Below are 144,179 nucleotides of genomic sequence, written 5' to 3' on the forward strand. Positions count from 1 at the left end.
GCCAGGGCTTCAGCTCTGCTTTGTAAGGCTGTCCAACATCCACTTGCTTCAGTGGCCTCTAAGTCAACTGTAACACAGCAAATGAGGAACAATAGTTTGGTTGTATTTAAAAAAAAATAGAAGTCTGACAAAAATGACTTCAAACATTTAAAAGTGTTGTAGTTGATGGAGTAACTAGGTTGTTGGCAAAATGGGAGGGGGGAAACTTTACTCGAGAGATGAGTGGGGGGACTGACAAAAATATTTGAGAGGACTAAGTTACATTTACACTAAGCTTGTCCTCAGTCCTTTTTGTTCTCCATGTATTAATATTTGAATGCCAGCCTGCTTACACTTTCCTTCCTAAGCTAAATTCTGTTTTGTGAACAAACCACAGGATCAGTAGGTTACAACAAGAGATGCCATGAAACCGTCAGAGCAGCACTTGAACAAGGCTGCACTTTGTTCCTCCACTGCCTCACCACTCTCTTGAGAGGCATCTTTGAAAATTCCTGAGGCCAAAACAATTTATTATGTGACACACACATCTCAATCATCTTATGCTTAGACTTGAGGCACTACCCTGCAGCAGGCTGGATAGTAGAGAAAAGCATACAGCACCATGTTACTGCCACAGGTCCTGCTTAAGGCACCTTGTTTGCACCTCCTGCACAAACCATCCAAAAATTTTAAACATATCTGTGTTTGCCCCTTCTTGCAAACCCCTAGACGAGCAAACAAGTGTGAGACAGCCGAGCTGCATGTGGAACACTGTGCACTGCAAATGCAGGCAGGCTTGGAGTCACACAGTACCTGTCAGGTCCCAGGTCATCACTGAAACACAATCTCTAATCTCCCCTGTGCAGCTGCCACTGAGAGCTGCCTGGATGCGCTGCTCCAGCCGTGCCAGAGCCCGTTCCAGGCTCACTGACCTGAGCGGTGCCGCTGTCGCAGCTCTCACAGGGCAGGGCTCTGCACCCTCTGCTGCCCCCGCCAAACCAGAGCTACCCGGGGTCCCACAGGCACAGCTCGGCACAGCCACAGCGCCCTTCGCCGGCCATAGCCTCGGCAGGGGCTGCCTGGAGCCCCGGCACGGCTGAGACTGGCAGGGCAGCAGGGGGGAAGGAGCTGCATCAGCTGAGACTGCAGGCCAGCAGAGGGGAAGGGGCTGCATCAGCTTTAGCATCCACAAAGTCCCGTCTGCAGCCCGGGTCAGTCTCAGAACTGCCAGAGACTACTCAAACCTGGAACCAACAGCAGCTCAGGCAGGGCAGAGCTCACCAATGCTGCAAGAGAGCAACCACAGGCAAGTCAAACAACTTCTCTTTTCAGCAAGTACTCAGCTGCAAGCAGAGTGCAAGTAAACAGGAATGATTTAATTACCATATAAAAGTAATTAATTACACACAGGAATCAACAGGGATGCCTTACGAGACACTGGTGGCACATTACTGTCAGCTGTAGAACAGTTAGCCACAGACCTACATGAGCAAGACCAGATACTAGTTTCTGCTCTTAGAGTAGCAGAATTATTTTGGCAGACAAAAATAGGGTTTAAAAACATCACCAAAGACCATAAAGCAATTTCAAAGCAAGTAATATAAAACCAAGGCTGGGGTTGCTTCAGTGCTGCCCTTGAAATATGAAAATAGGCAGCTGATCAAATTAATTGGTATTGCTCATCAGGAGGTTTAGTTCTTTCTGTTAGAGGGCTGGGGATGACTTACATGACCTGAAGTATGGATTAGGCCAATGCTGCTTGTAGCAGCTGGACTGAAGGACAGATCATCCTCCCCCAGCTTCTTACACCACTTAGTCCATGGCCCCAGCATCCTCAACACACTTCATGTGCCTCCTCTCCATTCTATCCCTTCTGCCAAAAGCGTAGAATGAGAAATTTTGTCTGAAGTTAAGAATCTAATGCCTACCTTTGGGCTGTGATCCCATGGCAGCCACAGCCACTGGGGAATTAAATTCCCACTGGGGAATTGCTGCCCACACATCGAGCAATGATGCCCCAGATGACTTCGAGCATGGTGAAAGATGTACCTTGAGTACAGCAGGTGTGACCAAGGACTGATGGGAGACTTGAACCTTTCCAGACAAGCCGCTGAGGGCCAGGCAGGACACCTTACAGCACCTAATGTGGCACCGTGCAGAGACCAGTCAATGGAGTCAGTTCAGCCTGCAGAATGAGTCAAGATTACCTTAAAGGAACTTAGTACCAGCTCAACTGCTCTGCTCAGTCATACACACCTAAATCCAGACACATTTAGGTGGCTTAATCCTGAGTTGAATCCCACACAGAGCCTACAGAAAGCAAGGGGACTCATCTCCCATTAACTCACTCCTGTTGCTCATGGTTTTGCTGAAATAGAACTAGGTCCTTTCCACGTTACCTTCAGATAATCATCAGAAACCTTGTGACATATGGCAACCAACTCCAGCCAGGTAACAGTTCCAAGGCTGGGGTTTTGCTCTAAATTATTCTCCTTGGGGAACTAACAGGCCAGTGCAGCATCAGCCCATCACCTGGGAGATGATACTTTCTTTCACACACAACATCATGTATCCCACCTTACGTACATACTGAGGATTTGCCCAATTTACCTGGAAAATCAAGGAATAGACCAATTTCATTGCTGGCATTTTATGCAAGCTCACAGAAAAATAGTCAGACATCAGCTATCCAAAGTTCTAGAAAACAAAGGGCTCCATTTAGATGCCTGAATGCCAGCATCTATGCTATCTGAGATGCCCTGAGGCACCCAAGATACACAGGGGGTTGGCAGATACCACATAGGACCTATGGAAGCAGCAGCTGGAGACATGGAGACCATGCAGGATACCCCAGGGTGCCTCAAATGGTACTTGATGCCAAAGCACAAGCAACTGATCCAAGTTCTAAAAATCATGTTTCATACTGAAGTCAGCTGTAGCCCTCCCATATCTAATCAATGTGTATCTTGCAGAGCAGCTAAGCTGAAAAAGAGCGACAAAAGAATTGCATCCTTATTTCAGGTCTGCTGAAATCTGGCAGAGCTTACAGACTGTGTCAGCTTATTTTGTTATGAACATATAATGCTCACTGAACCCCATGAGCTGCTGTGATAACAATCTCTGCCAGCTTGCTGAATGGATTCCTTTCAGTTGCTGCCTCTGAAGTTATGTGGTTAGAACAGAGCTTCTGCAGTATACCAGTGCACCAGGAACACCGGGTTTTAGCTAAGGGAGCAAGAAATCTGTCTGGAAAGATTAATGGGCTCAGAATTGATTATCAGACTATAGGAGCAGAAGGTCATTGTGTCAAGGCTCCTGCCTACTGCAGTGAGAATGTACTACTTGCTAATCCTCTTACAAACACATGCACTTCCACGAGGAAGAATACCTCTAATGATTTAAGTCCAATTTTTATATAATCAGCGCACTGTTTATTACTGTGAGGTTGTTATGGCACTACAGTCTTAAGTGAGCTAGATGACAGAAGAGGATACAAGTCTTTCATCTGCAGTTAATAAATCTGGGGTCCCAGGAGGGCTGTGTAGGTCTTTCATAGAATAATAGAATAACTTAGGTTGGAAAAGACCTCTAAGATCATCCCAGTTCAACCATTAACCTGGCACAACCAAGTCCACCACTAAAACATACTCCTAATATCAAAGCTACATACCTTTTAAAAACCTCCAGGCATGGTGACTCCCCTATTTCCCTGGAGCTCTTCCAATATTTGAAAACCCTTTCAGTGAAGATCTCAGGACCCAGCAATTAACTTTGTACCATAAGTATTTCCAAAAATTGGTGTTAAATGAGCATGACTAGGTAGATTACTAATTTTCTGGACTATCAGCAAGGAGTAGTGACATGATTTTTCCTTTAGGAGTTACTTAGTGTGAAACAATCATTGCCCAGGTTAAATCTGAGAATAAAATTAGGAGACCTAACTGGTTAAAACCCAGAAAATATGACTTGTCTTTGGATTTTATTATTAGGAAACTTAATAAGAAACAGTTATTTGTATGTACCAGCATACACCTTCCCATCCAGTTTAGTACTGTAAGCACTTAAACAGCCTCCATCCTTGAGCACAGGTTATGTGAGTGAATACTGCCATCTAGGCAGGCTTTTGGAGGCAGCACCTCCAAAAAAACACTAATCCATGTTTGTCAGGGAAAAATATTCTATTACCCCAAACAGAGGAGAAAGGAACAATTTTTATACTATTAAAACCAACACAACACCAGTCACCGAAAACACAAAACCTGCCCCTAAATTGGATTGTAGCAGTCCACATTAAGAGCAAATATTTTCTACATCTTTATTAAGAAATATATTATTTCAAATATCAATACAGGAAACTTGAATTTAAGCTTTGCACTACATTAGAAATCACTTTTTTCTGTGAAAACTGTAAATACAAAGTATATTTTGTTAAGGCTATTAATTACCAAAGTACATTTTACTAAGGCAGTACTATAATTGCATCTATTTTATATGCTTTGAAATACAGTAACAGTACATTTTTAGGAGACAGTTACTAAAATATCTATTAATGTTTTACAAAGACAGAAATAATTTTTAAAACCATTTTTCTTCATATGACCAAAATAGCTTCCATCCAGCACAAAAAAATATAAAGTATGTAATGCACCTATCTTATTTCAGACAATAAACAAGTTCTATACATGGCATTTACAGGAGACTTACACAATTTAACAACAATCTCATTTTGACTGGATACATTAAGAACTAGCTTCATTATCAAGTGTGAAATTCTTTAGGGAATGTACAAACTGTGAAGACAGAATCTTACACAAAATGGTAAGACCTGAAAAGATAACAGTTTAGCACTTCCCATCGATCCACTGATACTGAATGTGAAATTATCCCCCTCAAATTCCTCCCTGGTGTGTTTTACCTGTCTCCTTGAGGATTGTCCTGAGCAGGTTTGTGTACAAAGGTATTCTTCTTTCTCTGAGAAAGACCCTCCTGAACAATCATAGAAATGTGATTATCTGGCTACAGCCCTCCATCTCCTCAACCCCCCCCCCAATTCTTCCCCTATTCAGTAAGAAGCAATGCAGCATGAGATTGATTTGTACAGAGAGCAAAGCAGGCAAAAAGAAGAGAATTGTTTTTTGCCTAGCTGCTTAGTAGCAAACACATTCCAATTCTAGAAGGAAGGATATTGCAGCAAAGATGTACCAATTAAGCCTCTCCCTCACAGCAACAAGGCAAAAAAAGCTCTCCTCCCCTCTCAAGAAAAATGCAGAAAGGGAAATCAAGTATTAGGGACTATTTTGCATAAAGCCACTCAAGTAAAACACTGATGCCACCAGCTAAAGCAGGTCTCTATCACACAAGTTGGTCTGGCTGTGTAAGGTTTATTGTGTTGAAAACAGTCACATTCAAATAACTTCTTTGGGTTCTTCCAAAACAATAGCAAAACGAAGAGACTACATGAGCATAACATGTTTTATTGAATAAAATTCTGCTTCTAATATTTACACAGTGAAGTCTAGATGTAGCCTAGTGAAGCACGGCAATGTGCAATTTTCATTCAACATCTGGAATATCTTTGAATACATCTGAAAGTACTTACTGTAACAATCACCTGCCCATCACTGATTTAATAATAAGGAAAATTTGAACTTGCTGAAGAATAGCCAAGATGAACATTTAGGATAGCTGAGTTAAAAGAAAAGTCTGCTATGTAAATTCCAAACTCAAAAGATCTGATTAAATGTCAAGAGTTTTGAAGGCAGCTTCTGTATTTCCCTGTTGTTCTTCTCCTTTCTGCAGAAAAAGATGACAAAATAAATTATAAATGTGAAGACTGAAACTAATTTCTGCACATTAAACAGACAGCTCACTCCAGGGTAATCTTAAGTTTTTAAATTCATAATGTCCTAACTTCAAGGTGTATGAACTAAAACAAATTACTATCAATTACTTACTGATTTTGTATTAAATACTATTTCATGTCTGCCAGGGTAGACCCACAGAAATTAGAAATGCTGCAAATGATACCTAGAGTCAGCACAGCACACCACTAATTACTGCCATTTACTCAAAGAAATTTAAGAGGAACTACCTTCCCTCCTACTCTAGAATGTTCAGCATTAAATGTTTTGTATTTTTTCTACTAGATATAGTCTCATTCTACTATTAAAGAGAAGAGGGGTCTGGTAAAGAAACTATAGGCAACACCTTTCCTGTTTACAGGGATTTTTTTAGGATAATTTCATTATTGATCTTGCTTGAGTTCTCAGCAATGTCTGAATGCAAGTACAGATTTGCAGCAGCCATACTAACAGTCTAACTCATAGCTCTAGTAGAGTGGTATCTTATATGTGGACTACTCACTTGTAAGAAAGACATGATTCACTGACCACCGGTATGATTTTTGTCATCCAGAAGGAAAGGATTATAAACCAGGAATGTTGTGTCCTACTCAAGTTTCTGGAGGTTGTTTATTCTAGTGGGTTACAGATAGCTCTTATTAAGCAGGCAGTCTTGTCTGCCACATTTTTATGTATTGAAAGAAACAGGTTGTTAGTCCCAGGTTAAAAAGATCTTGCACAGTCTCTCATATCTTATTTACCAAACAGGGAGAGGAAGTACAGTTGTCCTGTCCTCATGCTAACCTGTATGAAGTCCTGCCAAACAGCCAGGAGTGCAAGGAAGACACAATTACTAACTAAAGTACCTTCCAGGTCCCTTCCTGTTTCCCAGCACAACCAATTTCAACTGCATGCTTGGAAGGAAACATAAATTTAAACCAGTCCCATAAGATCCCCTAACATCACCTAACCTTTAAGCACCAAGATTAAACTCCTCATACTTCTCAAATAGTTCTGCAATGAAGTTCAGTGTGCTGCATTTTTAGAGACTAGGTTTGTATCAGTAACAGTGGCTCTCCATGAACACACACACTCTTATGGAGGTAAAGTGAAACCTAGCTTTAAAATTCAGAATTTGACAAGAAAACAAAATATGCAAATGTGGTAGTAAAAGCTGCAAAATTAACAGAAATGCACTTAAATACTCGCCATTTCGATGCTACAGTCAGCCTTCAATGTATTTGCGAACAAGAGCATATTTTATAAATCTTGTCACTATTTTCTTTGGTTTCATGGCTACCTTCTGTTTCTTCTTTTAGGGTTTTTTCCCTCAAACAAACAGCCAGACACTGTTCCATTTACCCAGGAAATGTATATCCATCCTAATTTCACTGCTTTGTTATCTTTATCTGTTTTCCAACTACAGAGAGTTATCTGGAACACAGCTGCCTATCTGGAAGCTATTTCTCATATACTTAACATAGCTAGAAATTTTAATAACTGAGGAGCTGCTGAAAGACAGAGACTTTGCTCTTGCCTGTCTCATTGGCAAGGTACACAGGACACATTAAGAAACACTGTCTTTACGCAGGAAATCCATCTGTACTGACAAACTCAAGATAAGCAACTACCTGTGTGTGAGATGCTGTCAACATAGGCTGAACAAAACTAAATGTACATTAAGATAACATTGCTAACTTTAGAAATTATTAACCACAGTACCCAGATGTTTTTACTTTTCTAGTTCTATCTCCCCTATCCCACTGGGGGGAAATGAGAGAGGCTGTGTGGAGCTGTGCTGCCAGCTGGGGTTAAACCACAACACCAGCTTGACCATTTCTGTAACTCAAAAGCCAACCCTACACCCATCTTCACCTCAGGGAAATTCTAGCTGCCCTGCCTCTCCAACAGTAGGACATGAAGGGGCCCAACCCCTCTAACATCCAGAAGGACTGGCTGTGCTCAAATCCACACAAATTGTATAACCATTTCTTAGAACAACATATGAGATGGTTTGGAACACTTAAATCCATCACTGTACCAATGGCAAGTAACAAATGTTACCATGAGTACAAAAATAAGCAAATATAAAGCAATCCTTTAATTTCTTAGAAACATAAGTGAGCTACCTTACAGGCATCTCGGTGGAGTTGACAGCAGAATGGAGGTCTGTTGCAACTGCTGTGTCAAGTATGTAAGACCAATGTATAGCAGACAGAAAAATAAGGGAATACTCCCCTGAAATGTGCCTTACAACAAGGAACATTAATGTTCTCTCATAGAAAAACACAGAAAAACTTTGAGCAGCTCATTCTGTGACACTAACATGTAGTCACACCAACCAAAATATATGGTGCTATGGGCCTCAACATCTGGGTGTTTTGTTAGACAAAGCAGAAAGCAGAGTTTTCTGTGTCTTGACACTGTTTTTCAGACAACCTCTAATAAACCTGCTCCTTAACATGCTAAGTCCAGGCAAATTTTTTAGACCAGGGTTAGTGTGGATTTCCAGTGTCGAAACTGGGCTGTGCGCAAATTCAATGCAATCTCAGAACACATTTTTCCCTCACTTTACCATCCTACAGAGGAACAGGGGGTTAACTAAGTCTCTGAACAAACAAATGCCCTCAGTTTGTCCCCCTTTTTTATAGAGGACCAAAGGTTTGGTCCTTTGGTTTCCTCTGAAAAGGAACAAATCAGAGGCTATCTAGCATGAGCCAGTAACTTGCCTCGAGGAACAGATACAACCAAACCATTCTCCTTATGTAAGATACCCTGACTTTGCTACAGAGGTGCCAAACAAAAAAGGAAATAAATCTTTAATGGGGTTACTTCAACCCAGAACAGAGGCAAGGACAACTGTTATAAAAAGAAGAGCACTGATTACATATTTTACAAAAAATATGACAGGTCCGAAAACAGCTTTACTTTTAATTCCAAGGAAATGAGATGCACTAAGAACTGCATCACCAGCTGGGCAAGGGAGGGGATTGTCCTGCTCTGCTCTGCTCTGGGGCAGCCTCACCTCCAGTGCTGGGGGCAGCTCTGGGCACCACAATGTAAGAAAGACATTAAACTATTAGAGAGTGTCCAAGGAGGGCAACAAAGATGGGGAAGGGCCTTGAGGGGAAGCTGTGTGAGGAGCGGCTGAGGGCACTGGGTCTGTTCAGCCTGGAGGAGACTGAGGGGAGACCTCACTGCAGTGACAGCTTCCTTGGGAGGGGAAGAGGAGGGGCAGGCACTGATCTCTTCACTCTCATTATAAGGCAGGACTAAAGGAAACAGCATGAAGCTGTGTCAGGGAAGGTTTAGGTTGGATATCAGGAAAAGGTTCTTCACCCAGAGGGTGACTGGGCATTGGAACAGGAAACTTAGAGAAGTGATCATAGCACCAAGCATGAAAGAGTTTAAGAAGCATTTGGGACAACAATCTTAGGTATGTGATGGGACTCTTGGGATGTCTTTCCCAGGGCCAGGAGTTGGACCCAATGATCCTGATGGTTCCCTTCCAATTCAGCATATTCTGTGATTCTATGAAATGCTCTGGTATGTCAGTAATAAGCCATTTTTATGTATGAAAAAGTAGAACTACATTATTTTTTGCAGAAACTGCATCACTGGAACAATCCCATTTCTCATACACGAACTCTGCTTTTAAAGGAAACAAACAGAGCAGAAACAAAAACGTCTCCTGAAAGCAACTCTGGGAGTTGGAGATGAGGGTTTGAATCCTTTCTTCCTGAGACAGGGTGGTGGGGTAACTCTAAGAAGGGGTTTAGTCTTCAATCTTTGACTTACAAGACCAATGTTTTTATAAACTATTAGAGTTAATTAGAGTTTGAGTATTTTATTTTCTAGGGCGGCCGCAAGGGGGAATAAAACTAGGATGATTGTGAAGTAAGTGAATGAGGCTTGTTGGCCAATGATGATGAATGGGTGTTCTACTGGTTGGCTGCCTACTCAGGTTAGAATGAGAATGTTAGCAACTAGAGTTCAGAATAAGATTTGTGATAGAGGGTGGAAAGTTATTGATGAAAGTTATTATTAAGTTTTGATGTGTGTAGTAATGGAGTGAGGAACAGGACGAGGATTGAGGCGGCTAAGGCTAGTACGCCTCCTAGTTTGTTTGGGATGGATCGGAGAATGGCATAGACGAATAGGAAGTATCATTCTGATTTGATGTGGGGAGAGGTTTAACATTATGGTATTGGTAACCTTCTATCCATGCCTCTAAATTTATTTCACAGTTTCATGTAGAGGTAAAACAGACAGAAGATGGCACCCGTCATTTAGGGCCCACCTTGGCCCTCCTGTCTTGGGTGTCAACAGCTAAAAATCCCTTGTCTGTCCATTATAGTTTCTGTTGTTTTCTTCTTATTTCTCATGGACAAGATCCATCAAGACTGTATCTCAAAAACCAGGTTACTTTGTTCAGTTAAAGGAAGCACAGAATACATTTTGTTAACACATTTTCTAAACTGTTAAACTTTGGTCATTATACACCAGAAGTTCCCCCACAGCACAATTCTAAATCCTCATCAGCCCACTCCACAGTCAAATGTTACTTAGTATAATATTATAATGAAACAAAAGATGTTACAGACTGCGAGTAACAGACACAGGAATATGTATTATTTCACACTCTTTGTACTCTGTAAACAGAAATCTTCAAGCATGATTAAATTACATTGAAGACCATAAAGAAAAATTATTTTTATAATAAATATTAAACAATAGTACTTCAACAGAACTGTAAGACACTACAGATGCTTCACATTATTTCCAGTGGTTTGTGTATGTTTACAATACAGAGCCAACATTCAGAGTAAATTGGGTGTTATTTGTACGTTGCAGGATTACAGGCTACACTGAGGAGTGAAAAATTATAAAATTTAACACTGTGGTTTGCCTATGAAGTAACTCTTGAGTATTCTAATAGAGATTAAAATATATTCTCTGCATAAGTATTCTTTTCACCCTTTGCTTTGTACTCTTTTCACTTCTCAAGATTCAAAACACTTAATATTCAAATTGATTAAGCAAGGTAATTAATTTTAAACACTGATTTCAATGGCAGTACTCAAAAATATTCAAATGCCTTTAAGACTGAAGGCCCAAAGCTGTAAGAGGCAAATCTTATTAAAAATAACTAAATAAATGAATAAATTAAATAAATAATGTAATAATGAATAAATTAATTAAATAAACAAGTAGTACTATAGGCCCAAACCTTAGAGTAATCCTGTCAGAAACCTTGCAGGTAACCTGCCAGTACAAGCTGTTATTCCTCACCTGTACTATTGCTCAGTAGTTAATCATTCTTCTAAGAGCATCATAGCATTTCCATTTGTCTGGGATGTAGAAAGGCTCAAAGATGTGAGGGAAGGGAGTGTCATAGCCACATACTCTTGCAATAGGAGCTTCTAAATTCAAAAAGCATTCCTCCTGTTAACAAAAATACAGAATAAATGTTAGCAAGGACATTCTTTTCAGGAGTCTTGAATCACAAATTGGGATCAAATGAACTTTGCCAGACAGACAGTCCTGGAAACTCAGAAGTTCTATTTATATCACAGAATAAGTAGCCATAACCAGAATAGTCTTCCTCTTGCACAAAGGTCCTAATTAAAATTACAAATCATATTAATGTTATTTTCATTCTCTGCATGTGTGCTGCATTAAATCATAGCCAGATTATATTTAGTACATCTGCTATACATTCAGAAAACTCCTGCCAAGAAACAAATATTTTAGGAGCAAAGGAGTAAGAGACTCTTTCCTGTGCCACTTTTAAACATATAGAAAAATTATATAATCTAAGAGTGCATATTATTTGTTGGATAAAGGAACACCATATTCAAAATTCTTTCAACTTTTAGCTTATTAAGGCTCTGTCTAAGCACTAAGCAGTAAGGAAAAGTAAGTGGATTTGCATATCTCCAACCTTTCAGTCAAATCCATGCTCTACTCAACCCTCCACAATTTGTGTTCTACTTGGAGATCAGATTTGATAATGATTCATAATGTTTCATTACTTGACCTAAAACAGCACAAAATATTGCAAACACCACATTAATTTGAAAGTAACCTGTAAATATGTAACATTATCAGCCTTAATAACCAAATAAATAGTGGGGTTTCCATCTTCTTATTCTCAAGTGCCAGAATGATGGCATGGACCACAAATACCTGCGAGAAGTGGATGTAGAAATAACTTAGTCAGACCAAACTGATGTTGATGCTAATTTTCAGCTCCCTTTTCTCCCCATATCTTTAGTATAGGTATTTGCTTTCCAAAGCAGACAAATGAAGTGATAAAACATGTCTCCTCCTGGTCTCTCCTTTATGGCGTGCAGCAACTGAGAAATCCTGGCCGACTTCCCCTGTACTTGGCTCAGCAAAATGGAAGATGAAGTATTATCTACCGGTCCTTTTCCACCAGGCCCACAGGGAAAACAGTTTAAAAGGTTTTCTACAAATGCTTGAACGAAAAGTTAAAATGCTTTTCTACAAATGAGTGCCAAGTATTTTCTCAGACTGATGAACTGTTTTGAACGCACGCTGCCTTGCAGTCCATGGCAGCCTAATTCCACTTACTGTGCTTTCTATACATCACTGTTTGGCAGTATAGAAGGTACTGGTAACACACTGAGATCTCAACCTTTCGATCCAGCATTGTGAGATGGGTTTTTCTGGACAATGAACCAAAGTAAAAAGTCCAAGAAGTCATGTGATTGCACACAGTATCAATTACACTTCATAGTGCATTAATTCACCTAGAAAACTTCACACTCTGAGTAGGTCTGAGGTAAAAGATAAAGGCAAACAATATAAATATTTTTGAGCTCCATTTCTAGGCAGTCTTTTCTTTGCAAAGCAAAAGATTCACATCAACACAAAACCCTGGAAAGCAGAGTGTAGTAAGTCCTTTATCTGTCCATGAGATAGATCATGATGTCCTACTCTGACCTGCTGGCAAGGGTAATTTTGATACTAAACAGACCTTGATTCCCATGTTGTAACTGACCAGTAAGACAGGACAATAGATTTTGGACCATGCCAAAACTGACTGCCCAATCCACCTGTCAGCTGCATTACACCAAAACATGCAAGTATATTCTAGACCTGCAGGCTCCCAGCCCTGCAGTGCTGTTTTCAAGCGTCCAACACAGACCACTATCTAGAAGACAGACTGTTTAAACAAACTGATATCTCCCCAAGAAAGATATTAGGAAAAAACTTTAAAGTTAAATGGTTTTGGAAGTAAAGTAGTAGGCATGGGATTTCTGGTTCAGTGTAAAATGTTTAGTTTTGAAAACCTGTATGAAAAAGTCATACTCCATTAGCACAATATCCATAACCTCCAAAATTCAATTAAAGTAAAAAATTATTATTTTGTAAGAAAAGTGTTTATGAAACCAACAGCTATAGTTATTAGTTCAATCTATTGAAATTTTTTTAATGTAAAAAAATCCAACAAAACATTAAATTGCTGTTCTTGCCCTGCTTCCTAACTGCAGAAGCCAAATTCTAGCCAGAGTTATTCAATATGACTTTTGCTAATTTTCCTTCATTTGCTTGATTTTCACTGAAAGCTTTCTGGAAAATATATTATTATATTAAGATATAAAGGCATATAATTGGTCACATAATTCTATTTGAACATTCGCTGCTTAATACACTCTCATTAAGACTTTTCAAAACATCTTAAGAGCACAGGTCACAATAAAAATGTGTTCTTGAAATTCACAGCAATCAGTCAAATGTATCACACATGCAACACTTTAAAACAATCACGCCTTGATTTTTTAGAATAGGACCTAAAACCAAGGACTGGCTGGATGTTACATAATTGTATGTGAAACGGATCCTCCAGTATGTGGTACACTCAATCTATTTCCCCCCAGATTACAATGTCTCAGTATGCTAATATAGAAAATTTTATCCACGTTTCTTTTAGCTTTATTTAAAAGCATATTTTACTTTTATCAGAGATACAGGTACTCATTGCTAAATCAGGGTTCTAAGTTAAAAACTTTTAAAAATCTTTGAATGAGGACTGCAGACATTTACAGAGATATATACTTGTACAAAAAGGATAAAATAAAAAATCAAGTCCATTATTGGGCATTGCTGAAAGAAAACATTACTCATCCATCTGCAATGTATGGAAAAATAAAGCAATCTCATCTGCTGTTTGGAGGAAGTGCTTTCAGGCACCTAGGCAAGAAGAAGACAGTTAAAAGAGGGGTTTTTTGCTCCAGCCTGTCCTTCCTCTGAAGGGAATCTCTACAATTCTACAGTCACAGTAAAAAGATCTTCAAATGCAAACACTTTGGTAAGTAAGTACTGGTAAATGAGACTATTTAATGCATAGTTAGCAAATCAGGCAAATTCAAACTCAGTCTTTCCCCCATTCCAATCCTAATTTCTTTTTTTCTATATTTTGGATCTATTTCATTTACCCCTGTAGCTGGCATGGATTAAAATCCATAAACAGGATTTTTTTTATTATTTTTAATTTCTGTTGTGTGTATAATACTTCCTAAGTGAGAAAGCTTTCCTTTAAAAATAAATTACTTCTGCAATATATTATGTCCTCAGAGTCTCCCCCACACTATTCTTATTTTGCAATACAAGAAGTACCCCAAAAATTAACAGCTACTAGAATTCCAGAAGGCATCTACATGAGACCACTGATTTTACAACTCCTTCTTGAGTACAGGAATTTAATTTATGAAGGATGATAAACAAAAAGTTTATATAAAAGGCTAATATGAATAGCATGAGTTAGATGGAACTCTTGATGTTTATTGTGGTATTATAGCTCTTATAATAAGAAGAAGACTAAACATAAAGTCCATTACACAAGGCAAACTGTAGGAACATTCTTCATGCAGGAATACTCAATTTTTGGCTGACAATTACAACAAAATTTAGACTCAGAAATTCATTTGCAAATGAATTGCAGGATGCAAAGCTTTAATTAAATTGTGGTCAGTACTGTCAATTAGAACTCTGAATTTTGCCATCTCATCTACAGATTATAAAATTTTAAAAACCACGCATTTAATTATAGAACTTTTCAGAGGGAAAACTTACTGCATCAGAGTTTCAGTTTCTGTTCTGGATTTTTATTCAGATTAATTTATGCTGTTGCCATGAACTCAAGTGTGGGGCTTAAACAGTTAAGAAAATTTATTTCAGACCACTTTTTTTGTGATTGTTACATCTATATTATCAATTACTTCCACATACAGATTTTCAACAGTAAATTACCTATTATTTAAAAAATAAGATTAAACCTATTATAGGTTAATAATGAACACGGAAATCTCATTTATAATAAAATCTGTTCTTTAACTCATAACTTATATTTTCAAAAGAAGCTTTCCAAAGACGTTTTCAATCAAGTCCCATTTTATAAAATGTGGATTTCATGCAATAAAGCTGACACTAAATAAAGACTAAACATCTTTTTCCTTGGTTTCTGCTTAAAAATGTCTTATTTTAAAAATCTACTTTTTATAACAGAAAAGTCAAACGTTTTCAGTTTTCATATGTTTCTCAGTTGCAGTACAATACCTTCCTTTACAGCTGCAAGCACCAAATGCTACACATTTTAAACACAATTTCCTTTGATAACAAATATATGTCACATTCCTATGAACAGTCACTTCTACGAGCTACATAAGTACTATACAATGCACCCACGAGATATTCTCAATTTGAGATATGAGTAGAGAGAGTGATCTATACATTCTTTCTTCAGAGGAACTTTTTTTTCCAACAGCTTAGCCATTTTTGTCTTAAAGTACTTTTATAAATCTTTTCCTGATAGTTACAACCATGACACAATTTTTCCTCAGAGAACTCTGCAGATGTATGTTATAAACTTTTAACTTCTATCAAATATTTTTTCTCCTGTTCAAATCACTCTAAGACTATATAACTTAGCACAGATTAATAATGATCCATTTTATTTGTTACCAATTCTTTGAATATATGTAATTAATATCTTGTCAAATACATAAAAATAGTTAGCTGCTAAAATTATTTATTTTGTAATTGCCAAAAGAGATCATACTTTTACTTACAAAATACTTCAGTAATTATAAAACAAAGAAAAATTTAGGGGGAGAAAAATGTCCGTTCTGTGTAAGTAATTGCCTTGTTACCATTAAAATGTAATTAACTGCAAATATTGTCTTTGCAGTAATAAATCATATAAAAGAGTATTTATAGAATAATTCAAATTTATTCCATAAAAGATAAAGTATTATAACATAAAATGAACAATTCATACACAGGCTTGAAGATTGCTTTCAAATTTCATTTGAGACAGCTTAAAAAATGAATGGAAAAATCTTTAATTACCCAATACACAACTGGTATGGTCTATTAAATTTTCCTTATCAAGTTAACAACAGAACCATTCCAACAGACATTGACAGCAAGATCATTAACTTGAAGCTGTTGGCTGAGTTGTCTTGGTGGCAGAACTGCACAAAGAAATCGGCACTGCATGCCCAAGGTATTTACAATACCAAACAAAAAAAAAGGAAAACCCACAAACTAAACAAACCCAAAACTTTATTTATGTCAAATAATTATCTTTTCAACAAGGAGGAAAATGAATAAAAAGTAATTTTTATTTCTTCACAACCTAATCCTATGTTTTATGCAAAAAGTCAAAGACTTTCTATGAAAATACTATACCACTTAAATTGATTCTGGTAGAATCTAGGACTAGAATTGAAATATATTCAACTCAGAAGAACACACAGGGAGGAATTAAGGTCTTCCTGGTAAATGTATAATTTGCATTGTTTGGGGTATGAGGTGCAGCAGCCAGTACAATTCTTCTCCACAAAATAAAGGGCACAAAACAGATACACTGCAGAGGATGTGGAATGACTTGCAGATTATGGAATATGCTACTTTAATTTAACCATAAGAATGTCTTCTGGCAAGTCAAGTTTTTGATAATTAATTGCAATTCACTAAATGATCACTTCCCATCTTTTTGCTACAAATACTAGAAATACTATCTTTTTCCAAGGCAATTATGTTATGTATTATGTATGCAGAATATGACAAAATTATTCAAACAGAAGTTGTTCCTCTATATAGCAGCAAACCACCTTACAGCAAAGTTACTACAAATTCTATTATTCTATAGGATATTCCAAGTTTCCTGTGCACTTCTAAGTGGCAGTTACAAATATTTGCAGCAGGACCCACATATTTTCTAAAAGCATGCCCAAAGCGCCAGAGCTAGAATGATTCCCCAGGCCCATGAGTATCTGAACATTCTTGCCTTTTTTAGCTACTTGGCACTACTAACTGATCTGTTCAGTAAATGATCCTGCAAACTGCTACACGTACAATAACATGGCTGGATAATCCAAGGGAAATCAACAGAGCTGAAGGGCCTGCACAAAATTATTCTTACGTGAAATTGTTTGCAGATCACAGGTCATTTTTCTGCATGAATGAGCAGCTGTTCTGTACAACAAACGTTTGTTAAGATTTGCAGTAAAGATTAACCTACTTCTAATTACTTCCTACCTTTTAATAACAAAGCTAGAAATATGCTACCAAGGTAATCAAACTTTATACTTTTCGATCATCATTTATCACCTACCATTCTAATAACTTATTTAAGTATTTTGTGAAAACATCTTCTGGTTAAGCTCAGCATGCCAAAAGTGACTGGAAGGATTTGCTGCTAAGAGTTTTAATACTCAGCGAGTGGTATTTTTATTTTTACAGCTGTTGAGGCAGCTGAGAGATTCTTGCAAAGACAGCCTTGTCAGTCTACGTATCTGGCACAGTAAAATTCTCGTGGAAGTATTTCGCTCAACACACACTAATGAACTTCAAAGGAAATGCAATTTCAGCTGCTGTTACCAAACAATTTAAACCAGCACATTTCCCTTTTCATACTGAAGCATTTGCATTTTGGGACAGCGCAGTGAGAATGATGCTGTCAATGTGACTGTCACCAAATCCTTCCCCAGGGCAAACCTACAGCTTGGCCAGGCAGCCAAGGCACAAATACTAAGGAATTATCCCATCCTCTCATCAAAAGGTTAGGGCTTACCTCATATCTTACCCGAATTTTTTACACGATCACCTTTGCAAAGCAGGCTCAGAGTGGAGGGGATTATTAGATCACACAAAGATATTAGGAATTTCATGGTGTATTATTTAAACCAAGTCATCATTTTACTTATAAATTCAAGTTATCGGAAGACGCTTGATGGTTCAAGCCCTCGGGTAGAAGAATTCTAGTGAAAAGCTTCAAGTTAATAATAAATATTCTCTCATACAAAGGCAAAATTAACAGTTATGAAATCTGACTGGTGAGAATAGACGATTTTTATTCTACAGAAAAAGTTTTAAAAGTTGGAGAAAAATGTAATGAGGTTTTAATATAAAGGTTTATGCAAAAAATTACACAGAAATACTAAAATAATTATATTAGAGACTGAGCTTTTGGGTACAGGTTAAACTAAAAAGCATGAAATAATTATTTCACCAAATTTCTTAGAGTAATTAGCTTTTGTTCTTTCCTAGAGAGATGTAATTTTTTATAGTTTTGATCATTCTACACTTCATTTCCTAAATTACTATTCAAACAGGCTATATTGATATTACAGTGTAATGAAAAATTGCCAACAAAACAAATGAAAACAAGACCTCTAAGAAAATAAGAAATTAATACTTCATTAATTTTTGCAGCTATAAATAGAATGCAACTTTGTTACAAAAGACCTGCAAATTAAACATTTTTATTTTAAAATGTTTAATAAGACCATAAACAGTTCACATTACATCTCTTAATTTAAAAACTGATCCAAAAATGAAGACAAAGAATAACATATTTTGGAGGCTATTAAATTTTGAGTTTCTTTTATGCCAGAAAAAATAGTTGAAAATTATTGCCCTGATTTCGAGGAGTCGAAGAAATGCATGTATAAAAACAAATGTGTGGGACCTGTGACATATTCAGCAATATTAAACACAGAAATACAGATAACAGAATTAATTATTTTTACACAAGAGAGAAGCATACCATAGATGTCAAATGTATATTTTAGGAGTCTCACTGAAGTTTTCATTGGATTAAGCCCAAGTATTTCACTTGGTCTATGTTTTTGATCAGTTAAATAAATTTCTTAAAATGGTTATGTGAACTTTATTTTTATGCTAAATCATTTACAAAAATTTAATTTTCACCCCACTAATGAACTTACTGTTTTTAAGTTGAAACTACAAAACTTTTATATAAGCTAACATATGTCTTCTATCAATGTTATCAATTGTACAGTGAAATTTCTTAAAGAAGAACAAAGTAAAACACCGACACAGCTGCCTTACTGTGAAGCACCTCTCATAATTCTCTTCTTTTCTGTTTCAGTTAGCACTCAACATAAAATTGCCATGAATTAAAAGCAAAAATAATCTATTGGTAGTACTGCAAAAGGAAAATTGCAATAGAGTTCACACTGAGATATTTTTTTTCTGCCTATACGTCTGCTAAACAATAAAAAAAAAGTGTTTCTCTCATGCAAGTACTTGAGAGAAATTCTCAGTTTATTCACTAAATTTTTTGCAGAACTCAATCCATCAGGACTCTACTGGACTAGACATCTCTAACAAATTACATTCAATAGCATAATACATAAAATCAGAATATATAAAACAGTACTATAGTACAAATGGACATTAATTTACTCTTTACAAGGTCTGATTTTATTAAGCTAATTATTACACAGCAATCCTAATTTCCATCTGCCCTGAAAAAAAAAAAACCACTAGTATTATATTAAGGCAGGATTTTTTGACAATTAGTGTTCCCTATGTCAGATTTTAATTTTTTTTAACATAGCTCTTGAAGTACATTGGGCTTCTGGCTACATCCAGTACTGTGATTGTACAGTAGCATAAACTCTAACCTCCTGCAATCACAGAGACTGTGATACATGACATACAAGCGGAAGCATAAAGGGAGAACCCAAAATGTAGAATTCTGTGAAAGTCTGGGATTTTATTTCCTTTGCTAGTGACCAAACTCACCACTGCTTGAGTCAGGCTTCCTGTCACCTAAAACCACTACTGATGTCAGAAGTGAGGGATTAGGTGCACTTACACTGATGTACTCTTCCAGCTGGGCAACCACAAAATCAAAGCACATTTTTAAACAACAGTTACCCAGCCATGGACATTTCTGTGCCCACCTGCCCATATGCCTGATTTTCTCTCAACAAATGAGACCACCAGGCCGTGCACAGCTGAAGTTGGAGCTTTTTCCCTAGACTTCTGACAAAGAGTAAGGATATGAAACTTGGCAAGTTCTCAGAACTGAAGACCTGTCTCTGACATTACAGAAGGCCAGAGTTTCTATCACAAATTGATATTGACATATTTGACTGTATTGTACTGCATTGTGGTGATAATACTGTAATGTGATTATTGCTGTTTTTATTCACACTCCTTCTGTGTGACAGGTCATCTTGAAACTCTTTTTCTAGTTTCAAGCTATTAATGTCAGATCCATTCATATATAGTTTTCCCCCAGTATTACTTTAGCAAACACTTTTCTGCTGGTTACCTTTGCTTATTTTCCCAGTAAATTTATAAACAGGAGATACATTCCTTTAGTCTTCCTTTTGAGAGTGGAAAGAAGGCAGGCACTATTAAGCCATTTTCACAGAGCAAGATCTCCACGGCTTCTGATGACCCTAACATCCTGACTCATGTCACCTGGTTTCAATACTTATTTTAAAAAACTAGTTCACTACACCACTGTCTTCTGCAACAAAATAAGTCCTTACCATTTCTACCATAAGGGCCTCTCCTAACACACTTGTCTTTTTATCCACGTACAGGATATACAACTGAGCTGAAGCCAACTGATACACCAGCTCTTCCTCTTTCACCCAACAAATCATTTATAAGTTTATGCTTTAAAAAGTTAGGAGTTCCTAGCCATGTAGAAACTCTGCCTCTGAGACCCTCCATGTTGCCCAGGTTCATTATAGGATTCTAATTTTTACTATGTCAATAATAGACTGACTTTGTGACTTCAGAATTCTGTGTTGTTAACTAAGAGACTAAAAGAATGTTAAGATCTAATTAAGTCTTTAAAAATGCTTCTTTTTACAACTTGGTGATATTTTTGAGAGCCCACCATACCACAATCCCCACATCATATACCTTGCAGTTCTTGTACTGACATGATTTTGTAATGTCAGGATCTAATCTGTCAGGTTAATCTGCCACAATCTACACTCACTGTATAAAGCCCAGCAATTCACTGACAAATTAAATTTCAAAAACGTGAGGCTGACAACATTTTTATCAGAGCACAATAACACAAGAAAATTAGTACTTCATGCTTTTAGAAGGGAATTATTTGTCAAGACTGAAAACCAGTATTCAAAAAAATCCAGCCAGTACAGAAGTTATTATGGGGCTTTTCTCACTGTATTTGGTGAGATTTTTCACTGGTCAGATGGCAGAAATACAGTCAACCAATCCTGCTAACAACAGTAAGAATGAAACATGCAGACACTGCAGATATGGGTTTAGATCACTAAAGATCCAGTTTAAGTGTCTGATGTACTTTTTCTTGATCAAGACAAGAAATATGTTCTCAAATGTCTTCTTTTGTGGTTGACTTTAAAAGAAGTCATCAAATAAAGTTCACACATAACACTAGTTTCTTGGTTTGTTTCTGCTATGAATTCAGGGATACTCCAGAAATTACGGGGTTTGTTGGCTTCATAGTTTCCTATCCACTGTAAAATCAATATTACTTTGAATACTCTACAAAAATAGAGGTTTAAGTATCTTTTTCTGAACAGTATACAATTTTTCAAGGCATTTCTACTTATTTTAGTGGTCATCACAAATTATGTAGAGAAAGAAAATCTTAGCTTGTAGTGGTTAATAAACAACTTCAGCCTAGAAGACACAGTGAATGAACAGATCAAGGGCTCAGATTTGCTGCAGCACAATGACCAGCATGCTGAAATTCAAGCTGCTGCTTTGCAGTTTTCTTATTGAATACAACGGTTTCCTTTATCCAAACATCTTCTGAAAGTTTTCCCAATTATTTGATATAAGTTTCCTAAATTATTAAGGCTGTTTTCAAGACTTATTTCTTTCTGATTTCCCTCCAGCCAAAGAATTTTTAAGAGTAAAACAGGCAGTTCTGTGTAATTCATTAGATTGTTACCATTAAAAGTCAAACAAAGCTATTTATGTTCTTAAAAGGGAGACAATTTTAGGAGACAATCAACAGGATCTCTAGTTCTCAGGCACTGCTAAAAAGTTTCAAATTTATCCATAGGGATATTTACTCTAAAATTAAATGTACCATCCTTCAAAGATATTAATCCTTACTGACTATAAAGGAGGCTTGTAGGGCATAGACTGGAGATGCAATTTTAGATCAATCCAAACTTAGTCATTATTAATAAAATTCAAATCCATGCCACCTTATAGCAGTGGCAATCTCTGAGATGAAACAAATATTCACAATTAAATGAAATTATTGCAGAAGGTAGACTGCTACAAAATCTGTGGTACCCAGTAAGAGTGTCCATCAGTAACAGTGAAAGAGACAATGATATTGAAAAATCAATCCATATTTCCCTTTCTTTTCAGTCAGATCCACTGCCAAGGGTGACAAAATCTTTATGGACATAAAATACAAGATGATATATATTGTCAGTACACAGACAGTGACAAGTCTTCAGATCTTTCAAGTTTCTCAACTACCTGGGATTCAAAGCTGGTATAATATCCAGCTTTACAGATGAATGAAGATTGCAAGTAATCAAACATATAAAAGGAAAATAAATGCCATTCATTAGGTGACTTCTGAAATTACTCCTATAATTTTGGTAAACCCATATAATTTTGGCTTCTGGAAACTTCTAAATCCATATATAATGTTACATATAGTATTCAGAGCCAAATGTTTCCCTCAACTAGCTCAGAACTCCATATGAAAATGGGGTAAATTCAAATCTTCCTACTCAAAGTTAAATCAGAATTTCAATCCTTAAAAAACAGTACACGTTTCTTTATAACTTGTGCAAAGATGGTAACATCCACATTTATTCACATAATCCCAACATGCTTACTTATAGAAGAAATCCTTTCCTTAGTAGTCTCAATATAGACAGCAATTAAATACATAGGAATTAGAAGGATTTTGCCTCAGAGGAAAGTAGATTTTTCAATTCTGGTTCAACCAAGTGGGACCCTTCTCAGAGAAAAGCTGCTAAAATTGTCTTGGTAAGGCAACATTGATGATGTAAAGTGGTTTTTGAGTAACAGTGGGGCTACCTCCTCTGCATTACTTACCATGTTCCTTGCACATCTGAAACATTTTCAATATATTCTGAAGACAAATTGCTTACCTGAAGCATTCTGAATAAATGGGAACAATTTTCTGACTCAACACATAGCAATACATGGTGCTACAACTCATATTTCAGAGACATTTTGTCTCCTTTCACTTCTGCCCTTTGGGACTGAATAGAGGTAAGTCCATCAATATATTTATTAGCATATAATCACATGAATTCCATCAATATCAATATATTTTGTGGTTGACTCAGACATATGCATATGCAGACTTGAACTTGACACCTACAATACACAGAATGTGTATTGTGACACCTACAATACACAACAGTCAATGCTTTTTATAACCAGTACTTCTTATTCTCAGCCAAACAATATTCTTAATGTAAGGTGGTGGCCAGGCTAGCAAGAATCTGATGTTTGGAACCTAATCCTCCTCAAGTAAGGTATCTGAAGCTATTCTACAACAAGCAAATAAAAAATAAACAAACAACAAAGTCTATTTTTTTAAGTACTCCCATGATTAATAAATAACCACAGAGATGGGTAAAATTTGAAAGAGGGACGTTCTGTTGTGGCACCCCAAAAGTCACAGTGCCACTGAGCAGCAAAAAAGGGAGATCAAGTAGGGCACTTCTGCCCATGGCCAGGGTGCTCATCTCAGGGGTGGCAGCTCCTCACATAAGGATTTTATCCAATGGACATGAACACAAAGCAGAAAACAGTCCAGGGAAGAAGTTCAAACTTTCAACCAAGAACACTGATTTGCCAGAAATTCCACCTGGAAAGACAGAACAGGATTCCCTGAAAAACCTCCTGCTAAAACTGGCAAAAAGATTTGACATTGGCATTTTCTGACAGAACAGTATTTTGCCAAAAGGACGGCGATTAGCATCAGTCCTAAAATAAAGACAATTTCTTTTTGTGCTAAAGAATGGAAGTGTTACATGTAATTAGCTTCCTGCTTGATTGAAATAATAGATTGGCAGAGACTAAATATAAGCAGCCCCAGTGGAATTGGTTATTCCTCCTCCAGGTCCTCAGCAACTTTCATCTGTCTCCTTCTCCTACCATTAATGTCTTGGACCTAACTCTGACTTACAGAGGTATTTAAATGTAAGAGTCTGAACATCTTTTACAGTTCATCTTGAAGAAAAATATTGAAACTATGTTAGGCAAAGGGACACATACATCATATTTCTACTTGCATATTTCATAAATGAATTGCAATGCTTGCTTCTCTGGAATAACACCAGTCAATGCTAGCCACCCAAGGGGCCTTCCAGGATTTAATTACTCAAACTTGGGCCTACAGATAAGTTTTTTTCTGTGGCAATACTGAACAGTATAAGTCTGACTGTATTTAGAGCAGCAGCCAATCCTAAAACACAGTTCATCCATCTCAGCTGTCCAACAAAAGCATGGAGCTTTCCCATTATAATGCAGGATTTAAGGAGTGGGGTTTTCTGCCTTTTTTTTTCCCCCTTCAAGTTTTTGCAGGAACACCACGTGAGTTGTCTTTGGCCTCACCAACTATTTCTTGTATGCTTTTTGGATATCACTGTTACCAGTATTTCTGCCTCCCTGATGGAACATCTTTGGTCTGAGGTTTCATGATTCAGAGCAATTATATCATAAAAACTGAATGTTAAAACAATTCATTTACACGTATGTTTATACTGCTCCGAAGATTTTTTACACTGAGATCAGATTATAAAGCACATGCAACTAAACTTGTGTTTCAACTTCAGCTAACAGACAATTCAAATACAGTAAATTGTTTTAAATTAGGAAGGCTGCATTTAATTTTAAAGTTTGTGCATTTTTATAATTATATTATACTCTAATGTATTTTGAAATTAATTAATTATATTATTTGGCAAAAATACAAATGTAGTGTTTTTATGTTTCTATTGTATTATTTAAACCTGGCTTTGATTATAAAACCTATGAACAGCTGTAGAAAGAATAATTTTTCCTTTAGTTGTAAGCTATACAAAAGAGATAAAATGTAACAAAAAATTAAATATACAGAGTTCCACATACCATAAAATAATTATTATCATATTTTTAAGGTATGGAAAACTAATTTTTAAGATTTACAGTGCATCAATCAGTGGGTTTTTTAAATCAAAAGTTATGGGGTTTTTTCTAAAGGAAAATTAGTAATATGGTCAACATTTTTCTGATCTTTAGAATTAAATTTAATAATTTCTAAAAAGTAATAAATTATAAACATATTAATTTAGCACAGAACGAAATTACTTAAAATAACAGTTCCGTCTTTAAGTTCTGAATGTATGTTCCATAATTCACTGTGAAATTTCATGCTATGAAATAGGCATTAGAATGGCTTTCAGATTTTAAAGCTGCAGTGCTACTATTAACCAAAGTACATGGAAGCAATTAACTCCAATTGTAACCATCTTATGCTGTGTTTAGAAAATTAAGCTTTAAAAATACTTATTTAAAATTGTCATCATTCACAAATATGCTTCCATATGCATAAAGAGAAAGAGGTAATCCATTATGTTTTAGTATCAAAGTATGCAAAGAAATATACTGTATTACTGAAATAAAAACAAACCCATACATTTTCTTTGGAATATATTTCATAATTGTTACTAATATTTATATAAATATGGTCACTAAATTGACTCATTATTACTTCCACTAATCACCATTTTGAATTCTTTCTACAATGTAAACAAAATGACTGGCTCAGAATTGTCAAAAAAAAAAAGTTGCATAGACATTAACGATTCCAGCCCTGTGACTTGTGAAATACCTTCCCATTTTAAGCTTACTTAAAACTCAGATTTCAGTCAAAGGTGACAGCAATAAATAACACAAAGGGTTTGGTCTGAATTTTTTGTGAAAGAGGCAGTGCAAAACATGCTAAGGCACTAAACTCTGTTTTAGTTATTTTACTGCTCGAACATGTTACAGCCGACTAAACTGCAGACTAAAAGCAGGAAACATTTCATTTTTAAAACAGCTTTTCAGTTTGGTTTTTGTGCCCTCAGGCATGGACTCCAGTTCAGCTCCCTGGGTATTTTGGCTATAGAGGAAGACAGACATCCATGCCATCAAATATTCACATTTCTGCAGTAGCTGGTCAAAAACTGTAAGAGCGAAAACAACTGATTTTGCTTTATACTTATTGTAATTCAATTCAATTGAAGACAGTGACCAGTCTGCTTCAAACGCTGCTCTGGAAGTGGGCCCTGAGAAAAGCCATCTGTTCCACTCAATAAAATCAATTTTTTGGGCCCTCTTCCACTTTTATTTCTGAATTCAAGTGCCAAACACCTGCAAATTCTCCAGGCAACTTCCAGATCCAAAATTCCCACTTCCCTCACATTTCAAGACATGAGTGCACACTGCAGTGACTGGCAAAGCTCCTCAGGGTGGAGCCCCCATAGTTAGGGGGCATCTCCAGGGGGGACAGAGCCGTCCCCTGCGCTGAGCAGGCAGGGATGGCACAATGATCACTCTCCAACCTTAGGCAATGCAATTCAGTCCCTCAAGTCACAAAGCAAACATTGAATATCCAGGTTTGGCACATTTAAGATACCTAAAAGCAGGTTTTGTTACTCAGAAGCCACTGAATAAACTTGTGTTACTGTTTTACTACCCAGAGGAAAAAGGCAACAACCACAGCTGAGTATTACCTGAAAGGACTTGAAGATGCACTTGGACAGTAAAATATTTAATTTAGAACTGTTTTGTCAACAAAATGTCTGAAATCAGTCCAAACAGTGGGCAGTTTATAGCCTCAGCTGCCTATTTTAGAGCCAGCATCTGGTTTAAGCCAGTTGTCCAAAATCTCCTCACAGTTTGAGGAGAAGAGAGGGGAGGAGAAGAGAAGGCCCTGCGGGGCATAGCAGACCCTGGGAATTCTGTGGTGTGACTGAGACCTCTGCTTTGTGACTGCAGAGGGAGCTTATGGCACCAAAACTTCCCAGTCCCTTCACCTACCCCAGCCCAGACAATTGTCCAGTCAAGCAACAATTAAATCAAAAATTAATTTCCCTTTGTATAAAGAGTTATCACCACTAAATTTAATGTATCTGGCCCATAAAGAACATAAAAAACTGCATACAAAGAGTACACAACTACCGTGTGCCCTGGTCATCCTGACAGTTAGCTACATAGTGAGGTGAACCTTTGTTTTTCATACAGTGCAGTAAATCATGCTGGTAGATGACACCATAGAGCACGTCTAAATCAAGAGAGCCACTGAGGAATACCTAAAAACTATCCAGCCCAAGAACTGCAAAGAACCAGCACTAAAATCTCCCTCCCTCATGCCAAAAAGTGCTACAGGGTTAAAAGGAAGGTATAAAAATACTCTGTGGTGGGGAAATGCTCAACAGCTTTTAACACTGTAACACACTTGCCTATTAGCACGGTTATCTGCTTATCTGATAGATTTGTCTTTTTAGCAAAGATCAAATATTTTCTCTGCCTCCAGGACTTCACATTTTACAGCATCACTCAGTGCCTAGATGAAATAAGTGCATCTATCTGGGATTAATGAGTCTGGCCTCCCTCAGTTTAAAACATAGATACCCAGGTTCTGCAGCTGAAAATCCTAATTTTCAACTTTCTTGCTATAAATGCCTAGCATTTCTGAGCTGAGAAAGAATTTTCTTTCCTTAATACTCAAGGGTGAAGACAGCAGGAGAAAAATGAGTAACGGGTCGCTCACCATTTCCCAGCTACAGAAACAAAACCATTAGCAGTTCCAATCGGATCAAACACTTTGCTCTGTACGTCTGAATCAGCTTTTCCAACCGAGTAGTTAGAGGTTAAAGCACAACAGCATTTCAGAGCAAATTATTGCAAACATCAGGATTTTCAAATATTCAAATGCAGGAGATAAGTCTTCTGAATAGCAAAATGTCCTCACTAGTAAAATCTGGCACCCACATAGCAAGGTAGATCTTATGAACCTCAGCAAAAGTCTAAGAACAGCCTTTGAAGTTTCAATTAAGTATATTTTTATTTTCTAGCAATTGTGTTCACAATGAAGAACTAAAAAAGAAAAGTGAAAGTTCAATAAAGTGTAAACATAATTACAACCATATGCAACAAATCTCCACAACAAAATACTTGTGCAAAAGCCCGAGTGACCTGGAAGAATATCTCTCAACAACAGAATATATTTTCCTGATACAGTCCTCTTGCATTTTAAAATAACAATCTTTGAATATTTTCATGTATACAATCTTCTCAGTCTGTACAACTATGAAAGATAAGTCACAGGTAATGCCAGTTTTATATCAGAGCTTCATTCACATTTACTTATTTTGTTGTGCTTCAGAGGCTTGTCCTCTAGAATAAATGTCATCCGTCATTTTAAAGACTACCATCTTGATTGCATATCCCCTCCTTTTCATGAATTCTGAACTTTGCAAACATTCCTGAAATCCCCTGAACTCAGTCCTCCTTTTGGACTCTATTCTGAACTCCAATACTATTTTTTTCCAGTAGCATTAGTGAGAGAATTAGAATTAGACCAATTGCTTTGCACAAAAATCCAAATTTCTTTCACTGTTTCAGGATATTTGACAACTCAGGCATTGAGCAAACACACCACTCTGATAAAGCTCATGTTAAGTATATTTCTTACTACTTGAAAATTTGAAGGATTTTCTGCTTCCTTTCACTTGTTAAAGTGTCATTTTATCTACAGCACTACACTAAAACAAGTCAGATTTTTGACAGACCTATTTCACTTTCTTGTATTTTAATATCAGAGAGAATTATGATTTAAGTAATTTTAAAAACCTTTTAATCCTCACATTTCTCAGCTGCATTGTGGGTAACACTACTGCTTACTCTTTATGTATGTAGTAATGTTTGAAAGGATACACTGCCTCTTTTTAAGAATTATTTAAGGTTGGGATTTGAAAATTTATTTTGATATCCCTTACAAACTTCCCACTGAATATTTGCTATTATATAGGGTAAGGTACTGTTTCTGTAGTTATCTTCAGAAAAAGAGCTATATATTTAGCCTTTAATTCCTCCTTTTCACAGACACCATTACACAAGGCACTCCTACAATCTGGTGAACTAAGGCTTCTAGATACTTGGGAAACTATCTATTGCTAGATCATCCAGGATCTTTATTAAAGATGCTATGGTAGCTGAAATAGTATTTTGATTGGGTTATGATACCATAAATACTTATTCACAGATTTTCCCTCACTGAGATTTTTAAGTGTGACCCCTTATTTTATAGCACTCTAGAGGAATGTGGATATATTCAAAGGTATTTCAAGAGTAGATGGTCCTTCTGCTTCACTTACATTTTATTAATAGGCGCACAAAATTACAGAATTCATAGGGTTGGAAATTACCTCTAAGATAATTCAGTTCAACCATTAATGCAGCATTGCCAGGTCTTCCTTTAAAACCATGTCCCAATTTGCCACACCTACACATCTTTTAAATATCTCCAGGGATGGTGAATTCACCACTTTCCTGGGCAGCCTGTTCCAATGCTTGACAATCCTTCAGTGAAAAAATGTTTCCTAATATCCAACCTAAACCTTTCCTGGTGTAGCTTGAGGCCATTTCCTCTTGCCTTACCCTCTCTCACATGGGAGCAGAGACCCCCCCTCAGGCTACAACCTCCTTACAGGTAATTGTAGAGAGCAGCAAGGTCTCAGAGAGCTCAGTGAGCTCTTCCATCAGCTCACTCAATATCCTTGGGTGGATCCCACCCAGACCCATAAACCTCTATGTGTCTATGTGGTGTAGGAGGTTGCTGACCACTTCCCTTGGGTTATGGGATCTTCATTCAGATCCCCCTTTCTGCCTTCCAGCTCAGAGGGCTGAATACACAGCTATTAGACATTGTCTTCAGTGTGAAATTCTTAGTCACCTCTGCATTCTAAAGCTAATCCCCACACCCCATTTTCAAAGATCAGAATGTTAATCTCCGTTCTAAATACATTCTTTATCTTATTAGAAATGCTGAATTATCCTAAATAAACAACTGTTCTTTGAAAAAAGTACAATAGTCCTCCTCTACTTGGTAAAGAATCATTTATCTGGAGATAAATTGTTTGATTCTGAATAGACAAAGCAGAGTGTCTTCAAGTGCTAATCACACGTAATTTATTAACGTCCCCTTTAAACAGGAAAACTGAACAAGTACTCCTGAAAACAATGTGCTGTCTTATGAATGTTTATGAATTGTCTGAGAAGACATTAGTACTCCTTACTGAAAATTAGGGATTTTCAGCATGTAATTCTTACCAGACAGGGAATTCATAAATCATCTATTTTAAATTATGCAGTCTATTGTAAGTGATGCAGACAATTCACCTGTCTGTTATTACTCCCTCTAAGACTGGAATTCTCCCTAACTTCAGTTTAAGTGAGGCATCCTAACCTAGCACCAAACACAAGATACAGCAGAGATTAAACACCCTCTGCATATGTTAATCAGTTTTAGAGAAGGGTCAGCTCTTCTGTGTAAAATCCCATTTCATCTGCTATTAAAAAAATAGATTAAAATCTGACCTTAATCAATTAAAACTATGTCTGACAGTTTGCATTAAGAAATTATCTATCCACAATAAAATTAAACTATTGGCTTATATTCAATTACAGAAGCAGCACAACTGCCTTTGGAGAACATTCCCAATCAAGCTTAGATATATGCAGCATAAGAATAGTCACAAATGTAATGGATTCAACATTTTCTTTGACTGTTATTAAACTATGTTTAAGTAATGCAAAATAAACAGACACCAATCAACACATCTCAGAGTTACGAAGATCAGATGTTGCTATCATTTGCAAGTGAAGCTAGCAAGCTTTATATAACAACTCAAAGTTTAAGGAACTTATTTTCAGTTGTTGACATTTTTATTGATTGCACTGACGCCAAGTGGAGGTAAATTACATGAGCAGTGGAGCTCAGTTAAGCAGTAATTCAATACAACTACACAATATTTGTTGATGAGCATCCACCTAGAGCAGAAGTCTCAGCAAGATCAATTAGCTACTTGCCAATACTGCCACAGTTTAGGAGATGTCCCTTGTACTCTAAGTCACTGCACCTCTGCAACTTTTAGAAAGACTTTGTGCTGCATTCTGCAAAGTCCCTCACAGAGTGCCCTTGCTTAAGGTGCAATGCATCTAAAGAGAGTAACAGTTTTGCCTGCAACTCCAAAATGCTTCTCTAATTATTTTTATGGCCTGAGTTAAAAACAACAGTTTACCATTACAGGTTTTCCTTAGATCATTTTAAAATACCTTCTTGTAAATGAGACCATATGATTGTTTTCCTTCCAGAAGTGTTTGAAAGAGCTGCTAAAATAACTGAATAGTGCTGAATGTGAGAAGAGGCAAAAATAAAAATAAGAAATGACACTAGAAAGAGAGAGTAAGAAAAAAACAATGAAAACTAATCTTGAATTATGCAACAGGGTCATCTAACTTGATAGTGTAGAGATCTGAAGTGTCCTCCAGAACACCCAGTCCACTGCCCCATACAGAACCATTCTGTTTCACACAGACAGCTTCCAGTAATCACAAAGATAAAATGGATTCATACACGAAGACTTTATGGAAACTATGTGACACCAAGAAGTAAGAGATAAAGTAAAAGCCTTTTGTCAACAGCAGTCAAGGTTTATCTAGCATCAAGGATCAGGAAAAATATGGTCAAGCAATCCTAGATAAGAGACGGACACTCATGTTCCAATGCTCTGCTCCTTTTCCTGATAATTTTTCCCAAAGAAACACATCACAGATTCTAATCCTTGCAAACTGAAGTCCCCTTTTATCTAAACCAGCTAGCAATATACAAACCAGGATTCTAGGAGAGACAATTTTTCAGATTTCCTACTGAGCACTGTTCCATTTGTCTACTTTTTGAGCCCAATTCCAGCTGTTGCAAAGGAATGCAGGGCAAAAAAAAAAAAAAACCTTTAGACAAATGTGATGCTGAAAACCATGCATCTCTGCAGGATACAAAGTCTACTAGACTTCCAAAATAAATACCTTCCTTCCTTCAAAAATAATAAAATATTAATTCAGCTTTTCCAAGTATCTCAAAGTATCACTGTTTGAACCTTAAAGTATGTCAAGAGAATGTTCAAAGAAAACCCAAATTGACCTGTTTGATGATGACTGGGCTTGACAGACCAGATGAGAGGTAATTTAGGTAGTGAAAGATGTTAACACAATACATAGCAAAAGCATTCCGGTCTCATGTGGTCACTGCAGCTTTCATATTGATACAATAATTGCGAGGCATTGAGTTGCTATGATTTTTTTTCAGAAATGCTATCATTAGTTTTCTTTTCTTTCCACCATAATATTCTAGATTAATTAGGAAAATGAGTTATGTAAGAATAGACTAGCCCATGCACTTCTGCCAATCCATTCTGTTCAGGCCACTGGGTACTGTATAAACAAAACCCAGCATGCCCTTTCAGCTAAATCAGGTGGTTGACACAGGGTTGGGGTTTTTGCTTAGAGGGACTCCCTGGTACCACAAAAAGATTTATAAAAGCTTATTTCTTCCTCATATCCTGTATGATTGTAGGAATCAGACAAAGTAGGGATGTGATCTACAGAGCAATATAATCAATTCACATTTTTAGGCAGGGCAAGGAGGACATACAGAAATGTGAATTTACAGCTGTAAGCCAGTCAGCCTAATATAAAGTTTCTAGAAAGACAGAGTAAATCATTCTCAATTGCATCTCCAAGACCACCAAGGGGCCTCAATGCCATGTCTAAGAGCAAAAGTTGTTTGGGAATGGTCAATATTAATTAAACAAGGGCAAATCTTGCCTGATCAACCCGACTGCATTCTAACACGAGATGGACGAGGGGAGATGCTGTTCTACGAGGATTTCAGCAAGGCTGTCAACAGCCTTCCTTTAGTCAAGCTAGTGAAACACAAGCTGCAAAAATGAGCACTGTTGGAAAACTGTCTGTATCTGTCAGGTTCAAAGGGTGGTGAAATGTAATAGGAGGTAATTAGTCGACATATTCCTTGGGGATCAGTGTTCACCAACAGTTTTATCATCAATCTTCAGGGATGGAGCACACAAAGCAAAAATACTGAGGGGACAAATATGGGGGGAAAGGATTGATAAGCTGGGACAGAGGCACCTCATCACACAGAAAAACTGAATGACAAGCACATCGTGGAGCACAAGTCCTACACCCAGTATCCAAGCACCATGAGCACCGCTGCCAGCTGGGGACAGCCGGCTGGAAAGCAGCTCTGTGGAAAAGATGGAAATCCTGTCAGGCAATAAGCTGCATGACAGGTAGCATCAGGCACTTCCAGCAAGGGCAGGTAATGGCATTTTGGGCTGTATTATCAAGTCCAAGATCAGACTGGTTTTAAAGACTTTGCTTTCAATGTCTATGTTTCAAGATTTTGAAAATCATATTCCTTAGATGACACAAATGTGACCCTCATGGGTTAATACTACAACTGGAAGTAGTTCTCAGCTAATGACTTCTTCCTCAGCTCTCACTGTCTTTTCTTTCACGTATTAGAACTTTTCAAGGATTTTCATTTTAAAAAATAGATTAAAAAGCGAGTAAAGGAAAACAGATAGGCCAAAGTCTAACAGATACATTTTTGTCAGGTTTTTTTCCTTGCTTTAAATGAACACTCTTTGCTAATGAATCGTAACACATAACCCCTGCTCATACTATATTAGTTCAAAAGAATAAAAGCCAAAAATAATTGGCATCAGCAAAGATTTCAGATTTAAAGAGAGTGAGCACAATACATGCCTTGTGTTATTCCTCTGTACTGTACCAGAAACTCTGTAATATCCCATCATTACAAAATGTGCTTGTGAAAGAATATAAAAATAGGCAAACAAAATAAAGACCAAAACACTCAAGCTCAGAACACACAGTGCACAAAGTACATTCCCATTGTATTTACCCAGTCATTAGCTATCTGTTTGCATTGTATATGGGGAAGTGCAAAGTAAATCAGAAAGCCTGCTTGCGTAGGCACTGACATCAGGACTGAAGGGTTATTAGACACTGGACAACCTTTTGCAAAAAGCTTTTATGATTTAAAAACTTTCTAAAATAACAGATATGGATTTACTGTGAGAACTGAGAAAATTCTAAGCCCTCATTGCTCTACTTTCTCTAATTAACACTCTCTGCTATGGCGGGCACAGTCCCCAGCACTGCAACAGAGGTGTCATGCCTTCTGTTGATGTAACACTCTTGAGTTTCAGAATGTGATTATTTAAAATTCATAAACACAGTCCACCAGATTATGCATTTCTCTGTTAATCAAAAGCCGTTATTTCTTTACCATGCCATTGCCAAGGCACACAAAAATGGAAGGAAGAGTGGCCACAACTGTGAAAATATCTCCAAGATCTGTCAATAATCTTAATGATCTTCTCAAGAGCTGCAGCTCACATTGCCAAGTACAAATGAGAAAGCAGGGGAAAAGAGTCCAGAAGAACAGCAGCACAAACACATCCTTTTCAGCCCAAAAGAATCTATGGAGCAATAATTCAACTCACATTCATCTTTAGGACACACACAGACATGACTCTTTAGCAGAATGGCTACTGTAAACCTGTGGGTTTGCAAGCACCAAGAGAAGGGTATAAAAGCAGCATGCTGGCACGTATCTCCCCAAAAATTGGTTTTTACTACTATTTCTTGTTATCTAAAAAAATGTTTTGTCAAAATGGACAGAAAAACAAAATCACCTATATAGGAAGCTTAATGTGATGACTGATTTCGATTTTTTCGTGATTGATGTACAGCAGCAGTTCAGCATCATTCATGTAACTTAGTTCAGTCTGGAACTTAGGAACAAAACCTTCCCCCACCAAAAAAACAAAAGAGAAAACTTCTACAGTTTAAAAAACTTAAGAGTTATTATTCCATTTTGGAAGCATCAAAATAATATTTATTTCACTATTGTCAAACTTGAAAATTGCCAGTAAAATCTGCAGCCATACTTCTCCATTTTTTTTCCTTCTGATCCATGTACGCTAAGGTTTCAGGAAGCACAAGCACTGCCACTTCCTTCAGGAGAGATACAAAGGCATGTTGCAATATGATTACTTTTAATCACTTCAGCTGCCAGGCCAAACTTAATAGTAATTATCTCAGCCATCTTCCTCAATTGCTTCATGTTTTAATATATCTACTGCTAGTAAATTATGACAAAATTAAAAGCAAACACAGAGCATTTTGCAACTGACTGGAAAAAGGTATGATGAACATCTAGGACTCCCAAACAGTGAAGCTGTTTGGAATACTGTCAGAAATTTGTCTCTACGCCTTTGCAGAAACTGTCAGTTACCAGGAATAAAGCTGTTGCACAGTGCAGCTATTGCCAAGCAAATTGTTAAGGCTTCAGCAATTGAAGTGGGTGTAAATAACAATTTTCTAAGGAAACAGGGGGTTTCCTCTCAGCCCTCAATAGATATCAAGGGGAAGAAGGAGAAGATACCACCTTCAGGTTTTGTTGAAAATGATGCTGTTTGCTCTATTCAAGTTAACACATTTGTGATCTCTAGTGAGACTCCATTCTAGCCAGTATCAGAGGGGACTTTAGTTATGACAGAAGGCAGCTTCGGGATGTTTTGATACTACTCAGGCTGTATTTTTCCTCTCAGAGAGGACATGCTTCACATCATGCTTCACATCCCTATGGCTGAATTGAAGAGACTTTCTTCCCTCAGCTTGTGACAAAGAGGAAAGTAAAGGAAATGTACATGTGCTTAATTCAGTCACAATTGACTGGCTAGTCAGATCTGTATATCCAGTAAATCATGAAGCCCAGCCTTTCCTAATGTTATTCCACACTTTTATAGCTCTTTCTTCCTGATGGTTTCAATCAGCATTTTAAGTGTTTACTTCCACTGCAATCCTGGCTGCGATATTAATGTTGTCACAGTCAGTCAAGAATAGAAGTAACCTATATATTGGCCCTTATGTTTCTCATCATTTATTTCAGCCTTGTTTTGATACACTGTAATCACTGGCTCTATTTTTATGCCTCTCAGTACCACTGACCTTAACTATTGCAAAGTAGGACTGTATTAAGATAGATGTTACACAAGGGCTGATAATTGGCCCTCATACCTCTCATAGTCAAAGTGCCAGGTAACTCACAAGGCAAGGAGCACTGGGCTGCTGCCTGCAGCTGGCATGATACCTGTTAGCACACAAATAAAGGACCAAGATCTCACACTTGCAATGAATTTTAAATATTGCACAGGCAATTTTTCAAGTAAAATGAATCTGATTTACTTCCACAGGTGTAAGTGATCTTCACCATATTTTTAGCATCACTCCCAGCTCATGACTCAGAGTAGGACTAACTTATGCAGAACTACATCCCACAGTGAAGCACTAAAGCACTGGAACATACGCAAACAAGCAGCTTTTCTTTTCACAGAAAATATTTTAAAATATCACTGAGGAGGACCTGGTTTTAATAATGTAAAATATACCTACATAATAAATATTTTAGGGGCTGATTAAAGAAAAACTGCCCACATAATTATAAAAATGTGTAGCCTACAGAACTTCAATAACAAACCAAAATTCTATTTTAACACTGTAAAACCATTTTATTTTAGATATTCAGCAATTTTATTTAACTACCAGCTGCAATCAGATTAGGGAAGATATTTTCTTTGGCAATGCACGTTTGTATGCTTAGAAATATATTTTATTCTGGTCATAGTTTAAGTTAGTAATGCTGGAATACGAGTTTCAGTAGCAGATTTTTCTTTCATCTTTAATTTAAGCAGTATCATGTACTACCACAACTCAGACCTGAAATTCACTTCTGCAATATGAAGTCACTTGGCTGCCAGCATTTCAACAGCTCTCATATGTATCATAATAATTCTGTATTTAAAACTGATATGCAGGATTTTCTTTAAAATTCATAGCAGCTAATTTTATTATGTCATCTAGAGTGCATTTAACTGTGATGTTCAGAAGTAATAATGAGTAACAGCCTCACCATGGCATCAATTATTATTCAATTTCTGCTTACTTTCTCTTAGACTGTTTATACACATTAAAAACAAAATATATAATCAGTTGACAGAGAAAACCCTATTATTTTACCACAATGGATATTCCTCTGTCCAACAAATGTCATATGTACGGTAGAGATTAACATATTTTTATCTTTTAAATTAATCAGTTCCTGGGAAAGCCATGTTTTTAACCACAGGAAGCTCAAATTATGTATTCACAACATCACAGAAGTCACACAACTTTGTAAAAGTTAAGTGATTGAAAGGTTGAAAGGTTCACACGAAAACTCTGAATTCAGTATGGAAAGATTTCTGAAACATAGTTCTCAGACATCTTTTTCTGCAATAATTCTCAGACATCCTTTTTTGCAAGCCATCCTACCTATAAATAATGCTTTCTCAGGGGCAAGTTAAGCCCATAGGTAAGCAAATAAATCAGAGGAAAGGACAGGAAAAATAATTTTTATTCTAAATATTAATTTTATCTCTACTTCAAAAAAACTCATTATATTAGCATTATAGATTTCTGTATCTATTGGCATAATACACATGCAAGCCAAGTGTCAATCTCTATCCATGGGGAGGCAAATTTCATCAGCTAAATTTGCAAACCATGAAACACATCACTGTTAAACACAAAAGTGCTGCTGCCTCAGGCAATAAGATACTCCCAAATCTACAATCCATTTTAAGAGAACCTTTCAAACCACACAACTTCACATCTTCTTATTTCCAAAGCACTCTAAATTTAAAGAAGTTCTGAAACCAGTAAATAAATAGTCAGATATGGACAGAAAACCCAACACCTTTTCAGTCACACAATCATGAGTGCAAAATTGCTGGGTAAAAATCATATCTCTCTCAAAAGGTAGAAAAGCTTCTTTATAAAGAAATTTTGAAATGCTAGCTATGCCAAAGTTAAGTAATGATGTGTTCATCTCAGTGGTTCAATTACTTTCAAACAAAAAACTTAGACACAGACCTTCCCTTTTTCTTTCAGTACTTTCTTTTGAAAAAGTATCTCTGTGATTATGACATTTTCTCTCATTTAATTCTGCAGATGATCTATGGACTATCAACTTTAAAAGGAATAACTAGGAGATTAGATTACTTTAGAGTAGATTAGATTCAGCTTTTTCACTCAGTTTCTTGAATGAGAACCACTAAGAAAAAGAAGCAAGCAGAACTGCTTCAGTAAGCTTCAAGACAGATGTGGATTGATTTTTTAATTTTTTTTTATGTCAGGCCATGTATTTAGGTAACCAAATACAGACTTCTTAGTCTAACTGCAGGTATCTTATAAAGGAAAAAAACAGACACCTTTAAAATGAAAAGTTATATGAGAAGGACTGGAAAACAGAAGACTGCGGAGTCTCACAAATGGCTTTTAAAAACAAAGCCTAAAATAATAGAATTTCTTTTTCGGATTGTCAGTGACAGAACCACCGTAATTGTGGCATATTTTTCAGATGATTGTGTGATACCCATAAATGCACTGCATTGCCTTTTAAAACTTCCAGCAAGGCAAGACACACTGAATAATGAAGATTTCTTCTTTACTGCTGCTTTTATCATTTCATGTGGCATGGGTGTAATTTTGAACTGAATCACTGTGTTGAGGAACAGAGTTCTCTCAAAAAATGTACTTCATTTTGACTAAAAGGTCTTAAAAGAAGTGTGCCCAAGCTACAAGTTTACTCTTACAGTTGGATACTATACAGCTTCATTTAGGTCTCCCAGTATACAGTAAGTAGTGGATATTCATGCAATATAAAGTACAAAGCTATAGAGGATCCTGATATAATGTTGATGAAAACAACAAAATTAGAGCAAAACCATTAAATGTTTCCTCTCTAGAACACACAGTGATATATGATTCTTATGCATCTATCAATAATATTCCTAATACTGCAATATTAGAACACAGTCTTGGCATATTATTTCTTGGCACTTTTTAGCTATTTACTTATTGCAAGATTATTCATCAATGCACAGCAAACCTAACCTTGTTGGCTGAACAAAAGAAGGTACAAAAAAGCAAAGCACTAGAGTCTTTGGTTTAATGAACTAGAGCTTTCCAATTGTACACATGTGCAACCACTCAAAGAAGAAAACAAGTGATTCTTAGGGCAAAGCATCCTCTCCATGCACTGATATATAAAAGAATACTAAAAATGGAATAACAAAAAAGAGGTATTCAGAATGAAATCTTAATTCCACAGACTTCATCACCAGGGCCTACATTTGCACTGTGGGCAACTCAGAGCCAAGTTGATAAAGCCAGAGACCGTGGGGATTGAGAGGATATGCTATCCACATAAGGGCTGAAAACTGCGCAGCTTGTGTTGCCTACCACCCCCTGGGAGAAGAGTCAGGTCTTTTTTTAATGTTGCTTTGAGTAGAAAGTCACATTTTATCTATGTTCCTTCCTAATCTGCATTACTCCAAATGTAGGACAGCAGTTTCTTTAAAATGTACAGAAGAAATGGCATGTTTTCACTAGATATAGAGAAAAAGTGAAACACTTCTGTGCCCACTTCAAGCATCTATTCAAGAAGACATTTGCACGCCTTAGACACCCAAGTTACTGTTAGTCATTTGTGCATGCTTAGTGCTTCAGCAAAACACAGCTGGGTGATGAGCATGCCACTTGCTGGAACATGGATAAAAGGCACTTCTTCAGTGATGACAGGGAGCAAAATATTTTTTCCAAACAAATGTATCTGAGGAACAATTCCAGCTACAGCTACACAGATCAGCTTTTAGAGAAACTTCAGAAACTTCCATATGTAGATTAACAAAAGATGGATTTGTCTCTTTATAGAGAAACTTTTTCAGTTTTGAATGTTATTTTATAAAATTATTCCTTCAGTGTTTGGCAAAGAGGAAGCAGCCCTCCCTCCCTCAGTCACAATGAGCATCAAACCTTCACAAGCCTTTTCTGCTTGTGAGATAAGTGTCATTATAGAAGGATTTGTGCTCTGTGTGCCTGGAACTTTGTCTCTTGCTCACCATGATCACTGTTAAGTGTGGTAAGAGTAACAAATATTTCCAACAGGATGCAGACAGATGCCAGTACTGCTATAGCTCTTCCATAAATGCTGCCTTTCAAAATCCCACAGTGGTAGCAAACAGCACAACTACAAAAAGCATCACAGGCACTGCTGATATACACATATGAATTATATGCACAACTTGGAGTACCTTAGCTCATTCTCTTTTGCTGGTGCTGCATTACAGAATAGAGCTTTCTCTAGCACAGATCTTGTCACAGGTAAGATCATAGGAAGAGAGGGACACACAAGGTTCTCTCCCAGTGTGGCTATTTTTGTCATGTAATGGACCGTAACTGTCTTTTTCATTGGAAATTAGCTCCAGGCTTACATCTGCTATTCAGGCATTTTTACCTGCCTTTAATCACTTTTGTAGCTTAATTGCCTCACTGTAACTGCTAGATCCCTGCACGATTGCAATGAACATGTATCCATTTGCATTCAAAAGGACTGTTGGACAAATAAGACTATTTGAAAATTTCTTTCACTATGCCTACCTACAACAGGGAAACTTGGCACTGTCATAACTTATCCTACTGTTGTAGATCCAGATTTGAGGCTTTAAGCCAGGTTTGATATCTGGGGCACTGAGAAGCTGTGCCTGCCCCAGGGAGGTCAGGCAGTTCCCTTCTCAACGAAGCAGCAGAAGCTCCTAGACTAGTTTTTTGAGGTAGCAAAACTGTACCCTCCATTTTCTCTTCTACATTAAAAATATTAATGTAGCCAACAGCAACAGTATAACATTCACAGTACTCTGGAAGAGCACAGAAGCTCAGAAGAGCTCAAGAGGCTCTTTTTACATCTCCTCCTACGAATATATTCATCACAGAACTGAAATAATTTGATTTTATGAACATACATAAAACATCAATAAATACACACACACTGTTTTACAGGCCTTTATGTAATTATTAAATTAAACCTGCAAGAAAATTAAAAAGGCAAAGTTCCTTACATATTTCTTTTTATTTTTAAAACTTCATTGAGCCATTAACATAGAAGGATAGATTTTTCTGTGTTGCTCTATAATTTTCCCCTATTCTGAATAGATTTTTATATGCTACAGGCCACTCTTCTCTAATCATGCTACTCTGAACTATGTCTGTTACTCTAAACTAATAGTCTAGCCAGATTATTTCCAAAAGCCATATCAAATATGAAAGACCAGGAAAAAAACCAGAATATACTTGCATGAATCAGCACTTTACAACCCCAAACCAACAGACTAAAATAATTTTTTCAGTAAGACCAGGTAGTGATTGTAGGGTCCAAGGAAGTAAACCTGACATGCAGTGCAATTAAAAACCTTCACATTTTTCTTTACCCTGGCTTGCCAGGGCGCCTTAGTATGTTTTAACTTGTTGTACCTGCGGCTAGTAAGGGATTCTAGCATCCCACTGAGGCATTTGGAGAAATTATGCCAAAGGTTGAGTGACTTTCACCAGGGCACTGAAAATTGAAAGAAAGGTCATTATTACACTTTAGAGGAGACTCCTGGGCTCCCTATCATAAACTGCTGTTCAAAGCTCTTACTAGTAGTTCTAAAGCAACTCATAATTTACTAGGAATTAAAGATAATGCCAAAGAAAATAAAGCAAGTTACACATGGTATTGTTCAGCTTTCAGACAGGAGAGAAGTTGAATATCCTTGAATTAGTAGGTGCTCTGCAGAGTTGCCTTATTCCAGAGCCCTGTCACAGATCATCTGTTATTGGAATAAAGTCAAAATTTCAAAAAACTTCATTTATATTAATTTTCATTAAGCAACGAGTCAGTGATTTGACAGGGTGTAATATAAAGGCCTGCTGAGTAATAGGCTTATCAGGGACCCAAAATTGCTAGAGGGAAGTTCATAGTTCTGATATTCTCCTAGATCATCATTAGCTGTATTTACATATCAGCTAGAAATGCTGAGATTACTGAACTAAAATATGGTATTAGAGGGGGAAAAAAGGAAAAATATCACTGGATCACAGAGCAAAAAACATAAGATGTGCAGTTCAGAGAAGTTTTTTTTGCCCTCCTCACAATTAAAACCATTTCATTTCTATCAGCTCCATGAGCTATCAGAAATGTAAATGCTAGAATCACAACATGATTCTAATCAAAACAGTTTGCATTAAAACTGTAAATGTAAATTCTACCTTAAAGTAAGTAAAAAAGGTTCCTTCCATTAGAAGGATTCCTGATAACTAGAAAGATGAAAATGCAAAGGGAAGATAGTGTACAGAACAGAGAAAATTTTAATTCTGCCTCAGTACCCATGTTTTTGGTCTTTTTCAGAATTAGTATATGGAAGACTAAACACATTGTTTGAAGTTATAAATCACATTGAATGAACATGGATGTATCAACGGGACAATGATGCTGGAGCTCAGCCTCAGGCATATGAACATTTGCATGCCAAATTAAATATTAGAACATGGAAAAAATGTCCTCATTGGATACACCAAGAGCACACTTTATACTCTACACTTGAGTTATTAGTGTGAATCAAAGACTGAATTGTTCAGTAGTTAAAACTTTTGATTTCACTGAACCACAATTACTTTCAGCATATTCTTCCACTTTACCATTTTGTATTGCCCAGGGATAAACTTGTTCCTCTTCAGGAATTTGCATTTAAAAATAAAAGTACTTGGCTGCACAATTCTGTACCCCACCAATACAAGGAAAACCAGTTCTGACAGGAGAAGGCAAACAGGGTTTGATGCAGCTGGAAGAAATGCTAACACACAATGCAGTGGGACAGGAAAGGGTTATTTTGTTTCAATCCCAAAAGCTGTTGCTCGATACATCACTTGAAAATAAGTAACTCCATAGAAAGCATTCAAGTTAACTCTCAGTTTTAAAAATGCTCTTTTCTCAGTTGAATGCTTTTGTTAAAGGTGCCTATCATGCAGGGCTTTGCCCACCATAAATGACAGCCTGGAGAAGCAGGCAGTCACAATCTGATCACTGGCTTGAGCTCTCCCTGTTCCATCCATGGTGAGGTGTTCATGGGCACACACCCCCCCCTTCCAACCCCTCCTTTCCATCTGTGAACTCTGGTCCTGCAGCACACTCCAAAAAAGCAGGCATTTATCCACATACAGTGGGAACAGTCCCCCAAAACTTCACTGCTGGACTTGTTCTCTCACTTACAGAGGACTTTTAGTAAGGCAGACCTTATTGCTCTCCTCTCCTTTCAGTGCCTATGGAAACTGCCAAGCTCCTGTCCCGTTTTTCATGTAAACAAACAGCTTTAGCCCCATAGCACATGGGAAAATCTTGCCCCAACCCATATTTTTTAGACAGAACAGACCCAAAGCCAAGAAGATGGGGCACAGTCACATAATGTAGAAATCCATGTCCAAATCAGTGCCAGTGGGATTCAAACATGGTTTAATCATTTGCTACCAGAAGAACATGCCACAGGTGGCTGACTGAAACACCACCTGAAGGCAAGGCATTGTTCATGTCCTCTGTCACCTATGGAATGACACCGTGCCCAAAGCCAGGAGGAGCGAATGTGCATGAGCAACCTTCTGGCTGGGACTACTCTTGGCCCACGTGCCCACTCCTGTGTGGACTTCTTCATGAAGTGCTTCACTGAGCTGAAAACACTTCAAGCTAAGCTGCAGATGAATAAAATATTTTGATATTTGTTATGTCTAGAGACTGGACTAATTGGACATGTAAACACTTAATGCTTTCATCTTTACAGAAGGTATTCTGGGGCTGATTTTATGAAAATCCACCAACATTTTTGAGCATTTCATTTCCCAATGTTGAATCTTGTTTTAGAATTTGGGGGGTGAGAGCTTGTTTTAAGAAATGTATTTGGGAGGTTTGCACAGTACAGAATACCGTGTCCTGTTCAATATTTGGCTACACTGAATTCATTAAATCACTCTTCTCTGCTCAGTATTGAATTTATTCCAGCCTAGAGAGAACACAACAGTCCCTTGTAGCTGAACTATAACATATGCCACTATTACAATCATTTGCTGTTTTCATTGTAGAAGAATTTGCTCTTCCTTATGTTCACTAAAATTAAATAAGTATGTGTAAATTGGACTTTAACACATGATAACGTCAACCAAAATATCCTAGAAGTCCATTTCATCCTGTACTGAATTTCTCACATCCTCTACTGCATTTCCTAGTTATTAACCAAGACATCTGTATATGTGTAAGTATCAGAAGGTAAGACAAATGAAAATTAAGATACTTCCATGCAGTGAGACAAACTAGAACAAGAGACTTTTGTGCAATAGCCAAAACAGTTTTGGCCTCATAGATTTAGTGTGAAGAAAGTCCCAGGCACCACCCTGTGAACAGGCATTGCTTTTGGATTTTGGCTCTCTTTTAAATGTGATACAGATTCAGGAAAATGCCATCTCTGCCTGACAATCACAACCACCAAATCCCAACAGTTGGGCTCACAAGCCCAGGGCTGTGCAGGCACTACAACAGTGAGGGGCAATGCTCCTCCACAGGGCACACGGTGGAGTACAAGGCACAGAATTTCTTCTTTCTTATTTACAAAAGAAAACAAACAAAAAAATCCTAAATGTTTACTGCTATATCCAAGCTCTTTGGAAAGTTCTTTTTAAAAAAAGAATAACTGTCAGTTTGATAATTAATATAAACTATTCACACTAAATTCTTACATCAAATTCCTAATCTGAAAGAGAATTTTTAAAATACTGATTTCACTGAACTTTTTAGAATCACTGTTGAATCTTACTTTTCAAATATTTGTCATAATGCATAAACCTTTTTTTTTAATAGATGAATATTAAAGATTCATTTCCTTTGAGAAACCCTGGGTTTGTAACATATTGTCTATTCACCTTTATTTTCTACATTGTATAACAAAATATGCTGACATTCAATGCTATGCAAGACTCCAGACTTGTATAGCAAAAATTGCTTCTAGTTCATCCTGCATCATAAACTGGGAGTTTGCTGAACTGTTTAGAGTCACATTTAATAAACACAGGCAACATTTTCATGTACCTTTGTCTCCAGTCACCGAATGGCAAGTTTATGCTGGTATTTCCCTTACTGCTCCCAATCCCTCACTTAAGAAATAATCTTATTGGTTTTCATCACTATGGCTTATTTCTGTATACTTTGATTTTCTTTTCCTTCAAATCCCTGTTCTTTTTTGTATTGCTAAACAATTTATGACCACCTTGAATTTACTTGCCTGTATTCTAGCTTCTCTTTATATTCTATACTAATATTTTCTAGATCACACTCCTACTGACAGAAACTGATGGTGTGATCTATAAAACCAGACTTTTATATTGCAGTTAGTGATTGCTGCTAGATGTGCCAAAAGAGTGATAGTGAAGGTTAAACAGGATAACAAATGAAGCACCACATTGTGTCAATATTTCATCTCTTTCAATTCTGCTGCCTATTGTAATTGTGATTTACTGTATTGTAATTGCATCAAAGGAAGTTAAAAAACATTAATTCAGATGTAATAATTTTCTTACATCAGCTGAAGTACCATACTGCTGTACCTGTATGTTTTAGTGAGGCTTTTTCTTGGATATTTATGTTACATTTAGTCCAGACCTTCTTTCTTTAGCCATCCCATTATATGGCACTCAGTGAAAAAAGTCTGTGTGCTATGAAAAGCTGTCCAGGCTGGCCTCAATTATTTTTCTAATCAACTCGGGGAAATATATTTGAGTCTTTTTATTATTTCTCCAGTTGAATAAAGAACAATTAAAATTTCCTTCATTTCCATAATTATGTAGTTCTAACAATTTGTACCTCAAGCTCCTCCAGTTTCTTAACACACACACACATTCCATTATGTCTCAAAGGTCAGTTCAAAAGGCAATTTGTTTCAATACACCTTGTGAGAATGAAAACATTTACCTATAAATGAAAAACAATTACACCAGAATCACTTTCAATAAAGTCAGACTTTAATACCAGTTTACAGCCTGTTCATTGAAATAAGATTTCAAGTGTCACCAGCACAAAATCTGATGCTATTGACCGTAACTTAAAAATCAATCCCAGAGACAAAGTTATTCATTAGTTCCTTTGGCACTAAGTACAAACACAGGTGCATAATCTGAAACTCAAACCTGGTCCCATGGATATTTTTAAGTACTGCACCATATTCACTTCCTCAAAGCACCACAGAGACCCAACGAGGACTGCAACAGCTTCCTTGGGAAACCCCACCTTAACTTCTACGCATGGAAAACTGAAACAATGGAACTATTTGGAAATCTCCACATCCCAAATTCTAAAGACAGATAATGCAATGGTATGAAGAAGTATTTGGGACAAATATTCTGAAAGCATTTTGTTGGAAAGGTGAAATTTTTCATTAAGACTCTGTAAAATAATAGTTACTCTACACAGTTCCTGTTCAATATCAGTCAGTACCAGGTCATTTTATTTCAAATGTTCACACTGCTGAAGTCATTACGTTTCTTTTTCTTGTTCTTTTACTTTTTTGGGCATATTTTTCTCCTATGGCAACCTGCTATAGGATAAAAATGCTGTGGAACTCTGATGTCTTGAAAAGCTATTTCACGATACACCCACTTTTCCTGAAATGCTTCTCACAAAACCAGCTCATCTAATAGTTTCCCCTAATGCCACACTCTAGCAGAAAATTACACCACTTACTGGAGATTAGGCCTTATTTTGCTGCAGGAGAAAGAAATCTAAAGCATCAGTGATCAAACAGTCAAATACTGTTATATCCCATTTATAGATACAGAATACAAGATTTGAAAAAACAAGATCATGTAACTCAACTCTCAGAAACAAGCTATTTCACTGAGTTTTCTGAGTCCTATCCTCTGACTGATACCAGTCCTCTGGGAGACTGATACTTCTGGTAATTCTGAGAAACAAGCCGAGTCCTCTGGAAGGGCTCCTGAGGACTGAGCTGTGCTCACCTGAGCATTTCTTGAGTAGCTGACCCAACATCCCCTGTGCAGGCAGATGCCCAAGGACAAAATACCGACCAGGCAGTGAGAAAAGAAACTGAGCTAAAAACAGGAACTGCAATTAAGTCAGAATTGCTCTGTTCCTGCAAGAATGATCATCTGTGCAACTGTCTACAAAAAACAATGTGCTAACTTGTTACTTTATAGACAGCAAATTTCTTTACTCATAAACATTTCTTTTATTTTAATAACAGCATATATTTTCATGGTGTATCCAGCTATAATGGCGTCAATGTACGCAAAAATCAAAATTCCTAAATGAAAATTTAAATTCCTTAAATGAAAACATTTTAAATTATTAGAGTAATTTTCTACTTTTAATAATTTTAGCCATTACTTACAGAGAATGGCTAGAAAACCACCAAGATTTTCCTAAGATGTATATTTCCTGTATTTGCAGGATCAATGCCAGAGGGTATATGCTACTTCCCTGAATTTATTTCAGTTCTATCAAAAAATAGCAACCACCATGAAGCCACAATACAAGCTTCCCTTTCATCCCTTTCTCTCTCTGTTTTCCCATATCTGTGTTTCCCCAAACCACCTTGGCTCCCACATTTCTCCAGCTTTTATTCCTTCTCTAAACATCCCACAAGGCTTGTATGATTCCAGAATGCTTCCTCCTGCATCCCATACCAAGTTCCCAGTGCTGGCAGGCAGCAACTCTGTGAAATAATCTGAAGAGTCTTACTCTTTGTGCTAGCTGGCTCCATCCTGCCTGGTTCTCTTTTCTTTTTTTCTTTTTTTTTAATATTTGTTTTTAAACAGGACACAGTTACTGGAGTTATGTTTCTGTGTATTACAAATTATTCATATACTGATGATTTCCACACACAGTTCTGTATTATTTTGGAAGTGACATCTCAGTGGACTTCTCTCCCAGTGCTTCTCAAACTGTGCTTTATTCAAGTTTAACCCTTCCTCTGCTGAACAGAACAGTTTTGCAAGCTTTTGTACAGAATATAAACTATTTGGACTTTTAACTGCACCTGTACTGAATTTGTGCTGGTATCTGTTGCTCACTTCAGAATACCCATTGAGAGCACATATGAAATACTGGAACAAAGGGCAAAGTTGTGTCATGTAGAGTTTTAAGTAAATCATGTTTTCTTGGTTTTAGTTTTACATCTGAGCAGAGCAAATGACCACTTAGTGCAGTAACATGCTCCTTTAAAATATTCTGTACTCGACACACAACAAATCTGATTTAACATGCTCTACAAATGCTGCTTTTAACCTCTCATATGCAAAAAGGAAAGTATTCAATGTATTTTTTCCTACAGTTCATGACTGAAAGCCATCATTACCATTTGATCTCTTTTCCTTGAATTGTATATCACATGAAGGGTATGTAACCACTAACTTTTAAAATAGCCTATATACTTCTATTCACCTTATTTCTGTGATGAGACCTCACAGCAAGGATGGAATAACAATATGGAAACTAACCATCTAATCCAACTGGGCATATTTTATTGAAGTCTTATTGCTTCCATGTGTTAGAAGAAACTAAAGCCAACTGCAATCCCCAATTTTTGGCATTCTCAGTATGCATTGTATCCAGCAAAAGAGAATTTCACTTTTTGTTTTCATTTTTACAGCACAGTGATATTAGACATACAGACTTAACTCGATCATTAAGAAAACAAGATGTTTAAGTGAATAAGAAAAGCAAAGTCTTTATTATGCCTAAAGCAATACTGTTCTTTAAAAAGTTGTAACTTTTTATTTTAATCTCTTTTGCAGTATAATCTTTAAAGAACTCATATCAAAATTTTAGTATGGGTGATAGAATCTTCAAGAATGGAGATACACAGTAATGATAATATGGTTATAACACAGAGTCAAGTCAGGCAATTTATATGAAAGAAACTTGTCATGGATAAATGCAATGCCAAAGAGTTATATTCAAATTTATTCTGAGGGAGCACATGTAATAGACCAATATTTCTTAAGATACAAAGCCTAGTTTCCTAAGAAAGATGAATATAAAATTATGAGCAACTATAATAAAACGAGTGTTTTATTTTAATATTTACAGAAATAAATAGCCTTTTACTAAAGCATTTTCCACTTTGTTTTCTAAACAAGTGATATTTGTCAGATATACTTCTGATATGAAAAACAACACCTCAAGCAGGATCAATCAGGTAAGTGCTTTCTCAGTGGAGATCAGAGAATTAAAAACTAATATTGTAATTTTAGCAATATATTGGGCATCCCATGTTTTTCCAATTATATTTGCTGATAAGATTTTTTTTTCAGCTCACTTTTTTATCCACCACATATGCTTTCCTTAGTTATTTGGAAGATTTTAACTTTGCTGCTCACCTTAGAATAGCTTTCTCCTCAAGTGTTGATAATAATACAAGATGCTAGAAGACAGGCTCTTTTGTTTGAGTCTATTTCACATTTTTGTGAGAATTTATAAAGAAAATTAATTTCCTGCACTCACAGCTGGCAGTACCTTATGGTTTTATTAGTCCTAGTTTAATCAGAGGCTGTCTGCTAAAGAAAGGAGGTCAAATGCTGATTGTTTAGAAGGATGAAAAATCATAGAATGGTTTGGGTTGGAAGGGACCTTCATCTCATTACAACTCCCTGACATGGGCAGGGACTTCTTCAACTAGACCAGGTTGCTCAGAGCTCCTCCATTCAACCTGGCCTTGAACACCTCCAGGGATGGGGCATCCACAGCTTCTCTGGGAAACCTGCTCCAGCGCCTCACCACCTTCACAGTAAAGAATTTCTTCCATATATTTAACATGAATTTCCCTTTGTTCAGTTTGAATCCATTACGCTTTCTTATCACTAAAGTTCCTGATGAAGTGCCCTTCTTCAGCTTCCTTGTAAGATACTGGAGGGCTGCTATGAGGTCTCCATGAAACCAAATATTTGGTTCTTAAGACCGAAAACATTTTGGTAGAAAAAATGAATTTAACTTAACATGATTACATTAAAATTAGTTCAACTACTCTTTAAAAGAAACTGTACCACCAAGTTAAAGAAACATAGTATTCTGATTCCTTCTGCATATTTAATTCAGAATTACACTCCCAGAACTATTCCTTCCCATAAAAAGGCTAATTACCAAATTTTAATAACTGCCTACATGGTTTATATTTTGAATATTGGGAATTTTACAATCCTATTTCATTCTATTCCTTTAATTTAACTATCCTAAAATAATCAAAAAAGAGTCATCAAATAGTGATTGACACAATTTGGATGTTTCTAGAAACTGTTACTGATGTGCACAGGAAAGAAATCAAGTTAAAGGGGAAATTACCCGGGAGGTACAGGTATAAAACAGAAAGCTCAGAAGGACTTCCAAAACCTAATGCTCCAGCTGTAAGTGACACTGATGGACATCTCAGCCTTTCCAAGCTGCTCTGTGTGCACGAGCTTGACACGTGCATGAGCATCACCACAAACACGTGAACAGCTTCTGCAGACTTTTCTCAAGAGGTCTCTGAGCACTGTGTGACACTCTGTGTTATACTGTACTGGACATGAATGCTTTTCCTTTGTCTGATTTCAACATTCCTAGCATGTATTTTTAAGTAGCTCAAGGGATAAGCATATGAGAAAAACAAAAAAGAACATTAAAACCAGACTACACATGAAGATTTTTCCCCTGCATCTCACAGTGCACATTCTCCATGTTTTGCTGTGGAAGTTGAATTTCTAGCTTAGCAGACACTATGCACAGTGCCTAGTAGGAACATCATTTCTCATCTGTTCCAATAACGAAAGGCACGTATGCAAAAAAACTGCAAAACAGAATAACTTTAAAAAAATATAAAACCTCTACTTTTAATCTAGTGTTAAGTATTTCTTCTACAGGGAAACATTCATCCACACAGAACACTTAAAAACAAATAACCTGTGTACCTGAACTGTGGAACTGATTTCAGATGCAAATCCTCCTGTCAGGGGAGCCTCATGGCTAATCAGCAATCGCCCAGTCTTTGCCACCGACTGAAAAGGAAAAACAAACGGCCAAAATGTCACCAAATTACAGCTCTTGTGATTTCTTACTTGTACTACTTGTGGAATATATGAAATATGTGACTTTGTTAGCAGTGTTAGAACACAGCTCCTTTTCCCCTCTTGCATTTCCAGTGAACAATAAATTATCCTAAAATAATCAACTGAGTCATTAATAGGATGGTTTTATACTTACTATAAAAGTATTCACATTTTCCACTCAATTTTAAGCAAGTATCAAGAATAAATTTAAACCTGTTTCATATTAATTTACCCTATCACTGCAAACTGTAACATTTCTGAAATAGAATAAAGATTTTAACAAGTAGCCAGTAAAAAACTGAGTCCTCAAAATACTAAAATATACATACACAAAGAAATTCTTCCCTGATATCGCTGTACAAATGGATCCTATATAACATCATAAACCACTGCTATTCAGAAAGTAAAATTGCTAAATAAAAATTTTAGCAAGAAACGTGTGGATTAGTGCTGCATATTTAAATTTTACATGGCAACTAGTAGTACCATTTTCTAATTTTAAATTTCAATGTTTGTGCAGTTGTTATGTAATCCACTTCATAGCTAAATAAAGAGCATAATATATACAGATGACCTAACCATCTTTGATGAAAAACCAAAACTGTGCTCCTTACAGACTGTAATAATAAAAGCAAAATATTTTTAATCTTATGGGAAATATAAACTTCATCATACAGAAATATATTGATGTTTATTGGAACTATGCTAAATTGCCTGAATCAAACAGTATCGGATACCTTTAATAAGAAATATGGTAGCAAAGTCTCTGCTTCCATGACATGCATTTTAAAATTATTATAATCAAAAGGTTCATTAAAAAGTTTCATAAACTTCTAGATATGCACATCAAAAGAAATCAGATTATTGTGTATGTTAATCTTTCAAGAACAGTTGCAGTCCGACATTTAAGATAAGTACATAGTGTACTGCTGGTTGAATATTATCCATCAAGTGGAAGAGCCCAAGACAGTGCTTGCTATCAGATCAGACCTTCTGAATACTGTGATCTTTAATTTAATGTCTACACCAGCACACTCTCCAGTCAGACAGCTCCATGTTATCTACATAATAGGACACATAAAGGCAATGCCCTAATTATGCAGCTTTCTCTCTGATTCAAGTATTTTACTAACTCTTTTGCTTTTCTAGCAATGACTCAATCAGTGGCGCTAAGCAGCTCATGCACAGATGTACTGGCAACTTGTAGGCTACGAACATGTTCCGTATACTGTACGACGAAATGGTCTGAAAACATTCAGAGCTAAACAAGACAGAAAAAGTAATTTCAGCAGTTGGAAAGTAATCCAGTTACATAGGCTGATTTCTGGGGTATTTTTCCAGCACTGGAAATTCATATCTAAAGGAACAGAGGTATTAACTGCGCTATAAATCTGTCCAGTACATCAGAACAACAGTTCCACGAACAAAATGTACGCTCTAGTTTTAAGTTGATATGATTAAAACTGATACAATCACTTGCTATAGTACAAGTTGCTATAGTAAAACTGATACAACTAATCAATGTTAAAGTTCAGTCTGGTTGTTCATTTTTTTTTAATCCTCTTAATTTCAAAGAAAGATTATTTTGCATTACAAGCTGTCATTAAAGTTACAGATTTTGTTTCTCAGATAACAGAGTACAATCTAACACTGTCAGTATATGGGAAAATTCACATGGGGTCAGACCAATAATCCGTCAGTCCAGTAAATTATCTGCCCAAAGAGATAATTTAATGTTTAGGGTAAAATAAAATGTGTTCCTTCACTATGTCTCAGTCTCCAAATATTTTCACATCTCCCATTTCTTGAATCCAATATTGTCTTTTATACTAAATAAGTAATAACTTTTATTCATCTGTTCTCAAATTGAATCCATGTAAATAAAGAAAAGGCAGGCGGGAAGGGAAAAATAATCTCTTCTTGGTAACCTGCTTCTACTGTGTGAGAAATCCTTGTTTTTACATATGATTCCTATGGGCTCCAAGGAAGTCCATGTCTGTGGGAGCTTGTTAAGAGTGAACAAGCAGCTGTGATCACCAAGCATTGCATACAAACATCTCTACATACACTTATATGTATCACTCCTGCTACGAAATCATGCAGAGGTTTGGTGCTTTTAGAACCCAACCAACCCTACAGTGTGTTTTTCAGGAACACATGCAATCTAAAGTATTTCTAGTGTTTATAAATGAGTCATACCTATTGGTAAGTTGTTACAGTTTTTACATCCCTTCCTGGTTAGAATTTTGCACTCTATTTCCAAATTAATTTGGCTGACTTACTTTCAAAGCTGTTGCTTCGTGTTTTATTTCTGTTTGCTAGAAGGAGGCACTATCTATTACCACATTTCTGCTCCCAAATGAATACATTAAGAGTGTGATCAAATGGTCTCTTAAATATGATTTTGATAAATTAAGAAGACTGAGCTCTAAATCTTTCAGCAAACAGCACATTTCCAATTCCTTCATCAGTCTTGCAACCCTACCCTGAATCCTCTCCAGTTTTCTATGTCCTTCTTGAAGCACATCCATCTGGAACCAGCATTCCAGATTTTATCAGAACACCATCAAATGCAAAGATAATACAGCTGCAGTACTGCAGCTCTTGGATGTATGAGGCCTGTTGGCCAAAGCATAACTGGACAAGTCCAGCTTTCACTGATAACTGGAACTCCCTGCTTATGGGAAAGAAGGTTAAAGGATAATGGCTTCCTGGAATAACAATGAAAATATAGTGTGCCTTTATTATTTCAAGACACAAAATTATATTTGGATATACTGAAGAACATCTTATGCGCCTGAGCTTAGCTCAATTAATGAGCTTATCTTTATCAGTAACTGTCTATTTTATTGTTTTCTCAGCGGTTTCTTACCTCTAACTTTTTACCAGTAATGGTTATAATGTTTTCCATATATTTGACAGAAATATTAAAAAACGGGTTCCAAATCCAACTTTGCAGGAATTTGAGACTATTTCCATTCACTATCACATTCACCACACAGTTACAAGTCAGCTCACTAATGTCTTACTTTTCAAACTATGATAATTTATTTTTGAGCACCTATTAAATGTTCTCAACGCTGAACAGTTGAGCATGTATTTCTAATTACTGTTGAATAGCTGCTTATTTCTTGGTAGTGTCTTCTGAGCTTACAGATCACTCTCCCCAACTAACTTAGTACAGGTTTTTTGTGGAAAAACTTATCCATAAGGTATCAGACTAAGAAATTCCTGGTCAATAAATACTTTCAGTTAGCAAACATTTTGCAAACATACTTCAGTCCTTGTATGCCCTCTTAATTTTAATTATTATCTTGTTTTTTCTGTCTACATATGACAGCAAAATACAGTAATAACAGCAGACAATAACAGATGGGATTCTTCTAAATACAATTTTTAAATATCTATAACCATGAAAAAATATTTCAGTTGGCATAGCTTAGAACAAAGCCAGGCAAACACATTCATAGTGTCCTAGAAAGCTAATATTTAACTTCAATATCTTCAAATGAAAATTTAATCTTACTTCCTGGAAGCAAAATAGTTATTCAGTTAAAAGTGCAAATTTCAAAACTAGCTGCTCTACTATCTACAGGGCACCGCAGACATGGTTAGTGATTATTTGCAGGTATCATGATTGTTCTTTTATAAGGCATTAATTTCACTTTATAAATATATGGCAAAACATTAGTTCCTGTTAATTTAGACAAGGTGATTATTCAACTGCCAGGATACCAAAGCCCAATATTCAGAAGAGCATTTAGAGTACAAATAAATGCAGCTCAATAACATCAGATAATGGAGTCCTCAACCTTCAGATTTCCTAGGAAACATCACTGCATAAAACCGGAGAAAACAGTGGCTAAATCTGCACAGTGTAGCACACTGGCCAGCATATAATCCCACCATTTTAGCACCTTTTCTGAAGGTGCACAGATGGATTTGTTTTATTGGTCTGGATTAGGTAGAGAAAAGGATGGCCTTTCAAAGAACAATGTATTTTGTCCCCTCACAACCAAACACTTGTATTTCTGTAAGGGATAGATTTGCCCCACTTCCCCAACATCCCCATTCTGTCTTCCAAAACCACAGTCTTTACGGTTTATTACCTAAGTAAAAAACTGAGATTTTGAAATGCATGCACATTCTGCATCTCATGAAGATTATTTTTGAAAATACATCTTCAAAAGTGTGGTATGCCTTAAGAGATTAGCACTGATAAAAATGTTCCTTCTTTACAACTAGAAGTGTTGCTTGCTGATCTTTAAAGTCTACATATACTTCAGAGGGCACCAAGAGATTCTGCATGTATATCACATCTCAAATATAATGAAAATTGAATTTTTTTTTTTTTTGCTGTCTTCAGTAACACACCATGAAGGGAAGTCAGAAGCATTATCCAGGCACTTAGAGAGCATGGCTTCTCCTTCTATCATGGTCACTCTGTGCTGTCACAGCCAAGTTCAGATGACACAACCCTGGGCTTCCAAAAGGGAGAGGTCCTACCCTGCCCAGAACCTCTTTTTCACAGACCATCCCTGACATCTCCTCAATGCTGAGAGGGCTACTGGGAAAGTCACTTGAAGGGGATAAATCTGATTTACCCTGTACAGTTAGCACAGAGCAGCAAACATCACTTCAGAGACAGATTTCGAGATGGAAAGTACATCAAGATTTGCACAGAAAAAGCTTCAGCAGTGCTCTCTCCTTCTGGAAGGCAGCAGTGACCCAGGTTATGGCACACCAATGTCACCTCTGCTATATCCAATCATTAGAGAAGAAACTCTAGGGCTTTAAACTATTAAATTAGCCCTCCAAAAAAACATAGAAACCAATACTGACTATACTTTTCCACCTCAATTTCACTGTCATTTCTGTTTTACATTGGTGTCATTCACAATAATGACAACTGATAGTGCATCAGAGAAAAAGGCTAACAGCACAATCTAATAAGGAAATGTAAAAAAACCTAATGCCTTTGCAAAACAAATGCTTTCAGGGTGCACTCTGAAGGCTTTCTGAGATGCAGCCCAGTGTTTTTAGAGTGAAGCAGTTGAGCAAATTGTTTTCAACCTCCCTGACCACACTCTCTATCCAAGAGTTTCTATAATTACTTTTCTGTTCAACTCTCAATTCATTTTGTTGGATGTTTTCTCCTCTCCTACAGGCACCAATGACAGAAGGAAACAACACAAGCCTGGCACTTCCAAGCACTTTGAAATCCAAGTGCTGACACTACCAGTAACATGTTCTGCCCTTACTTAGGAGAAAGCAGCCAACCAAAATGAGTTTGATGCTAAACCACATGTAACACTATTGCTCTCCACAGATAGCAACACCACGACTACCAGTGTAACCAGCTGCTTCTCTAACACAGACACTGCCTTTAGAGATACTATCAAAGTCAAACTTTTCTTATAAATAGCTGATATTTTTTCACCATGGTAAGCTAGATATTTTTGTTGAGAAGAAAATTCTGTTCTCAGAAAAAAAAAATATTTTCCATCTCTTACAGAAAAGGATTTTTTTAAATTATGTTCACTTTCCCCTTTAAATTTTTGCATGCCTTTGATTGTGTTCTTTAGAAACTATAAAAATTTCCTGCATAATCGAAAACTAGCTTTCCACAATAATTTTTAAAAAGCTGACAAGAACACTCAAATTATGTTTTTAGTGTATTCCATTTTGTACTGCGCATGTATGAAGCAATTATAAAACTGTATAAAAATGAACATTAATTGATATGTCCTTTTCCCGAAAACAAATCAGAATATGGAAGCTTTAAAAAAATTACTTGGTAAAGTTTCAATAAATGTCTTGAAAAACATTTTCCTTTTTCATTTTTAGAACAGCTTTAATGAATTTGTGTTTGGAAAACGTAAACCCTGAGGGAGACTACTCTCCCCAGTCCATTAGTTCTACCTTCCCTTTAACGTTTCAATAACAAATTGCATAGCAGCATTCTTGGTACTGAACACCACAAGCACAGGGATAGAATTAAGATCCCAGATTTCTATTCAGCACTTCCCACTGAGAAATATGTAACTTAATCTGCCAGATAAATCACTGAGGATTACATTCACTTAGCACATGCAGATCCACAGGATGACACATCCCAGCTACAATGAATTGTTTGTGCATGGGACACACTGACAGTCTAGAAAATGCAGTTATTCCGTCCCCTATTTCCAGACATCCCAGAGGATGAAACCCACTGAATTTTTGTGATGTCTGGAAAACCAAATAGATCCTCAAGCATTTTTCCCCCCTAGGGTCCTAAGAAAAGGAATAGAAAGGAAGAGGGACAGTTTGTGTCCTAGTAGCCTGGACACAAGAAAATCCTGCAGCTTCCTAACAATCATGTTCTAGTTTGCAAATTATAGCCCAAAAGTGCCTTCTCCTAGAAGCAGGAAAACTAGGAAAAGTATGCCCTCTTTAAAGGTCCAAAGAACAAAAACTCATTCTTAACATTGAAGAAAAAATGAAACAGGAAAACAAAATAACATCATTTGCTGTGGGTTTCAACAGAACTAGATTTCCAGAGAAGGAAAATGAGAGATGTACTCTATCACAGTGTCTATGATCCACTTCCAAAGTTGACTGAAACTCATTGAGTCATTTTTCAATAAAACCAAGACAATTCCCAGATAAACAAATGACATGAAAACCATTATTTCATCAGTTCAACAGCCCAAAGCATGAATGAGATTTCTCAACTGCTGGTAAAAAGGCAGTCAGCCTTACCCTTCTGTTAAAGATTCTCTTAAGTATAACAAATATTATCACAGTATTGCAATTGTATAGCAGAGAATCCTAGCCTAATACTGGCAACAATCTATGAAGATCAAAGATAAATCTACTTGGAAAGAAAAATAAGTCATTTTTATTACACCACTCGGGAAGACCATTGGACAAAAAAATCTTTAACCAAAACTTCTCAAACAATAAAATGAAAAAAACATAGGCAATTCTGAAATAAACTAGTATGTTGATTAACAGCAGGGAATGGAAAACAAGTCATCACCTTTTCAGCTTGAGACAAACAGCTAAACAGTTGCCAATTTGAACTGACCCCCATTAGCAGAGCACAAATCTAAGTCTGCCTGTTACTACTTAACCAAAACTGAGGTTTCTAATCCACTCCTGTCTGCGTTTTCAGCTGACGCAGCCAAGGTCTGTGCTTTCTGACCTACAAGTCTGGAATTCATGGACTGCAGATGGCACAGCCAAAGCTGCTGGGACAGGCTCAAACCTACTGCCAGCTTTGGAAGCACAGATTGAGTTTCCCCAAAGCAAAAGGATCTGTGATAACTAATTTGCATGTCAAGAATGAAGACAAGCAGATCCTTTACAGTTCCCAGACTGCAAAGAGCCAAAGATGAAGATACTTTGATTCTGGTTTCTGTCAAGGAGAAGCAAAACACAGGAGAGGACAACATTAACAGGCAACTGTGACAAGGGAACCAACAGAGAACAGTCGTCCAGTAATGTTGAACAAAATGTGTGACCTTCGCATATCAAGAGTGGTAAGAGGAGCTGTCCTGCTACACAACCCCGCTCTGACACGGTCCCTATACCTTTACCTGCTTTCTCTGGAGTAAAAGATTAAAACAAACAAGTAAAATCCACAACAACTTCTCTCCAAAAAAACAACCAAACAAAAAACCACCACACAAAACCCCAGAATTTTTTAGTCTCACCTCCTTTTCCATTGATTTCAAATCACAAGACTAGTTAATAGAGAAAATCAACGAAGACCTAAAGTATGAGGAATTACAACTGTAAGTATCATTCAATGGACAACACTGTAGGAAAATTAACAGAAGTACTAGAAATGTATTTGCTGCCCAATAAGATGTCTACCTGAAACCAAATGATTAATGCTTAATCAAATAAATTATCAAACCACATACTCAAGTATAGTATATTGTAGACAGCTGCCATGCTGTCTACTCAGCTCTTTCAAAATGCATACTCTGCATTTGAATATTGGCTTCCAATAAGGAGCAAAGCTCAAAAAAAGAAACTTAAGTTCATTTTACATAGCCCCTTTAAATCTGTTCTCTCCTAAACAATCAGTCCAACTGTGCTGCTACCTGGCTGCTTCTTTTACCAACTCCTTAGTATTAGCAATATCTAGCTGGAAGAAAATCCTAATGAGAGCTCAAAGGACGGGGAAGCAACAAGTAAACAATTTGGAGCACAGAGAGAAGCTGGGTTATATTTTTGACAGTGCAAATGCAGAAGCAGAAGATGATGCTAATAGTAGCATGGATGAAGGAAGGGAGGGAGGACAGGCCCTAGTACAGATCCCTGCAGTCCTTGCTAGTCACTGGCTTCCAGGTAGAATCCTGTGCTCTACCCACTAACCATGACTATGCAAGCACTCAAGCAGTATCTTACCTACCCAGCTGTCCACTGGACCAGAGCTGTTCATTGGATATAGGAGTATTCTGAGAGTATCAAGAGTTTTCTTCCAGTCAAGGTGTCATTCACTGCTCATCCCCTGTCCGTAGATCCAGACATTCATCACAGACTTAGCCTTAGCAAGGCCACGCTTACTTTTCCTCATCTCATTAACACATTCAGAAATCATACAAAACATTCCATTTGGGTGAAGTTTTATCAAAAGCAGCTTAAAAGCATTTACTGATAACTCTTTCATGAAATACGTCACATTTTCTTAAATTTGATCACAAGATGCAACCAAGAGCTCACGGAAGCAGAAGACATGCACCTGTGAGCAGTCTGAGTGCTGTCAGTAAGATGACCCACGGCTGGGAGCACTCCAGCAATCTCAAAACACGTTTTCAAATCTGTATTCTACATCATTATTTAGAAAATTTTGCTGTTTTCTTCTGGGGCAAATCTGCAGTTGCATCTGAATAATGGGGTATACCCTTAGCAGAGTTGCAGATGACACCAAACTGTGAGGAGCAGCTGACTGGCCAAAGCAGCTGTGCTGCCATCTGGAGAGACATGGACAGGCTGACAGGAACCTCGTGTAGTTCAAAAAAGGGAAGCACCTGCCCTTTGAGGCAGAGTAGAGATCCATTCTGAATTAGGTGAAGTGTCTAAGACAGGTGAAAAGCCTGTGAGGCCAAAGCTGAAAGAAAAACTGCAAGGCAAGAGACAGTGAGGAGACAAAAAAAAAATAAATAAAACAGAAACAACCACAAAGTCGATTTGCCCCGACCTAAGAATTCCTTTGATAAAGAAGAACTGGCGATAAATGTCACACAGAATGAATATGTATGAACCCATTGTGAAAATGTATACATATGCATTTAGAAGGGAGATAAAAGGAAACCTGAAATCCTCAGGAGTACACATGCCTTTTGAAGAAAATTTTCCTCTGCATGCGTCCCACACGCCCCGTAATAAAAACATACCGAGCTTTACAACTTTTACAAAGTTGTGAGGTTTCTTCTTTTCTCCGCAAAACACCTTGGGGAGGAACAACTCCAGGCACCTGTGCACACCGGGGGCTGCACAGCTGGAAAGCAGCCTGGCAAGAAAGGGAGATGGATGTCCTGATGGACACCACATTGACCATGAGCCAGAAATGTGCCCCTGCAGCAAAGAAGGCAAATGGTATCCTGGGCTGCATTTGGAGGAGAGCTGACCATACAAGGGATGTGATGCTGCCCCTCTGCTCAGCATTGGTGAGGCCACAGCTGGAATGTTCCATCCAGTTCTGCACTCCTCAGTAAGACAGGCATGGACATACTGGATTGTCCAACAGAGGGCCACAAAGATAATTAAGGGATTGGATGAGAGGAGTGGAATGAGGGGTCCTCATTGATATAACTACAAACCCAAAGGGAGGGTGCAAACAAGACTGAGCCAGACTCTTTGCAGTGGTGCCCAGAGGCAGAGTTTCTGTTGTTATGCTGATGTTGCATTCTGAAATCCACATCAGGACAAATTTTTTCCCCAGTCGTATGTATGGCAGAAATAGTTCATAAAGAACTAATGTGACCACAGCAGGGAAGCACATTTGAAACATCTTGCTGAGAAATGTTAACACAACCATAAAATCTACTGACTCGACATACCAGGATTTTAATATTCCAGTATGTATCATTTTACACTATAAACACCAAAAATAATTCCAAAATACTAATGTGGATTCTTCCTGCACAGCACCAAGAACAATGCTGTGGCATAAAGATAGTGGTGCAGAGAGAAAGAAAAATGAAAACAAGCACAGGAATAATGCAAAGTAACATGGAAAATTTTTTAAGTTGCAGTCAAAACCAAATGGGGTTGCTACAGGACTAGATAGAACATCCTAAGAAACAGTGAAGAAAGGATAATAAAACAGTTGTGGCTTTTATATCCTAAACAACATTGTCAGCATATGACTGAGATGATCAACATAGAAATTTATAAGCTTCCTGCAAAGCCAAGAACCAAAGACAGAGCCCCCGTGTGTAGAGTAGCAGAAAATTCCTCTCCAAAGAACTTGCAATTTAAATAGCTGAGACTGTGAAAAGCGAAATGAGGTATGACACACGGCAGGGTGCACCTCAATACAGTTTGGGTTGCTTGATATAATTTTTAATAGAAGAGGGTTAAAGTACACTAAAAGGACTAATATTCTATCAAGTAGTAACTAACTCTCCAATGCCTTTCAGTAAACTTACTCTTGCAATCCAACACTGCTACAAACTCTCTAGTAATACTTTTATAACATCATTCTACATACCCTAAAACAGATAACTGCTGAGAAAACAACAGGTGATAATAATGGTCATGGATTGTGAGGACAATGAAGAAAATTGATGTTTTGTGCAGATGGACACTCCTGCTTAACTTAAAAGTATTTAAGAACACATTAATTAACTTCATTAAGAGATGGGCAAAAAAAAAGTACTTCTGGAATTCCACAGCATGGCTTTTTGACATCCGTAAGACAAATTTCTATGTACAACCTAGACTGAATTGGTTAGGGATGTAAACTGATTCAGTATTCAAAAGTTAATTTAAAAATAAAACACATCTGGCTTGTTCTTATAAATTCAGATACACTACAATGACTTAATTGCATTATTTTCCTCCACCTCTTCACATCTCATTTACTTTCTGACACTGGAAGCTCTCCTTAATAGTGACAATTAATAATTTTAATATACATTTGGTGCAAGAGTATGTTTTTTTCTGAGGACTCCATATACAATCTGCTAACACTACTGAAATAAGCAGCACGAATGTTAAAAAAACTTCTTTTAACCAAATACCTCTAGATTTCCCATTCATTGTGTTCTAGCAATAATTATGAGCAGATTCCTTAAATAGACATTTGAAGTACAATTGCAACTAAACTCAAGGAAAATACTAATGAATCCATTGTATTGGTAATGCATGAGTCCTCAGTACTTTGAACTATGTTTGCCTACCTAACCACAATTAAATATATCTATTCAAATAATCCTTATTTGTGTATAGCCTAAAACATAACATTTAATAGCAAAGGTTTCAGAAAACAGGAACTTTTGCAGCAGCTTCCAACCTTCACCAGTGTGAATAAAACACTTGGGTAGACTTATCCCTCCCTCACCCTCTACACCATTTAATTGCCTGTTTATGGGAGCAAAATTAGAAAGTCTCAGGAAATACAGATGAACAATACTGCACCAAAGAGATCCTTTTCATCCCAAAATCTACATGGACACATTATAAGACACCCTTCAAATCTGTGAGGCATCACCATATTCAGCTGACATTCCATGGAGAAAAGTCATTTTCTGAGTTTTAATTAATTGTTAAACATACAAATTAGTGCCTTCATAAATTAAATTGCTTCTTCAGTTTTTCTATATTCATGTTCAAATCCAGCACTTATTTTAGGCCTTAAGTGTTGTAAATCTGTTAATAAATTAAAATTTGAGATTAGCTAGCCCTCCTCTTGCCTTTCAGAAATTACATGCATATTGTTTATTAATATTCTCAGGTATTGAAAATTTCATCTGTCCCTCAAATTCCTGGAATAATCAAGCTGACATAGTACATATTCTTTTCACTATAATACTTTAAAAAAAAAAATAAATTTCAAGCTTTCAAGTCTGAGTGTTTTATGAGGTTCCTCCAAGATAACCTTTAAGGAAAGACTGCAGTCTTCTAGAGCCAAAAAGGTAGGGAAAACATCCACATTCCATAAGATGAAAGTCCCAAAATCTTAGAGGGATCTACCCCAGGACTATGAAGATACCTAAACCCCTGAAATACTAAGAGCCTCTAGCTAGCTTTATTTATCTCCTTTCTTCACAACCACCACCATTCTCTCTGTTCAGTACCCCTGCTCTTCCAGGTGCTCTGATTCTCAAGTAGAGTCACATCAAAAAGTCAGACAGTGAAACCAAGTTATAAAACAAGAGGATGAATAGTGCCTCAGCCATTCTTTTATTCTTGAAAAACAGATGGGATCCTGGGCAATTCTTAAAGGCCCTCCATGGACAATCCAGTGCTTTGTAAGATCCATAAATCCTCTATTAATCCAAATATTGTACTATACTTTTTGTATAGAATATATTTTATATATTTTCTCTATACGAGATAGAGAACTTCCCCAGCTACTCTGGAGGATCCAAGAATGGGCCAGTTAATTCACTGCCATACTCACACCCCAACAGACACACAAAAACAATGTTTTGGAACAAATCTTGGCAGTACTTATCCAGAAGCAAAACACCATCCTGCCAGATTTGACCCACATAACAAGTCTCCTCAGAATAATTTTACTGAAGCTTACTATAGGTTTGGGGAACTTGAAAGAAGCCAAGAACTGTTCTTAAAAGAAAAGAGAAAAATAGAATCAGGTCACCAATAAAATAACTAAAACAGACTGAAATTTCATTGCTGAAGACAATACTTTCATTTCCCCTCACTGAACTGGTTAGTAACTTTTAACACAATTCAAATAACCCTGTAAGACAAATAGTTAGAGTGTCCCAGCAAAAACCTGCTTTGGTCCAAAGAGAAAGATTAAAATAAAAGTGATGTTTCTTAAATTCGTAGGTGAAGAGGAAGACTGTAAGAATATAAGAACCTGAAGGCAATATGGACGGAAGAAAATAAAAAGCACAGGAATGTCAATGAAGAACAGCAAGAAAAAAGAAAAGGCCATAGCAAGAGAGATGCCAAGTTCTGGAAAAAAAATATCTGGATTCTGAAAGATATGGAGATAGGAACTGAGAAAAGTTCCAAAAGTGGCAATACCACTTGTGGCATACCCCTCGTTTTTCACTCTGGCTCATACTGGGCATTACAGCATGACCAGGACAGCAGCAAGACTTTGTTTCACCAAACCTCCCAAAAAAGCAGGAGCTTCAGCATCTCTGCATCCAACATCTGCCTCATTCTTATTTCCTAAATTACTTTCAACTCTGATAGCACAAATTCATAAAGTTCATCACAGACACCTGAATTCATTTCACTGCAGATGTTGAACCCATTCAGGCTGTATTGGACTCAGTATCTGAACAACTAACATGGATTATATAAGAAAGCACAAGACAATATAAGGGAAACATCTGAGCAAAATAATCACTAAATAATTAAATAAAAATATGAAGCAGACCAGGATGATCAAGTAGAGGTATCAAAAAGAGAGCTGAGCCACCTCTGCCCCTTTCAAAAAGAAGCATTAGCAGGTGAAGTGATAGATATAATTATTTGAATAACAGATTGTTACAGAATTTTATGCCAATTAGCTTGCAAACCTATGCTTTAGAAATTACTGTATCCCTTGTTTATGTTCTTAATATATTTTTTCTGTTTTACTTCCCATTTATTTTTCTAAAGCAACAACCAATTCACCTTCTCCTTTCATTCTTTCAGCATCATATTTTGTCCTATTCTCTCTTCTATCTTTTGTGCTCTCTTCATTCAAACTATCTCAGCAATCCTCAGGTCATTTCTTCTACAATCTCTATTTTTTTTTCTATCAGTTACACTCTCTCCCTATCTGACCAACTTCACAGAAGAAGGAACAGTCATTTTCAAGACATGCATTAATTTTCAGTCTGTCAGCCAAGAAAATGAGGGTCCCGCAACCTGAGCTCATTTTTCTGTCCATTTGTCAGTGTCCTGATAGACGTTTTGCAGCCAAATCCAAGTCTAAAAAATATTAAGTTCCTGAAGGCTTTGTAAAAATCAGTCTGTCTGAGGAAGAATAGTACTCCTACTAACTTCATAACCTCATGAAAGCCAAGCTACACTTAACACTATCTCTCCCACAGCTCTTTATTGGTAAGCACCAATAAATTGTCCCTGTCGCTTTTTGTCTAGCCATCCATTTTAGAAAGGAGCTGAGCATCTTAGTGTAGGTAAATGGAGAACATGGAATGATGGAAGGCAGGAAATATGGGACATAAATTCATAGAAAAAGTTTCACTCCTCATGTAGTAATTATTTTTCATTATTTATCATAATGTTGCTATCCAAAGTAAAGAAATAAATTAATTTCTGTGTCTTCACAGCATTGTATGAGAAGGGAAAATATGGTAAGGCCAAATGCAAAACCCATGGAACACATATCTGAGAGCTCTCTAGGGGTTTTTTTCAGGCTTCCGTTTCATGGAACAATCCTACTATGCCATTAGAATTTCTAAATCATCAACACAGAGTTGATGATTTAGAAACTCAGTAATTTGCCCATAATTTCTTCATTTAAATTTGCATGAAAATACCATTAAACAATAGCTGTTTTCTATTTAAGCAATAAGTCTGTTGCTTTTATAACAATCAATTTGACCTTTTCGATGTCCGTTACTCAAGCCAGTAATTTGGATATAACTTCTTTTTCCCAGAAGACTACAGCTACAGTGCTTGGGATAAAGGTAAAACAATACTTCTCAAAAACAACTGAAAAAGATCACATGATGACTCAAGTCTATATCAATTTGCAGGTTTTATTATTCCTGTTTTCTGGACCAATTGTATGTAACAAAATGTCTGAATCATATAAAAAAAGGTTAATATTCAGCAATCTTTTCTTTAATAGATAGACTTGAATTTTAGAAACTCTGATTCTATTTTCTGGCAAATGCCACTATTATAATCTTCCAGCATGTTCCATATGTCTTTCATATCCAAGCTAAAATTAATAAAAAGATTAGATTACACTGAAATAAGAACTTCTAATGCTCAAAAACATTACTGTGGTGAATCATATGCTGTTTAGGGCTACTTGTACTCAACCAAAGTCATCTTCCAATTATTCATTTCCATAAAGTTTAATGGTCTTTCAGCTACTGAGAGCAACAATAAGCCAATGACATTTGATGGTTTAGCACAGGACAGAGAAACATTAGCACACACAAAAACTGTCACAAAATGTAAGCATTTGCCACTGACCTCAAAGGAAATCTCTTTAGTGATAAACACCAAAATCAAGCCTCATATTTGAGACAGGTATTTCTTGACACATAACCGAGCTTCATTTAATCGTTACATCAAAACTTGTAACATGCTAGTCCAAGAATCACTAATTATAGTCATTTTAAAATGTAGACAAAATAAATTCTACTTATAGATCAAGAAATGTATTTTATTTTTAAATGGCTTCTCCTGGTGAGCAGAAAAAACTGTGAAAGTAATCTGGGGAAAACAGCCTGATATAAATTTTTTTTTCATTGATCACTGATCATCATAACATTACAATGAGACAGCAGCATGAGAAAATCATCAGACATAAGAGTGTGCAAATATTCCTTATCTATTTGGTATATACTCCTAAAAGAATTAGCTATTTGGCTTCTTCTGTTCAACATGATACACAGGCACTTGCATTTTTCACTTAGATCAGCAGCTTAAAAGACGTTGAACCCTTTAAATGTTTATCAGCTAAAAGACAGCAGTCATCTTTGTACACGACAGAAAAAATAATCAAAGCCTGTAATTCATTCACTGCAGAGTTCTGACTATTGCTGAATAATAGCCTTTGTTCCCTCCTGTCTGCTTATTTCATATTCCTTGCATATCTGAGACAGTCTTTCCTCTAAGCAGTTTGAAATGTCACAGTTTTAAACTATGTGTCACATGAATATTTTTCACCCAAATTGCTATGACAGCTTTTATGTTTGATGCCAGAAGGAATACAGACAGAAAAATCATGAAGTTGCTATAAGAACCATACAAGGCACAAATGAGACCTTCCTGTTTTGAAGCTTTAATTTCCAAATGCAATATTACTGAATAACACTCATTCCCAGTCTGGAATTAATGCTGCATCACTGTAATCACTGAAATGCCTGTAGAGACCCCCTCATTTACATCCTCTACATATGCAGGGCCAGAGAGAGAAGGCATTAAACACAGATCTATGGAAATACCAGGGAGCTTTGTACATCTCAGAGCAGGACAATGAAAGAAGCATAACCAAGCTTGTCAACAGAGCAAAACTATCTTCAACCAGAATGTCAATTCATTTTTGGAAAGCAGTAATTAGCAGAGCTGTAGTTTTGTTAAGGATCTCTAAAAACCTTGGTTTGCTAGGGGAAGGGCCAGAGGGAAGACCAATTACCCAGCACTGTAGGTAGCAAACAACATGTGGTTGTTTACTATTTTTCTCCAGTTTTTTTTACTCTGAGCAACATTTGCTTACAGAAAAGCATTTGCTACACACCACTTCTCACAGAAGCTCAGCAACTTAATGCCCCAGAACAAATTCTGTGTGCTCTGATATTCTTTAGAGGTCTATTTGCAAAAAGCTTTTCAGAAGCCAGTTTATCACAGTTTCTGGAGTTCTCAGGTAAAATTTTCTTCAGTGGAATGCAATCATTTTAGAGAAAGACTGTTGGTTAGTCTTTGTTGTCACTTGGTTTTCTTCAAGAGGAATTGGTTAAGCAAAAGTCTAACAGTTAGAATGCTAGATTTAGAAAACTGAAAGAGGAGACTAAGGAAAACTTAAAGAAAATGAGAAAAAATACTTAAAACTTTAAAGTTAGTGGAAGCTCTAAATAATTCATCAAACAATCATAATTATCTCATGCAACACTGGAAAAATGAAAGATTAATATAAAATTTATAAATGGGAAGACCACAGCATAAAGAAATTGAGCAATACCACAAATATCTTACAGGATCTGTAAGGCACTTGACTAATACAAATCCCAATTTCTTCCTCAATACTTCCACATTTCTAATGATGTTTACTTATGAAACCATTGAGCCTCTAAATAATGGAATTTTAGACTGCTCAGAGCTGCTTACTTGTTTAAAGATCAGCATTTCTGTATTGCCAAAAAATATTTTATTCCTTTAGAACACAGATGGTGAAAGCTCAAAACTTCATCACATCAGCAATTTCCTCTGTACTTTGCTGAATCATCAGATGCGCAATTGTGTCAGTTCTGATATTACTTTAGGTGATAATGAAATAAATACTAAATTAATACAGGAGAGAGGGGGAATGTGATTCTTCTACAAACCTTTATTTTCACTTTTTCCCAACAAAAAAAAGGTAAAAATAGGTATTTTATTCTAGTGTGATACAGGTCAGAAAATTTACGCTAATGACTTAAGCAAAACAAGTTACAATTATACTAAATATGTGAGAAGTAGTGATGTCACAGAGAAAAAAATATATAGCTAAATTTATCTTTTCTATTAAGTATGCTACTAAGTAATTTCTGAAACAAGAAAGGGTCCATATATTAGCTTTTCAATTACCCCAAGTAATTGCCTTAGAAAATCTCTACACTTTGAAACACTTCAGTATTGCATCTATGCAATTAGATATAACAGCCAAAATTTTTCAGGTTTAACTTAAACATAGATACATCAATCCTGGTGATACTTAGATGTCCAGATCATCAAGATGATACTTTAAATCTAGACACATACATACCCAGTAACATATGCATTAACTACTTCAAATATATTTTGATTGTCCAGTAGAAAGGGCAATTTACAAGTGATTATGCAGACAGATTACTCTGAAAGATTATTTTCTTTCACTGGAAAATAAAACTGTATTACCACAAACTGCTGAGAGTGTTTTAAGATCCAAAAATCGCATCTTCCCCTAGCCAATCTATTATTTAAAACATCACTGAGCTCTTAGCCAAAAAAATGACAGTATCAAGACAGTTTTCTAATGTCAGCAAAACACCATAGCTGGTAATCAGAAATTAATTGTTTCCATGGGCTTGTTAAAGTGCAACATTTTTCCCCATCATATTGCAAATGGTTCCATATTAACACGTGAAAACTAGATCCCACTGCTGAGCTTAATAACCCAATTTTTTTTTCCCCTCAACACCATTTTCCCTGTAAGAAAAAGCAGTTAGAAAACACACATCTTCTAAATTTAATTTTTAAATTGAAATTTATGAGAGAAATGTTTTAAAACTTTGGAAAAGTTTTAATAAATCAAATTTTCCCTTTATTACTAAAGTAATGTACCAGTTTAATAGCAAATAAAAAATAGATGCCACTTGCTATTTAAACTCAGAACTGATTCCCCTTTTGCAGCACAGCCATATTTGTCCTTCTTCCTTAAATCTGAAAGCTTCCAAACACAGCACTGTTGTAAATTTCAAAGTCTAGGGAGCGTGTCAAAAAAGGCACCACAAGTGCCAGATGTGATAATATAGTACAAATTGGTACTTATTGGTAATGTGTTGACCACATGCCAAAAGAGTGATTTTATAGTTTTGTCATGTGCAGATCAAGGAACTTATTAAAACTGGCAAAATGGGGGTTCTCAGCTGGACAGAGAAATTAGAATGCACATTTATAGCACAATCATTATACAGTAACCAAGTGGTATTAAATTACCGCTTCCTCTTTTTCTCATTAGAAAATTTGATTAGCATTCTCTGTAAACTTTTGTTAAGTCTTAAGCTACAAGACACAAACCACAGTTCCAATTTACAGCACACTTCACTGCTGATCCAAGTAATGTGACTACAGTTTAAACAGAATACTGCTTAGGCAAGTTAACAAGCACCTCACATATGAATCAAATGGAAAAAATGAATTAATTGCATAATCTTAAACTTATATCAGGGTAAGCATTCATTACGCTGACAGCTTCCTCAGTAGGCTCAATGAACAATTCCCCTCACACCACACATTTGAAAAAATTTTGAAGATTATTCTTATGTTTAACATAGTCATTTTAGATTGCTTCAGATTAAGACCTTCCAGTACTTTATTAATTTCTGACTGCCTTTCTTATATGTTATTCTTAATATTCTCTCATCAATGAGATGAAAAATCAGTCTGAACTAGTTCCCCTAAAGACGTTTTATAACTTTATTAATAAAATCCCTTATTCTAAATTAAATAAATTGGCATAATAATTACATAACACCAGCTGACAAGCTACTCGGTTGATTAATGGCAAAAGCATTTGCAGAATAATCACACAAGTAGAAAAGTAGGGAAGAACAATGTCAAGATAGTAAAGGAAATTTATTTTGTACTAATATTCACAAAAAGCAGAGAATACCCAATTTCCCAGCAGATTTAGCACTGTAGTGAGATTCACTATGCAGTAAGTAAAATCGCACCACTTGCAGTACTACAGATGGGTAGCTCTTAGTCAAGTCATGGGTAGAAGAACAGGACATGAATCAAGCATATGACAACATTGTAGCACTGCCAGTGGAATCTCCTGCTTTTTCTCAGATGTCACTGGTCCATCCTGCATTTCCTGCCACTAAGGCTCGGTTTTTTCCATTCTTCTCAAAGAAAAGATGATGTATGCATGCCACAGCTCAAAGCACTTCCTTTCTCTCGGCTCCTCATTTTAACTAGTTTGTACTTCAAGTACAAAGACTAGAAACTACTGTAACACATCTCTGTGAACCAAAAGGGTACCTGAAGAAGAGAGCAACAAGAGCAGTAGCACATGTTGCAACAGTCATTCCTCCTGCTCTTTGTGTCTGGGAGAGACTAAGACAACCTCTGTAATCAGGTACTTCTTTTCCTTTTTTTTCCCCTTTGTGCCTAGAAGAATCAAGTTGAGTAACAGCAAAGCTTTTCTCTTTTTCAGCACAGAAAACAGAATATGCTCAGATACCAGTAAAAAACAGGTGCAAAGATCTCCAGAGATCTTAAAGGGCTGATATTAAAGGTAAATTAGATGAGCATCTTCCAAGAGATGAAGCCACATGGTGTCACAGCATTATTAATCATTTGCTGTACCCACCATACAAACACCAACAATATTAATGTAATTTAGCCAGGAGCAAAATTTCAAGCAGAAGAGACTAAGAGTTAATCTCTGTCCCTTAAAATTGTCATGTGTTGTCTGAAAAAGAATACTCTGCACAACAGGCAGCTTTTCAGTTCTGTAGGGTTAGTTCTAGAGAACAATTGAACAGAAATCACAGATAAGGGGGAAAAGCTGCTAAAGTACACTGCTAAAATGTAGTACCACCGAAAAATATAATTAATTATTTTGTTTTATAATTTCCTTTTATGGTAAAGTCCTCAAGAACTTTGAAACATACAAAGTTTAGGATTCTCAAAACTGCACATCAAGTGAAACAATTTCTGCAGTAACAGCTTTACAGATCAAAAGCATATTTTGCAAACAAAAAGCTAAGAAAATGAAATTAGTCTAATTTGCTTCTGGAGAGAAAAAAAAATGCAGACATGGTTTTTTTCCAAGTTAAACCACTATATAACCATGCAATAATTAAATACATGCATCTCATTCTAGGACATTTTTTGTGACATTACAAAACATCCATTTTTTGGTTTTCTATATCCCCATGCAAAAGTAAAATGTCCACTGAGCCCAAGCAAATTCTGTCCTATACTATCATATTATGAAGTGAAATCTCATAAATTACAGGACAATGCAAATTACATGCATAGGAAAAGTAAGCAAATTGCAAGGTTTTCAGATTACTTCAACCTCCATATGATAAAAACAGTAGTAGAGGACACATTAACATATAACCAGAATTTCAAACATTTCAGTATGGTAAAGGTCTCAATGTATCTCAGAGCTATCAAAAATTATATAACAAGAAGTTATATTACATATAACCAGACAGTAACTGTTCTATCATAAGGAGTCAATAAAGTGATCAGATATTCAGGATTTCATGCATTAGTTCAGCCCATTAGATTGCAGGGAGCAGAATTAAACAGCCCAAAAGAATTTCGAGAGACTTGGGATATTTTAGGAGTACTCCATAACAGCTTGAAAGAAAAAGTTGTTCTGGAATAGACTGAATTTATTTAGAAGAAATCCAATCACAAATTGACTGTGCTGAACACCGTTGCGTGGCAGACAAAAAATGAAAGCAATCTTTAAGTACAGACTCTTGAACACAAAACAAAGATGAGAGGGTTAGGAAATATTTGCCCAGCTCCACATTAGTAGTATCAGAGAAAGTAGTAGCATAATGAAAACCAAGTAATACCAAGACAGCTCTAAGACCTTTGGAAAATATCTGAGTATATATATCTTAAAGAAAAATAAAGCCTTCCTACAAAGAAAAATTTAACAATATTTGCCTTTGAAAATCTCTGTAGTCTATGCTTTTATTATAAGCATTTCAGATTGCCTTCACTGTGAACATAAAAATACTTACAAGAGGCTAAATACAATGCACTGTGCTATTAATAAATGCATATTGTTAGACAATAATTCAGTAAGAAGTAGAGTAAATCTTGGCATGATCAAATTCAACATTATCTTCAGAAGTACCAAATTACTGTAGAAATACTTAAAACTTCATTCTCATGGGGTAAAGGTTAATAAAGCACAAATAGGAAGAATCTACAACATGTGAATCCTAAAAAAAAAAAAAAGTAGTCTAAAAGAGCAGCTGGATCAACTACGTGATAATGGCAAGAAAAATAGCGACAGACATTTAAAGAAAGGCAACACTGTAGAGAAGCAATAATTATGTCTGTGGAAGAATGATTCATCTATGATTACCATCATGGAACTTCATCCCAACTTCCATTAGAATTCAATCAGCACCACTTGCAAGGAAAAAAATAAATGCACATACTGTAGCCATAAAATAGCTTCTAACCATAGACTATGAACCACTACCCACTTATTTGCATAAGTGCCTTTAAATCTGAAGGTTGTAATACATTATGTGAGCAAAAGGGAAAAGGTTTGATGAAGAACTGATGGACAGTATCATCAGCACTATATGTTAAGAGAAACTACCCACAAATGACTTTTCTCTACCAATGCTTTTTTTCTAATCAGACTCTTTCTCAAGTATCACTTGTCAATATATAGGCAAAAAGACTGAGAACTATTTTTATATTGGGAGGGAGAAAGGAGAAAACAGAATTATATATAGACAAACACCTTGGCACTGAGGTACCTCCCTTAAAAATCAAGATGCATAGGAACAAAAAACAAGGCTTCAAAGCTTTCTTAAAACATAAACAAAGACATGAATAATTAATTTATAAAATGGTTATGTATATATATTCTCGTAACTTTAAAAATGTCTGCCTCCAAGTATGGCTCCAGCGTTCTGCTTCTGGAAGCCAAGCAACAGTCCACAGCATGCTCTAGTAACCTGAAGCTACAAGACCAAAAGACACAAGTTTCTTATGGAAACAGTGACAAAATTAACTGTCATCATGCAAGCAGTACAACTTTAATCATATTTTATAGGTGCAAGATTCATTCAATAAGAAATCCAAGGAGCAACATGTAAAATGGCAGAAGATCAAGAACAGATAGCCAAGAAACATAAATCTGATCCCAGGATACCTGTGCTACAATTGTACAGTTCAGTGCCTGGTAAGTGTAGTTAATGCATAAAAAACCCACATCAGGGTTGCTGATCATGATTTTCCTTTTATTCAGAGTCCAAATAGATGAAGTAAACTTAAAGGAATGGAACAAGCTGGTAGACCTATAGGTCTGCTAGGACATGCTGCCTATTAAGCATAGGACATGAAAGATGTACTACTGAAAATTACTCACTGATGACATCTGACAAAAATGCCACTTATGCATTAAGGGTAATGCTTCAATACATGATGGAAACAAAAGCTCCCGTCAAGAGCCTCAATGAAAAACAGGCACAGAGTTTGCTCAATCTGTATTACCCCCAGGTTCCCTCTGTGGAACTCTGTATTTCTTTTGCTCAGATTTGCTCTTTCCAATGAGTAGCAGATGGGTTTGCAGCCTGACAAGCATTTTTGCTGACCTCCATGAGGAGGTCTGCAGAATCCTTCCTGAAGAGGAGTAAAGTAGCATGGAGTGCCCAGAACTATATACATGCCTTCACTTGACTGTAGCATAGGGTCCTAAAGAAGCAAATTCTGAATTACCATTCTCAACATTTCTTTGCACTAAGGTAGCAACCATTCAGAGACGTTAAGAGAACTAACTAGGTATCACTGTGCATGGCAAATACTTACCTTCTAAATAATTCAAAAAGGTGAATTTGCAAATTTTCACTTGCACAGTTAAAATGGCAGATCGATACTAATTGGTTCAACACTCAAATTGACATTCTTGCCTCAGTTCAGGGTAAAAAAGCTACAGTAACTTGCACAATCCTTTAAGAGTACTTAATCCCAAGCTAGATTTCCTACTTCCAGTAAAACATATTTTTCAGTATAAAAAACACTACACCTACAGAATTTTACCCTGAATGTGACTAATGAAGAACTGGGAAGTGTGCCATGGACTTTTAAATCAATACCACACCATCCAGCAGTTCATACACAGGAAAGTCCACACAGCCTAATCTATTCAAAGTGTCCAAGCAAATCTGTTAAGTATAGTGAAGGAAATAAAACTTCTGTTTGAAAATTTCATTTCTGAAAGGGAGAAAAAGTGCTTTTAAACAGTTTTGTGGCTTATAAATAACCATTTTTATAGACATTTCATATATCACTCATGTTTCAGTTTTCTGAGCAGTGTCCTTCATGGCAGCTTATTCTTTCAATAATAACACAGCTAATAAATCAAGTAGTGGAAAAGTGTTATCTGTCTAGGTTAGGAACTGACATCTTTGCTGTGGCTGCACTAAATGCAGATGCCTGCATGCACATGCAACAGCTGAGGAGTCAGCAGAGCATTTAAGGCTTCTTTATCAGCAGGATATGTTGAGAAACACATTAATTTCATGCATTCGTGTTTACAGGTGAAGGTATAATGGGAAAAAAAATCACTCCTGATCCACATCAATAAAACACACAGATGTAGGATGATGTCAGAATAAGCGCCGGGAAAGCATTCTCTCCCTCAAAAAAATACAAAAAAAACAACTCTATGGACAGCTAGCTCATCTCTCTTTGAGTTAGAACTGCTTACCACTTATACTCCAATCCTAGTGAATAAAACAAGAGCTATAGTCAGAAATCAGTGAAGACTGTCAAAGTAAACAAAAGATCTAACAAATTTCTTATTGACCACAATGACATTGTGTTTTGAAAATGTATACATAGACAAGATGCTCAGTAATCTAAGGACAGCCTTTGCCATTACACTTGCTAAGGAAGCAGCTAAGGCAGCACATACTCTTTAAAGAAGCTTGTGTCACTTTTCTGACATATAACAACAAAACTTTTTAAGCTGGTTTATATAGCTACATATTGGGAGTTGATGCTGAGTTTACTTTCAATCCTGCAGGGAAAAAGCACATGTTTGCTTTTTCTTCATGTCTCATTCACAAGTAATATACTGGGAAGCCTGTGCATGTACAATCTGTACAATCTACCCCATTTTTCTTGCAAAAGACCTTAGAAAGATTACAGATCAGTGTGCATTTTAATGTACAGAAATGTATATAAAGCAAACAGATGCTTTGCTTTTATCCTAGTAAAAATGTCAGATATGTTTTTTAAACAGCCCAACTACTTACATCCTTTATGTCAGCAGCAGGTGTCATTTCTCAGTTGCAAAATTAGAGTTCAATTTGCCTCACCTAACATTAGGAAAATTACAGTTTCTCTTTTTTTCAAAAAGACCAAACTTTTAAAGCATGACATTTCCAGAGGCCAATTTATCTCATGGAAAAAAAAAAGACTGCTGATGCTGTTGTGGAAGTATCCTTTCTCTAGAATAGCTCTATGAGCTCCTGTAATTTCATTTCTCTTTCATTTCTCCTTCTTAGACATCTGAAGATTAACAAAAGAAAAATCTAGCCCCTGTTTGCATGCTGACCTATTCCAGGAATTGTACCAAAAAAAGTTTCAATAACTGCTGGGAGCCATTAGAAGTCCATGGTAGTCTGCTCCAGGTAGGTGCAGGTGCAACCTCATCTCCTCATGCAGATAACAAATGCTAACCTATTTCAAAACTGAGAAGAATCTCAAAATCTTAAAAATATTAGTAAAATTAGGCAGTAAGTTTTATTCATGCTAACTGTATTTATTCTTTATGTTTATTTGTGTTTCTCTCAGAGATATTTATTCACAAACGCACTCATAGGAGCAATGCAAAGTCAAAGAGACGCTTAACTTGGCTAGAAGAGGCCTCTGCTGGCAGTTGTGAAGTACAGCTTCTCACAGTTCTAGGAAATATGCATTTTGAGGACATAATTTTCTGTATTGAAAAAGCTAATAAAAGCAGACCAAGCAGTTAGATTTGCAGTGAAAATCTCCATATTAGTGCTCATCTCCAAAGCACTAACAATTTCAGCCCATCCCTCTTCCTGGCTACACCACACTGTCTAATTAAAGTTGCATGTATTTCCAGCTAAGACTAAAATGACAGCCTTTACTGATCACAAAGGACACCACTCCCAGCAGTGAAACTGAGGGATGTATTTTTACAGCAAAACCCAAAGTCCTGGTCTCCAACACCACACAGACTCCCATCAGCCATGGACCATGCATTCCAGCACCAGCAGAAGAGCAATAATGTGACAGCACATTATGCGCACCACCATCTGCATCCAACAGACACATTTCAAACACACATGTGAGACAAGGAAAAACAAAAAACTGGCTTGATGTTTATGAGTGCTGACACAAGTAATAGTCAGCAACAAATAGTCAGACCTGTAACAGCTGATAATTTGCTTATTGGTTGGACTGGAGTAAAAGTAATTTCGTTATCATTTAAGAGCCCACAGAGAGAACATAAGCAGACCAATGGACAGCTGAGGACTTTCTCTGGAATGGCCAACTTTTCTATTCATCTTTTGGACCTTGACCCTGGCATCTCAGGATGGAAAAAACAAGTCACGTCACCCAAACTGATGCTGTAAGCCACTGCCGACTGCAACAGCTGCCACATGCAATTCCTCTTGGGATGAGACTAGAGCAAGCAGCTAGAACTGTAGTTACATTCATCTGTTTACACAAGTAATTACCTTAAAAACTGTCCAGGATGCAAATTAAATTAAAAAGTTTCAGTGTTACATAATGCAACCAACTAATGCACAAATGCAAACCACAAATTATTTTCAGCTGAGCAAAACAGAAAAGATCTAAAGAAGAAGAGAATTTAATATTTCTCCCATCAGCCAGCATACAGCCAAACTAACATAACAGCAATGCTAACTAAAAACATTTACTGTTTGGTATTTATTATAATAAGCAGCAGAACTACCTAGCCAACAGGCACTATACTTTTTTTTAAATGATTCTCTTAATTCTTAATAGTAAACATATTAACAGATTTAAAACAACAGGTCCATCTATTCTATCTTTAGAGATATGGAAAACCTCTCCTACAAGGAAACATTAAGAATTGGGATTGTTCAGCCTGGAAAAGAGAAGGTTTTGGAGTGACCTAATTGCAGCCTTCCTGCATCTGAAGGGAGCCTACAATAAAGATGGAGAGCATCTACAAGATGCTCTACAAGAGCACGTAGTGACACAAAAAGGGGGAAGAACTTCAAACTGAGAGAAGTGTTGGATTAGATATTAGGAAAAAAAAAAAAAAAAAACACCTTCATTGCAAGGGCAGTGAGGCACTGAACAAGCTGCCCAGAGAAGTTGTGGATGCTCCAGCCCTGAAAGTTCAAGGCCAGCCTGGATGGGACTCTGAGCAACCTGATCTAATAAAAGATGTCTCTGTCTAGGTCAGGGGAGTTGAAACTACATGATGTTTAAAGTCCTTTTGGACTCAAACCATTCTATGGTATTTTTATTTATGCTACAGTTACCTTAAAAGATGTTCAGGACAGAACATGAGCCAAAAATCTTCATGGAGTATCCAAATTTAAAGAACATATTTGCAAAATACTGAACAACTAAAGAACAACTAAAACTCTGCACTTCCTCTGCACAGCTACATTTTTTTCCTGATGGTGTTTCAGTGCAAGTCTAACCCAACAAAACAGATTTAATTGCTCTTTCAAAGAGATACTGTTTTCAAAGAATGACAGCTCAAATCTTCAAAGAAGGAAAAAAGAATTACCAAAAAAAAAATTCATTTTACTTGTCCAGAAGAGATTGTGAAGGATTTATTACGGCCAAAATTTCACTTCATATTGATGAAAGTAACTCAACACATTTCATTTTTTACAGTTAGAAAATACATCCAAGTAACAAGAAATACACTTCAAACAAAAAAATGAAAACACTTCAATGAAGAAGATCAAATTGATATGAGGCAACTCATAGCTACACATATAAGTACACAATTTGTAACACATCCACAACCAACAGCAGAACGCTGCCAATAGCAAATGCACAACATGGATCTTTCTTCCCATAATCTATTCCATCCCATCCCACTGGCAGTCCTTCAGATAAATAAAACTGAGGAGAAATACAAGATTTGCCATAGAGTAGCAAAACAATGGCCCATCTTTCCCTTTATCATACTTAATGTGTTTACATGTTATCTGAGCAGAAGCAAGGCCCTTATTGAGCAAACACAGAATGACAGAACACTTGTCTACACAATTAAGATATTCCAAGTACATAGAGTCAGATATGTGCCTGATCTGCCCTATTTAAACATCTGTACAATCTGAGTTAGCTTTACATGACACCATATTGCCTTAAATTAGAAGCTGCAGGCAGAGAAAATATTTGATGGCCCATGGCTGCTCTCATCCCTGTGGTTAACTCAGTACACCACAGTTACTAGGCCTGAGTTAAGAAAGCTGCAGACATCTCTCAATCTTCTGAGTAATTTGTTCAGGAGCATAAAATGAGCGAGTCAACCCAGCTTGAATTCGGACCCAAGGAGTTGTTAGCCAGGTCCTGCAGGACTGTGGATTTGCCAGATTAAGGAAATTCTCAGCTCTAGCAGAAGCAGTAAGTGTTCTGTTAGTGACATCAAAAACTTCCACAAAGAAGAAAAGGACTTTCCAGTACCCAGGAATTTCAAACTAGGTAGTCTGAGAATAATAAATGCTGCTTTTTCTGCCCAACTCGAGAATTCATATACCTTAAATAAAAACATTTATTTCTAGAAATACAGATAAACAACACTAAGGCACATTACTGCAGACCTATAACTAGATGAAGATCTTAATGTAAAACAGCAAGAAAAAGAAAATATAAAGATTTTCCCAAGACAGCAGGGATGTTAGAAAGACAAAGACTCAGAAATTGTGGAAAAGCAATTTTCAGGTGGAAGTCTGATTAAATCATACTCTCTGCTTGAAAGTAAAGTACATGTATTCTGACATTATTTTGAGCCTTGAAACATAATTCTCTTTCAATGCTAAAGTAAATGTCTGGTCCATGTAATGTGCATGTACCCTGCATTTATGATACAGAACAAAAATACAGAATATATACAAAGAAAAAAACAGGTCTTTTTAAAACAACCTAGGTTGTTTTTAAATGAATATGTATCATTTCCTTACCTTGCAAACAGTCTCTGTATCCCATGGTAAGATGGTTCTCAGATCAATAACTTCACAGGACACACCAAGCTTTTCTTGAGCCATTGCTGCCACCTCTTTAATCACATGTACCTGAAAAAACAATGTATCACCACCAAATAATCCAAATTATGCAAATTGCTCTACATTATACATCTGGAATACAAGCAGTAATTTAACATGCCACCTGCATGTTGAGCAGGGATGTTTCTATTCAATAACAACCATTTAGTATTTACTGCATTCTTCTTATTTAGTACCGAATTATTCCCAGTATTTTAGCACCACTCCAAAAACTCAATTCACTGAAGAATCCCTGAGAACAAAATTTGCTTTCTAGAGAAGTGTCTTTCAGTGAAAAGTATCAGTCCTCACTATTTTTTTTTAATTAGTTTGAATGAGTTTTGGAAGATTTTTGTTAGACCTGTAACTAAGCTAACAGCCAAATACATCAGAGTAATGTATTTAATGTACCAGTCCCATGCAATCCTGCAAGAAGCATTAAATACATTCAGAAATGCTACACTCCACTACATCCGATCTTAGCCAAAAAGCCAAGAAACAGTTCTAGTAGCCCCAGTAACTGCTCTAACTTACTGAAACATAGCCAAGTGATCATCTCCAAAGCATTATTTTATGAGGAGCTAGGAGAAAGTGATTACTACAACCTGTAAATATATCCAGTCCTGATCCCCACAGTCAAAGTACATAGCAGTAGCACGCCATTATAAGCACTTATTGCTCTTCCAACACATAGTTTAACACCAACAATACAAATCCTGCATTACCTGATTACTACAATTAACACTCTACTAAAACAAAAAAGTATTCTTCTCTAGCAGGAGGCTATCACTGAACTGGAATACAGATTATTCCTTATCCACCAGTCAAGGAATCTATTTAGTAGATTTATATCTACTGATTCACTACTATTTAGTAGTAGTGAATCACAGTAGATATAAATCATCCACATCTACACCCATCCTTTACATAAGGTGTATTATGCTAAGAAAGAAATACTCTACACATTCAAAACTGTGTCTTGACATTAGGTTATAATACACTTTTCAGCAAAATGTATCTCAAGCATTGGTTTCCCTAAAACAAATATTTGCAAGCAAATGCTCCAATATGGAAAATAAGAACTGTTACAACTCAGATTATCCTCCACAAATATCTCAGCAAGAAGCATTTGCTCATGAGATATGAGGGTAAAAAACTTTCTTAATATGATGTTGCCAATAAACTCTGGTGCTCTCTTTATTGTTAGAACATTTCACAATACAGATCTGGATTGTGGCAAATGACCTCCATCAAGCAACTCCTAGGCATAGCAAGGAGATTGAGCCAAGGACCATCCCCAGAAATCAATTTGGATAAAGTCATCTTCATCTCGAAGGCAACAGAAATTTAGCAACCTGGACATGGTCAAGGCAGTGTCAGTTGCCTGAAGGTCAGAGGGCATTAATAAATCCTACACAGACCCCAATAACAACAAAAAGCACAAACCCAGAGATCAGTTCAAAACTCTTTTGTCACAAAAGTTGTAACATCCTCTCCTCTGAAAGCTTCTCAGATACAACTAGGCCAAGAAAACAGTAACTTCTGATTAGTCCACACTAGACTCAAATTTCTTTTCTGTAATTCTGGACTATGAAGATGTATTTTCTTAACAGCTTTTTCAGTATTTGCAGATCTTCATCAGGGGGGCAGGGGAGGGTGGCCAATGATGTTCCTGAACAGCTTTGAAATGTAACTGTTAGAATCAAACCTATACCAATCCCTATTTGTACTAAATGTCCCATGGATTTTTAACTTTCAACAAAGGGACCCAAGGTTCTTTAAATCATGCAGTGAAGATCTTTTCTTTCAGCATACGATTTTGAACTTTTCTTTCCCACTACCTTCCTCAGAGTTACATCTCACTGCCCCATTCTTAAATCTATAATTTTCATAATCATAAAAAAATCATTAGCCTGATGCACAGGTACCTGTTCTACACTTCCAGAGTCATCTTCAACCAAAAATGGGTAAAAACTTACACAACAAAAAGCAGGTTTCATAGAAATTTAAACACTGGCAAACATTCATCCCAGCATATAGTGATGGAAAACACACACATTTTAATGTCTGGCCCTTGAGTTTGAATGCAAACATCACCTACCCCCTGGGCCAGGCTTTGCTGGGTGACAAATAGCTTGTAAGAGAGTTACTGACCTGAGTGCCCCAAGCAACCATTGTCACATCATTGCCTGTCTGCAGCACCTCAGCTTGAGACAGTGGAATGTTGTAGGGCTCTACAGGAACTTGTTCCACTGAAAAAAGAGAAATAGGGGAGAATAAGCATTAGATTCCTTTATTAGTCAATATTATCCCATAAAAACATACAGTAAAACTTTTCTTCACTGTTAGAGTCATCTAAAATAATAGACTAAAATTTCACAGAGTATGTTACTGGTGCCCAGTGACAGGATGAGGAGAAATGACCACAAACATAAACAGAAAAAGCTTTATCTCAATATGAGGAAAAACTTAATGTTGAGGGTGGCAGAGCACTGAAAAGGCTGCCCAGGGAGTTTGTGGGGTCTCCCTCTCTGGAGAAATTCAAAACCCACCTGGATGCGTTCCTGTGTCACCTGCTCTAGGTGACCCTGCCTTAGCAGAGGGGTGGGACTGGATGATCTCCAGAGGTCCCTTCCATCCCTAACAACTGTGTGATTTTATTAGCATTAGACCAAAATAACTGAGTATCAGCATTCTTTTCAAAGGTTTAGCTGCAATTCAAATTCTTTTTAATTAGACTGTTACAAATATGTTCAGTGTAGAGTTAAATTTCTGTTATATACCACAACAAGATTATGCATATATACACATGCAAAAGATAGTAATGAGTTCTGACGTACATCCAGTCAAAATGTCAGCATCAGATTTGGAAATGGACACTGCTACAGCTGATAAAAAAGCCTCAAGTAACCACTAATTGATCAGAATTCTTGATTATTCTAGTAATCATCAGAAGAGTCTTGAAATTATACTTTAATACTCAGACAAGAAGGATCATCTGTGCTAGCATCCTCCTGATGCTCCAAATACAGTGCTCTGCAGTTTTATGTTTAAATTGAGGTAAAAAGTTTTCAGAACCTACATAGGAATGTCAGCAAGAACTTCTGATTATAGCAGTTTTAAATAAATCTAAATATTTTTCCTTTAAAAAATGTTACCTAGTCACTAAAAATACACCACAATTCAAGAGAGAAGGCAAGAATTAGGCATCTTATCTTCTCCTAAACATTCAACATAGCTCCATTCAAGACTCATTTATGAGTTTTCAGCTGGAAAACTGTTAAGTTAGGTCAGTTGTGCTAGTTCTGAATCAGTGCTCCAATGCACTATACATTGACTGTTTAATGACTAAAACTATGATTAAAAAAATCCATATATAATATTTTAGAAGAAATACTGGTTTTGATCTAAAGATGAACTTGTCTATGCATCAGCAAGCCAAATAATACTTCTTGAAACATATTCTAGTGATAAGTAGAAAAAAATAAATCTTCTAAATACACAGAAACAATTTATAAAGAAAACACTCTGCCTTTTTTTGTTAACATATTTGATAGCTCATAAAATACATATTGAGTTCCTGCTGAACAAAATTGCTTCTTGAAGTAACAATGAACAATCTCTCTGAGTGATAGCAGTAGTGAAGTGGTTAGTATTTTTCCTTCCCTGTTATGGTAAATACAACACAAATAGAATGACCTAGGTTTCTTCCTGGCTTACAAGTTCCAAATGTAACTTCAAAAAAATAAAGCAGCAAATAATTTTCAATCCTGGCAGACAATTTTCTTTTTTCTTGTTGATCATGATCTATAAATACCATGTATATTACAGAACCAGAGAATGACTCAGGTAGGAAGCGACCTCTGGAGATCACCTAGTACAAGCATCCTGCTCTGTAATAATTTTTTGAATAACAAGGGGCTAGAAAAATATAGGGCTGGGAAAGAAAGGGGAAGAAATGCACATCCAGCAGTTGCTCACTGCACATTAGTGGCAGACCAGGTTTCTATGAATTTTGCACATTGTACAACCCTCAGGCAACAGAAAGAGATCCTGAAGGATAATGAAACTATACTATGAAACCTGGAGAACAAGAAAGGTAAAGAGATACCACAGGACCTTCAAGTGGAAACCCAGGATACTGACAAGAATTAGAATGTTCTGAAGAGAGGATGAGCCAGAGGAAGAACTAGAAGGTGTACATGCTACAGAAATAAGAGCTTTTTCTCTGTGCAATGGTTTTATCCATTTAGGGAAATAAAATACAACATACAATTACACAAATTAACTAATTTCTTACTATAGCTGAACCATTCTGCACTAAAATGTCCATTAAAAGAGCTCATCTATCATACCTGACAATTTTAAATGGAAAATTCAGCTTGTCAAAAATTTACAGCAAAGTACCATTTGGAAGGATTTTCTTGATTGCTTTGCAAAAACTCCTTTCCCAACTAATACTGATGAAAAATAGGACATGGAATTATTCTATTAATGTTCTTTCATAATAATTATCTAATCCAGGAAAACAATGTTTATGTACAAAGCAGCCTGTTCATCTATTACTTAAGAAATCAAGTATTTTAAATCAAATGTTTCAAACACAGATTTCAAATACAGCAATTAACAAAAAGTTGAAATTATCAGTGAAAAAGGGCCATGACAATTTTAAGAGGGTACAACATCTGTTGCATTTTCTAAAGGAGCAGTCTGAACAGCAGAAAGAAAATACATGTTTTCTCATCTTACCTGCCTTGTCTCTATAACAACCACTGATGCAAGTTATATTTATTTCTACACCACCAATGTCATATATAGTACAATTAAATGAAACTGAAAAGGTCAGAAAACATCAGAGTAGGTTCTCCACAAGATGTCTAAACCTGATAATGTCAGTGTGACTCATCTTCTCCTTTGATTCATAACCATTATGTTCTCTTGACACTGCACAGGCTGTTAACACTTTTTATAAACCAAAGCCTCTTTTTCCTTTTTAATTCAGATATTTTCTTAGTATATCTGATATTTAGGGGGACATCACTACAGCACTTTCAATAACACTATGATCTCGTAAGTTAAATAGCAACAGAATTCTCTCTTCACACGTGTACTTGCATATTTAACTCTACATTTTCACTCAGAAAGGTTTACATTTCTTTGCTCCTTCCTAGTATAATTGAAGGAAAATTAACATACACAATACTTCTGATAAACACTTGTATGGTTATGTGAAAGAAGAAAGCATCTGCTCCTTGAAGGGTGTCTAGAAAAGGATCTTTACAACATAAAAGGGGATAACAGGAAGAGAGAAGAGCCATGAGGAAGGACACACAGGGAGACAGACCTTACCACAAAGGTTGAGAGTTGCAGTTACAAAAACCAAACCTGCTCAGTCCCACTTATTGATAAGGGTATGGGGCATATGGGAGTGTTTCTTTCAGTAAAGCTATCTGATGGGATGATAAAGAAAAAGGAGAAAAAAATTGCAGACATACATGAAGACAAATATGACTACGACAAGAAACAAACCTTGTCAGGAACACTCAAAAAAGGGTTATAAATGTTTGGTGGCTGGAATGGAGTGGAAGTAGGATTTTTGTCATTATTTTAGTTTAATCTTTTTGCTTGCTTGTTTTAAACAAAGCATTATTAGCTTCAGGCTTCCTGAATTAGGACAGATACCCTGTCTTTTAAAGACTATCCCACCTACAGTTTCTTTTCAACTGTAATTTCAAATATATCAACAACTCTGAACAAAATATCACGGACAAATACTTAGAGATGTCATAGGAAGAAAGAAAAGTCCATTAGAGGAAAATGACGAGGCTCAAAAGCCTACATTAATTTTACAGATAGAAAATCTCCTTTCTCATTAACATCCTTAACACCCTAATTTTTCAACGAAGTCCCTACACACCCACTGTAACATCAGTCACAAAGCTCTCTGAACAAACATGTCTATTCACATGAAGCAAAAAAAAAAAAAAGCTATGGTAGGGGCAATATAATTTCATTATTCAATGACTGAGCCATCATCATGGAAATAAAGAAACTTATTTTCGTCTGGAACAACGAGATCCCAAACCTTAGGTGAAGTATTATACCATGCTAAAAAGGAAAAAAAAAAAATTAAGTAATAGAGGACAACTGATACCATTTTGTGTTCTTATTTTGAAAAGCCTGCATGTTCCCAGCCTTCAGAAAACCCTGTACTGTCTTGAGACACTAATGGAAAGCACAATAAATACAGACATAGTTCAAGCTTACTGTCTAAGTCAGAAAATGGTACAAATTCAGAAACTTTCTCCTGCTAGAATCAACACATTCACATGGGGTGTTGTAAAACTTTTCTTTAGGAAACACAAGAAAGTCACATTTTTGAAACCCTTCTTTCCACCATTTATCTTATTCTTGTTTACCAGGTTTGTGTCTCATTGCTGCTGCATCTTGATCTTATCAATCATGATGGCCCCAGTGCATTTCTGAATTCACCAGGTCACCTGGTTTCTATGGTGGAATTACCAGAAACCCTGACTGTGGCCAGGAGAATAAGAATGAACTCTAAGAGAGACCAATTTTATAGGAGAAACTCCCAGACAGCAGCCATCTTCCAGTCCAAGCTGACCCATCCCACAAAGGGTAGTAAAGATTACAAACTAACAATAACATAGAGAAAGGTTCACAGTGGAAATAAACAGAACATAAAAACCATTGTAGAAATAATAAAATAACCATGTAGATGAAAGAAGTTACCTGTTACAATCATCCCTGTCATATGTACATATAGAACATTTGTTGATGCAAATGTACTATATGTACATTTGCATATATTATACATACATTTGCACATTTGTACATATAAATTTCAACTTACACCACTAAACTGATGTTCTTAGAAATTTTAAGACAAAAAATATTGGTAAAGTCTCCAAAAATTAGCCATCAGAATACAGGAGGAAATCACTGTCTTTCAGAAATTACCAAAACCAGCAATGCTGTAGCTGGCTACTGACTCGCATATACATCACACTAAACACTATTTCAGCACATATTTACTCAAGATTTCCATCACAAGCCTGATTTATATTCAATAAATGATCCACTAGTTGCTCTACAAGTCACTTCCTCAAACACAAAAACCTCCCTATATTCTCAAAAGCTGTGTGATTTTGATGCACAGCTTTTCATGCCAATATAAAAGCCAGTATTTTATTAACTCTACAGTCTATACTTGTGACTCGTAAATATGGGGGGAAGGGGGAGAAAAAAAGGCCTGCTTTAAAAACACTTCATTTTTTTTCTTTGTTTAACAGGACTCAGACTCATTTTTCAAACTACTTTCTCTAAATGAATGGACAGAGGCCCTTCAGTTGAATTTTAGTAAGCCTTCAAAACACACTGAACTTAAGGAATGCAACACCCTATAGATACATCACACCCACCACACTAAAAATAGCTGCACTTTTAAATTTACATTGCTATTGGGATTTCTGGGCTTTTTTTTTAATTTAAAAGCAAATAAGCAGTTTTACCAGGAAATATCCTATTTGATCCTCAGTTATATTACTATTTCTTTGTAGTTTTGATGTCTGTTTTCTAAATTTTTCCTTTATTACTGTCTCCCTAGGAAGAGGATAAATTCACTGACAAAATGGATGCACTGATGAAAAAGTGGTTTTAAAAGGTCCAAAGCAAAACAGAAACATTTTGTCTCTCACTCAAATACAGTCCACACAGAGTCAACTTATAAACTGGACTGATGGATCAAGCAGAGCTTGCATATAAAGCCACAGGACAGGGAAATGCCACAGGTAAGTCAGGGCATCTGTTCTATTTTAACAGTTCCTCATCCTACTTTTCTGTCTGTCTCCACATGCAAAAATTTTAATCTGTTTTCTCTTCTGTCAAGTTTCTCTAGTCCAAAGAAGTAACCAGCTAATTTTTAGAACCAATTCAAATACCATCATTGTCAATTTCCAATGTTCCAATATATTGCATGTAACTGAGAGTTGTTAAAACTACTCTGAATCAGAAAGGTCACTATGACTAAAAACAAAGTAATGGCAATCACATTTCCTTTCAAATAAGGTTGAAAGCTAAATGAGGAGATTTTGAAGATCTTTAGAAATTAAGCATTTCAAAGAAATTTTAACTTTGAGAAAACGGTGATGGTGGGGCTCAGTTCTTTTGGAAAAATAAAAACTGATCTGGAATCTTTATTTTAGTATTTAGAGTTACCACGAGAAAGCAGTTCAAATTCTGCCAAATTTATACTGAAATTTGATAAAGAAAAATACCTCTTAGTTCTACTTCTTTTGTTAACCTTAGACTGTAAAGAATTCCACTTCCAAAGCTAATTGAGCATAATTGAGCATAAATCAGACCAAAAATGTTCATCTTTGCAGTCAAACTTCAAGAATTTATTCAGTTTTCACAATTCCTCTAAAAACCCATACCACTTCATAGCTAGAGTCAAGTCAAGACTTCTACTGAAGCATTGTTTTAGCTGAGGCTATTAACATACATGTGCAAAAAACCCCAAACATTGTTGCATTATTGGAAAATACAACATACAAATCTTTACCTGCAGCTCTGTAAAGTATTTTAGGTTCAAAGAATATGCATGGATTTTTTTCCTCTATGCATGACAGCAGCAATCCTTTGGCCTGCAGAGGACTCCTTGGAATAACAATCTGTAAAAATATTTTTAAATAGTTTAGTCAAAATAGAAATTCTGCTAGAAACTGCCTCATAATACTTAAAACTAAGCAATTATTTGCTTTAAACAAATCTACCTAGAGATTGAGCTGTTCTTACAAAGTGAATTGACATCAGTGCTTCATTATTAAAACACACTCCAAATTTTGAATTTTATTTTGTTCACTGATGAGGCTTCAATAGTCCCCTCTATATAGTGATTGAAATACTAAGGTGCTCAGAAAAGGTAGAACTAACATCTTAACAGTAATATTTGAGGTAAAAAGGAACATAAGAATGTCAGTCAGATTAATATACATATATACATAAACTTAGTGAAGTTACTGTAGATGTACAACAAAAAATGCAGCTGAATGATCCTCTATTACTTGGGTAAAATTTCATCAGAACAGACCCTAAAGGTATTCAGACTTAGTCCAGTAAGTTTTGAAGGCTACAAAATGAAATAGTTACTTAAAGCTGATTTTTTTTGCTTACAGTAGAAGCTTGAAATTTGTTCTTTTTGAAAATAAAGAACCAATAAATACCTTAAATCATTATCAAGCAAAAAAAACTTAAGGCCTCCAGATGTAATCCAAATACTAGGAAGGAAACACTATAATTCATTTGCCAACAGAAGAGTTAACTTTGGATGATCTAAGAGAATTTCAATTATGAAAAGAAAATTACCAAATTATCGCAGTTTAAATGAAAATAGAACCCAAGAGCCAAATTCCTTCAAATCAAAAGAACCAATTAATTTCCATCCCAGAGACCTCAAAAAGCTGCAAAATGCAGCATGAATTTTGCCAGCAAACACTTTTGTAGATGTGTTGTTAGAAGTCACTGAAAACATTAGTTCTAGCACTTGTTAAAAAAAAAAATACATTTTAATTACAGCCATGGCTTCAAAATATATTTTGAGAGTAATATCATTTATTTATATAAAAATAATATAAAAGAGTGAAAACAACCTAAATCTCATATTACATGAAATTAACTTGAGAAGTGATTTTTCTAAACAAGGGAGAGGCAGTTTATTAATATTTCACCAAAGCATTTGGTAACAGACACATGGGAAATTACCCACATTAATACAGCTCCTTAGGAATGAATCATTTTTAGGACAGACTTTATTTACCTTATTCATTTACAATGTTAAATCAGAACATGGCAATGAAGACTATTCCAAAGCTGGAAGCCACTACACTAGAGAGGATGATACTAAAAAGACCCAGTTCACAGAAACAAACTGAAAAATACATATTGAAAGTCACATGTTTAAGGACTACATTTTTGTTACAGATTTAGAACTCAGGAGTAGAAATTCAGATGTCAATTTATTATCTGCTCAAAAAATGACTAGCATACTATGCAGTTAAGTCCTAAAAAAAAGTAACATAGCCAAGGAACTGTTAGTGCTATTGTAAAAATCGCTGCTGGAAACACAACTGGAATACTTAATGTTTCTTTCAACTCTTTGAAAAGAAAATGAATGAAACAGATGTCAAAAGAGCTCCAGATACTGTTAACAATTCTTTGATACTTTGATTTCTTTAGTCTAACAAAACAAAGACTAAAGAGAGTACAAGTGCTTTAGGCTATAAATGGACAGATAAGTTAAACATACAAGTTAGTCAAGAACAAATTTAGGCTGGAAATCTAAAAAAAGCTTCTAACCATGAGAGAAAATATTCGTACAAGGGAATGCAGAGAATCAATATTAATGTTTTCCATGTACACTCTCACAACAGTGGACAGAAGATACAACCATCCAGTATTGTTCTCAAACCCCAACAGGCTTTCCCTAAGTACCAATGACCACAATCCTTCCCCTGAAAACTAAAGTTGTACAAACTCCACTTGGCTTGAGCAATACAAATTCTACCTGCCACCTAAGAAAAACATAAAATAAAAAGCCAGAAACCTCTCACAAAGTTTAATAAGAGGGTTGTTTTGAAAACCACTCTTTCCAAAGATCAAACCTTACCCTTCTCAGCTTGTAAGACACTGACTTTCCTCCTGTAATATGGAGAAAGTATGCTTAGATATGGGACATTTGAAAATGCTTCTGAAACAGCAGTTCCTTTTAACTTCTTGATTTCTATTTTAAGGGCCAGGGTTATTCATAAATACCTTCAATCTTGAAATATTATGAACTGTACCAACAAACAGCTTTGCAAAAAATATTAAAGAACAACATTGTTTTCACAAAGCAATAATATTCAAGAGATAGAGTCTAAAGCACTTCTCTGTGCACAAAAAGCTAGTTGATTGCTCCATCAGCTCCACAGAATTAATGCGCCTTTAACTAAGATGACGGATCGTAGTGGTAGAAACCTATTTTAGCATTTTACCCAAGGAAAAGTGAAAGAAAGTGAAAAACAAACAGAAAGATCAGAGGTGGGAACAAAGAAATCATATTACATGGAGTGACTAAATAAAATTCTGACTTACTAACTTGTTCATAAGACTAGCCATCAGCCTAGGTAGCTGGTATGAATCAGAAAGAGTATTAATCACCAGAGTGGACCACTAAACCTCAACCTTTGGTTTAGTATATAGAAATTTGAGATTGATCTACAAGATCAGCAGAAATTAGCTGGACCTGGAGTCAGTATTTTAATTATCTAAGCTATGTTTTGCTTTCATACATTAATAAACTACTTTAGTTTTAAACAAGCTCTAGAAAACATTTGATTCAATAGCCTGGCAAAAGACTTTGTACATGGTTTTTGTCTATAATCAGGAAATACTTTCAAGTTCAGAAGATGACCTCAAATACCATAAACAACACCCAAAGACGAGAATATATAGAATTCCTCAAACAAAACAAAATAAAGTGTGAATAATATAGGTATGTTGGTTTTTTTTTTAAGAGAAGAACAAGTAGGAGAAATGGCTATGGCCTCCCTGTAGATGAGTAATATCTGAACCTTTAGGACGCCAAAATCATACAGAGACAACAGTATAAACAGCAGATAAACAATGAACATGTGTCTTTAGAATACTAATACTGGTTCTGCTTAAATCTTCTGCATTAATCTGCCCTGAGTCATTGCTCAATGGACTGGATGCCAGCTAACCCAGAAGTACAAGTTCACAGACAAAAATTTGGTCAGGAAAAAATGAAGAGCCGGACAAACTCTCTTGGTCTGAAATTATTATATCCTGCACTCCCTTTCTCTAGGAAAGTTATCCACCCAAGCACTAGGTGTCTTCTCTTCAAGGGAAGCCACCATCTTGGGCAGAAAGCTTGTCTGAAGTTCTCACTCCAAAAATCACCAAGCAGTTGAGTTTGGCAAGGACCTCCAGGGGGGCAATCTGGTCCAATGCCCTTGACCAAGCAGAGGCATCCAGATCCAATTGCCTGGAATCACATGCAGACAAATTCTGAGCACCTACAAGAATTGAGACTCTGCAAATTCTCTGAGCAATCTGTGCTTCATTGTGTTCAGAAAGAACCTCTGGTGCTTCAGTTTGTGCCTACTGCCTACCACCGTCTTTCATATAAATTAATGCAATAAGGCACTTAAGAGAGATGCAGAAATTTAAAAAAAAAATAAAGGAAAGTACTACTTTTTGTCAGTTTTTAGGTTCTGTACTATACTGGACAAAAAACTATGTAAAATGTATCTTTGTAATGCAAAAAACCAGACAAATACAAAATGCTATGTGTACTAAAGATTGCTTCAATAATGGCTAGAAATTTTCAAACACTTAACAGAGTTTAAGTTTTCTAATAGTTTTTAATTAACATATTCTGATATTTTGTTCTGGATTGACATGTACTCTTCTTCCCCTCTCTGCACCCAGACTCATTGCTAGTCAGGTCCATTATAAAACAAACAAACAAAAAAAACAATCTTCATAAAATAAGAGTTATTATACCTTTATTCCTGGACAGTGAGCAAAAAAGGCTTCTGGACTTTGAGAGTGATATAATCCACCATGACCCACACAGCCCCACGGTGCTCTAATGGTGAGGCTTCCACAATTGAACAGATCTCCAGAGCGGTATCGATATTTGGCTGCTTCATTAACAATCTGGGAAGATTTATATACAAAAGTAACATTCAGTCCAATACCTCTAGTTATGCATCAAGACACTTCAATACATGCAATGTAACTACATCATCTGTTCCATGCATGGGATTCAGAGGATGACATTAGAAGCAAAGGAATACTGTAAGTCAGCACAAAGACAAACATTTTCCAAGGCAATTCAAATAATTTTTTGTGTTCAAATTAGATGCCTAGGCCTCAAGGGTAGCCTTATAATCCAGTTCTTTCATCATTCTATACTGTCAATCAGCCCAGTCCAGATCTGTACTTTGTCCTGTGGACACGTGGCCAGCTGCAGCTGTATGCAGAAATGAGACTGTGTTCAGAAGACACAGGCTGTTGACTTTATGGCTGCTGAAGCCAACACAGCCACAAAACCAAAAATTAAAACAAACAGACAGTTGCCTCAAACCAGATCTTTAATTTCCATTATTTAATAAGCCTTCAAATTGGCCATGGTACAGTTTACTGTTTACAGTACAGTACTAGCACTGTTTGCAGTTTACGCCTGTTTACCTAAAGCATGCATAAATATTAGTAATACATCTGTGGTTATATTTGCAAAAATTACATATTCAAACCAAGTACTAATGCTAACAGAAGAGTAATTTAAACATATGTAAGATTTATTTTAACTGCTCTCAAATTTATTAGTACTAACCTGATCAAATGCTGGAAAAATGTAATCTGCAAATTGAATTTCTGCAATGGCTGTAGCACCTGTAACAGCAATTCCAATACCAAAGCCAACAATTCCTTGTTCACATAAAGGGGTGTTGAAAACTCTGTCTTTACCTAATAAAAAAAAAAAAAAAAAAAACACAATTCCTTTAATACAACCAGCTCTAAGCAGAAAACATTGTCCCAGAAATATTTTACTTATAAACAAGTCACATGCAACTAAGCATATCGCTGTTTAGATGGGCTTTTTTAGGTGCAGCAACAATAACCATCCATTAGAGGTACAGATACTTTAACTTGTAACAACTTAGAGAAAGAAAAGGAAAAACTGAATGAAAGCTAAGAACAGTTCCTGTAACTTACAAGGTTCTGAACACTTGAAGGAAAATTTGTTCTGATGTATTCACATTTAAACATGCATACCCCCCATGCTTATATGGGAGTGAACAATGCTTACAACTGTCTTTAATAGTTTGCAATAAAGGTAAATGTTGCTTCTTCCATTTTTTTTTTCCAGGCACTGACAAGTAACTGTCCCTGCTCAAAGGCAGACAGATGCCCAGGGGCACCTGTACAAAAGCACACTGCCTCTGGCCCACACTCCCCATCAGCAGTGCCCATTCTTACCACCCTTCTCTCCCAAGGTAAGGTCACATTTACATAAGTTGCTTTGTCCCCAAGGAACTGCAGTTCCTGCTACAAACCCAAAACATTTCCTTTCATTTCTCCCCTATGGGAGTGCAAAATTTCTGTGCCACAGTAATTTCTGATCCCAAATATGCATCAATCTAATAGATGACTGCACACAAAATTGTTCAGTTCATGAAATTAAAAACAAGAAGGAGTGGGAGGGAGATAAAACACCACTAAAAAATCCTGTATAAGACTTATTTACAATATTTGCCAGCAGTACTTTTCTGCCAAGGGAGTACAGCAGAAATATCTTGGTCTGCTATTTAATCTTCCTTTTAGAACACTGGGTAGACAGTAGGTTTCTATAGGAATCCATCATGCATGAAAATGCCAAGACTTCAAATTGGATGGAAAAATGTGCACAGTGCACACCAGTGGCTATGAAAAAAATTAAACAATAACAAAATAATCATGAATCAACTAACCAAAAAACCAGACTGAACTAATAAGTGGGAAAGCTGTTACTAGTAGGACTTCTAATTTCAATATGTCGAAGTTCAACTATAAAAAGGAAAGCTAACAAAAGTTTTCAGAAAGGGATGATTAGGGAAAAACCATTGTCCAAGTACTTGCAATATACTAAAGGGAGGTATGTTTTACAAATCTTTAAAGGACACATCTTCCATTTTCACAGGTCACCCAGCACACCACCGTCACCCCTTGTACCCTGTCCATATGCATGTATGAATGTATAGATATATCAGTGAATATGTTTTTGGCTCTCCCTCTGCAAGAAATGCCATCAAATGATACTACAGTGTTGGTGGTGTCAGTGAGGCTACACAAGCCAACACCAAGTCCAAAGAGCTGCCACAATTGCAGGACACACCATGATTTCTCATACAAGACAGTGGAAACAAAGAGAATCCAAGATTAATTTTCCCTCTAGAGGGACCCTTCATTGTGTAAATTGTTCTCATTCTTGAATGAGCTGTAATCTCAGTTCCTATATTGCATTCTCTGGTGCACACTCTCCATTGACAGGCATCACAGCCAAAAAAAGAGGAAAAACTTCCTATGTAAATGTGTAGCTGTCCCAGGCCTTACCACCACAACTGTGAAGGTGCAGAAGCCCTGTACCCATATCCATCTGTAACACCATAAACACTTGGCAAACACTTCCTTCCCTCCCTTTTATTTGTCTAGCATACCATGAATTAGCCATCTTGATTCCCTTCTCTTGCACTGAAACAAATTAATTTTAACTTAAAACAAATCTTATTTTAATAAACAAAAAATGTATTAACAATATAAAGACATATGGTAATGTTGGTCATTTTCTTTCCTACTTTCTACTTTCCTGCTTCTTATAAGTCCATTGGCAGATCACTATTTGTCACTTCACTTGCTTACAGCATATTTTGATCTAAGGCTTACAGCTTACCTAGCCTTGCTCTTTATTAACAGATATTTCAGAGTACACTGGAATACTCTAATACACAGATTCCATAAATAAATAAAACTCACACAAAAATTTAAATGTATTTGAACAATCCTGTAAAAGGAGCTTTTTAACTAATAATTGACATAAGCTTGAAAATTAATTCTTTAATATCAATTTAGGGTGACAAATTAATTTAAAAGCCCATTAGCCCCACCACACTAGCATATAACACTATCATTCAAAATATAAAATACATACTAATAAAACTGATGAAATATTAAATGAGAGGTATCACATTGCTATCAATGGAGTATGATGAAATAAATGAAGTGAAAATCATTAAAGCAAAAGTGAAATGCAACAAGATAGCTGTAATGTGAGGAGTGTGAAGCACCTAATTTGGACTTTCAGGACTAAAGGTACAATTCTGAAGCACCATGACTTAAAACAGAAAAGAGTAAGCAAGGGAACTCAATGAATGAAATTTATTACTCAGGAATGGTTTTGATTGTAGCATTAAACAATAATACTGACCACTTAAAAGAAAATCCTAAAGCACTTTACTATATATTATATCAGAAAACAACTTCAGGCAGAGTTTTGAGGAGTAGGGCTTTCTTTATAAAATCTAGCCCCTTATGAAAAAAAACATACACATTGTTAGGATAAAACAAATATATTAATTTTCCCAAACATTAAAAATTGTATTGTGTTGCTTTAACCTTCTATTTTTATTGATAGAGCATGAAAATCATTACTAAAACTAACACAACATATTTAAATATTTAGCATTTAAATGCATTAAGCCTATGTATTTTTACCTATTTTATTTCACATTTTCTTATTTTTCACTTTTTTTCAAAACATGAAAAGGAAGCCCATTTTGATAAACCGCCATTCACACCATCCTCTGCAAACTAGTTGAGTCAGACTTCAGCTGAAATCTGACTGAAGCAGACAGACAACCCAGAGATACACTTTGTGTTTCCATATTTCATTTCCTTACCAACAAAGAAATGCTTCCTAAAATGTGTTCCTCCTATGATTTGCGTCAGCCACACAGCTCAAAACAAACTAAAACCAGCTCAAGGAGGTGACTTGTCAGCCCAGGTGAAAGCAGCAGCTCTGCATTTTCTGCAGCCAGGCGCATCAGCCCCTGCAGAAGACATTACACTGGTGTGCATTGCAATTAACCTGCCTGGCTTCACAAACACCCCTGGTTCCAGCCACCTGAACAGGTCAGTGCCCTTTGCCAGCTACTGAGGGAAGCAATATGGCAAACATGGACGGTTGTGGGAAAAAAGGGATGATTCTTCTCATCTCTCCATCCCAATAACTAAGGAGTATGACTAGATGCATGTTCAGGAAGTTAAAAAAAACACTCTAGAAGTGTTCCCTAACAAAGAAAATCTGAAATTATGAAGAACAAACATCAAAGAAAAAAGCAATACTCGGTTCAATTTTACTTAAATAAAAAGGAGTGATCTTTGAACATTCATGGGATACTCTTTGTTCTGAAAATCACAAATTACCACAGACCCTTTGTGCAAGAGACAAAAGCTTTAAGGCAGTCTCACAGTCATCTTCTCGTTTGCCAGGAATAAAGAGTTTCATAGCAACCTAACAGAACGTGTTTACAGACATTTGTAGTCGATTATTGTGCATTAATGTTTTGGCTGCTTCATCTCTATTTGTTCCAAGCCATCAGGAAAAAAGTATTTCAGGATTCTGCAACAAGTCATGTTCCTGTCTTAATTTAACTTCAAAAATGAGATAATCAAACAATATTAAATCTCCTATAATGTTAACACACCACCCAATGCTCCAACTCTGAGGAATTTTATATCACTCTGCACAAGTCCACCCTGGACCATTTGGGTGGTTTAGGGAGTACTGCTGGTGATTTAGCCAAAGGAGAACTGTGCTTTGTTTTCAAAATACAGCTACATCACTGGTGCTAAAAAAATGCATAACACATCTTAAAAGATGTCTGTATTGAGCAGTATTAACAATATATGTGGACAGCATTTCATTTGTCTCAATGATCTCACTGACTTCCATTTAAAACATCCATAAGAAGTCAAATAGAAAAGTCTAAGAAGTTAAATATATTAGAAGTTCAACCAAAGCAGTCAAGCTCCACATGCAGAAAGGACTGGAAAGAAAAGACGAGTTTTTTTGGTACTCACCAGGGACTTTGTGTAGAAAATTCAAATAGGAATTATTAATTCCCAATCAGTCCTGCCTTCAAAGACCTTTTTTAACCTTAAAATACCTAGGATTTTTCACAGATGTACTTCTACATCAGTCTACTAATTTTATTTCTTAACACATTTAAAACAATCTATCCAACATTTACGCTTTCTTGGTCCCATCATCCCTTTTAACCCCATTTTACAACTGGTGACACTTGTAGTCTTCCATTTCTCTGATACTATGGAAGAGGGCAAGCCAAACAGCAAGTAAATTTTAGAGCTTCTGGGTTAACAAAAGTAGTTCTAACAACTTACTCATTTTAATAATTTTGTTCTACCATTTTTTCTACTGATAACCTAGCCACAGTTCTCCAGCTTTAAAAAAATACGCCCTGTTGCTCTGAAGGGAATGCCAGTAAATATACGTTAACTTTACAGTTTAATATAGAAATTTCCAAGCTACTTGCCCAAAGCAGGGCTTCAAGCTCACTGACACAGAGATGGTTTACCTCTCAGTCTTGAAACTTTGCACACTAAATGCTGTGTTGTTTAAAAAGCTGCTTTTTCCAGAACTATCCATGCTACAGTACTTCACCTCATGAAAAGTGATTGTATGAAAAGGATTTCATACATTGAACTTCTAAAGATGACTTCTACCTACTGTGCATAGAATAACAAAACTTACAGAATTTAGCTATATTCCTCTCCTGTTCTTCCCTAACCCTGTATCCTGCAAAAGTCAAGAACATTTGTGTGTGCCCAAACATTCATAAGAGGCTTAAAGGACCCAGCCATGCCTCTGGTATAACTCAGCCAACCCCAGGGCTGAGTGACCAGGTCTCAGCCCTCAGTCAAGTCAGTGTAAAGTCCCAAGTCATGTGCAGTGAGCTGGTCTGTTAACAGAAGAAATGAAATACATGTATCCACACCACTGTGTACACACTGCCTATGCCTTCAAAACTATTTCAACATTTCATTACCTTGAATTAAAAAGTCATTCAAATTTTAACTATTTAGCAACTAAGTACATCACATTCCCATTATATTTTCCTTAAATATTCCAAAAATTCACATTATGGCAGTAAGATACAAAAGTTAGTAAAAAAAAAACATACTGCCAAAATCTGTGAGCAACTGACATCAGGGTCAGAAATGAGATTTGCATGCAATAACCTAAATTAGCTTCTTCCTATTTTGCTGCTGCAAAATCCACTATCATGCTCTATTTTGCAACAAAGGAGCTGACTTCCTATTCTAGTTTTAGACAGAAGTTTCTAGACAGAAGTTTTGAAGATCAAATGACAGATAAGTCTTTCTTACTTGGTTTCACTTTTTCACAGGTGATTAGGCTTCATTTGGGGCAAAAACAGAAAAATCCACAAAAAATGCATTCTTCTGAACCACTTGTCACCCCTGTGTTGCCCAAAGTAAAGGACACCTGTTCTGCCTGGCAACTGGTAAGAACAGGAATTCTTTACAGGTTTATATTATATGTCGCTGACATATCCAACACTTGAGAAAAGCTCTTCAAGTAATTTGGAAATTCAGAACAGCTGAAAGATATATTTTCCTTTTAAGTCTTCCCCAGTTACTAAATCATACATTTGAAGAAACATGAATGTTTGAACTAGTAGTTCTAGCTCAAAGTGTTCTCAACAAGACATTCTTTGACCTAAGATGATGCATTTTTCTTCTAAGAGCTTATTAGATCACAAGTACACTTTCACCTCCTCTCCCCCAATATTCCCTCAGGAGAAAAGCCTGTTTACTGCATTTGCATTTAACCCTCACTCTCACTGACTACAAATACAAATCAGTCAGGAGAACTGCTGAAGTACAAAGAAAAGGTTACCATGGACAGAAATTTTTATACTCTGCACAGTTACCAAATTTCAGCTTTGGAAAGAAAACTTTCTATTAAAATTTAGTAAATTCTGAAAGTTCACAGCATGAATATAAGATTAATAATGTCCTTGTCAGGCTTACAGAATTTTGGATTAAAGAGGACCCAGAAAAACTCCATAGATACCTCTGCCTTCCTAAAGCAAAGAGTGAAGATTTCATTTTTAGCCCTCTCCCCCAGTTCAGATTTCCTGTCATTTGTGACAAACTAGCAGCCACTGAAAGCTAAAGAATAAAACAAAAATATTAAAATATATTATGTTATTCTCTCCCTTTCTCAGGGAAGAAGTGGGAGGAGTTGGGGGAGGTTAATTCAAAGCTTTGGCTCTAGCTTTGAATGCTGGTAACCTTGCAAGTCATTTAATCCTCCCACAATGGAAGAGCAACCAAGCAGTAATATGAACAGGGGGAGGAGCAGATTCTTTTCAGGTATACAGTGTGAAGTGAAAGAATGATGCAAAAAAGTAAACGAATTATAAAAAAGAAAAAATCTTCACTATGACAGTAGTCACATGGTGGAATAAGCTGTCCCAAGAGGTTGTAGAAGCTCCTGCCTTGCACATGTTCAAAACTCACCTGGACAAGATCACAAGCAAACTAAACTCTGTGTTGAGTACTGACTGGTTCTAAACAGATGACTTTCAAGGTCATCTCCTTACATCTCTCTATGGTTTATTAACAGCCCCAAGCAGGGCTTCATGCTGACTGCCAAAACTTTTTATGCTTGTCCTTTTTACCTGGCTTGTTCATGGAAGCAATTCATGACATCAATAAAATAGTACTCAGTCAGATCCATACTCTTAGGAAAATATTTAAAAAGATGCTCACATCTCAGTGGCAGATTTCCTCACAAGAATTTCTTTTTAGTTTTCTAAGGGACTCTTGGAGGAAGAGGAGGTGAACGAGTAGTTGTGATCTAATGAGCTCTTGGAAGGAAAATACATCATCTTGAGTAAGAGAATGACTCGCTGAGAACACTTTGAGCTGGAACTGCTACTTTAAACATTCATGCAGGCTGCCCACACTGAAATCCTCCTCATCATCTGGCTCACACACCCAGTGGCAGCCTAAATTAAAAAAAGAGCAATGCCTAACTGGACAAAGCATTCAAATATTCTTCCAGCTATGATTAATAACATTCCTTTGTCAACTACAAAAAACTTTTGCTGCGTGAGAAGCACACTTGCAGAAAGCATAACTGACATACAGTTTGACATGAGAAGATATGCCAGACGAAGCTATGCCCCAAAATTGACATCTACCAAATACTTATAGGTGAGTATATGCAGAGGACAACACACCAGCTTAAATTACAAGGCTTACGTCAGTTCCATGCGTTTTCACATCGTCTGCAACATGACATGACATGACAGAGATCCAACAGGAAACACAACAGTTGTCAAAGCTAAGTTTTGCAACCTGTCAATGAAAATTCTCCTGTAATAAGCTGCACACACCATGTGGATGACAAATCAAGAAGTAGGCAAAAATGTTAAATAATACCAGTTACTCTCTCTCACATTCCTCAGTATCGGTAGTCTAGATGTATTTTATAGTAAATGTGAAAGCATGCTGGATCTACCTGGAATTGTGAAGCAAGTATTCTTAAGACAAGAGCAAGGATTTCATGCTGCTGTAGAAGTACTCAGGAGCAAAGAGCTCAATGACCAGAAACCTGCAGTAATGAAAACCATCTTAAAAATCTCACTGGTAACCATGCCTGGCCTTTTATAATGCAAAGCATGTGCAAGGGAAAAATTAATAAAGTAGTCTATACTTGGTGCTTCCATCTAAGTGTGAAAACCCTGTGCCAGGTTTTGAGGATTTAATAGTGTTTCTGCAAACTAAAAAGAAAAGAGATCTTCTATAATAAATGACTAGCAGGTTATATCAAGCTGGTCACTGAAAGATGGCTCTGAATCAAGTCAAAATAAGATTAACCTGCACCTCAAAGGGCTTCTGCTGCAAATCTGGGTAAACAATTCCCAAACTTGGATACTACTCTTGATTTTTTTCCACCCTTTCAGGCTTCAAGCAAATTACTTCCAAGAAAACTCTTGAGAGTTTTATTCCCTGTAATAAAGCCTGCAGAACCTTCTTAAATTGAAATTACCACCCTCTTACCACCAAACTCAGAGTAGAAAAAACAGCAGACATATTGAATTAACCCCAGCTGATGAGTGGGATAAATAAACATACAGATAAACAGAGGGAATCACAGGACTAACCAAAGAAATTGAGAATCATTTCATTCCACCTAAGGAATTGCAAAGGCATAAAGAGAGATGTCTAAAAGAAAGTACACAAAATGTGCTTGTGACCTCATATTAACACAGACTGCAAAGACTAGTTATGCTCACCAATTCCATCTTGGGTCTTTAATACATAAAGTTTCATCCTCCTCGACATGATATTATCAAAATAGTGTTTTTACATGATTCACCACAAGTATTTTCTGAAGTGGAAAATTCCATTTTTATGAAGTTCAGCAGCACATACTTTTTTGCCCAGCAATCTATCTTGAAATATCTTAAAAATGTGAGAACAGCTTTCTCTTTTTACTCTGCACTGAATATCAAGTTCTATATTAAAAAATATATTCCTTATCTTTCCCTTAAACAGGTTTAAAACATAGGAAAAGAAACATAATAAGTATTAGCAAGCCCCAAATAAATAAAATACAATTTTCACAGCAGGCACACTATCAGAACAATTAAAAAGAAAAGGAAAACAAAACTAAAATAAAAGCCATTTAGCTCTGACAGTGACTGATTTATATTATTATCCCACAGATAAAAAACATGTAGAAAGACATACTACATTTTACCAAGTTTTTACATTTTACCGAGTTTTCAAATAACTTTCCTTCTAACTGTAAATCTTCAAAAAAGAATCGGCTATTTAAGATGAAAATGAACAAAATGTACTATTGTGTAATGAGTCCGGAACATATTCTCCAGATGTTACTGTTCAAAGACATTTATATAAATCAGAACAAATCCAGGTCTGGCCAAACTGTTCTGGAAGAACCAGGCAAGCAAACTGCAGAATTCTTCACTTAAATCTATGCAAAAAGAAATATGGATAACCAAACCCCAGGCTATTTAGGTTTTACTCAATCTACACACAAGTAGTCATTTTGAACTCTGAATGAAATGTTCCACCCTTAGCTTACATCCATGATGTCAAAAATTCTGAACTCCTTCCTTCTACCACATGCAATGTTTTAGAAGGGACCAGGACCTGTGCCAAAGAAGAACCATGTTTCTCCAGCAAGCTTGTAGTCTGCTTTTAAGCATCAAGATAACATTTTTCTATCTGCTTATAGAGAGAAGCCCTAACATTTATGCTACTTTAGGCTGAGTTTTTCCTCTTCCTCATAATAGTCTATGGTTACATTCTAAAAGAACGTAAAAAACACCATGATTAAAAATTCCACATAAAAACCTCAGAGTGTCTTCCCACCTGTTGAATTAAGACCCAACTACTAGTAGCTTTTGGGAGGCAGAACACACTGCTTTAATATATTGCATTACAGCCCATCCAAATTGTGTTCTTGTACTTCTTACCTTTGCACTGTAACATTTGGGCCACAAAACCCAACAATCTCCATTAACAGATATCTGCTACCTTACCAGTCACATTAAGCGTGATCTACACAATAAAAAACTTCGTGAAATCACCAAAAATATACACAATATAAACATTTTGAAGTATTTTATGTATTTTGGAGGCAAACTATCAGAATTGCTTTAAAAACAACCCTATACTATATATACTCCTATTAGCTCAACTTCAAAAGGTTCTCCCATCATTTCATGCTACTAAAAGCCATCCGGACCTTAAGCAGCTTTTGCAAGCACATCCAAACTTCAGCCAACAACCTTCACCAAATACCATAAAAACTCTATCTTCTCACCCATGCTTTCCTCCATAGGCTTTATTTAAAACACAGAACTTGCTTTCAGGAGTTCTCTACAGCTAAAGCTCATAGAATAATATTGTGCTCAAGTAAATACTTATCTTCAAAGAATGACTACTATTTTTTTAGAAAAGCTGGTGCCCTTTGGGCATGGCTAAGTACAGCCATCTCCTGGCCAAATAAACAAAGACTTATGAATTAGTTTACTGGACTATAAATAAACTATTGATTTACTGAGAATGAAGTGTTCCCTGAAAACTCACACAGGTGTTTACATCTTAGACACAAGATCTACAGAATAACAACCAGGGATTACAGTGGATCAGTTGTTGTAAATAAACATTATTGCTCAAGACAAGCTAGCATTATCTTGGGATGTAAGAACAGAGAGCTGTAAGCAACCAGGTTTTATTCAGTAAAACACATGAGTAAAGTATCCAGTTTTGGATGCCCTATATCCTCCAGCTGCAGCAACCAGAGTTCAGAGAAATTGATCAATAAAGAAAAGCTTCAAATCATAACAATAATCCTGCACTGGGACCATATGTGTAGGAAAGCCAGAGAAACTTCACCACCGAAGGCTAAAAACAGCCTTTGCCAGTTGATGTGTCCTAAAACATACCCTGTGCTTCAGAAAGAAAATATTGTAAGGAGGAGAGAAAGAAAAGAAAAACAAATATGGAAGTGATAAATAAAATCATTTTTAAAGCATCCAGCTGATTGTTAATGTGGCTAAGTCATCCTGACATAAGGAACATAAGGATACTATTTTCTTTCACAGCTACAACTGTAGTTTCATATGTAGTTCAGTCACTTGCTTTTTGCTGAGTTTGAAACTTGCCACAGGGGAAATTTCTGATTCAACTCTCCCTGTCCTCACAGGATTCAATACAAGTGTTACCTCTTCTCCAGATGTTCCTTTTTTGCCTGTAATTTATCAGTTTGCAAGAGAATATCCTGAACTTAGTTAATAGACAGAAATTAGTGTTTACCATCTGCTCCCCATCTGTTTCACACTTTTTTAAATATATGGTTTGGAAGAAAATAATCCTAGCAACTATATTTACACTCCTAGCTGCATCAAAATAATAACAATAATAATAAAGCACAGGAAGGATTATATATAAAACAATCCTATAAGCTTGAAAATATTAGGGGAAAAAGAGAATTAAATTTCAAGTTACTTGTGCATTCCCCTTCCACTCTACATAACAAAACTGTAAAATGAGTAAGGAGAAAACAATGAAGCTGCTTATTACACATTTACTACTATCTGCATGTATTAATGTCTCTAGCCATGTGTGTACCTCAGTATTACCTAAAAGGAAATGATCTGAGATTGATTTTGTTTTATCCTACGTACATATAGGAGTGACACACAGTTGTTCTTACCAAGTTTCATTTTATCAAGCATCCACCCAGCAAAGAATTAGTGGCTGCACAGCAGTAGATTAGAAAAAAAACTTGGGGACTAAATCAGGCTGACAAACTGACAGCCACACTGCATTGCTAATAAAGGTGGCAAACATCCCTCTAGAACCTTTCAGCAATGTTACACAGAAACCTTGGGGAAAGCACTCTGTTCTAATTGACTGTGTTTGAGGGTATCATAAGCTGCTGTGGGCACTACATCATTGTGTGCACTGAGACACAAAAAGAGGGGAACAGCAATAACAGAGACCAAACAGAATAGATAAAAAATAAAAAGCCATGAGTCAAAAACTCTCCAATCAGTGATGGAACATTAACCAGAAAGGAAGAACCCTATCTTCCTCTTGTTCATGCTGTGATCACACAGAGGATCCCAAACAGTGACACATTAACCACTCGAGCAAAAAACAAATTCATTCCAAAATATTTCAAAAGAACAACTGCTGCTGTATCTTCACAAAGATCAGCTTTGGCATCTCAGTCAGCTCTTTGTGAAGTAAGTTCAGAACTCCTGAGGGACACCATTAGGCCAAGTCTCTTACACCCTGGGCAAGCATTTGCTTCTGGTAGAAGATACCACAGTGACATCCTCTTGCAACTGAGACAATCTTTGAAATAAAAACTCCCATTCAATGTATTCACATTCTACCTGTATTTGCAAATAATTGCAAGGGAATTAAAATAGCATTATTCAGGAATTCCCTACTGAAAAGTAAAAGACTCATTTACACTACTCTTTGAGTCAAAAATAATTTTCAATAACTCAAAAACTTAGAAAACAATCTATTCAGGCCTGTAAATACTAATCTACTAATTTATCTAACTTATACAGTCACCTAAACTCCCTTGATGGCAAACAGAAGGACATTCCATGACAAGGAACTGCAGATTGCTGCACAATAGGGAACTGAGTGGAACCTCAAAAAGTATGCAAACTTCATCTGAAAAAGTGAACATACACACCAAAATAAGTCAGCTCCTACTCAAGCACTGCTATGGGGAAAGACCTGCCAAGCTCACCTTTCTTCTGTTGGAGTCTCAGAGTTCTGAGCAAGGACTGATCCTATTCCACAATCTCAAAATATCAAGCTATGAAATAGCCAGAAAGCTCCTGATCCTTACCCTTGCTAAGGACAATCTTGACATGGCAGCAAGTGCACATTAGATTCTCCCTTCAAGTGCAGACCAGAATTGTATGAAAGAAAAATCACCACAGAGGCCAAATGACCACAGAGGCACTTAGAGATCAGGAAACCCTCAAGCTGTAGGTGTATGTAATTTTCACTTCTTAGCCACAGTAGGATAGAGAGGTCTTTTTCTTTTTTTTTTTTTTAGTTACTCAAAAAACACCTGCCCTAGCATTCTTCTGAGTTACATCACTATTGCCAATCACTATTTCTGCTATTCTTATTTCTCAGTCTTCACTTCTGGCCAATTTCTCCACTTGTACCTGTGTTTTTTCCTCCCATTTCTTTACCTCCTATCATCTAATTCCTTCCCCTGATCTCCTCTATATTTCTGTCATGTGGATGATACTGATCTTTACATGTTGCTACTTTATTTGACACTTCAGGCAGAGCAACAGGACACATACTCCCATTCCAAGATAGTTGTTTCAAATCCATTTGCAGACTCAAAAACAAATGGACAGCATTTTCTCTGAAGGATTGGCATAATAATGTACTTCGCTTTAAAAAAAATTTAAAATGTTTGCACACATTACCTAGGCTATGGAAACACAGTAGGCAGTTTACATCACACTGTTCTAAGGACAGGAAACACCTCCAGAGAGCAGGACTGTGGAACAGCACACATTCCTTATTTCAATAAAGATACTCTAAAGGTTAGAGGATGTAACTTCTGGAAAACAGTGACAATCAAAAACCTGTCAGAGGGTGATGGGGAAGAAGATAGAAAATAAAACATGAATATGCCTTCCAGGGTACCAGATCAGAGAGAGGGGACAAAGGAAAAAAACTGTACAACACTTATTTCCCTTAACTGAAAGGAGTACTCTGCATAAATACTTCAGAAAGTCTACTCATTTTCAGAATTATACAGTGACAGATTTTTAAACATTACACTCAATGCCAGAAAACTGGAATAATGTATTTTAGACCTTGACATAAGATGCATAGGAACAAATATACCATCTTTAGTCACACTATCATGAAAATTAAATTTCCCCACACTGACTTACTTACATACCATTCCTTAATTAAATATTTTTAAACATAATTCCTGGCAGCACGTTAAAAATTCATATGCTCAAAAGGTTGCATTTATTTCCTTAAAAAGTCAATGAGCTTTCCTTCACTTACTAGTACAGGCCTCTGGCTATGTTTATACAATGTAACTCTCCACTGGAAAAAAAAATAAGCAGCTTTTCTATTTAATGACCAATTTATTCTAAAAGCAAATTTTTTTTCTGTCTCTCCAGAGAGACTTCAGCAACATTCTGGACACCAACCAACATCTCTGTAATACTACTACTGAGTATTACTATATTGTAGTTCTTCCTACTATAATATTAGATTATATTTAGACCTTAATCTCTATAGAAGTGCTTTAAAATGAACTATCAGTTTTTATCAAAATAACAACTTACAGGCAAAGACTGCCACCTAGTGATCTTAATTATCTACAGAGAAAAAGAAAGTAAACAAATATAACAAAAGTCAGCTCCTCTTCCAGGATAGAAGGAAAAAAACCCCATTTATTCTTTCATATTTTATATCAACATAGAGAAACAATATCACATTATGTTACTTGCATCACCTACTATAATTTGACAGTAAATTCAGGAGGGGGATGGGGAAAGGGTCAGTAAGTGTAGGTTATCTGCCTCATAAGATTCATCAGGTTGGTTGGTCGTCACTTCCATCTGCAATTCCTCCTTATTTTACAGGGAGTCTAGCCTTTTCATAATACAAGCTAGAACTTATTTAATCTCTGAGATTGCACTGATAGGCAGACACACCCCTCAAAACACTGTATTCTTTCAATTTTTGCACTTTCAGTCTTTTCTGTTTCTCCTCAGCATTCTAACTATATTTTCAGTACATGCTCCAGTTCATCTTTGCCATTCCCTCTTCAGCCACTGCCTGTTTTCTACAGAATTTCACTGCCAGTGAACAAAGAAGCCGAGTTATCTGTGTCCTCTTATCTGCCTTACAAAACTGAATTCCCATTCTGTAAGTGAGTCCTAAAATCAGGACCTTATTTTCAGACTCTCTTCCTGTTCAAACTTGTATTTCCTCTTATTCACTCTGAAGAGGTTAGTACCCTTTTTGAGCAAATGGCAATACTAGTTTAATTAGTCCTTGTTCAATGTTCATGTAAGTACAATTGTACTTCATATAAGTACAATTCCCATGTTCCCTCTCACATTTTAAAGGAGTTCTTTCCAAATACTCCTGAAGTCACATAATAGCTTCCTCAAAAATCTCATTAAAAATCATTGATATTATACCCATGAAATAAACCTGACCCTAGCTAGACTGCTGATGTGCTGTGACTGCTGCTCATCCTGCTGATTAGCACAGTGTAAACAGTCCTTTGCACACCCTCAACAGACCCCCTGTGCTCAGTCAGGGCTGTCACAGTCTTTGAACAGCACTGGCACATTGGAATACACTACCAATAAAATATTACTACAAAGATTAAATAATCTCTTTTCTTCATGCCAATATTTTATGTCTGTCTTACATCAAAAAACCAATCAAATGACCCCTCACAGCACTACCCTAACAATATAAAGTTTGTCCCCTCTGTCTTTTAAACTGGAGATGTTCACTAAAACCCAAGAAGGTTGCTTACGCAACCATCTGCTTCTTTTACTTACTTCCCAAATAACATCTGTTGCCTGTGTTTCCAGCAACTGGTTGCTGCCTCAGAGGCCTGATTTTCATATGGAATCTAGTACCCACAGTCAATATATCACACCAGTTACAGAACTATACCTCAGTCTCAACAAGCAGCACTGAAGATCAAGGCTAACAGAAGTTCTATCACTAATGTGTAAACTAGAGAGCAAGAGAACATCTACATAATAACTGAAGCAGAGAAGCAAGGCAACAAAATATGGTTGTGCTTCTGAAACTTCTTAGAAGTATAGTCTTCATCCTCTCTCTTTTTGGTTTACTCAAAAAAATGTGGATGTTTGTTCTCTGACATGGCTGTAATGCATCTTAATTATCGTTAAATAGATTTAATCACTTGCTGCCAAAGGTCCAAGTCATCTCTGTGCCCTGAAGAAAGTAAGCTGCTGAAACTAAATATGTTATAACCTCTTACTCTCTGTAACAGCCCAGTGGGGGAGTAGCAATTGCCAAATTAAAAGCTGTATCATGTTACCGTCTCCACAACCAGTTTCCAAGACCTGTAAAATGCTATACACTAATTAGCCTGCATACATGAAACATTGATTTTACGGTTTTTTAGCATTCCAGTAACAACACTTCTCACAGCAAAATGGGTAAAAAAAAAGAGCAGTGATGTTAATATGAAACTGATGTCAGATTTATAAATTACATAAACTTACCATACTTGTCTCGCAAGCCAACGGTACATCTGAAGACTCCACCAAAGGCCACGTCTTCACCAAATATAACTGAAAATAATAACAGCAGGGGAGGCTAACATTACTCCAACACATCTTACTTTCAAAGGCTTTTATATGAGACACTAACAAAAGTAACTCCTAACACTTCATTTCACTTCAAGATTTATCTAGACCTAAGAATTTCTCATGCACAGCCTGACTATAACAAATGAAGAACAAAGGTTAATGAGGAATCAGAACACAGCTGTCTTAAAACAGAATTCATGAAAATTATTCTGCTAGGCTTATTAGCTATCTACTTTTTTGAAATATCCTATAGTAACACAGTGTCTAAAACTGTGTCTAAAAATGAGTAAAATTCCAGAAAGCAATTACACTCAGTCACATATGAGTCATTGAAATTAAGCCTTCTGCTTCAACTGGTAACCATTTTCATTCTTCATCCACAGACTTCAATAAATACAATGTTTTGAAAACCATCAAATTGAAGTTTTTTTCAAAATATCAATCCAATATGAAATGTCAAGCCTTCTCCAAACACACTTGCCAGACCCCTGAAGAGTGACTTCAAAGGAACTCCTCTACAGAAAACATGACTACTTAATAACTAGGACAGTTCTCAGTATTTAACACTACTATTCTTGTAGTTAATAAAGTTTTATTACTTAAAGCATTTGCCTTTAAAACTTGGCTTCATATCAACTAATCTATTTGTGAGGTTTTTTCCTTGAATTTAGGGGATGGTTATGTCTAATTTTCTTAAAACAGTTTTGTTATCTGCTTCACAGAAACAACTATTGCCCAATTAAAATTTTTAAACATGTAAGATGTGCGGCAATATCACCAATAGCCGTTTGCATGAACCAGGGTCAGTTCTGATTATTCCACAATTCTTCAATATTCTCCATATTCTAAAGGACACAAAATAATAAGTTAACCTTCTTGCCTTTCAAATACTATTCTTAATTAAATAAAATAAATTTCACATTGGAATCACTAAAAGGGATTAGCATACTTGTGCTAATCACATCAGTGACACCACTTAAAGAAAAATGAATTCTATAAAGCCATAAAACGAACACACTCATCATGTGTATGATTGCACTATGTCCCTAAATCACTTCTCTAATTTTTAACAATAATTTGGGTGGGGTTTCATGTACTTAAAATCTTTGCAAGTCCTTTCTGTTACTCATATGGCTGACTTTTGGGCCAGCTGGCATCTACAAAAAATATTCCCATTTAATGCTGGTATTCACAAACTCGAATGGATTTACTCATTCAGTTCAGCCACTGAAATGTATTTTCTTGGAGACATTCTAATTCTGATCAACACAAATATGAAGATTTCCACACTTAAACAACAATTGCTCAATTCCGATACAACTAAAAACATATGAAGGACATGTTTTCCATTGTGAAAAGTCCAAATTAGTTCAGTAAGTGTGGTGATTCTGAGAACTCACATCTGGACTGGAGAACACCAACATGGTCTTGCAAAGGGCTTTACAAAGACTAAGCCCTGCCAAGCTGAGGAGCAAGACTGGAACCTTAGAGCAACTGGTTCTCTAAAGGCTCAAGATTATATATGAGTCTAGTCTCCTGATGGACTAACACTACTTGCTTTTATAAGGCTGATTCTACAGAAATGGCAATAAAATCTGTTCTTGGCCCTAATTTACCCTCAGTTGTCTAAATTTAACCTAATTGAGGAGCATATAGAACAGCTGAGATTGAGAGGGAACATATACAGGCATAGTACTGCACACAACACACACAAGAATTTGTTCCAACAGATTGGACAATTGGTCAAAATTTAGACTGAGCAGTGATTCAAGCAGTGACAAAAAGGGCTACTAACAAACTAAAAAGCAAACCCAAAATTACACAAGATGATGCAGCCTTAGCAGCTGTGTGTTCATGGCATGAAGCATCTCTTTCAGATATCTGGCCATCATCATGCCTTTGTTGGGACAACAGAAGCAAAAGACCTCCTGTTATATATAAGAATTAAAAGTGGAGTAAATAGTTTTGTGCAATAGTTTACAATAAGGCTTTTTAATCCTGCTATAATGAAGTAGCATCTTCCAAGTCATGGGTTATCCAGACCACAAAAGCCTAGGAAATCTTACACTGTTTATGGACAACAATGAACAGAAAACAGTAAAGCTATAAATTCATTTTGGAGGGCAGGGAAGAAAGCAGAATGCACAGAACGAGGAATATACGGGCTCATAAAAAATACCAGTTTTAGGGAACAGAAAGTTTAAGAAATGTAAAGTAATGTTTACATTTTTAAAACTCTGACTAGTGGGACTCAAGATGCCCTCAAGGACAGCTCTCATCAGTAATACTTTAAACATGGTAAATAATGTATCTTCTGTCCTCACTTTCAAGTGAAATACACAGAGCTAATATAGAAGATACAATTGCATTTTAGACCATATAATCCGTTAGTTATCTGTTAATGCAACACATTTTTAAGATTTGAGATCGAAGTGTAGTAATAACTTATTTAAAAACTTCACAGGCCATAAGAAATACATTAAATATTATACATAGATAGGCAAACCAAAACACAATTTATATAAAGCAAAATACACTAACAAGTATAAGGTACCTGCAGTTGGATCTTTGGCTAAAACATTGTCCAAGGCACTTGTTATGGATTGGAAGAGATTCATCTTCTGAGTTTGCCCTGTGTGGAAGTGATCATTTCGAAATTTAATTTGGTTCAAAAGACGAAGTACATTAGAAAACACTGGTGCAAACATGTCCAAAAACTTAACCATCAAAAACAAGATCTCTGCTAGGAATACCCAAGATTCATTTGTTGAATAAAATTAAATTATGGGATAGATGGGATTGAGCATGGTATACTTGGCCTTCCCAAGGACTATAATTCCACTTCCAATTCCTTTTTCAAAAAACTATGCTCTTGCCTGGAGCAAATGTAGCTTTGCAAAGCTCAAGCACTGGGAAGAATGCCTTCCTTTTCAAAGGAAGAAACCAACATATTATTGTTTTGAGGACTGGGAAAATCCCCTTACTAAAATTTACTGAAGCTTATTTTATCATTCTTTAATCACATTTCTTTAAGCTCCAGTCTTTCCCATTTACAGACATCTATTACTATCAGAAATTTTCTAGACCACTGGCCTGCTCTCTGCACTGCAGTTAGTAAGTGTCTGAAGCTTCAAATCCATACTTCAAAGAAAGAAACTTGGTACTGAAGTAAAGCAAGCTGTTTAATTCAAACAAAGGCTACCAGAATGCCCTTCTTCATTCCAGCACTTTTGGGAAAAACAAGAAGACCTGAAAGCAAAGATGGACCAAAACAGTAGCCTAGTCCTCACTACTGTGACCAATTCAGACTCCCCAAGCAAATAAAATAATTCTTAAAAGAAACCAAGTAAGTAAGAAATTGCTTGGCTGACATTTGATAGATCTTTAACTGGCAAAACCTCTGAAGTCATGACTAGAAGCCACAGTCCAGGAGAATTCTACCTACCAAAACACAGAGTGTGTAAAATTAAAGAGATAAATAAGATTATTAGATGAAGATCCCACACAAACTAACGGGAGTTAGAATTCAGAAAGGTGAACTACATTCTTTTCCCAGTAATTATAGTACCTCTCAACAACCATTCACCTTCCCTTTCTTCTAAGTCTTTAAATAATGTTAGCATTTTTTGTTAGACTCATGTCACACCACACCTGAGTAGCTGCATAGTTGCATTCCTACACATTCCTATGCTTGGTAACTTCACTTATACTTTAGGTGGAGAGGAAAATGCGGAAAAGAAAATGTTATGGGAACTGTTCAAGTTATACAAAAGCCCTAACAAAATTCACAAATTCAAGAGAAGAAAAGCCCAGGAATAGCAGATGCTTCTCTTTCCCTAGTTGTCCACATTAGTACTTAGGTTATCTTATCTTTCCTACAAGATACCATCCTTCCAGTATTTGAGATAAATAAATGGCTATTACTTAAGCAACTTTCAGAAACTCCTCACCATGACAGTTCTAACCTGTTTCTCTTGCTTATAACACAGGCCTTTGTATAAGGCCCACAGAGGAAAGGGGGAACAAACTGTGCCTTTTAGATTTGAGCTGTGAAGTTGGAAAAGCAATAGCTCAACAATATCAGGACCAGCAGTGCCATAATTTTATCTCACTTCCACTGCTTTTCACAGAATTTCAAAGTGTATTTTGACTCACAGGGAATTAGATTTCTACTAATTAATGGCAGTAACTGGCATGCCGCTCCAGAGCTTCTTTGCATGGTCTCAAGCAGGGACCTGCCATACACGAGCTTCCCCACGTGGCACCCGGCCGCCTGTACATCTTTGTCACTAAGGGAAACTCTGTTTCTGTTGGTCCTGATCAAGGCATCCAACCAAGTAACAAGTTTTCTAGAGGACAGTGAGGTTCACGTGATAGAAACAGCTGTTCTGCAGCTGGCAGGCTTCTTCCGGGAAAACTCAGCACTAGCCATTTCCAGGGATGCATCTCAGAAATAAAAGTCAAACACCATGCGCTGCTCATTCCCAAGTTATCTGTGTTTACTCTCAACCATGTGACCACGAGGATGACCTCGAACCTTTCGGCGGATAGCAGTCTTTATTCACCATAGGTTTATTATCACACTCATGACCTAAGCACGCAATACAAAAACCAGGATAGATGTCAATTCACTAAGTTACTGCTAGAAGCTTTTGGTCTAGGACAGGGGCCGAGGATGGCCTGGCAGGTCTGAGCGCACGATGGGCCCATCTAGCGCAGCTGCGGCTCCGACAGCCCGAGCCATTTCGCCACCCCACTGTCGAGGGGGCCTGCCGGCCCCGCCAGCGGCCTACGGGCCCTTCCCACCCCGATTTCTGGCTCAACCCGCGGCTGGAAGGGCCGAGGACACAGCGGGGTCACGCGGCCGTGCGGATGCCCCCACCGGCCCCGGCCCGACTGGCAGCGCCCCACGGGGCCCTGGGCGGGTTCTGCCTCCCTCCCTCCCGTCCCGGACGGGGTTGTTGGCGGCCTCCGCCAAGAAGGCGGGGGTGACAGGACGGACACGGCGGCAGAGCGAGGTTGAGGCCGGCCTGCGGGGTGGACCCCGGCCGGCCGCGCTCTCACCGTACTCGCTGGGCGCCGGGTCCGGCTGGAAAGAGAAGTGCGCGGCGGTCCGGCGGGGAGCGCCCGGCAGCGGGGCCAGGCGGCCCCAGAGCCCGGCGGGGAGCGCCGCACGCAGCGCCCGCCCCGCCGCCGCCATCGCCGCGATGCCGGGCCCTCCGCCGGCTGCGCGTTCTAAAGAGGCGGGGTCCTCGGCCGCCCTCCCATTGGCCAGCGCCGCGGCGGCACGCACCAATCAGCGGCGGCTCCGCGGTGGGTGGGGGGAGGGTGGGGTTTGCTGCGGTTTGCTGCGTGCGCGCGGGGGGGGTGGCCTGGGGGGCCGGGGGCGCGGGCACGGGCACGAGCACGAGCACGGGCACGAGCACGAGCACGAGCACGAGCACGAGCACGAGCACGGGCACGGGCACGGGCACGAGCACGCGCGCGGCTGCCGTGAGCGCGCCGCGAGGGCGGGAGCGCGCTGCTCCTGCGCCCTCACAGTTCCCGGGACAGCTACAAGGCACGGCCGCAGCCATGGGTACAGGCACAGCCATGGACTCAATCATAGGCACGGCCACGGGAGGCCTCGCCTCGTTGCTGTCACAGTCACAGCTGAAACCAAAGGCTTCACCTCTCCCCTTAAACTCTTTTCTTTTCTTCCACGCAGGGCTTGTCGTGTCGCCACCCCAGAATCCATGAACCGTAGACTGGTTTGGGTTGGGAAGGACCTTAGAGATGATCTTATTCTAACAGACCTGCCAGTGCCTGGGACGCCTTTCCCTAGGCAAGGTTGCTAAGAGCCCGTCCGACCTGGCATTGAACGCTTCCAGGGATGGGGCACCCACAGCTTCTCTGAACAACCTCTTCCAATGCTTCACCATTCTTGCAGTAGAGAATTATTTACCTAATATCCATTCTAAACCTATATTCTTCTAGTTTGAATCCATTCCCCTTTGTCCTGTCACTATATGTCCTTGTAAAACTCTCTATCTTTCTTCTAGTCTCCTTTCACAAATATCTGAAATCCTCAAATTCTACCCCAGCAGCTGCCCTAGAAGGTAAAAAAGAATTCATAGACCTGCAGATATTACCTGTTCCACTCTGTCTCTCAGAATCCCTCTCAACTGCCCATCCAACCTGGCTCTCAGTCTGTCTTATTTTAAATTCATTTTTTTCCAATGTCCTTTCTTCCAAACTCTCTTGCTCAGACCTTTGTTACATTATTTTATGGAAATTATGATCTTTCATATGCACATATTTTCTTTGTCAGGTTTTATAAAAGCATTCTTTCTAATGTTCTCCTCATCAGAGTGTGACAATGTCACATTCCTTCCATCATCCAGGTGAATCTACTTGGTCTGCTTGGTCTGCTTTTGCAGCCTCCATTTCTTCCTCTGTACACCCATCCTTGCTGCCTTTCAGTTGTCTCCAGATCAATCTTTTTTGACTTTCCCTTTTGCCAGTGCTTCACATCTTGTCCCTGTGCATGCCTCTTCATCAAGCCCTTTCATGCAGCCTCCAATGCATGTGACAAGCTTTGAGTTGTTCTTCCCTGTCTGTTTTGATGTTATCTGTAAGACCAACCATACTGGCTAGCATCTTTACTTTGCTCCAAGAACTCTAACTCAATACTGTGCCTCAAAGAAAAAGGCTGGAAATTAGAATTATCTATAAATGGCATCACCTCTTTCAAACGAGATGGCTCATATGTAACCCTGTGTGAACAGGGCCTGGTTTAAATACTGGAATGTTAGATTTCATGTCTAACATAAAATATATATAACTATTATGATTAGATTTCTTTTTCTATCTGAGTTCCTAGCCATTACTGAATATACCTGTAATGATCACAGTTCCATTTCTTTGAAGACTATTGTTTCATTATGTATTTTGTGAAAAAATATTTTTTCACTTAGAATTTCTTAATCATTAAGATTTGTGCAAAATAAAAGGCTTAATCCTCCTGCTAACTGGGGGGACCATCCACTTGCTCTTTAACATGCCCTTTATCCTTAGAGACTGCTGAAAAAGCACTCAAATTTTGAGTGATTGATCATGGGATCAAACAAGTTTGAGCATATCCCAGTTATATTCCAGGGAAACAAGGCACTAGTTAAGTTTCTAAAGGGAGTGAGAATTTTAAAAAACAATAGAAAAGCCATCTTTGCAATGAACAAGGAGTATAAATGTCAAATGTTGAGGTTGCCTCCAACTTCAACTGAAGGCAACATTTGTTGTTTGAAAAAGTTTAGAACCTGGAAAACATCATAACCATCAAGTGATATATAATCATGTAATATGTATTGCTAATAGTGGAAGATGTTAAAAATATCCAAGTTTACGATTCAAATGTTTGTGTTTCTTTCAGAAAGCAAATGTATCTGAGTAGGAGGAATTTAGCTATATTTCACATCATGGAGGCAAAATCTGCAAAACTTAAAAATGGAGAGCAGTAGTATAGAAAGGAATTGCTTTACAGGTGAGTCTGTCATCTATTACTAATGTGTCAGTTACTGTGAATTGCTAAACTCATACTATAAACTGTCAGATATATCCTGCTTATGTACAATTAGTAGATACCATGCTGTGACTCTTGTCTCCTATACCTGGTGATACATGGAACTTGAAAAGGAAAAGAATGGTCATGTGGCCCAGTATCTTACAGAGGAATTTACAACATTTATGATGGAAGGGTGGAAAGAAGAAATATCTTCAGTAAAACGTTCACCTGCTAGTCAGACCTAGGTAAAAGAGAAAAAAGTATCTGAAGGCATACTAACACCTAAATTGTTGATGCCTTTTGAGTACAAAAGATGGTTTGTCCACATGGCCTTGGATATTTGCACTGGTAATTAAAAAAAAAAAAAAAGGGGGGGGGCAATCAAAGAGGTTTATCCAAATGTACATTGGCTGAACAATATTTTAGTGGAGTTTACTCCCAGCATTTATGTCTTTCCAGCTCTGACAGGGTAATAATTATATCCATGTTGTTGCTGGTGTATATTGTGATATTCCAGCAACTTCAATTACATTTTGAAGACATTTTTCTCTTTTGGAAGTTGTTCAGTCACTTAGGGCCACTTCTGTTAAATCTGTACAGCAGACATTAAGGGCTGAAATCAACTGCATTCCCCATCTGTGTGTATTAGTCATTTTGCACATCCTTAGTATTCTTGACAACCATTAAAAAACTCTGGCAGGGATTACTATTATTTGTGATTTAAGCAATTAATGAGGATATAGTGGTGATTGCAGACCCTACTGACTGACCCAGACCACATTATGCCCATATTTAAGTCAGCATCAATGAGATGTAACTCCTTTGAAGTCTATGTTGTTGCCTCTGATTGACATGGATCCAGCTGTGAGCAAACTGCAATATTGGATTTGGACATAAACATATGGCTCCAAGTCTACTATTCTTTTTCAAAATCTCTCAAAATTTTTACATAGCTTGCAACTGAACCTTAAACTTGTCATATTTCCTTGTAGGTGTTACTTTAAATTACATTTTTGTAGATGATGAAGCATGCAGGAGACTTCTGTTGCATTCCTTTGAGCATAGTTGTTTTTTTGTCACATCTGTCTGACATGGTTTAGTATTACTGTAAGTTTGCCTCCCTGCTCTGTGGTTCATGGAAGGAATTTTGTTGCATGTTTCCACCCCAACAGCTGATTAGCTGTTTCACCCCCTCTTATAGGAGCTGCTAGTGAGCACTCTTGTCACGCTACTCCTAGGTCCTGGTGTTACAGCTGTTTTCATGCTTTGTTTGCATGTCTTCCATCTGCTCTAATTATTGTCTGCTTTTTCCTTCTTTTTCTGTGCTGGTACTTTGGAGCTGTTTTCTCCCATCCCTCCTCCCTCAGACAAATAGGAGTTTTTGTTGATTAGGGACAGTTATTTCTTTCTTTGATATGTGAAAAAGAGAAGTTGTACCATTTGGCCTGACTGGTTTTTTTGTCAGTCCTGTACAGATTAAATGTGGGAACAGAAAGGGTTGTCTTACCCCTAAGAATGAGTAAAACAAACTGAACAAGACCAGAGCAGTAATGGTTTTGATCAACAGGATTTAGAATAAAATGGTTTCATCTTAGGTAGTATAAATGCCAGAAACCCTTTTGCAGTTTAGCAGAGAAATTATTATTTTACACTTTAACAAAAAGCAGGTCAAAGCAATCTATCTGGAACCAGACAAGTTGTAGTCTGGCAGAGAGCAGGGGGCGAAAAAAAGGAAAAGAAACTTTAATGGCATAGTTTTGCACTCATTTTCATCTAAGATCAGAAATCATCCAGTTACTTCTGCCATATGACCCACCTCTGTGGTAAGACTGTGCTTCCCACTCAGTCTGGAATAGTAACTGTGGTTTTCATCACCAATTGCTTTTTAGATTTTTAAGTACTGCACTCTTAAGTTGAAGACAGTCCTATTTTAAATTACATGAGTAATTCATAACATTAAGTGAATCAAGGCTAGAAACTGCAGTGTCTATCCATAGAGACATTATTCAGCTCTCTTTATACGACATTTCAGTGTTTCATAATTACAGGATGAGAATCCCACTCTGTTTAATTCAATCAGTTTTAATTGCCTTGAAACCACAGAGCATATTTAACTCTATTTTCTACTAACTTAATCTAGAAATACCTGTACAGGGAAATGATTTCTTATACTTGACAGTTCACAATTCTAATGCCAAAAAAAGTCATAATTAAATCAAATCTGTGCAAGGAATGGGGATCACATTTTTATCCTGGGGATAGTTAAATGTAGGAACAATTTGCCTGAGAACATGTTGGATTCTCATCACTTCCACTCTTCAAATTATAACTAGATTTCTTTGTAGAAGATGTACTGTAGCTCAAACAAAATTACTATCTTGATAGCAAAACTACTAGGTGAAGTCATACTGAAATCTTATTTATACCTTGCAGTTCTAAAATACCTGTTCTTCAGTAATAAAGTGAGAATTGCTATTTGACTGGTCAAGAAAGTATGCCAAAAATCGCAATCAGATTCAGAAACACGTGGAGTGATGGATTTTTCAGGTATATTGAATGTATTTGTGTGTGTGTATGTATATATATACACACATATAGCTGACATTATAAGCAGTGTTCAAAAAACAAATATACAGAGATGGTTTTAAGTAATGGTCATGTTATTTAAAGAAGTCACATTTGGATCACATTTGGATCCCATGAGTTCCCAAAAGGTTTCCACAGTGTTCTGTCTGCTGCTGGCTGGTGCTGCTTTAGAGATAACCATGTACCAAGCAACACATTCAAGAGGTTTAAATAAGTGCTTGAGGCTATGTTCACCTTGCCACAGGTTGGCCTTCCGCTCCTGATCAGAGTGGGAGCTGTGATCAGTTACAAAAGTAATAAATCTCTCCACCAAATGTTAATAGTAATTTCTGAAATTAAACATACCAAATGTGTACTCTACCAGCCAGTGAACAAGTCATACTGCAGCCATGTAATTGTAAAATATGCCAAACTTCTACATGTGGAGACATCAATTTCCGTGCATCACCTGGCCATTTTTGAACTAGCACCACTAGCCAGAAAAGCAGCATTTCATAAGTCAGTGCAGTATCCAGGCCCATGTTTCATAGCTGTCAAGCATGAGAGGATTGAAGAGAACTGTGTTCAGAGTATGAATAATCAAAGCTACCCAAAATTAGACCATACTTTAGGGATACCTGTGCCACTAATTTTATAAAAGCCAAACCCCATACTCAGCTGTCAGTTTGCCTAAATTTATTCTAAAGTGCAAGGGTTTTTTTCCTTCTTCATATCTCTTCCTTTTAGTTTGACCATCAGTGCAGTTACAGAGTATTCTAGGTGTTTTTTCTAGGCTAGGTTTCAGGTATTGGTTCACATTCAGACTCTAAAGCTGCTTTCAGTGTGACACTGCTTTCTGCACCCCTGCAGTCACCCACTTGCAGCTGTCTTTATTTAAAGTACCTGGTTGTGGTATTTATTATTACTTCTCTTTTCCTTTACTCAATCAATTTTCATCATCCCAGCAAAAAATGTCTAGGTGCATCTTTTCATTTTAATATAGAGTGTATCTTTCTGTATTCTCTTTTGATTAAGGATTTTCATCACCACAGAGTACCTGAAAATTCTGTGGGTCACCTTCAAGAGAAGGAGTGCTTAACACTCATGCAAGTTGTATGGGTCTAGGAAATCTAGGATGGGGTCAGCATTTCTATGTCCCATTCAAAAAGGACAACTAGGTTGTGGCAATGTTCTACATTAAAGCTTTCTTTTATATAAAAGATTTGATTTGTACAGAAAAGATGGTCTCAAATACATATATGACAAGCTTCTGCCTAAGTTTAATTTAGATGAACAGGATATCTTTAATCAGGTTTTCAGTGACACCCTTAGGCAGCACAGGGATTTAATGTAAAATACAGCTTCACTAAAACACAGGATTTAGACTAATTTAGGCAGCCTGGATCTCACTGAAAGCCAGAAATAATAATTCACATTTTTATCCCTAACTTTTGTCTTTCTCTATATTTAAATAAATATATCAGCATCTATTAGAAACAGCATAAATTGAGAATTTTCTTACTGGTTTGTAATTTTTAATGAATACCATTAGGTGGCAGGAAACAGTAAAGATTTACTTGATGAAATACATATGTTGAAATACAGATCTATCAGATTGTTGTCTCCACCCTTTTTGAATCAGATTTCCTACTGTGAACTGTCAAGAGCTTTGTTTAGCTAATTATTAAATGACTTACCAACAGGGCTCACTGCTTTCATCAAAACTGCTTCAGATTTCATTTTTGTGCAATCCTTTTGTGAAATAAGGGGGAAAAAACAAACAGAAAAAAAACAACAAGGCAAACTCATTCCACTGGGAGTTCCTTAAAAATTAAACGTCAGCACTGTTGTGTATCTGCTTCTAATCTCTGCTTCTGGTCAGGCTAAGTCTTCTGCTTGAAGAAACCCCTAGGCCAGTCTAATTCAGTAAGCATTGGTGGAAGGCAAGAATGTTTATTATTGTTTGAGAGCCTTGGTTGTAAGGGCTATGCTTGTGTCTGGGTCTGGCTATCAATAGGGATCTTTTACACAGCATAGGCAAAAACGGATTGAACAGAGAAGGCTTAGACACCCAGGCTGACAGACAGATGGCTGCAAGTAAAAGACAGGGAATTTATACTACTAGCAACTTTTATGTCTCTAAGTCTAGTTGGCTGCTGATTTTAGAGTTGCAATGGATGTCACTGGTGAGAGGGTAGGTGACAGGAATCACAAGGCAAGACTTGTCTGCTTGATAACTCACTCAATGATTGATGTATGGGAAGTTAATTGCACTACTAGTGACTCTGTAGGAGATAAGGAAATCTATGCTCAGCATTTCCCAGAGATGTGGAATTAAATCCCTTGCAAGAGTATCCCCTAAAAATTTATTCTTGTTCGCTCAAACTCATCTAGTGATGCTGGTAGGAACTGTGCCACAGATATTGTCACTCATGCTTAACTGGAAAGACCCAAAGCATATTTTTCCATATGTCTATGTAATAATTTAGTGCCAAATAAATAACAATTCCAGAAAATACTATACAGCTGCAGTTTGCCATTCCCATTTGATGAGCGAACACCTGAAAGGAAGAGAAGCACAAGAGAGATATTTTGTTGATTTATTATTGATTAGTCTGATATGAAGAGAAATTCAGCTCAATGCAGTTTTAACATGGCAGTGACAGTCAAGAGACAGAAATCCATTATTCACAGAAAAATGTGTGGTAGCAGCTCAGAGAACTCTTAACAGTGTGTCTCTTTTGTGTCAGGCAATTGCCTCTGGAAGCAAGGAGTCCTTTTATGTCCTGTCTCGGCTGTTCAAATGGCCTGGTAAGGCTCTGGATGGCCTTGGGGCAGCCCGCACTCCAAAGGACGAAAGGAGTCTTCAGGTTTTTCAGTTCTTCAGTGTTGTTTATTAATTCTAATCTACAATATTTTCTCCCGGCCCAACAGAGGTCCGCACAGCAAGTCAGCCATGGGCACACTGACCTCCCTCAGGGCGGCTGCTTATTTTTATACCAAAAACTACATGTAAGATATTTACCTTTTCCTCCCAGTACCTTTCACTCTTATTGACAAGTGCAAATTCAGTAAGAACCAATCTCAAAGTGCCACCATCACCATCAAAGATGGATGACAAGAAGACGAAGGACAGGACATGCCCTAATCCCTCCATCTTGTCTCCTAGAACCCCCCTGTACCGAGATTCTAAAACCTGTGTTTTCACTCTATAATTAATCTATCCCTTCACCACTTATCCCCATGTGATCCTCTCATCCTCATACAGGTGCAGCATCCCGTGCAGGATCAAAGTCTAGCCACCAAGCACTTCTGGCAACGTTCCAGGACTTCCGAGCCCCCCAAAGCTTGTCTCGGCAATTCTGGACATCGGGAATGATGTGCGGAATTCCCACACTTTTAGTCCTTTTTTCCTCCTGTTCAGCCCCAGCATTGCCTGAGAACACTGATAGTAACTACACAAGTTATAACCTCACTATTTGTGAAGTCCACGTCTTCTTGAGTTAGAATTCAATATTTTTAATCTCAGTCTCTGAGTTTAAGTAGTTGTATTGTATCCACACAGTTCAGACATAGGCAATCTTGTGGGAAACTCTCTATCTCAAACAGGAATCTTCAATAGTTAAAAATGCCAAACCCAATAATAATAATGGTACCACAAGATGACTTAAGCAACAGGATTGCAGAAAATCAGATTCCTTCCAAATATAAATACTCAATGCCTGTGCACATCACGGTCCCATGGCCACCACAGCTGTCAGCATAAAAGGTGGGTCATCTTCAACATCAATATCTTTCCCTCACAAATAATAGTTACAGATTTCAGAAAGCTGCCAAGCAGGATTGAATCTAATTCAGCATGCTATCAGCATGTTGAATCATGCTGTCGATGCTGACAGCAGTATTGGTACTCCCAATGGATCAGTCTAGCAGTCAATCTATCGATCACCCGGCCCTGTTTCTACCTTCTAACTGTGTAGATCACAAACCTCCCAGGAAAGATGCAGCATAGCCCTGGAGGGCATGGGAGAGGAGCTGCAGTGTGTTAGGAGATTGAGCTTGGACCCTGTGTGAAATCAAACAAGCAATATTTTTTCTGGTGCATTGTGAGTTGTTCAAGAATCAAAAATTTTTGTCTTTGAGAGACTAATGTCCCTCTAGTCACTAAGTCACTAAGCAAGTGTGTTTCTCAGAGGGAATTGTGTTCAGTGGGGCTGCTCAAGCTCTCCAAAGGACAGGCTGCTGGGAACAGGTGTGTGCCAGGCAGTGCAATATGCAATGCAAGCTGTGTGCACATTGCAATTTGCCCCTGGAGTCTGCAGCACACTGCGAGCTCTGGGGTGGATTGGGCATGAACTGATCTGTGTATGCACATCCTGATGCTGCTGCTGGGCTTTCACTAGCACAGAGCTTAACAGGACATGGGTTAATCCTGGGCTTTGGTCTGGGGCAGTGGTGGTTTGCTTATCTTTGTGGGAAAGGGAGGAACAATCATAACCATCAAGCTGATCACTTATTGTGCTTTATGTTTTTAAAACCACAGATAAGTAGTATGAAGTATTTGCATCTCCACAAAGGAAAGGTCTTTCCAGTCTGCATAATTCAAATGTGGGTTACCATATGCCTGAAGCTAGGAAACATTATTTATATATATTTATATGTTATCAGCCTGTTTTCCTTATGTTGTTCTTTACAGTTTTATCAGAAATGTTAAGAGTTGCCTACTCAGCTGAGTCAAAATACTGAATATTTCTTTTTGTACCTTTGGTCCTTTCATTGTTGTGCAATCAGATGTGAAAGTCTGCTCAAGAAGAGGATAAATATGTTCTGAGATATTGTCACATTTTGAGAATGTAAGGATCTAAACAAGCAGTCTCCCTGGACTCTACTTAGAATTTACAGAATTTGCAAGAGTGGGCACAACCACCTTTTTGATTTCCTCTTATCTGTGTCCAAGAGGACAAAGTTCAGCCCCCTTTGCAGGACTTTGCATCTTCCATCTACTTTCTGAGGTGAATATAATAAAAAACAGGACTTGAAAAATCATCTGCCTCACCCCCCTTACCCTCGCTTCAAAAAAATCCCAAACTATTGATGTTCTGTATCATCTCCTTTTTATAGAAAGCACCAAACAGTTTGGTTTTGTTTTTCTTAAACTGCCCATTTAAGAAACTGAAGATTTGTACTTTCCTGTGCTTTTTTTTGAAGAGACCTCAGTAAACTAAAACATATTTCAAAATGCAAGACCATTGGTCATACCTAACTCAGATTAACAAATGAAAACAGTTTCCTTCGAAAGAGGGATCTCAGGCAGCACAGTAGAAGCAAGTTAGCTAGAGAAGTCAAAATATTCTGGAGGTCAGCAGAACAAAGTGTATTTCCTAGGCATATGATGGCTGTGTGAACACTTAAGCTATCTAACAACATTCTCTGTATTCCTGATAGGCTTCCCACATCATCCAGAAAGGAGATTAGTGGAAAGAAGCATGCTTTCCTAGGACACTTTCCTTAGCATGGCGTAAAGGTGATAGCAAGAAGTAGGATGGGATAGAAAACAGGAGTGGATTTGCTCAGGTCTGGAGATACTGGAATGATTTACATTGCAGTAGAAGAATGCCTAGGGTTGTTTTCCTTCAAATGTGCCAGGAGGTGGTACAAGACCTACTGGTGGTTTCATATGTATTGTCAAAGCTACTGCCTACGACTGCACACATTCAGCTTCTTGTGAAACACTGTTAAAGGCAAGACCAAAGGAAAAATTACTCTTGCAAGGAATTTTCTACCTACCCAAAACAAACAACAGCAAGGGTGGCTTGTGTAGCAATTTGTAGGAGGAGATCTGAGAATTTTCATCCTTTCTTTAAGGCTTGGATCTAGGAAACTTACCTGAAGGGCAAGAGAGAAAGAAGGATGCAGTTGCAAAAGTAAAACAAAAAAGACTAACTGATAGAGAAGAAAAAATTGAGAAATTAAATTGCAACAGTGGAAGGGGATATGAAAAATCAGGCAGATGATGGAATGGCAAAAGAGAAAATTAGGGAAGACAGTTGCAACAGAGGAGAGGGAGATACAGATGAGATAGCTAAGAGGTGGAGTCTCAGACGGAGCAATGAAGCCTTATGTGATACTGACATAGAACAGGAAACAAAATTACCTCCACCTGAAGGAGAGCAGATGGAAACAAATCCGAGATTCACCTCTGTATCAAAGAGTTTCGTCAGGGAGGTCAAGTTAGCATAATGTTAGCTTGCCAGTCAACAACAAGAGAGCGAGATGTGGACCAGAAGTTGCAAACTATCAGAGTAGGGATGACAGATGGAGCTGCCAGAGGCAAATGGATAGGGGACATCACTGTTGTCTACAAACATCTTGGATATCCAATACCTTGAGTGAGAAAAGCAATTTGAATTCATACTGGTAGTAAAAGAAGGTGCATATAATAAAATGTTAGTAACCTATAATTGGAATTAGAAAGTTCTGGAATTAGAACATTCCTAACCATCGGATCAGGAGACTCTGTCTCATTATGTACTGTCCTATTAGGAACAGGGTATGCAAACACGTCCTAGATTATCTTCAGGTGGAGCTTGATAAGTTTGTGGATGCAATCATACACACTGTTGATATCGATATCCATGATGAGTGAGACCAGATTGGATGTTGTAGGTGGACCTTCCTAGTCCCTGCCTTAATCTTATTTTCCTAATAATGATGCTGTTGACTCATATGTATTGACCAGGACAGGTGCAGACAGACACACATTTGCCTCACTCACTTTCCAAGCCAACTGGATGCCACCCACTTCTGGAATCTGAGTAGCTGGAGTGGCCCACGGCTGTACCCAAGTTGTTAAATCTGTGCAAATACACGACTTCCAGATCTGAACCGGCTTGCTTTCGCCTAACTTGGAGTGTGGGCGAAGGAGTCCACACCTATCCATACACCCTCAGAAGGCTGTGCAGAGCTCACAGGTTCAGTGCCTCAGAGGAGTATGAAAACTTCATAGATTAGGGATGCAGGGACTGTACAGGGTGATGTAGCAGGACTGAGGGGACTCAAGATCCCAGAAGCGCCAGTCCAGGGTGCCACAGCAGCATGGTCAGGAGCCACGTGCAACATCCTTGTGGTTTCTTTTATATGACAATGTGGTGTTTTGTGACAGACTAATCTGATACACCACTAATGTGTACCATGTCACCAGGAATGACAACTTGCTCTTACATCTTTGGTGGCCCTCCCAGTTGTGTTGAGTTCCTAGACAATGCTGCACAGTGGAGATGGTGCTCTGTTCCTCCTGATTAAAATATCCCTTCCTTGTCTGTCATCATACTTTGTGTCTTGCTCCAAGGAGCTGCATTGCTCCTCAACAGACGTGCAACTCCCTGCTCATGCTGCAGTGGCCACAGCCATCTACTGCATCAAGTTATGTTCCGAGGCACCAACTGATATTTGAATGTTTGGAAGCAAACACTTGTCTGTTACAGGTGTATGGCAGATTACTTTCCATTTCTAATAAGATCCTGGTAAGGAAAGAATTTTGGACCCTTCACTGTGTGGTCACCTGCACAAAAAAGACCTTTATTTTTCCCACTAGATTTCCATTTTTCCCTCCTAGTAATAATCTATGGTTATGAGTGTGCGTGGGTTGCACTGTTTCCGCTGTGACTGGAATGGGACCATTCCCACACTACTTGAAGTTTTGCATTCTTGGCTCGTGAGATTATTTGCAGAAAGCTGTGGCTATGTCTTCCTTTGATGAGGATGCTCTTATCTTAGGTGAGATGTGGAGCGCTTCATCTTGCAACATTTCTGCTACCCCCCCAGGCAGAGAAAGAGAGAGAGAACACAGGAAGAATGACAACTTGTACTTTCAAAATCACAATCTCATAAGGACAACAGTTGATAACAAGCCCAAGCAAAACCAAACTACTGACTCACCCTCCTCTCTCCTAGCCTACTGGGAAAGATTGAGGATTTATGCACAAATAGTAACACTGGTTTCAATGAGACCCTTTTTTGTCATTACAGGAATGGATGCTTGTTTTTAGACTATGCATTTATTGTAGAAACTTGACTCCATTTTTTTCCCCGGAGCCAGGCTGCTTTTATCAGCAGTCCTGTGATAGAAAAGGAGCATATATTTCCTTGTGTGCCTCTATTAACGTGAAGTGAAGAACTGCACATTTCACATACCCATGCCGTGTCTGCAAATGAAATTATGTCTGAGATTTCTACAAATTATTTTTTTTCGACAAAAGAGGTAAGAAAGGCATTCCACAGGAAAAACAAAAAACCCAGCCAAAGAAAAATAACTCCATAGAAATATTAGTATAGATAGGACAGAGATTTGTAAATGTGATGTCCTATGTGTGCCTTCTTAGTCATTAATGGGCAAGTGAATAAAATCACAGAATTATGTTTGTTTCCAAGCATTTATCAGGATTTTTTTATTAGAAATACATGTTTAGTTGAAAGCATAAGTCTACTGTGTAATAATCAGGACTGCAAAACCAAGCATCCTTCTGACATTAATTAGAAGACATTAAAGTTAATACTGCAGGTGCAAAATGGATCCAAACCACTTCTGTATATGCCATAGAGGTAGGATTAATCTCATTTTTACTGTGTGAAAGTTAGGCAGTGAATCTCAAATGGTCAGGTGGGCTCCTTAGCTGTACCGATAGGCAGAAGTAAAGCACTTCTTTGGATTCACCCAAAATTAAGGCAGGTGTCTGAGAGAAGGGAGGCATATCTCCCTCAGAGCATGTCCCTCTCTGTGCTCTAGAGAGAGTGCAAGTGACTCTCTTGCAAGGTGGATCCCACCATTGGAAATGTCATTGTTACTTTTGCTACTAGATCACTGCCTTACTTGGTGCTTACTAAAGCTTGATCTTCAATATCTTCTCTATTTATCCTTTCCCTGTAGTGTGTAGGTTTCTCCATTACTTTACTGTGTGCTGCTCAATTTAGCATAGAACACTGAATTTAATAATTTTCAGTGGGATTCCCTCATGTTCTCAAGTACAAGTACAAACACTGATTAAAATCTTCAAAGATGAGTCAAAAAATGAAGGCATTATTATTACCCCTTCTTTTTACAAAGGAGGAATGAAAACACCTAGATTAGAGTTGATGAAAGCCTCCTGCATTTCAGGTGTGCACAGACTGATTTTTCACGGCTTACAGTACTATACATCATTCTGGAAGCATAAGACACAGCCTGTTGTGACCTGGATTGCTTCTTGTGAGAGCCTTCTGACTTCTGCAGTCTGCCCCTTCCCAGGTCTTGTGTTTGCCTCTGTGAAAAACTATAATCTTTTACTCCAGTTAACACTGTTAGTAGCAGCTTTTTTCTGGGACAATACCACTCTGGAATAATGCCACTTAATTTATGTGGCTCGCCCACACTCTGTAATGTGTCATTCAACCAATTTCATTGTAAGAGCTTTGTTTCTGGCACTGTAGATCCATTTTAGTTCAGGTTCTGCAATGATGGTACTGCAACATTAGCAGCTGAGCCTTAGCTGACAGCAGGCTCCTCCATTGCCCGGTTATAACACATTCCCACAGTACACACAGGCTATTCTTTGCCCCAAGTAAGGCAGGGAGTCCTGAGGGGAACCACAGGAGTTTGTAATTAGGTCATGAACAGAGTTTATGATCATATTCAGAAGGAGGCTGGAGTAAGATTTCGCAAGCAATTTGAATTTACTTTTCATTCTTGATTTTGCAAATGTAGATTTCTTCTAACAATTTAAAAATATTGCCATGTACTATTTTGAACAAGTCAGCAAGGGGATGTGTCCCTGAGTGAAAGCTCTGCCTGGGTCATCAGCAGCAGTAGGTGCTGTGTCTGGCACGCTTCCAGCAGCTAAGCTCACACTCCAGGTGATGGCAATACTGCCGTCTCCTGGGCGCTAGAGGGGGATGGCTACACACGTCACATTGGTGGATTTCACAGCTGGAGAAACAGTGCTTCTGTTTTCAATCCCAAAAGCTAAATTAAGTGGTGACAAACCTTTCTTCATTGCTTCTCTCTCTTTGTCTCTCCCTCTTTCTCTTTTTCCTTTTTTTCCTGGAGTATGGATTTTTCTGCTGTCATCCTCTTGCCTTCTATTCATTTCAGTCTCTGCTTCTTCATTCCAGTACTAAGTCATTTCCATTGACTTCTAAAGTCTGTCTGGTGCTGTGCCTTTCCACTTTCCAGGGAGAGCTCCTGTTTTTGCTCCTGAGCTCTGCTCACAATCCCTCACCTCTCCTGTTCCTGACAGTTTCTTGTACCTGCACAGCCTCCAACTTCATGTGACACTTAAACACAGTGAATACAGGTTCTTACTCTGTCCTCAGCAAGACAAGTGGTATCAGCCCCTTTGAACAGGATACCAAGATAAGATCTGTTATCTTCTGAAGAATCTTGTATTCAAGCACAGTGAAGTGAGATCCATGAGTATCAGATCTTGTGGGAGTTCCATTTGAAGCCTAGCATTTGCCTTCATGGTAGAAGGTAAAGTCACCTTAAAAATCCAAGATGTTGACCACAATCTTCCCTGTGGAGCACTAGGCACCCTTTTCAGACAGGTTTACATAAACCTTTCTGCAGTTCTGAAAGGTTTAGTTAGCTTAGGGACATAGGAAAGTGAGTTGTGTTTACTGCAGAGATTTTTATTTCTGTGATCACTACTACTCGGGGGCTTAATTGGTTTGTCTTGGTTGGGGTTTGCTTCTTCCCCTTGATTAACAAAGTGGGAGAAAAATGTGTGTACTTTTGTCAAAACAGATAGGTACTAAACTCTTTTTATTATTTAAACTTCTTTTTCCCTAGTTGTTTGACTTCTAGAAGTCCTTTCAACATCCATCTCTGTTGACATGCATTTTTATATATATTATATATATATATTTGATATATATTTGCAAGTTCTCTTTCCTTTGACTTTAGCTTGACATTTAATGAATTCTAAGCTGTCGTACTCTTTGTTGTGCTGTCTATCTACATGTCTGTCAGCCCCCATTTGGTGAGTAGGAGCCCTCTTGCCAAGCAAAACTAGGCTGGATCCGCTACTGAAAAAACTCAGAAATGAATTCCCTTAAGTTTCATGGAAACCATTGCAAAAGGAGTGGGGCAGGAAATGGACACAAATAGCTTGCCCTGTTGCAGCTGAAGTATAAGCTCAATGTTTTTTTCATCCTGACAGATGGGCAGTCAGCACACACATCGTTTTTGGCACCCACCCCAACACGTGCTGCCTCTTCTCCAACCAGACGGATAGGGGACAGAGAGATTTTTGGGGCATGCCATAGTGCATTTGGAGGTGGAAACGTGGAACTCCTTCAGTGAGAGAGGCAGGAACAGATTGTACACATCTGTAGGAAACCATATTTAGCATTTCTGCTGTCCAAGGAATGTCTGACATCTATTTGGAAGGAAGTGAGGGTAATTATAGAAGGGTGCAGGCAGGGCTAAAGGGAAAAGATCTTAAATGTGTAGGAAACTGGGCTACATTAGTTCTGCTGCTTATGGCATGACACAGTAACTTTCAGCCTTTGTTATTCCCATTCTGGAAACATTCCTGAACAACGGTTTTTGTCCAGTCAACCAATTTTTGGTTCCTGTAGTTTAGTTCCTCAGTTAGGGAAGGACTTTGTAAATAATGGGAGAGGGATTTAATGCCCACAGTTTGCTGCAAGACTTAGAAAGAGCCTATAAGAAAGCAATTAGTAAGGGGAAGCTCCATCCAGCAGTTACAGCCAAGGACTAGATTTCTCAGTGGAACAGAAAAGGGACTGGGGTCAGGGACTGACAAGGAAAAGGAAAGATTTATACTGATTTTACCATTGACCAACCTTTTATGTATCTATCTTCAACTGAATAAAATTTACAATTGCCCCTGTTCCTTAAAGCCAAAATCATAAACAGCTGGAAAAAAGCTCACTAGAAATATTACAGTTGAACCTAGCACAACTGGAAAGTATGCTGGTGCTCCTAGACAATCTTTAAATACTTAGACTAAGGGGTTTTAAAGCACACAGTATCATGAAATGCTTAATTTTCTCTGCTTTTAATTATAAAATGTTACAAAATTACTTCATCATTGAAGCATATATGGCTTACAAATATTCATCAATGATTTGCTTGAAATGTGTTTATTTAGCTCATAATATTCTCTCATCTCTTCAAAATTAAATATTTTATTGCTCAGATGTCACTTGTTTTCAAAGCCAGTCTGGCTTGATATATAGGGTTTCTATAAGTAGTACATTTAGGGTCGCCTCTCCTAGGATGGGCCTAAAGAAGAGCTCTTCAATAGCATCTGCATCAATGTCTCGAAGAGATGTGATTAGCTGAAGAATCAAAGCAAACCTGCTGAGGCTCCCAAGGAGCATTGTTGAGATAAATTCCATCAGGGCTTTCTGAGCTTCCTGCTGCAGTGATTGTACATAAGGGAGACATTTCAGGGCGTGACATTCTGTCAAAACAAAAAGTAAAATAACAAATCCTGAGTAAACATTTCTGTTCTGTGTCTTTTGTAATGATGGGTGTCTGGATTTCTGGCTTATAGGACTACTTTCTCCATAGAAAAAAAATAAACACTTCCTAAACATACTTTTTGGAAAAAGAAGGTATGTGTGGCTCAATAATTTGAATGAGCATTGAGCAGCATTGTAATCACATTGGAATCTAGCCCATTACATTAAAATCCATCTTTGAAATGGTAACAGCAGGTAATTTTGACTCAGTACAGATGGAGAAGAAGTTTTGTAGTGTTGTCTACCCACCAATTGATGCTGAGATAGTAGTCTGGGCACACTGAAATATTCCAGCTCTAATCCACCCTACCTAGGTAACAGCAGGAAATGGAGATGATGGTTTGGAGGAGTGAGCAGGCTCACAGCCTGAAGATGTAGGTTTCCAGTACACCCAGCCCCATCTCCTTCCTATTGTTGCCTCTGCTTACTAGACTAAGCTGGGCACTGTGGTTCACCACACTATCTAGGTATTTTCATCTACAGTCTAAAAAGAGCAAGAGGAATGCCTCAGCAAGAGGAGTGTCTGAAGGAGAGGCCTTTGCCCTATGGAGTCATGGTCATGAGCCTCAATCACATACCTCCCATAGCATGTGACCTGCTGGCTCACTGAGGGTGTTTGTGGGTGCCAGAACTCAGTGATAAGGAAACCCTGTCATTATCCTTTGCCTCTGAAGAGAGTGCCTTGCCATGTAGCTCTCAGCAACCTGTTGCCTCCTGTCCTCGCTCTCTAAGGATATCTTTTCTCTCCTAGAACTGTTGCAGTCTGGACAGAGGGTAGAACACACTATTTGGCAACATTTACAGTGACTGACCCCATACGTCCCTAGAATAGAATCTGAATAGTTCACACCAGGTGTGTTTCTCACAGTATCATTCATTTCAGTGTGGGCAGTTCAGCATTCTTGCCTAGTGCCCTGTACCAGGGCAAAACCAACCTGGCTGGGTTTCCTTCAGTCTGTAACTGGCTGACTGTTGTCAGCCTTTAGCAAGTCCCTTCTTCTTAGACACCATTGCCAGAGGAGAAGAAGCCTCAGCCAAACCTGCAACCAGGCTAGCCAGAAATAAAATGTGTGCAAAAGTCATCATCTCCCCCAGGATTACCAGCAGCTGCAAGCTGTGAAGATGATTCCAAATGTTAGATTTTTCATGGAAAGGAAAATGTCACAAAGGATTTTGTGGATTCAGGATGAGGTTGCAATAGTTTATATCTCTTCAAATATGCTTAATTTCCTCATTTGGTCTTCTTTTCTATGTAACCAAATACTGGTTTTAATTTACACATTATGAGACACTTCTTGCTCTGAGATATGTTGCAATAATATTCAGTCAAACACGTTTCCAGCTGAACTGTAAACCTCTTAAGAGTATCTTTTTTTTTTTTTTTAACAGAAGCCCTGTCACAGCCTCGATGGAATTTTTGAATATATATGTGTACATAAATATGTATATATATGGCACTGATATAATAACAGCACTGCTTTTCACTGCTCCCATCTCTTCACTGTGCAGTCCCAATTGCTCTTCAGACAACTGTCAAAAACACAAAAACATTTTCACCTCACTCTGTGCTGTTCCTGTGTGGCAGAACAGTCCTACCTGCTCCTTCCTTTGACTTATTGCCTGGTTCCAAGTAGAGAAGGCCTTGCAGCTGGACCCTTCACCCACAGATACTGAGACAGCTCCAAAGCCACCCAGCCAAAGCTCCTCTGGGAAGAGCGGGGATGCCAATATGTTCTGGAGAGTCTGGATTCTGTTGATGTAAGGTGCTGGTTTCCCCTCAGGGGCTGGTGCACAGTTTCTTCTTTGCAGGTTCTTGCTGGCCCAGATGTGGTCAATCAGTAACCCAGCCAGAGCCTCCCGCACAGAGGTGCTGCACAGATTCTGTTGTTATTTCCAGCTCTGGGTCCCTCATCATAAGAAGGACATGGACCTGCTGGAATGACTCCAGAGGAGGGCTCTGAAGATGATCAGAGGGCTGGTGCACCTCTCCTATGAACATAGGCTGACAGAGTTGGGGTTGTTCAGCCTGGAGAAGAAAAGGCTTTGGAAAGACCTTAGAGCAGCCTTCCAGTGCCTAAAGGGGCTTTACAAGAAAGCTGGACAGGGACTTTTCAGGGGCCTGTAATGATAGGAGAAGGGGAAGTGGCCTTGAACTGAAAGAAGGTAGGTGGGCTTAGGTCAGATGTGTAGGCAGAAATCCTTTACTGTCTGAGTGGTGAGGTGTTGAAACAGCTCGCCCAGAGATGTTGTGAATGCCACAGCCCCAGGGGCTGGCTGGAAGGCCAGGCTGGATGGGGCTTTGAGGAACGTGGTCTAGTGGAAGGTGTCCTTTCCAATGGCAGCGGGGTTGGATTAGGTGATGTTTAGGGTCCCTTCCAACCCAAAGCATTCTATGATCCTTGTAGGAGGACCTATGCTCCATTGTGCTGCCTGCCACCCTCTTGCCAAAGGGATTTTTCTAATCATAGTCAGCACAATGTCTGTGCCACAAGAGATCACTCAGGGTACAAGCAGAGCTTTGCATAGTTGTCATGCTTTTATCCAAGAGATGGCTGCTGCAGCTGCATGCCTGGATGTCCTGTGGAACTCCAGCTCATGACCAGCTCTGGACCGCTCTGGTCCTGGCCCTTCCCCGTTGCTTCAGTCAGTTTTGGTGGTCTCAATGGAAGTAAAACATTAAGGGTGATAATGAGGCACTTCATAATCCAAAAGAGAGTTAATTTACCATTGTCACTGCTGGTGGCTTCCTGAAAGTCTTTTACACTGAGGCCGGCAAAAATAATAGCATTTGGCCAAACATCAAGCCAAAACTTGAAAAGTTTGAAAATGAGTTGCAAATATGTAGAAAACATTTTCTGAGTTTGGTGGAAAGTGTTGGAAAACTATTAAAAGCAGTAGTTGTGAAAAAAGAGCTGTACAGATTTGTTTGCAGCAAAGGGTGGTTTGGGCTGTGTATAAGTCCTGAGTACCTGTTTCAGCCCAGACTTAGATGGTGACTCTGTTTCATACAGAGGCTTAACTGAATCTAAGCTTAACTGTTGTTCTCCAGGCTGCCTTCTGCAGTTCATGGAAAAATATTCCAGGGATCAGGTCGTCCCAGCTAAGGGCTGAGTGTCATTCCTGAAACTGTGGAATGTGTCTACAGACAGCATTGAGGGCTGCTGGCTCTCTCATACAGCACCCTGGGGAAGCAGCAGGCCTTTAGGAGGCTCAAATCCAGAACATAACCCTGCTACTGCTGTTTCTCCTTAAGTGAATATTGCATTTTACCCACAGAGACAATAAAAATGCCAGCTGGTTAAACTGTGTAAGCTGCTGCAGATGAGGCCTTTCTCCTCTTATCATCCCCTTGGATATAAACAGTGTTTTCTTTTAGCCTGATTTTATTGTGAAAAAAGCTTGCACTGAAACAAACTCTTCTGCTTTGCTGCTGCAGCACAGACACTCAAGGCAATACCAAGCATCTGGATGACATTACACCTCAAGAAACAGAATTTGAATCCCATTGGAAGCAACTATAAAGTCACACAGCCTTTGAGCAGCCTATAAACCATCCACCACAAGAAATATAATGGAATAACGGAGGCATTCAAGCATCCTTTTGGTGCATCCCCAAGTACAGCACACTGCTGACAGTGCAGCCAGCTGCAGTGATTGCTGTGGAAGGAGCTGGGCATCTGAGCCAGAGCAGGCTGGAGTCAATAAGTCTTTCCATTTACTTTGGTGGACTTGGAGCTCAGTTTTTAGTTACTCATGCACTCCATGGTGCTGACTGAGGCAACCTTCCTTCCTAAGGAGCCTGAACTTGGCATCAGAGGTGAGAGGATGCAATCAGAAGTCTTAGTTTGCTGTCCCAGGCTTTGAAAGTAGAGATACTAAATTATATAAATATACATAAAAGCTGTGTAAGCTCAACACAGCATCCTTTTGCCTCACTGATGAAAATCAGATGGTTGTTTTCTTGTGTTCTTGTTACTGAAGAAGCCACTGTTAAAATGCTTCTAAAACTCACATCATGTGCCCATGTACCCTCTCTCCCTTGCTGTGACGTGAGGGTGAGGCTGCTGTATTACCTTTGAACTGGAAGTCATTGAAGTTACACAAATCTTTATGACTTACAATTTGTCAGATAGAAGTTGTTTTGGCTTACAGTGGGTGACGAACTGCACATGTCCAAGGAACCAAATAAACCACATCAGAAAAACTGTTAAATCAGGGAATACAGGTTTTTGAGAACATTTAACTATCTATTCATATAAATGAGTAAAACAAAACATTTTCTCTACATATATAAAAAAATGTCAAATATCTTTCTAGGCACATAATATTTTGTGTAATTTCTGGGAAGACTTACCAGAATTAAAAAGAATAATTCCTTTAAGATAGGCATATTCTTTTGCACTTATGTCCAGGTCCCAGAATTTCCACAATAAATTCTTCATCTTCTGAACTTCTGTGAAAGATGCTCCTGCTGATGAGCTGCCCAGTTCATTCATAGCTGTTGAAGACTGATTGAGGAGGATTTTTTTCAATAAACTGGTGGCTGGAACCTCTCTCAGGTCAAAATCCACTCCTTCTTGTGCCATGCCCAGGACAAAAAGGGGGACCCAGTTCTGTTGTATGAGGACAAACTGATCCTCCCAAGGCATGTGATAAAAAGAAGGTAAGTTTCTAATAAAAGTTGAAGTCTTCAACAGCACTTCAGAAGCTCTTCTGCATGTGGATTCTGGTGTTCTCAGGACAACTCTTCTGTCCAAACAAGGACAGCATTTGCTTCTTGCAGAGCAGTGGGGGCTGCAATGCTGCTGGTGCCACTTGGTCTCACTTCCATGCTCTTTGTTAAGGATCTGGTACAGGATGCTTTTAGAATGGAGTGTCTCACACTGACATTTCCCACATTTCTCAGCAGGGATCTCGGTGGCCATGCTGTCAGAGTTCCCTATGGCAGGAAGCAGCATGTCTGGAGCAGTGCGTCAGCAGCAGGGGAGGGCCCTTCTGCCACACAGGGAGGCATTGTGTGCTTATATAGACCTGGGCAGGTGTTGGAAGGTGATATGACCCTGATCCATAAGGTTACCTTGAACTTTACTTGCACCAGTGTGTTTGGAATGGGGCGTGGCTGCAGGTTGCTGGCATGGGCCAGTCCTGGGGACCGTCCTGGAGATGGAAATCCTGCGTTTCACAATTACCTCAGGTTTCTGTGAGATTTGAGAGAAACTTCAGAGAATGTCAGCTGTTGGGAGTTCATGACAGTGTTCTCTCTTGCAGTTCACAAATGATAATTTCAAACACAGAATGTGAAGGCTTAAGTCATAGAATTGATTAAGTTGGAAAAGACCTTTCAGATCATCAAGTCCAGCCATTAACCCAACACTGCCAAGTCCACCACTAATCCATTCCTCAAGTGCCACATTTACATGCTTTTAAGTACCTCCAGGAATGGTGGCTCTACCACTTCCCTGAGCAGCCTGGGCACCTGGGCATTGATGTAGAACAAGACAACACAAGACATCCAGTACAGCTTCCTCCTTCAGAATATTTCTCCCAGACAGGCTGTGTAATTAAATTTTCCTCATAGAAACTGATGAAACAAAAATGGCCATTCATACTAGTGTACACGGGAAATTTTGTAGCAGCACAAGAGCTGAATGATTGAATTGTCAGGACTCTTCAGCCAACATCAGGGAACACTAGGTAGCAGGAATGAAAGCAACTCAGCCTTAATAAGAAGATATTGGTACTTCAAGTTTTTGTTACTTCACACTCTACTCTCTTGCTTGCTCTTATACAGGGGAAAAGGTACTAAGTTTTTTTCACCAAGCATGATGTTTATGCATTCCTACCATGTGGGCTCTTAGCATGTCTCAGCAAAAACTGGGCATTAAAAACAACAGCTTGAAGGTCTCTGTCTGCCAGATCTCCAAGCCTTTGGTGTGCAAAGGCCTCCCCCCACCATCAGATGCCTAACTGCAAATTTGTGTTTTGCTACACCAGGTTGGGTTTTTTCCATGCTGGGCTATTTTAAGAAGTACATTCTTTACCTCTTCATGATATTTATGTTGCAAAATTTTCCCCCTCTGAGGAGGCAAAAAGTGGAGTAAGGGATGTCTGCTCCAAAGCTGAGAAATTTAGGAGTGTAGTGCTGCTGAGGTGCAGTGACTGCTAGCTGCTGTGGAGGTTTCAGGGCACACACAGCACTGAATACCTGGTGGTATTTGCTTGTCCACCTCTCCATTCATTCAACAGCTCCCTGCTACTGTCCATTGCTGGGGTATCAAAGAGCTTTGTAAGTTAAATGGCACAGCAAAAGAGAAATGCCCAGAAAGTCCCCAGAAAGGCCCCTCCCTCTTATTCGTGATGTAAATGAGGCTGAATGGAATGAACTTCAGTTACAGGGGCATTGCCATCTGAGGTTCAGCATGAATTACATTGATTGGCTAATGGCTGTACTAGAAAGACAGACTGAGCTTGCTAAAATCATTCTTGCAGAGAGTTTGCTTGTGAAAAGAAGTGCTGTCTCCTAACTGCTGGTGAGTGAGTGGTGTTTCAGTAATCTAGGCAGCAGAGTTCTGAGCATCCTAGCTCCTGTGCTCCAAGAGCAACATCTCATGGTTAACCATTTCACTCTCTTGGTACGTGCCATTATTTCACAGCTCCTATTAACTGTGCTTATGAAAATTCCTTCAGGTTAAATTGGTTCTTCTCCTACTTTTTTCCTTCTGAGGTCTCCATCAGTCATATGCAGAGTTCTGATGTCAGCAACATATGGTATTGGATACCATTTTTATTTGTCATAGTTTATTTCCTTTGTTTGTGTATAGAGCTAAGAGGCAGAAGCAAATTATATTTCTTTCTCTCAGAATTTCACAGTGTGTATATATAAATATATATGTATAATTATATAATAACTTTGTGACTATTTACCAAAAATAAGAGTAAAGGTCACTGCACCAGTATGACTGCCTAGGATGCATTATGCATTATCAGATTTCCTGAGAAAATGATTACTTAGAATTATGAGTCAATATTGAATTGCAGGTGAAACTGATCCTGGTCATCTCGATTCAAAACTGACTGCCTGTGTGACCCAATTTTCTCAAAGGTAGAAGACCAGCAGCCAAATTTAGCTCTATACTCATAAATTAGGCAATAGTTAATTTTTCTTTCTAAATCTTACCTATACAATGGTTACAGCCACATGCACCTAGATATAAAGCATCTGTCTCCATGCTGCAGTAGCAATACTTTGTACTTTCAAATGTTAAGGAAGAATACAAAACCCAATTTTGTGATATGATAAATCCCCACAGATTTCTATCTATTTTAGCTGTCTCTAGCTTGCTGGCTTGAGAACAATAAGACATAATCACATCAGTGTTATTTTTGGCTTTTTGCATTTATATACTTTTTCAACCTAGGAGACACCCATGCCCACAAACACTCACTTGCCACCACATTCTCTCTGATACCATCAGAATTGCTTCTCCAGCACAAGTATTGCCATTTGGACAACAATACAATGTGTCCCAAGTTCACACACAAAATTAAAAGACCTGAGAGAGAGTTGGTTTAGATTAGATATATGGAAGGAATTCTTTACTGTGAGGCACTGGCACAGGTTGCTCAGAGAAGCTGTGTATGCTCCATCACTGGGAGTGTTCAAGGCCAGGTTAGAAGGGCTTTGAGCAACCTGGTCAGCGGAAGGTGTCCCTGCACATGGCAGAGGGGTTGGAGCTAGATATCTTTAAGGTCCCTTCCAACCCAAGCCATTCTATGTATGTTCACCCCATTGCTGGGAATTAAAATAATAAATATCTCATTGGCTCCAAACTTATAAGACGTGTACTATTTTTGGCTCATAGTCCATAGCATTAAATCACTTAATGGAATACCTGGAAGTCTGAAGAGACTTGTCAGATAGTAGAGGAGATTGCATGACATACTTATTGCCTTGGCAGTAGCCCAACATGAATCTTTCAGTAACAGTGTATGATATATCCCACTCTTCTCATGACTATTTTTCTTGCCTTGAATAATTTGCATCTTAGGGAAATCCTGAACCAGAATCACTCTATGCATTTAACGACTTTCAATTAATTTCTAACCTTTGTTCCTGCAGTCTGCTTCTAAAGCCACAAGAACATCCACATTGGCCTACATCAAGGAATTCTCTGGGGATGCTTGTAAGTGAGACAAAGCTTAATCAAACATTACATTTACAGGATCTGGTGCCTTCTTGCTCTTTTATTGGAGGAAAAAAGGGAATCAATCAATCAATCAATCAATCAATCCCTATTCATCCTATTGCTTGGTCTACTTTATAAATCACTGTAAGACTCCCTTTGTCCAAACTAAAGAGATGTAGCTTCTTTCTGTAGAGTGACACAAGGCCTTTGTTCATTTTGTTAACCTTATTTGAATCTTTCCTAGCCCTACAGCTTTTCTAAGATATTCTTTAGAGGGATGTGCATGAAGTATCAGGACACAGTATCCAGGACTTAGGAAAGCATGAATTTATACAGAGACAGGATGAAGTTCTCTGTTTTGCCTTTCTCAGAAGTCACTTTTGAACAATGAGCTGTTGTTGCTGTGGAACAGTCACAGCCCCCAGGTTTTATTCCTGAGTGATGGTCATCAGTTCAGAGGCTCTTAACTTCATCAGGAGTAGAGTCAGGAGTGGTTTATGTGCATCTTTTGCCATATATGCATATACACATATTCTTAATCATCATTGACATCTAGCTGATGATTCTCATGAAGCCTTTCAGCAATTCTTCTGAAAGTCCTGTCTTCCTCCAAATAATTTTGTACCATCAGCAGACATTGATATTCTCAAACTTTGAAGGCACTGCTCTTCAGAACAGTTCACTCAATGCTGTGAGTTGTTTAAAATACTATAATAATTTAACTATGAGACAGAAATCTGACACTGTCCTTATAGTAGAGTGTCCATATATACAAGCACATAAATGTTGGACTGTACATATGTACACCATATGTATAGTAACTGTTATTTCCAAGCATTGATGGGAGCTCTCCTACTTTCCTAAAAGGTAAGATTGGAGGCAGATGCATTTCTGGAGGAGAAGAATCTTCTGCTATTATTTAAGAAGGAAGGGCTTTAAGAAGGAAATGCCTCCCCAGGAAACTGACAGCAGCCTTTCTGGCGTCACACCACCTTGATATGAGCACATTTTCCTTGATTCAGTGACCTCTTATCACTCTGGTCTCACTTGAAAACATTTAATTGGCCTATAAACATCCATATGACTTCAGAACAGGAATCTCTAGGAGTTTTATACAATGTGTTTTCTGGGAGAGGTTGGGTGAATTCCGTGTCACTGGCACTTTTGAGGACAGCTGACCTCTCTAACAGCCTTAAGAAAAGGAAACAGCAATAAAACCATTATCTTTCTAGAAGGGTTCAATTCCCTCCATCTTTCTTGAGCTATAAAGGCATTAATTTCTCAGCTAGAGAAACTAAAAGCTACCATTCAGACTGCCAGCTTTGGCTAGGCAGATACTGGGAAATACCAGGTCCACACTGAAGCCTGCTCATCTTTTAAACAAGTTCTGAAACAATGAGAATGCCATGGTAAAGTAGGATTTGACCCTAATATCTGAAGTAAATCTACATGAATAACAAATCCAGTTAATTTAAACATGCTTAGCTTACCTTGAAGCTCAAGTGATTGAGGGTAAGCATGTGCTTAAAATGCTTTTGTTGGTTATGTCTGATAAAATCAGCATCTTTTTGATGATAGCTATTTGAATAAATTAGCAAACTAATAGAGAGGCAGCTGCCCTGCCATGAAATGTTTTCTAACCTTGAAACTAGGCCTGTTTTAAATTTGCCTCTGGTGACTGAGTTAGATAGAAGGCAAGTGTCTCTGAACTTCTGCCCCAAACCTTGATGAAAAACAGGACTTCTGAGGAGCCCCCTCCCTAAAAACATATCCAAGGCATCATATTTAACTCATTCTTTGTTTCAAGAAACCTTGGGGTAGCATTTAATGTGACTTTTTGGCAGGTGCTGCTCACTAGCTGAAGTAGGGGCAGAGTTCATCTTCATTTTAAACCAAGGACATTTTGTTAGAGTTATTATGCTGCCTGACTGTATCTCAGCTGTTGCAAATGTGAATGCAAACATGTGCCATCTGGAGCTATAACAAATATGAGACTAAAATATTAGCACAGAAAGTAAATAACAGCTCAGCAGTTCTCCTCAGACAGAAGATGGGATGACACAGGAACATATTTCTTAACTCTTCAGCTTCTTATAAATCTAAAGAAGCAATAGATTTCTTTGAATACATGTGCATAAATAAACACAAAATGTCTGTTCATGTTGTTTAAGAAAGCAAAGAAACAAATACACAAAACAACAAACAAACAAGCAAAACAAACAAACCCAGCTGGATAAGTAAACTCTTTCCACAATTTTTTAATAGTTCTAACCTGCCCCACAAAGAGCCTTCTTCAGCACTTTGCACACCATAGCAGGTGTGCAGGGACAGGTGACAGGTAAGGGATTGGTTTAAGTCATGTTTGGAAATGGATATGAATCTGGAGACATGAATAGATTTTAGGCTGCACAACACCAATTGTTTGCTTTCTTCATACTAAATTTTTTACAAGGGTAAATTGTCATTTTTTTATAAGGGCACACCTTGGGATGTAGAGATTCTAAAATAAACCAGAAGTGACCTTGTACAAGTTTGTGCCATTTTTCTCCAGCTCCCCCACTGAGGAGGTGGTGTTTGTACAGTCACCCCTATCAGCACTGGGACAGGCACCATCTGTCGTTTTAAATGCAGATAGATGTACCACTTATTATTGCTCAGCAAGTGAAAAATAATGCAAAGCACAGTTAGAAAATGTTCCTGGCTAGCAATGCCATCTCCAGAGTGGCACTGAAAAGGAACTCCTCCTTCAGCCCCCTCTCCAGCTGAGAAGAGTGGTTTAGATGATAAACTTTTTAATGTAGTGTGGAGCCCACTGTCATATCAAAGTTTAGTCTGTCTTGTGTCATTGAAGATAAATGCCTAATTTAGTGATCAGCACTCTGTAAATACCACAGATTGGCAAGTGAAGGTTAGATGGCAGATTAGATATGTGGTGTACATCTTCAGACTTGGCTTTATGCATTTCATTTATGATCAGATTAGCAAGGCCCAAGAAACTGAACCCCAAACTCTTTCATTTTATTTTGAAATATATAGGGGACAAACAGATCAGAAGATGCCTTCTGTGAGAAACATAGGACTAATGTATTGAATTCTCTCTGTGACAAAATTAACATGCCCAAACTTCCCTTGCTGTTTGCCATGGGATAACTTCTCTACTAATATAAATATCTGTCTTCTTAGACTGGGGAAAAGGAACAAAGCAGTTCTGTCTCAAAATCTGGATTTTCTAAGAGCTCAGAGTACTTAAAAACAGAAAATCCTCTGGTATTACAAACAATGGATGCTTAATCTGTCAAACCTTTACCTGACTGGCAGCACTGAAAGGCACGAGTCTGCCTGCCTTTAGGCAATCATTTCTTTAGAAACAGGCTGGTCTGACAAAACTGGGGAGAAAGAAAAGATGTTGAGTCACACTGTAAATTGCAAGTGAATTTCTTTTTCTATCTCCATGTTAGAGGCTCGGCTCTCAGGGTACCTTGGGGAATGAGACAGCCTTCTGAGAACCATGGAGTCCAGCAGGAGTGACGAAAAAAGATTGAAAACCTTTCCAGAGAGCATGTATGGTTTGAGCAAACAGTTATGTGAGATTAAGGCTAAGGAAATGGATTTCAAATGCTCAAACCCAAGGAAGG

The 144,179-nt window shown here is 37.5% G+C and overlaps 2 protein-coding genes across 2 annotated transcripts; both read right to left on the reverse strand.

The window, feature by feature from the left end:
* Positions 1-5,437: 5,437 nt before the first annotated feature.
* BCKDHB (branched chain keto acid dehydrogenase E1 subunit beta) lies at positions 5,438-114,908 on the reverse strand. Its single transcript, XM_063152863.1, has 11 exons — positions 114,793-114,908; positions 112,283-112,360; positions 109,642-109,710; positions 93,552-93,685; positions 92,717-92,872; positions 88,713-88,821; positions 82,283-82,380; positions 80,048-80,158; positions 51,174-51,260; positions 11,112-11,264; positions 5,438-5,772 (listed from the first exon to the last, which is right to left on the reverse strand). Exons 2-10 carry the CDS (start codon positions 112,344-112,346, stop codon positions 11,124-11,126), a joined length of 969 nt encoding a protein of 322 aa, XP_063008933.1. The 5' UTR covers positions 112,347-112,360; positions 114,793-114,908; the 3' UTR covers positions 5,438-5,772; positions 11,112-11,123.
* Positions 114,909-131,873: 16,965 nt separating this feature from the next.
* On the reverse strand, positions 131,874-137,330 carry LOC134416832 (nuclear receptor subfamily 0 group B member 2-like). The gene is made up of 2 exons (XM_063153514.1): positions 136,713-137,330; positions 131,874-132,297 (listed from the first exon to the last, which is right to left on the reverse strand). Exons 1-2 carry the CDS (start codon positions 137,314-137,316, stop codon positions 132,044-132,046), a joined length of 858 nt encoding a protein of 285 aa, XP_063009584.1. The 5' UTR covers positions 137,317-137,330; the 3' UTR covers positions 131,874-132,043.
* Positions 137,331-144,179: the final 6,849 nt, after the last annotated feature.

This window comes from Melospiza melodia, chromosome 3 (genome assembly GCF_035770615.1).
Source record: "Melospiza melodia melodia isolate bMelMel2 chromosome 3, bMelMel2.pri, whole genome shotgun sequence".
Taxonomy (NCBI): Eukaryota; Metazoa; Chordata; class Aves; order Passeriformes; family Passerellidae; genus Melospiza; species Melospiza melodia.

Excerpts from the sequence above, each read along its gene's own strand:
- LOC134416832 (XM_063153514.1), bottom strand. The coding sequence starts at position 137,316 with ATGCTGCTTCCTGCCATAGGGAACTCTGACAGCATGGCCACCGAGATC. Across the intron at positions 132,298-136,712 it reads AATTATTCTTTTTAATTCTG|AATGTCACGCCCTGAAATGT; the intron begins GTAAGTCTTCCC and ends TTGTTTTGACAG.
- BCKDHB (XM_063152863.1), bottom strand. The coding sequence starts at position 112,346 with ATGAATCTCTTCCAATCCATAACAAGTGCCTTGGACAATGTTTTAGCC. Across the intron at positions 93,686-109,641 it reads TGGCTTGCGAGACAAGTATG|GTAAAGACAGAGTTTTCAAC; the intron begins GTAAGTTTATGT and ends TTTTTTTATTAG. Across the intron at positions 92,873-93,551 it reads TTTTTCCAGCATTTGATCAG|ATTGTTAATGAAGCAGCCAA; the intron begins GTTAGTACTAAT and ends AAATCTTCCCAG.